Here is a 104280-nt window from a genome sequence, read left to right as displayed (position 1 = left end):
CCTTGTTGTGATATCATGGAACTTTAAGCACACTTGTGAAATAAAAAGGGAGGAGATATTAATTTACCAATGTGTTTTAGATATACATTTGCGGAACAGCTTTAGAACCAGTTTTCATCATAATGCATGAATTCCCAGGTTCCACTGAGATTAGAACTCAGATCACTGGATTAAGAGTGAATTTCTCACATTTCCACTATTTACACATGCTCTTTTACTGTTTTCAAAAGAAAATGCAGCCAGCATCATTTGTCATGTGGTTCAATGGTGTTATGGTTAGCACTCTGTACTCTGAATCCAGCAATCTGAGTTCAAATCTCAGTGGAACCTGAGATATTCTTTGTGCATAGCGGTTTTATCTTTTCTGCTCACACTCAATTTGCCAATGCACATGGTTTAACATAAAAAGAGAAAGTTAAAATTAGAGATGAGCGTTGTTCTACTCGAACTGTTCGCCAATCTCAAATTCGAGCTGTTTTGGGCGGTGTTCGAGCCGTTCGGCGAACACGAACAATTTGAGAAAAATTCGGCTGTTCAAGGTTATGTTCGATAACTGTTCGTGCACCAAAATCATAACTGGATTTTTTCTCAGTAATGATGAAAATTAATGTTATTACGCAGTTTGAGTGTACAGCGGGGTGGGGGGAGGGGCAGGGGATGGACCACTGCAGGAACAATGAAGATCTCCATTTTTTTTTCTCTTTCCCGCATTTGCAGTGTGGAGGTGCAATCTGTCAGCCTATCAGCAGCGCACACACGGAGCGAAGTGCTTTTTTTCACACAAGCAAGGGCATGTGTCATTGGCAGTGTATGTCACATGTCCTTGCCCTATAAGACGAAGCCATTTTCCCCGTCGCCACCATTTTCTCACTGCTGCAGCTGCGTGTTAGACGGCACCGCTGTTGCTGTGTGCGCTATACCTTGTTAATTTCAAGCCAATTTTCGCACAAATCTACAGATAGCTTGGGAGTAGGGAATAGTTGTGATTGCAGTCCTTTTAAGGACTAGGTTACAGCATTTCCTACAACTTTTATCAGGCAGGTCTGTGCTCTTAAATAGATAGATTGTGGGAGTAAAGACTAATTGTAATTGGAGTCCTTTTCAGGACTAGGTTACATCAGTTCCTATCAGTTTTTGCCAGGCAGGTCTGTGCCAGTGCTGTGCAAGTTTTTTTCACAGCATTTGGCTGAATCTAGCAAAGCTAATCCTCTTTGGCCTATTGCAGAGTGTGTTAGTCAGTGGAGTAGCCTACCTGTGTTGCAAGATATACCACCTGTGTATAGAATACCAATTTTTTTACTGCACCTAGTGAAGTAAAATCTTTTGGGCATAGCATCATTCTATTAGTCCATCTATACTGACCTCCATCAGGTTGCAAATTGAATATAATTTTTTTCTGCATCTAGCTCTGAAAAAATATTGGCTTCTAGCTGTGTGTGGGACTTGTTCTATTAATCCATCTATACAGACCTCCATCAGGTTGCAAACTAAATATATTTTTTTCTGCATCTACCTCTGAAAAAATATTGGGCTTCTAGCTGTGTGTGGGACTTGTTCTATTAATCCATCTATACAGACCTCCATCAGGTTGCAAACTGAATATATTTTTTTCTGCATCTACCTCTGAAAAAATATTGGGCTTCTAGCTGTGTGTGGGACTTGTTCTATTAATCCATCTATACAGACCTCCATCAGGTTGCAAACTGAATATATTTTTTTCTGCATCTACCTCTGAAAAAATATTGGGCTTCTAGCTGTGTGTGGGACTTGTTCTATTAATCCATCTATACAGACCTCCATCAGGTTGCAAACTGAATATATTTTTTTCTGCATCTACCTCTGAAAAAATATTGGGCTTCTAGCTGTGTGTGGGACTTGTTCTATTAATCCATCTATACAGACCTCCATCAGGTTGCAAACTGAATATATTTTTTTCTGCATCTACTTCTGAAAAAATATTGGGCTTCTAGCTGTGTGTGGGACTTGTTGTATTAGTCCATCTATACTGACCTCCATCAGGTTGCAAACTGAATATATTTTTTTCTGCATCTACATCTGAAAAAATATTGGGCTTCTAGCTGTGTGTGGGACTTGTTGTATTAGTCCATCTATACTGACCTCCATCAGGTTGCAAACTGAATATATTTTTTTCTGCATCTACCTCTGAAAAAATATTGGGCTTCTAGCTGTGTGTGGGACTTGTTCTATTAATCCATCTATACAAACCTCCATCAGGTTGCAAACTGAATATATTTTTTCTGCATCTACCTCTGAAAAAATATTGGGCTTCTAGCTGTGTGTGGGACTTGTTCTATTAATCCATCTATACAGACCTCCATCAGGTTGCAAACTGAATATATTTATTTCTGCATCTACCTCTGAAAAAATATTGGGCTTCTAGCTGTGTGTGGGACTTGTTCTATTAATCCATCTATACAGACCTCCATCAGGTTGCAAACTGAATATATTTTTTTCTGCATCTACTTCTGAAAAAATATTGGGCTTCTAGCTGTGTGTGGGACTTGTTGTATTAGTCCATCTATACTGACCTCCATCAGGTTGCAAACTGAATATATTTTTTTCTGCATCTACATCTGAAAAAATATTGGGCTTCTAGCTGTGTGTGGGACTTGTTGTACTAGTCCATCTATACTGACCTCCATCAGGTTGCAAACTGAATATATTTTTTTCTGCATCTACCTCTGAAAAAATATTGGGCTTCTAGCTGTGTGTGGGACTTGTTCTATTAATCCATCTATACAAACCTCCATCAGGTTGCAAACTGAATATATTTTTTTCTGCATCTACCTCTGAAAAAATATTGGGCTTCTAGCTGTGTGTGGAACTTGTTCTATTAATCCATCTATACAGACCTCCATCAGGTTGCAAACTGAATATATTTATTTCTGCATCTACCTCTGAAAAAATATTGGGCTTCTAGCTGTGTGTGGGACTAGTTCTATTAATCCATCTATACAGACCTACATTAGGTTGCAAACTGAATATATTTTTTTCTGCATCTAGCTCTGAAAAAATATTGGGCTTCTAGCTGTGTGTGGGACTTGTTCTATTAATCCATCTATACAGACCTCCATCAGGTTGCAAACTGAATATATTTTTTTCTGCATCTACCTCTGAAAAAATATTGGGCTTCTAGCTGTGTGTGGGACTTGTTGTATTAGTCCATCTATACTGACCTCCATCAGGTTGAAAACTGAATATATTTTTTTCTGCATCTACCTCTGAAAAAATATTGGGCTTCTAGCTGTGTGTGGGACTTGTTCTATTAATCCATCTATACAGACCTCCATCAGGTTGCAAACTGAATATATTTTTTTCTGCATCTACCTCTGAAAAAATATTGGGCTTCTAGCTGTGTGTGGGACTTGTTGTATTAGTCCATCTATACTGACCTCCATCAGGTTGCAAACTGAATATATTTTTTTCTGCATCTACCTCTGAAAAAATATTGGGCTTCTAGCTGTGTGTGGGACTTGTTCTATTAATCCATCTATACAGACCTCCATCAGGTTGCAAATTGAATATAATTTTTTTCTGCATCTAACCCAGCCAATAGTTTTGGCCTAATACCACAGTTTGGCCACTCAGCTCTGCTCGGTTCCCATCCATTGTTTTTTTGTGCAAGCAACTCCAGAGTTGTGAATTAGTTAACCAAAGAAATGAGTGGAAAAAGGCCTGCTGCTGGTGGAAAGGGGAATAGGCGTGTTGGGAAGGGGAAAAAAGGTTGTGTCCGTGGGGTAGGTGTTAAAGCAACAGTAACATCTGCAGAAGAAAGACCATCTTCCAGCCAAACTAAAATGTCTACTTCTTTTAGCGGACAATGTGATAAGATCCCTTTCTTACGGCCACGCCAATCGCTACAAATTCCAGATGAGGCACAAAAACAGCAGGTGCTTCAACGGATATCAAGTGCTCCTTTAAGTGGGCTCTCCTCCACATCAACTTCAACATCACAAATACTCCAGTCCTCAAAGGTGTCACCCCAATCGCACTTGCTTCCTCACAGCTCCCAAATCTCCAGCTGCCCGTCTCAGTATGAGGTAGAACAGATGGTTGAGTCTGCAGAGCTGTTTACTCATACTATAGCCTGGGAATCAGAGGTCGACTCCAGCGCTTCTGTGAATCCAGACGAGGAAATGATCTGCACTGATGCCCAGAATCTTTATGAGTCGGATCCAGGACCAGACGCAGAAGGTTCTGACCATAATGTAGACCCTCATTCCCAAACTGTAACTCCTGTTGGTGGAGACAATGAGGAAGACGATGATAAGACTCAAATACCTGATTGGAGCGACAACTTTAGTTTTTTGTCAGGGCAGGAACAGGTTGGCTCTGAGGACGACGGGTGTGATAACGCACAGGGTGATGATGATGAGGTTGGAGATCCCACTTACTGTCAACCCACAGTCAGCCAAGAGATGAGGTCAGCAGAGGAGGTGGAGGAAGATGCTAGTGACGACGAGGTCAGGTTGCGCCTTCCTGGACAGAGACGTAGTACTGGAAGCACGTCAACAACTGCATCCTCAAACACAACTCTGCCTCTCACCACAATTCGTGGTGACTCTTCAGGTCGCATGGGTGCTAAGCCTTGCATAGCCTGGGCATTTTTTCAGATCGATAAAGATGACCCAACTCGTGTTATCTGTAACATTTGTCAGCAAAAGCTAAGTAGAGGCCAAAAAATACATAGTTTGAGTACTTCATGCATGAACCGGCACATGGACATGAAGCATAAGTTGCAGTGGGAAGCTTAGTGTGCTACAATGCGGCCTAGCCGGCCGGGCCAACCACCGTCTGCCATATCTTGTGCATCCGCGGCCTCTTCCTCCTCTGTGACTGGGGGGACAGCAATCACACCTGTTTTGGGGCGCAGACCTGCCACCTCTTTACCCGCAACAGCCAGCGTGATTGGCAGGTCATCATTTTCTTTGGAGGTGGTAACACCAGCTGGTGTTGAGCGCTGTCCGACATCGACAGCACCACCTTTGGATCAAGGCAACCTAACATGTCCGCCTGCATCTTCCTCACAGACCGGCAGTTTGCAGGGGACACCCTTATCAACCCCGTCTAAGCACAATAGCCAGCCCTCGGTCCCTCAGATGTGGACAAGTAAAAGACCATTTCCTCCTAGCCATGAGAAAGCTAAGAGGTTGAATTTCACCATCTGCAAGCTCTTGGCTACAGAAATGCTGCCTTTCCGCCTGGTGGACACAGAGGATTTTCGATACCTTATGTCCGTCGCAGTGCCCCAGTACCAGATGCCCAGTCGGCACTACTTCTCAAAGAAAGGTGTGCCTGCGCTCCACCAGCATGTCGCACACAACATCACCGCTTCTTTGAGAAACTCTGTGTGTGACAGGGTGCATTTCACCACAGACACTTGGACGAGTAGGCATGGACAGGGGCGTTACATGTCGCTGACTGGGCACTGGGTAACTATGGTGACAGCAGGACAAGGGGCTGCTTTCCAAGTCTTGCCGTCCCCACGAGTTGTGCGCCAATCCTCTTTATCTCAAAGTTCCTCCACTGCTTCTGCCTTCTCAACCTCCTCTCGGTCTTCCACCTGCACCCAAAGCCTGTCTGGTCATGCCACAAGCCTTCTAACTGCGCAGAAGGGATCCTGCACACCTCCTTACTATGCTGGCAGTAGGGCTCAACGTCATCAGGCGGTTTTTACATTGAAATGTCTGGGAAATGTGAGTCACACAGCTGAGGAGTTGTGGTCAGCTCTGGAGAACCAATTTCATGAATGGTTGTCTCCACTGGACCTGAAACCAGGGAAGGCTGTGTGCGACAATGCTGCAAACCTGGGTGCGGCCCTTCGCCGGGGCAATGTCACACACGTGCCTTGTATGGCTCACGTGTTGAACCTGGTTGTCCAGCAATTTTTAGCCCACTATCCCAGACTAGATGGCCTTCTGCAGAGGGCACGGTCGCTTTGTGCTCACTTCCGCCGTTCGCATCCCGCAGCTCAGCGACTTACATCTCTACAGAAGTCGTTGGGCCTGCCACTTCACCGGCTAAAATGCGATGTGCCTACCCGGTGGAATTCAACTCTGCACATGTTGCAGCGACTGTGGCAGCACCGACAAGCCCTGGTGCAATACGTTCTGACATATGGCCTGGGCCAACGAGATTCAGAGGTGGGGCAAATCACACTGGAGGAGTGGTCTCAGATCAGGGACCTATGCACTCTTCTGCACAGTTTTGAAATGGCGACGAAGATGTTTAGTGCTGACGATGCCATTATCAGCATGACTATTCCGGTGATTTACATGCTGGAGCACATGTTAAACAGAATTCGGAGTCAGGTGGTGGCACAAGAGGAGGTGGAGGAAGTAGAGGAGGAGGAGTTGTATGCGGAAGGGCTAACATCTGCAAGGTCCAGACGGTCGGCAGCACCAAGGCGGCAGGCATGTGAGGGTGGGGGAGATGGTTTTACCAGGGCGCATGGTAGCAGCCAAACTAGTGAGGAAGGTGCAGGAGCCCAGGAAGAAGTGGAGGACGAACTGATGGAAGACTCATCAGATGAGGGAGACCTTGATCACATTTCTGTTGTGCGAGGTTGGGGGAAGAGGACAGAGGAAGGAAGCATGATTGTTACCTCGCCACCAACACAACAGGGACTTGGTGCTCCTGGATGCGCAACACACATGAGTGCCTTCTTGCTGCACTACCTGCAACATGACCCTCGAATTGTGAGAATTAGAAATAATCCTGACTACTGGGTTGCCACACTGTTAGATCCCCGGTACAAAAGTAAATTTGCAAAAATTATTCCTGCCATAGAAAGGGATGCACGCATGCAGGAGTATCAGCAGAGACTGTTGCAGAATCTTACATGTGCTTTTCCACAAAATACCAGTGGTGCACGTAGTGAATCTCACAGTTCCAACTTGCCAACCGTGGGACCGTCAAGTGTTCAGCACTCAAACCGTAACAGAACCACAGTATCTGCTGGTAACATCAATTTTGCCGAATCATTTCACCACTTTTTTAGCCCATCCTTTGCAAGGCCACAGGAGACAAGAAGTCTGACACATAGTCAACGCCTAGAGACGATGGTACAGGAGTATCTCCAAGTAAACATTGAAGCCACGACTGTGTCACTGGACCCTTGCTCTTTTTGGGCTTCCAATCTGGATAAATGGCCAGAGCTAGCCACTTACGCCTTGGAGATCTTGTCATGCCCCGCAGCCAGCGTTCTGTCTGAACGTGTGTTCAGCGCTGCTGGTGGTGTGCTGACAGATAAGCGCACGCGGCTCTCCACTGATAATGTAGACAGACTCACGTTCATAAAGATGAACAAATCATGGATCTGAAACGACTTTTCTACCCCTGTGTCATCCTGGGGAGAGTAAAAGCTTGATGATTGGTTAAAATCACCCTACCAACCGTTTTAAGCTTTAAATTACTAATCATGTTTATCTGTATCTTGGCTGGAAAATAATTTGGGCTTTGTAGCAGTGTGCAGCACTGATCCTATTAGGCCATCTATACTAAAGCTTCACCAGATTTAAAATTAATAATAATTTTTAGCTGCATCTAGCCCGGAAAATAATTTTGGGGCTCCGAGATGCGCAAGACACATAAGTGCCTTCTTGCTGCACTACCTGCAGCATGACCCTCATATTGTCAGAATTCGAAGTAATCATGACTACTGGGTTGCCACACTCTTAGATCCCCCAAACTTTTCGATCAACCTTTTCATTTTAATAAAGACCAAAAAAATGGTCATTTTTGAAATTATAAGCATTAGCAGGTTGTTAGAAACTGAAATCAAACAGTTTTCAACTCAAAACTTTATTCTAGGTGATGTTACATTTTCACATAGGACACCTTGTTCGAAAGGAGCTTCTGAACTCTCTCGTCCATTGAATTTGTCAGGTTTTGGATGGTTTCTGCTTCAATTGTTTTGCATGAGGACAGAATACCCTCCCAGAGCTGTTGCTTAGATGTGAACTGCCTCCCGCCATCATAGACACTCCTTTTAATGATGCTCCAAAGGTTCTGAATGGGGTACAGGTCAGGGGAGCATGGGGGTCACACCATAAGTTTGTCCCCTTTTATGCCCATATCAGCCAGAGATGCAGATGTTTTATGTGCAGTATGAGATGGTGCATTATCATGCAGAAAAATGATCTTGCTGTGAAATACACGGGTCTTCTTCTTGAACCATGGCAGGAAGTGCTGTTTGAGAAAATCCACATACATTATGGAGTTCATCTTTAGCGCCTTCAGGGATCCTAAAGGGGCCGACAATCTCTCTCCCCATGATTCCAGCTCAAAACATTACTCCACCTCCTCCTTGTTGGCGCTGTAGCCGTGTTTGCGTGGGGTGTCCATCAACCAGCCATCCTCCACTCCATCCATCTGGACCATCGAGCGCTGCACGGCACTCATCCGTGAACAAAACAGTTTTGAAATCAGTCTTCATGTAATGTTTGGCCCACTGGAGCCGTTTCTGCTTGTGTGAAGTGGATAGAGGAGGTCGACAGGATGGCATATGCACAGCTGCAAACCTCTGAAGGACCCTGCATCTTGTTGTTCGGGGGACGTTGGAGGCACAAGCAGCTTCAAAAACTTGTCTGCTGCTATGACAAGGCTTTTTTGCCGCTGCTCTTTCAACCTGACGTAATTGCCTGTAGGAAAGAGTCCTCAATTTGCCCTTATCAGCACGCACACGTGTGTACTGTGAATCAGCTACATACTTCTTGATTGCCAAGACACTTCAACCTGATCATCGCACAATGTTGATTGTAGTCATGCCTTGACCTAAACACTCCACAATTTGTTGCTTCTCAGCAGCCGACACATCCTTTTTCTTTCCCATTTTGGCAGAAAATGTAGGCTGCTTAATAATGTGAGACAGCCTTCTTAAGTAGTCTTGCCTTTCATTGGACACACCTGCCAAACTAATTAGCACAGGTGTCTGCAATTGCTTACAGTGATATAAAGAGCCCTGACACACATCACCATCAATGAGTTTAACTGACAAACAAACAAATTCTTCCCTTATCACTCCTAAACACTTTTTGCATAATAATTTGGAACGCAGTGTACATGTGCTTTTCCACAAAACACCAGTGGTTCACGTAGTGAATCTTACAGTTCTAACTTGCCAACTGTGGTCTGTATGGAGTTGTTCAATAAAGGGCGCAAAATTAAGATAACATAGATGGGAGAGGTCTCTATGAATAGGAATTCCTAAGTATTTGATACCCTGTGAGGGCCAGGCAAAGGGAAAGTTGGACTGGATGGAATCCTATATGGATTTGGGGAGGGAGACATCGAGGGCCTCAGACTTCGCTGCATTGATTTTAAAATTTGACCATGTAACAAAGTGATCTATTTCAGCCATAACAGCATGGATGGATATATGTGATTGAGTGATATATACTAGGACATCATCAGCAAATAGAGAGCACTTGTACTCGGTGCCTCCCACCTCAATCCACCTAATATTGGGGTTATGGCGAATTGATGAGAGCAGGTGCTCCGTCACTAGGATGTATAAGAGAGGGGACAGAGGACATCCCTGCCTTGTCCCATTGGTGATTGTGAAAGGTGATGAAAATGTTCTGATGCACCCCCTGGGCCTTGGGACACCCGGACCCGGACCCTTTTTGGTGGATGCTGGTGGTTGTAGTCTTCGTGGCGGCGACCCGGTTCCGTGGCTCAGGGTGGTCAAACCAGTGGCGGAACTATTTATGTGGTTTAGATGTTTAAATGTCCGACTACGCCACCCGTGGATTGCGGTCAGAGTGAACCGCCGCTGCAGGGCAGACCGCTGAGGCTGGTGTTGTGGGTGCAGCAGAGCGTAGCATAACTCCCCACGGGAGGAGTATAGCCTCAGGGCAGTGTATGCGGAGAATGGGGGTGATGGTGCAGGGCAGCAGCAGTAACGACACGGAGTCAGTGATGCAGTCCAGGGCCTTTACTCACAGTTCTTATTATCCAGACCACGTCTGCAGGTAACGGCTGCCCACGTCGTACTGTGCTCACCAGGTGAGGGGCTCAGACAACTCCCAGATAACTTTGGAGCGCTTCACAGGACCCTCTTTGTGTGTCCTTTGTCTGGCCTTTCTTACCAACCCTTCTGTCCGGCTGCCTCGGGCCTCCTCTTGGTAAAATTGGCGCCAGTTTCCCTGACCCTATGTGGTGCCTTCCTAGCGGGTGTAGCGAGGGGCTGCGCCACATAAAATGTCACAGCCTCCGGTTTCTAGCTGAGGGTCGTTTCCTGCCTCCACTAGTTTCGGGGACCGGTCTCCCCCTTTGGCCTGACCCCTCCACGCAGGTGGATTCGGGCATGCGGTGGCGACTCGCCCGTCTGCACCCCTGGGATCCCTTCATTCCTCGTTCCTGGAGCCTTCTCCGCTCCTCTTCCTTCCTTCTCCCTCTTCCAGGCCTGGGCCTCTGTTACTAGGCCCGCCTCCGGAGCAGAGCTCATGCAGAGCCCCTGCTCCCTGCCACTTCTGCTCAGACTTCTCTGCACTGAACTAAGATGGTGCCCACCTTTTATACTCCCTTCTCAATGCACCCAGGAACTGCTTCCTCCCTGCTCCTGCACTACAGGGTTCCCCTTCCTCAGTGTTCCCTCCCCCCACTCCAGCCAGGGACAGGGACTGTCGGGCCCATCTCAGAGGCATATTGGTCGCCCTGCCCCACGGCAATGTGGTGTAATGCATGCAGGTGTCGGGTCCTGATCCACACTCCATCCTTACCTGAGAGTGAGATATCACACCTCTGGGTGAGGTGCAATACCTCTGTAGCAACCGAGCCCTCAGGGTGCTACAGTTCCATTTATCTTCAGCCTAGGTGACGTATTGCGTTACAGGGCCTTGATTTTGGCTATAAAAGGGTCCCCTAGACCCCTACCCCAAGCTTTTTAAGAGAATCATATATGGCGTGCCAGGAGACTCTATGGAATGCTTTCTCAGCATCCAACGAGAGTATCTAATTACAAATTTTTAACTGCATCTAGCCCAGGAAATACTTTGTGCCTAGTAGCAGTGTCTGCTAGTCAGCGGATTATCCCGGCTGTTAAGCAAGCTACACCACCTGTAGTTTAGACACTTAATTTTTTCAAAGGAAATGCTTCGGGACCATGGGATACTCAGTGAAGAGCATCAGGAGGCACCCCAAGGCATAGGGGCTGGGACTGGCAGTAGGATGCCTTGCGGTGGACAGCCGAGCTCGATCCTTATAAAAGCTTTTTAACTGCAGCAGCTTTAGTGGACGCTACTGGAGCTGGAATTACGCGGCTGCTGGCATGAGTCTTGCCCTCCAATAGATCCTTGTAAATGGATTTAAAGTTTATTCATTCAAATTAGAGAGACAATTTAAATTAAAAAGCTTAGAGCTGCCTCCACCACAGGGGGGCTCGCTCGACCCACCAGCGGACAGGCACCAGTATTGGGAGAGGGGGGCTGGCCATCAGGGTTCACCGCGGCTCTGGCACAAACCCGGCGACACGGAGGTGGCACGGGCAGGAGCGGACTGGCCGTGTCGGCTTCTCACTTTTTGGATTTTAGAAGGGCATGACATGCCTATATCTGTGTCTCCCACTCCTTTTAATCCTCCACCTCTTTTATTTTCGCATGACTATATGTACTTGTCACTTTTCCATGTGTTAGTTATGTCTTCTGAGCAGTTTGTCAGCTTTTGGACACCTTTGAAGGTGTTTTCTATGTGTTTCTATGTGTTTTTGTTTGCCTGCCATTGGTTTTAACGGTGTTCGAAGGTGTTCGACGAACAGTTCGACGAACACACGGGTGTTCGACGAACCGAACCGAACTCGAACACTATGGGGGTGGCTCAACACTAGTTAAAATCCACATGGCAAAAAGATCTATCTATCAAGAAAGTTTAACTCAAAAGTTAAACTTGACTTCATGAAGCAAAACTCATATCATCTATGCCACACCAAGCAATCGTACTCTATGACTTGTGCCAATGTTCACATGACACTTTTTCCAGGTGGTTGAAACTGACCAGGATTTCAAGCCGAAACGGCCTCAAGAAACGACAGCGATCCTTTTCCTGAATCACCCTTTTTAGTGTTTTCCAGCATTTTTGTAAACATAGTTTGGTGATGTTTTCCTAAGTACTGTTTTGGGCATCAAATGAGTTTGTTTAAGTTTCTTTTTTGCTCGCAAAATGCTGTGAACGTCACCCAGGAACCTTCCAGGGGTCTTTCTAACCTACTCATTGACTTGTATAGCAAGAATAAAGCAAGCAAAATATACCTGAAAAATGATATGCTCACTTCTGTTAACTGCTTGGCGTTTTGGGAAACTTAATGAGGTTAAAAGACCTGATCATATGAACAGCAAGTCTTTTTGCATGGAAATGAATCTGTTCAAACTATTGAGCATATTCAAAGCCTTTTTCAGGAGGTGTTTGGAACAAAGTCACTCTAAATCCGCCTTATGAATTTTAATAAACCTTGAACAGTAAAAGGTTCCAATTGATGATACCTTTAAATCAGATTTTTACATTTCAGTGAGGCCTGGAATTTTGTTTCCAATTGAAATCTTCCATTTTCTGAAATGTCTTCCAGAAGGATAATCACTGATATTGATCATGGTGCTATAAGAAAAGGTGTGAAACTCATAAGAATGAAACAGTGTCTGAGTAGTTGTGGCCGAGTGGTTAAGGCAATGGACTAGAAATCCATTGGGGTCTTCCCGCATAGGTTCAAATCCTGCCAACTATGTTTAACTTCATGTAACATTTTGACGAATTATCTGAGTAGATCAATTCTCCACATTCCCAAGTCTATCCCCCACAGAAATGGTCTGTAATCTATGGATTGTATTTGTAGAACCAGCTTAACAGCATCTGTAGATCTTCTTTTGATTAGTCAGCCGGGTGAGAAGTCACTTGTGCATCACACCACCAATCAAACAAAGCTCAGAGGGTGCCATCAGGTATGTGGTGCAAATCCTCCTTTTTTTCCAGCGAACACAGACCACTGCCGTGGCTGATGGACTGGGATATGAACTTTGATTTGCACCAACTCTACTTGAATTATCTTTCCGATGGAACCTTTTAGCACACCATGAAAAATCTTTAGTGACTTCTGGATGAGCAGAAGTTTTGCAATTTCTTTTTTTCTCACCCTTTTTCCAGCTGATAGATCCAGCACGCTAATTATTAGCCAGATTTCATCAACATTTTAAAACTGTCCATGTTGTGATATCATGGAAATTTAAGCACACTTGTGGAATAAAAAGGGAGGAGATATTAATTTACCAATGTGTGTTAGATATACATTTGCGGAACAGCTTTAGAACCAGTTTTCATCATAATGCATGAATTCCCAGGTTCCACTGAGATTAGAACTCAGATCACTGGATTAAGAGTGAATTTCTCACATTTCCACTATTTACACATGCTCTTTTACTGTTTTCAAAAGAAAATCCAGCCAGCTTCATTGGTCATGTGGTTCCATGGTGTAATGGTTAGCACTCTGGACTCTGAATCCAGCGATCTGAGTTCAAAGCTCAGTGGAACCTGAGAAATTCTTTGTGCATATCGGTTTTATCTTTTCTGCTCACACTCAATTTGCCAATGCACATGGTTTAACATAAAAAGAGAAAGTTAAAATCCACATGGCAAAAAGATCTATCTATCAAGAAAGTTTAACTCAAAAGTTTAACTTGACTTCATGAAGCAAAACTCATATCATCTATGTCACACCAAGCAATAGTACTCTATGACTTGTGCCAATGTTCGCATGACACTTTTTCCAAGTGGTTGAAACTGACCAGGATTTCAAGCCGAAGCGGCCTCAAGAAACGACAGCGATTCTTTTCCTGAATCACCCTTTTTAGTGTTTTCCAGCATTTTTGTAATCATAGTTTGGTGATGTTTTTCTAAGTATTGTTTTGGGCATCAAATGAGTTTGTTTAAATTTTTTTTTTGCTCGCAAAATTCTGTGAACGTCACTCAGGAACCTTCCAGGGGTCTTTCTAACCTACTCATTGACTTGTATAGCAAGTATAAAGCAAGCAAAATATACCTGAAAAATGATATGCTCACTTCTGTTAACCGCTTGGCGTTTTGGGAAACTTAATGAGGTTAAAAGACGCTCAATACCTGATCATATGAACAGCAAGTCTTTTTGCATGGAAATGAATCTGTTCAAACTATTGAGCATTTTCAAAGCCTTTTTCAGGAGGTGTTTGGAACAAAGTCACTCTAAATCCGCCTTATGAATTTTAATAAACCTTGAACTGTAAAAGGTTCCAATTGATGATACCTTTAAATCAGATTTTTACATTTCAGTGAGGCCTGGAATTTTGTTTCCAATTGAAATCTTCCATTTTCTGAAATGTCTTCCAGAAGGATAATCACTGATATTGATTATGGAGCTCTAAGAAAAGGTGTGAAACTCATAAGAATGCAACAGTGTCCGAGTAGTTGTGACCGAGTGGTTAAGGCGATGGATTAGAAATCCATTGGGGTCTTCCCGCATAGGTTCAAATCCTGCCAACTATGTTTAACTTCATGTAACATTTTGACGAATTATCTGAGTAGATCAATTTCCACATTCCCAAGTCTATCCCCCACAGAAATGGTCTGTAATCTATGGATTGTATTTGTAGAACCAGCTTAACAGCATCTGTAGATCTTCTTTTGATTAGTCAGCCGGGTGAGATGTCACTTGTGCATCACACCACCAATCAAACAAAGCTCAGAGGGTGCCATCAGGTATGTGGTGCAAATCCTCCTTTTTTCCAGCGAACACAGACCACTGCCGTGGCTGATGGACTGGGATATGAACTTTGATTTGCACCAACTCTAGTTGAATTATCTTTCCGATGGAACCTTTTAGCATACCATGAAAAATCTTTAGTGACTTCTGGATGAGCAGAAGTTTTGCAATTTCTTTTTTTCTCACCCTTTTTCCAGCTGATAGATCCAGCACGCTAATTATTAGCCAGATTTCATCAACATTTTAAAACTGTCCATGTTGTGATATCATGGAACTTTAAGCACACTTGTGGAATAAAAAGGGAGGAGATATTACTTTACCAATGTGTGTTAGATATACATTTGCAGAACAGCTTTAGAACCAGTTTTCATCATAATGCATGAATTCCCAGGTTCCACTGAGATTAGAACTCAGATCACTGGATTAAGAGTGAATTTCTCACATTTCCACTATTTACACATGATCTTTTACTGTTTTCAAAAGAAAATCCAGCAAGAATCATTGGTCATGTGGTTCCATGGTGTAATGGTTAGCACTCTGGACTCTGAATCCAGCAATCTGAGTTCAAATCTCAGTGGAACCTGAGAAATTCTTTGTGCATATCAGTTTTATCTTTTCTGCTCACACTCAATTTGCCAATGCACATGGTTTAACATAAAAAGAGAAAGTTAAAATCCACATGGCAAAAAGATCTATCTATCAAGAAAGTTTAACTCAAAAGTTAAACTTGACTTCATGAAGCAAAACTCATATCATCTATGTCACACCAAGCAATCATACTCTATGACTTTTGCTAATGTTCGCATGACACTTTTTCCAGGTGGTTGAAACTGACCAGGATTTCAAGCCGAAACGGCCTCAAGAAATGACAGCGATTCTTTTCCTGAATCACCCTTTTTAGTGTTTTCCAGCATTTTTGTAAACATAGTTTGGTGATGTTTTTCTAAGTATTGTTTTGGGCATCAAATGAGTTTGTTTAAGTTTCTTTTTTGCTCGCAAAATGCTGTGAACGTCACTCAGGAACCTTCCAGGGGTCTTTCTAACATACTCATTGACTTGTATAGCAAGTATAAAGCAAGCAAAATATACCTGAAAAATGATATGCTCACTTCTGTTAACCGCTTGGCGTTTTGGGAAACTTAATGAGGTTAAAAGACGCTCAATACCTGATCATATGAACAGCAAGTCTTTTTGCATGGAAGTGAATCTGTTCAAACTATTGAGCATTTTCAAAGCCCTTTTCAGGAGGTGTTTGGAACAAAGACACTCGAAATCCGCCTTATGAATTTTAATAAACCTTGAACTGTAAAAGGTTCCAATTGATGATACGTTTAAATCAGATTTTTACATTTCAGTGAGGCCTGGAATTTTGTTTCCAATTGAAATCTTCCATTTTCTGAAATGTCTTCCAGAAGGATAATCACTGATATTGATCATGGTGCTCTAAGAAAAGGTGTGAAACTCATAAGGGTGAAACAGCATCTGAGTAGTTGTGGCCGAGTGGTTAAGGCGATGGACTAGAAATCCATTGGGGTCTCCCTGCGTAGGTTCAAATCCTGCCAACTACGTTTAACTTCATGTAACATTTTGACGAATTGTTTGAGCAGATCAATATCCACATTCCCAAGTCTATCCCACACAGAAATGGTCTGTAATCTTTGGATTGTATTTGTAGAACCAGCTTAACAGCATCTGTAGATTTTCTTTTGATCAGTCAGCCTGGTGCGTTGTCACTTGTGTATCACACCACCAATCAAACAAAGCTCAGAGGGTGCCATCAGGTATGTGGTGCAAATCCTCCTTTTTTCCAGCGAACACAGATCACTGCCATGACTGATGGACTGGGATATGAACTTTGATTTGCACCAACTCTACTTGAATTATCTTTCCGATGGAACCTTTTAGCACACCATGAAAAATCTTTAGTGACTTCTGGATGAGCAGAAATTTTGCAATTTCTTTTTTTCTCACCCTTTTTCCAGCTAATAGATCCAGCACGCTAATTATTAGCCAGATTTCATCAACATTTTAAATCTGTCCTTGTTGTGATATCATGGAACTTTAAGCACACTTGTGGAATTAAAAGGGAGGAGATATTAATTTACCAATGTGTGTTAGATATACATTTGCAGAAAAGCTTTAGAACCAGTTTTCATCATAATGCATGAATTTCCCAGGTTCCACTGAGATTAGAACTAGTTTTGAGCAAACATGCTCGACACTGCTCGGTACTCGCCCGAGCATCACACTACTCAGGATGTTCGGCGAGCACCGAGCAATTCCGGGTTTCTCGGGCGGGAGCTCGGGTCTCCGCCTTGCATGTTTGACGCTCTTTACAGAGCCAATGAACATGCAGGGATTGCCAGCCAGTCACTGTAATGCCGCAGCCATGTTGTTTATGGGCATTACAGTGATTGACTGGCCGCACAGCGTCACCTCGAGTATTTAAAACCGGGTGCCGCCATCTTGGACACAGTCGCTCCGGATCCGACAGTGTAGGGACAGCGCTGCTGATTTAGGGAGAGATATATCCTGCAAAATAGTTAGTGTAGGGTCTGTAAAGGCTGCCAGATCAAACAAACAGTCCTTCTCAGGACTAATATCCATCCTAGGTATATCAGGCAGGCAGGCAGGCTGTATAGGAGACACAGTGGTTATACCAGCAAACGCTACATTACAGTCCTGTCTGCTGCTCCTGTTGCTGAAATTGCTGGACTTAGCTCCTGGGGCCAGGAAAAATCCTTTTTTTTTTATCTAAATCCTCTTTTTTTTTTCCTCCTACACAATGTACAAATACCCATCTTATTAACCTTTTGGTGTTCACCCCCCCCCCCCCAAAAAAAAAAAGTGTGCCTCTGATTTTTCAGACACAAATATATCTGTTGAAAATAGTCTGGTGTAGGCCCGAGAAATAGAAGTGTGGTTTTGCAGTTCTATGGGCCATTTGTATCTAAAAAAAACAGTTTGAGTGTGTCGCTGACTGTTTAGCCGCAAATATATATATTTAAAAAAGTCTGGTATACACCAGTAAATTATTACTGTGGTTTCGATGTTCCACGGTAAAACATCTCTATTATCCTGCTTTTGGCATTTTTTGCTGTATAAAAATAATAATAGTGTCTCCCTGATTTTTCAGACACAAATATATCTGTTGAAAATAGTCTGGTGTAGGCCCGAGAAATACAAGTGTGTTTTTGCAGTTCCACGGTACAAACCTCTGTATTATCCACTTTTGGGCCATTTATTTCTAAAAAAAACAGTTTGAGTGTGTTGCTCACTGTTCAGCCGCAAATATCTCTATTTAAAAAAGCGTGGTATACCCCAGTAAACAATAACTGTGGTTTTTCCATCCCACGGTAAAAAATCTCTATTATTCAGGTTTTGGTAGTTTTTTCCGTAAAGAAAAACAGTAGTGTCTCCTGACTGTTGTGACACAAAAATATATCTGTTGAAAATAGTCTTGTGTAGGCCCAACATCCCAGTGTGGTTTCGCAGTTCGACCGGTCAAATCGCTGTACTATCCAGTTTTGGGCCTTTGGTATCTAAAAAAAAAGCAGTTTGAGTGTGTCGCTCACTGTTCAGCCGCAAATATCTCTATTTAAAAAAGTGTGGTATACCCCAGTAAACAATAACTGTGGATTTCCTCTTCCACGGTTCTAATCTACTCTTTATTACCCTTTTTCCATTGATAGTACAAGTGTAAGCTATTTTACTTCATTTACAATGGGCAAGGCACGTGGCAAGGGACGTGGAAGTGGACGTTCTGGTGATTGTTCATGCAGAAGATGGGGCCGTGGCCAAGGTGAAAATGTGCCACAACCAACAGCCACATCTTCTCGCTCCCACTTCTTGACCGAATTACTAGGGAAGCACAGAACAACACCAGTATTGAGAACTGATCAGTGTGAATAGGTTATTAATTGGATAACAGACAATACTTCCAGTTACCTGGGCACCACCACCGCCGGTCTGTCTTCCACACGGTCAACTCTTAGTAGCCGTGAGTCTCGACCGCATACTCCTCCTCACCCTGATGCTCCTTCCTCCCAGCATGCCGAGTGTCGTCAGACAGCAAGTGATCCCACACTTGGACACTCTGAAGAGCTGTTCACTGGTCCATTTCCATATTTGGGCCCCTCGCCTGATACGATTGAAGTGGTCGAAGAGGAGATCCCATGTTGCGATGCCCAAATATTTGAACAGCCACGGCCACAGGAAGTCGACGTTGGCAATCTGTCACAAGAGGTGGACGATGACGAGACACAATTGCCAGGAAGTGAGGAGGAGGATCGTGGTGCGCAAGTGGAAGAGGAGGAGGTGGTGGATGATCTAGTAACTGACCCAACGTGGAAGGAGGACATGCAGAGTGAGGCCAGAAGCACACAGGGGGAGGGAGGCAGAGTACCCCAACAGGCAGGAAGAAGCAGTGTGGTGGCCGCAGACAGAAGGCAGGCAACCGTTCCCCGTAACACCAACACGAAGGACGTTGCCAGTACAAGCGGTAGGTCTTCCAGAGTCTGGGATTTTTTTAAAGACTCTGCTGATAACCCCAAAATGGCCATATGTTCCACCTGCCATGCCAGCATCAGCAGGGGTGACAAAACTACCAGCCTGACCACCACTAGCATGATCAGGCACATGGCAGCAAAGCACCCGACTTTGTGGGGCGAAACCCAGGGTCCACGACCAGTGTCAGCGGGTGTCACCACTGCTTCTTCCACTGTTGTGCGTGCAATAGAACCCCCTGTTGTGTGTGCAAGGCAATCCCCTGTCCATACTGCATGTAAAGATGCCCCCTCCTCTCAGTCTTCACTTGTTATGGCAGTTTCTCAAGAAACAGCATCAACATCCACGTCCACGTCCCACCGCAGCGTTCAATTGTCCATATCCCAGACCTTTGAACGAAAGCGGAAATTCGCAGCTAACGCCCCACAGGCCACAGTCCTAGATTCGCACATTTCACGACTGCTTGCATTGGAAATGCTGCCTTTTAGGCTGGTGGAGACGGAATCCTTCCGCAATCTTATGGCGGTGGCCGTCCCTCGGTACTCGGTCCCCAGCCGACACTATTTTGCCAGGTGTGCCATCCCCGCACTACACAAGCACGTGTCCCAAAGCATCTGCCGTGCCCTCAACAATGCAGTTACTGGGAGAGTCCACCTGACAACGGACACGTGGACAAGTGCTTGTGGCCAGGGACGGTACATCTCTCTGACGGCACACGGGGTAAACATAGTGGAAGCCGGGACCCAGTCAGACCTTGGGACGGAACACATTCTCCCCACACCGAGGATTGCGGGCCCTATGTTAGTCAGAGTTGCCCCCACAGTGTACAGCTCCTGCGCATCCTCCTTCTCCTCCTCCTCATTTTCAGCCTCCATCTCAGATATCACCACGTCAGTTACAAGCTGGAAGCATTGCAGTACTGCCTTTGCCAAGCGGCAACAGGCTGTGCTGAAACTCATAAGCTTAGGTGATAAACCTCACACTGCTTGTGAGTTGTGGACAGCTGTGAAAGAGCAGGCAGATCTGTGGCTGAGACCGCTGAACCTACATCCCGGCATGGTCGTGTGTGACAATGGCTTTAACCTGGTGGCGGCTCTGAGGCGAGGTGAGATCACACACGTAGCATGCCTGGCTCATGTGCTTAACCTCGTGGTTCAGCGTTTTCTTAAATCATACCCCGAGTTGCCAGATCTGCTCGTGAAAGTACGCCGCCTGTCAGCTCATTTTCGCAAGTCGGCTACAGCTTCCGCCGCCCTTGCTGTGTTGCAGCAGCGTTTGCAGCTTCCGGCACACCGACTGGTGTGTGATGTCCCCACACGTTGGAACTCTACCCTCCACATGTTGCAAAGGATTTGTGAGCAGAAGAGAGCAGTTGTGGAGTACCAGCTGCAACAAGGCCGTCGATATTCAGGTCAGACTCCACACATAAGACCTCAGGAGTGGACCTGGATGTCTGACATATGTACCATCCTGACAAACTTTGAGGAGGCCACCAAGATGGTGAGTGGCGATGACGCCATCATTAGTGTCAGCATCCCACTTGTCTGTCTTTTGCAATGCTCTCTGCAGAGAATTAAAGAGGAGGCATTGCAGCCAGAGTATGATGAGATGGATCAAGAAGCCATAGCAGGCGATTACACACAGCTCAGCCTCATCTCATCCCAACGTGCATTGGGGGACAATGAGGGAGAGGAGGAGGAGGAGGAGGAGGAGGAAGAACAGGAGCTGCTATCATGCGTTGTAGACGGTAGTACCTGTACAAGTGTCATACCGTCGGTTCAGCGTGGGTGGCCTGAGGACAGGGGGGAGGAGGAAGAGGAGGAGGAGGAGGAGAGCATGGTCAGTCGTCATCTTGGTGAGGACATGGAAATCTTGCCCATTACCAGTCTGGCACGCATGGCTGACTTTATGTTACGCTGCCTTAACCGTGACCCTTGCGTTGTCAAAATGTTGGGTGACAGTCATTACTGGTTGGTGACACTTGTAGACCCCCGCTACAAGGAGAACTTTCACTCTCTTATTCCTGAGGTGGAGAGGTCTGCAAAAATGGGGCAATACCAGAAGGCCCTTGCTGCAGAACTCTTAAAAAAATTCCTATCTGAACACGCTAGTGGCAGAGGTCACAGTTCATTGCCCAACCAAGGCGTACAGGCGAGAGAGATGCAACTCCAATCCAGCAGAGGCAGGGGAACACTGTCAACGTTCTGGGACAGTTTTCTGACACCCGCCCAGCTTACAGGCCCTGAGGCGCGGGGTACTCTCACAAGGAGTGGAAAGTTTCAAAAGATGGTGAGGGAGTACCTTGCCGATCGTACCAGCGTCCTCTGTGATTCCTCTGTGCCTTTTAATTATTGGGTATCCAAGCTGGACACTTGGAATGAACTCGCTCTGTATGCCTTGGAGGTCCTGACCTGCCCTGCCGCTAGCGTGTTATCGGAGCGTTTTTTTAGTGCCGCTGGGGGAATTATAATTGATAAGCGCACTCGCCTGTCAACTGACAATGCTGACAAGCTGACCCTTATCAAAATGAACAAGGGCTGGATTGGGCCAGACTAGTGTTGAGCCACCCCCGTAGTGTTCGATTTCGGTTCGGTTCGTCGAACACCCGTGTGTTCGCCGAACTGTTCGTCGAACTGTTCGTCGAACACCTTCGAACACCGTTAAAACCAATGGCAGGCAAACAAAAACACATAGAAACACATAGAAAACACCTTCAAAGGTGTCCAAAAGCTGACAAACTGCTCAGAAGACATAACTAACACATGGAAAAGTGACAAGTACATATAGTCATGCGAAAATAAAAGAGGTGGAGGAGTAAAAGGAGGGGGAGACACAGATATAGGCATGTCATGCCCTTCTAAAATCCAAAAAGTGAGAAGCCGACACGGCCAGTCCGCTCCTGCCCGTGCCACCTCCGTGTCGCCGGGTTTGTGCCAGAGCCGCGGTGAACCCTGACGGAGAGCCCCCCTCTCCCAATACTGGTGCCTGTCCGCTGGTGGGTCGAGCGAGCCCCCCTGTGGTGGAGGCAGCTCTACGATTTTTAATTTAAATTGTCTCTCTAATTTGAATGAATACACTTTAAATCCATTTACAAGGATCTATTGGAGGGCAAGTCTCATGCCAGCAGCTGCGTAATTCCAGCTCCAGTAGCGTCCACTAAAGCTGCTGCAGTTAAAAAGCTTTTATAAGGATCGAGCTCGGCTGTCCACCGCAAGGCATCCTACTGCCAGTCCCAGCCCCTATGCCTTGGGGTGCCTCCTGATGCTCTTCACTAAGTATCCCACGGTCCCGAATCATTTCCTTTGAAAAAATTAAGTGTCTAAACTACAGGTGGTGAAGCTTGCTTAACAGCCGGGATAATCCGCTGACTAGCAGACACTGCTACTAGGCACAAAGTATTTCCTGGGCTAGATGCAGTTAAAAATTTGTAATTAGATACTCTCGTTGGATGCTGAGAAAGCATTCCATAGAGTCTCCTGGCACGCCATATATGATTCTCTTAAAAAGCTTGGGGTAGGGGTCTAGGGGACCCTTTTATAGCCAAAATCACGGCCCTGTATCGCAATACGTCACCTAGGCTGAAGATGAATGGAACTGTAGCACCCTGAGGGCTCGGTTGCTACAGACGTATTGCACCTCACCCAGAGGTGTGATATCTCACTCTCAGGTAAGGATGGAGTGTGGATCAGGACCCGACACCTGCATGCATTACACCACATTGCCGTGGGGCAGGGCGACCAATATGCCCCTGAGATGGGCACGACAGTCCCTGTCCCTGGCTGGAGTGGGGGGAGGGAACACTGAGGAAGGGGAACCCTGTAGTGCAGGAGCAGGGAGGAAGCAGTTCCTGGGTGCATTGAGAAGGGAGTATAAAAGGTGGGCACCATCTTAGTTCAGTGCAGAGAAGTCTGAGCAGAAGTGGCAGGGAGCAGGGGCTCTGCATGAGCTCTGCTCCGGAGGCGGGCCTAGTAACAGAGGCCCAGGCCTGGAAGAGGGAGAAGGAAGGAAGAGGAGCGGAGAAGGCTCCAGGAACGAGGAATGAAGGGATCCCAGGGGTGCGGACGGGCGAGTCGCCACCGCACGCCCGAATCCAACTGCGTGGAGGGGTCAGGCCAAAGGGGGAGACCGGTCCCCGAATTAGTGGAGGCAGGAAACGACCCTCAGCTAGAAACCGGAGGCTCTGACATTTTATATGGCGCAGCCCCTCGCTACACCCGCTAGGAAGGCACCACATAGGGTCAGGGAAACTGGCGCCAAGTTTACCAAGAGGAGGCCCAAGGCAGCCGGACAGAAGTGTTGGTAAGAAAGGCCAGACAAAGGACACACAAAGGGGGTCCTGTGAAGTGCTCCAAAGTTATCTGGGAGTTGTCTGAGCCCCTCACCTGGTGAGCACAGTACGACGTGGGCAGCCGTTACCTGCAGACGTGGTCTGGATAATAAGAACTGTGAGTAAAGGCCCTGGACTGCATCACTGACTCCGTGTCGTTACTGCTGCTGCCCTGCACCATCACCCCCATCCTCCGCATACACTGCCCTGAGGCTATACTCCTCCCGTGGGGAGTTATGCTACGCTCTGCTGCACCCACAACACCAGCCTCAGCGGTCTGCCCTGTAGCAGCGGTTCACTCTGACCGCATTCCACGGGTGGCGTAGTCGGACATTTAAACATCAAAACCACATAAATAGTTCCGCCACTGGTTTGACCGCCCTGAGCCACGGAACCGGGTCGCCGCCACGAAGACTACAACCACCAGCATCCACCAAAAAGGGTCCGGCTCCGGGTGTCCCAAGGCCCAGGGGGTGCGTCAGAACATTTTCATCACCTTTCACAATCACCAATGGGACAAGGCAGGGATGTCCTCTGTCCCCTCTCTTATACATCCTAGTGACGGAGCACCTGCTCTCATCAATTCGCCATAACCCCAATATTAGGTGGATTGAGGTGGGAGGCACCGAGTACAAGTGCTCTCTATTTGCTGATGATGTCCTAGTATATATCACTCAATCACATATATCCATCCCTGCTGTTATGGCTGAAATAGATCACTTTGTTACATGGTCAAATTTTAAAATCAATGCAGCGAAGTCTGAGGCCCTCGATGTCTCCCTCCCTAAATCCATATAGGATTCCATCCAGTCCAACTTTCCCTTTGCCTGGCCCTCACAGGGTATCAAATACTTAGGAATTCCTATTCATAGAGACCTCTCCCATCTATGTTATCTTAATTTTGGGCCCTTTATTGAACAACTCCATACAGACCACAGTTGGCAAGTTAGAACTGTAAGATTCACTACGTGAACCACTGGTGTTTTGTGGAAAAGCACATGTACACTGCGTTCCAAATTATTATGCAAAAAGTGTTTAGGAGTGATAAGGGAAGAATTTGTTTGTTTGTCAGTTAAACTCATTGATGGTGATGTGTGTCAGGGCTCTTTATATCACTGTAAGCAATTGCAGACACCTGTGCTAATTAGTTTGGCAGGTGTGTCCAATGAAAGGCAAGACTACTTAAGAAGGCTCTCTCACATTATTAAGCAGCCTACATTTTCTGCCAAAATGGGAAAGAAAAAGGATGTGTCGGCTGCTGAGAAGCAACAAATTGTGGAGTGTTTAGGTCAAGGCATGACTACAATCAACATTGTGCGATGATCAGGATGAAGTGTCTTGGCAATCAAGAAGTATGTAGCTGATTCACAGTACACACGTGTGCGTGCTGATAAGGGCAAATTGAGGACTCTTTCCTACAGGCAATTACGTCAGGTTGAAAGAGCAGCGGCAAAAAAGCCTTGTCATAGCAGCAGACAAGTTTTTGAAGCTGCTTGTGCCTCCAACGTCCCCCGAACAACAAGATGCAGGGTCCTTCAGAGGTTTGCAGCTGTGCATACGCCATCCTGTCGACCTCCTCTATCCACTTCACACAAGCAGAAACGGCTCCAGTGGGCCAAACATTACATGAAGACTGATTTCAAAACAGTTTTGTTCACGGATGAGTGCCGTGCAGCGCTCGATGGTCCAGATGGATGGAGTGGAGGATGGCTGGTTGATGGACACCCCACGCAAACACGGCTACAGCGCCAACAAGGAGGAGGTGGAGTAATGTTTTGGGCTGGAATCATGGGGAGAGAGATTGTCGGCCCCTTTAGGATCCCTGAAGGCGCTAAAGATGAACTCCATAATGTATGTGGATTTTCTCAAACAGCACTTCCTGCCATGGTTCAAGAAGAAGAACCGTGTATTTCACAGCAAGATCATTTTTCTGCATGATAATGCACCATCTCATGCTGCACATAAACATCTGCATCTCTGGCTGATATGGGCATAAAAGGGGACAAACTTATGGTGTGACCCCCATGCTCCCCTGACCTCTACCCCATTCAGAACCTTTGGAGCATCATGAAAAGGAGTGTCTATGATGGCGGGAGGCAGTTCACATCTAAGCAACAGCTCTGGGAGGGTATTCTGTCCTCATGCAAAACAATTGAAGCAGAAACCATCCAAAACCTGACAAATTCAATTGACGAGAGAGTTCAGAAGCTCCTTTCGAACAAGGGGTCCTATGTGAAAATGTAACTTCACCTAGAATAAAGTTTTGAGTTGAAAACTGTTTGATTTCAGTTTCTAACAACCTGCTAATGCTTATAATTTCAAAAATGACCATTTTTTTGGTCTTTATTAAAATGAAAAGGTTGATCGAAAAGTTTGGGGGATCTAAGAGTGTGGCAACCCAGTAGTCATGATTACTTCGAATTCTGACAATATGAGGGTCATGCTGCAGGTAGTGCAGCAAGAAGGCACTTATGTGTCTTGCGCATCTCGGAGCCCCAAAATTATTTTCCGGGCTAGATGCAGCTAAAAATTATTTTTAATTTTAAATCTGGTGAAGCTTTAGTATAGATGGCCTAATAGGATCAGTGTTGCACACTGCTACAAAGCCCAAATTATTTTCCAGTCAAGATACAGATAAACATGATTAGTAATTTGAAAGCTTAAAACGGTTGGTAGGGTGATTTTAACCAATCATCAAGCTTTTACTCTCCCCAGGATGACACAGGGGTAGAAAAGTCGTTTCGGATCCATGATTTGTTCATCTTTATGAACGTGAGTCTGTCTACATTATCAGTGGAGAGCCGCGTGCGCTTATCTGTCAGCACACCACCAGCAGCGCTGAACACACGTTCAGACAGAACGCTGGCTGCGGGGCATGACAAGATCTCCAAGGCGTAAGTGGCTAGCTCCGGCCATTTATCCAGATTGGAAGCCCAAAAAGAGCAAGGGTCCAGTGACACAGTCGTGGCTTCAATGTTTACTTGGAGATACTCCTGTACCATCGTCTCTAGGCGTTGACTATGTGTCAGACTTCTTGTCTCCTGTGGCCTTGCAAAGGATGGGCTAAAAAAGTGGTGAAATGATTCGGCAAAATTGATGTTACCAGCAGATACTGTGGTTCTGTTACGGTTTGAGTGCTGAACACTTGACGGTCCCACGGTTGGCAAGTTGGAACTGTGAGATTCACTACGTGCACCACTGGTATTTTGTGGAAAAGCACATGTAAGATTCTGCAACAGTCTCTGCTGATACTCCTGCATGCGTGCATCCCTTTCTATGGCAGGAATAATTTCTGCAAATTTACTTTTGTACCGGGGATCTAACAGTGTGGCAACCCAGTAGTCAGGATTATTTCTAATTCTCACAATTCGAGGGTCATGTTGCAGGTAGTGCAGCAAGAAGGCACTCATGTGTGTTGCGCATCCAGGAGCACCAAGTCCCTGTTGTGTTGGTGGCGAGGTAACAATCATGCTTCCTTCCTCTGTCCTCTCCCCCCAACCTCGCACAACAGAAATGTGATCAAGGTCTCCCTCATCTGATGAGTCTTCCATCAGTTCGTCCTCCACTTCTTCCTGGGCTCCTGCACCTTCCTCACTAGTTTGGCTGCTACCATGCGCCCTGGTAAAACCATCTCCCCCACCCTCACATGCCTGCCGCCTTGGTGCTGCCGACCGTCTGGACCTTGCAGATGTTAGCCCTTCCGCATACAACTCCTCCTCCTCTACTTCCTCCACCTCCTCTTGTGCCACCACCTGACTTCGAATTCTGTTTAACATGTGCTCCAGCATGTAAATCACCGGAATAGTCATGCTGATAATGGCATCGTCAGCACTAAACATCTTCGTAGCCATTTCAAAACTGTGCAGAAGGGTGCATAGGTCCCTGATCTGAGACCACTCCTCCAGCGTGATTTGCCCCACCTCTGAATCTCGTTGGCCCAGGCTATACGTCAGAACGTATTGCACCAGGGATTGTCGGTGCTGCCACAGTCGCTGCAACATGTGCAGAGTTGAATTCCACCGGGTAGGCACATCGCATTTTAGCCGGTGAAGTGGCAGGCCCAACGACTTCTGTAGAGATGTAAGTCGCTGAGCTGCGGGATGCGAACGGCGGAAGTGAGCACACAGCGACCGTGCCCTCTGCAGAAGGCCATCTAGTCTGGGATAGTGGGCTAAAAATTGCTGGACAACCAGGTTCAACACGTGAGCCATACAAGGCACATGTGTGACATTGCCCCGGCGAAGGGCCGCACCCAGGTTTGCAGCATTGTCGCACACGGCCTTCCCTGGTTTCAGGTCCAGTGGAGACAACCATTCATGAAATTGGTTCTCCAGAGCTGACCACAACTCCTCAGCTGTGTGACTCACATTTCCCAGACATTTCAATGTAAAAACCGCCTGATGACGTTGAGCCCTACTGCCAGCATAGTAAGGAGGTGTGCAGGATCCCTTCTGCGCAGTTAGAAAGCTTGTGGCATGACCAGACAGGCTTTGGGTGCAGGTGGAAGACCGAGAGGAGGTTGAGGAGGCAGAAGCAGTGGAGGAACTTTGACATAAAGAGGATTCATGCACAACTCGTGGGGACGGCAAGACTTGGACAGCAGCCCCTTGTCCTGCTGTCACCATAGTTACCCAGTGCCCAGTCAGCGACATGTAACGCCCCTGTCCATGCCTACTCGTCCAAATGTCTTTGGTGAAATGCACCCTGTCACACACAGAGTTTCTCAAAGAAGCGGTGATGTTGTGTGCGACATGCTGGTGGAGCGCAGGCACACCTTTCTTTGAGAAGTAGTGCCGACTGGGCATCTGGTACTGGGGCACTGCGACGGACATAAGGTCTCGAAAATCCTCTGTGTCCACCAGGCGGAAAGGCAGCATTTCTGTAGCCAAGAGCTTGCAGATGGTGAAATTCAACCTCTTAGCTTTCTCATGACTAGGAGGAAATGGTCTTTTACTTGTCCACATCTGAGGGACCGAGGGCTGGCTATTGTGCTTAGACGGGGTTGATAAGGGTGTCCCCGGCAAACTGCCGGTCTGTGAGGAAGATGCAGGCGGACATGTTAGGTTGCCTTGATCCAAAGGTGGTGCTATCGATGTCGGACAGCGCTCAACACCAGCTGGTGTTACCACCTCCAAAGAAAATGATGACCTGCCAATCACGCTGGCTGTTGCGGGTAAAGAGGTGGCAGGTCTGCGCCCCATAACAGGTGTGACTGCTGTTCCCCCAGTCACAGAGGATGAAGAGGCCGCGGATGCACAAGTTATGGCAGACGGTGGTTGGCCCGGCCGGCTAGGCCGCATTGTAGCACACTGAGCTTCCCACTGCAACTTATGCTTCATGTCCATGTGCCGGTTCATGCATGAAGTACTCAAACTATGTATTTTTTGGCCTCTACTTAGCTTTTGCTGACAAATGATACAGATAACACGAGTTGGGTCATCTTTATCGATCTGAAAAAATGCCCAGGCTATGCAAGGCTTAGCACCAATGCGACCTGAAGAGCCACCACGACTTGTGGTGAGAGGTAGAGTTGTGTTTGAGGATGCAGTTGTTGACGTGCTTCCAGTACTACGTCTCTGTCCAGGAAGGCGCAACCTGACCTCGTCGTCACTAGCATCTTCCTCCACCTCCTCTGCTGACCTCATCTCTTGGCTGACTGTGGGTTGACAGTAAGTGGGATCTCCAACCTCATCATCATCACCCTGTGTGTTATCACACCCGTCGTCCTCAGAGCCAACCTGTTCCTGCCCTGACAAAAAACTAAAGTTGTCGCTCCAATCAGGTATTTGAGTCTTATCATCGTCTTCCTCATTGTCTCCACCAACAGGAGTTACAGTTTGGGAATGAGGGTCTACATTATGGTCAGAACCTTCTGCGTCTGGTCCTGGATCCGACTCATAAAGATTCTGGGCATCAGTGCAGATCATTTCCTCGTCTGGATTCACAGAAGCGCTGGAGTCGACCTCTGATTCCCAGGCTATAGTATGAGTAAACAGCTCTGCAGACTCAACCATCTGTTCTACCTCATACTCAGACGGGCAGCTGGAGATTTGGGAGCTGTGAGAAAGCAAGTGCGATTTGGGTGACACCTTTGAGGACTGGAGTATTTGTGATGTTGAAGTTGATGTGGAGGAGAGCCCACTTAAAGGAGCACTTGATATCCGTTGAAGCACCTGCTGTTTTTGTGCCTCATCTGGAATTTGTAGCGATTGGCGTGGCCGTAAGAAAGGGATCTTATCACATTGTCCGCTAAAAGAAGTAGACATTTTAGTTTGGCTGGAAGATGGTCTTTCTTCTGCAGATGTTACTGTTGCTTTAACACCTACCCCACGGACACAACCTTTTTTCCCCTTCCCAAAACGCCTATTCCCCTTTCCACCAGCAGCAGGCCTTTTTCCACTCATTTTGGTGGTTAACTAATTCACAACTCTGGAGTTGTTTGCACAAAAAAACAATGGATGGTAACCGAGCAGAGCTGAGTGGCCAAACTGTGGTATTAGGCCAAAACTATTGGCTGGGTTAGATGCAGAAAAAAATTATATTCAATTTGCAACCTGATGGAGGTCAGTATAGATGGACTAATACAACAAGTCCCACACACAGCTAGAAGCCCAATATTTTTTCAGAGGTAGATGCAGATAAAAATATGTTCAGTTTGCAACCTGATGGAGGTCTGTATAGATGGATTAATAGAACAAGACCCACACACAGCTAGAAGCCCAATATTTTTTCAGAGGTAGATGCAGAAAAAAATATATTCAGTTTGCAACCTGATGGAGGTCAGTATAGTTGGACTAATACAACAAGTCCCACACACAGCTAGAAGCCCAATATTTTTTCAGAGGTAGATGCAGAAAAAAATATATTCAGTTTGCAACCTGATGGAGGTCAGTATAGATGGACTAATACAACAAGTCCCACACACAGCTAGAAGCCCAAATATTTTTTCAGAGGTACTGTAGATGCAGATAAAAATTATTTTTAATTTGCAACCTGATGGAGGTCAGTATAGATGGACTAATAGAGAAAGTCCGACACACTACTAGAAGGCCAAATATTTTTTCAGAGCTAGATGCAGAAAAAAATTATATTCAGTTTGCAACCTGATGGAGGTCTGTATAGATGGATTAATAGAACAAGACCCACACTCAGCTAGAAGCCCAATATTTTTTCAGAGGTAGATGCAGAAAAAATATATTCAGTTTGCAACCTGATGGAGGTCAGTATAGATGGACTAATACAACAAGTCCCACACACAGCTAGAAGCCCAATATTTTTTCAGAGGTAGATGCAGAAAAAAATATATTCAGTTTGCAACCTGATGGAGGTCAGTATAGGTCGACTAATAGAACAAGTCCCACACACTGCTAGAAGGCCAAATATTTTTTCAGAGCTAGATGCAGAAAAAAATTATATTCAGTTTGCAACCTGATGGAGGTCAGTATAGATGGATTAATAGAACAAGACCCACACACAGCTAGAAGCCCAATATTTTTTCAGAGGTAGATGCAGAAAAAAATATATTCAGTTTGCAACCTGATGGAGGTCAGTATAGATGGACTAATGCAACAAGTCCCACACACAGCTAGAAGCCCAATATTTTTTCAGAGGTAGATGCAGAAAAAAATATATTCAGTTTGCAACCTGATGGAGGTCAGTATAGATGGACTAATACAACAAGTCCCACACACAGCTAGAAGCCCAAATATTTTTTCAGAGGTACTGTAGATGCAGATAAAAATTATTTTTAATTTGCAACCTGATGGAGGTCAGTATAGATGGACTAATAGAGAAAGTCCGACACACTACTAGAAGGCCAAATATTTTTTCAGAGCTAGATGCAGAAAAAAATTATATTCAGTTTGCAACCTAATGGAGGTCAGTATAGATGGATTAATAGAACAAGACCCACACACAGCTAGAAGCCCAATATTTTTTCAGAGGTAGATGCAGAAAAAAATATATTCAGTTTGCAACCTGATGGAGGTCAGTATAGATGGACTAATACAACAAGTCCCACACACAGCTAGAAGCCCAATATTTTTTCAGAGGTAGATGCAGAAAAAAATATATTCAGTTTGCAACCTGATAGAGGTCAGTATAGATGGATTAATAGAACAAGACCCACACACAGCAAGAAGCCCAATATTTTTTCAGAGCTAGATGCAGAAAAAAATTATATTCAGTTTGCAACCTGATGGAGGTCAGTATAGATGGATTAATAGAACAAGACCCACACACAGCTAGAAGCCCAATATTTTTTCAAAGCTAGATGCAGAAAAAAATTAGATTCAGTTTGCAACCTGATGGAGGTCAGTATAGATGGACTAATAGAATGATGCTATGCCCAAAAGATTTTACTTCACTAGGTGCAGTAAAAAAATTGGTATTCTATACACAGGTGGTATATCTTGCAACACAGGTAGGCTACTCCACTGACTAACACACTCTGCAATAGGCCAAAAAGGATTAGCTTTGCTAGATTCAGCCAAATGCTGTGAAAAAAACTTGCACAGCACTGGCACAGACCTGCCTGGCAAAAACTGATAGGAACTGATGTAACCTAGTCCTGAAAAGGACTCCAATTACAATTAGTCTTTACTCCCACAACCTATCTATTTAAGAGCACAGACCTGCCTGATAAAAGTCGTAGGAAATGCTGTAACCTAGTCCTTAAAAGGACTGCAATCACAACTATTCCCTACTCCCAAGCTATCTGTATATTTGTGCGAAAATTGGCTTGAAATTAACAAGGTATAGCGCACACAGCAACAGCGGTGCCGTCTAACACGCAGCTGCAGCAGTGAGAAAATGGTGGCGACGGGGAAAATGGCTTGGTCTTATAGGGCAAGGACATGTGACATACACTGCCAATGACACATGCCCTTGCTTGTGTGAAAAAAAGCACTTCGCTCCGTGTGTGCGCTGCTGATAGGCTGACAGATTGCACCTCCCCACTGTAAATGAGGGAAAGAGAAAAAAAAATGGAGATCTTCATTGTTCCTGCAGAGATCCATCCCCTGCCCCTCCCCCCACCCCGCTGTACACTCAAACTGCGTATTAACATTAATTTTCATCATTACTGAGAAAAAATCCAGTTATGATTTTGGTGCACGAACAGTTATCGAACATAACCTCGAACAGCCGAATTTTTCTCAAATTGTTCGTGTTCGCCGAACGGCTCGAACACCGCCCAAAACAGCTCGAATTTGAGATTGGCGAACAGTTCGAGTAGAACAACGCTCATCTCTAGGCCAGACTTCTCATCACCACCAAATGACAGCAGAGTAACATAAAGTCAAATCCACTGTGTTATTTCGGGAGGTGTATTCACATGCACCGCTTCACTCCCACACATGGGTATACGCTTCCTCGTTTCGGCTGCTTAATCTTCTTCTCCTTATCCTCAGCCTCCACCACCACTATACCACCAGGGTGCCAGCATTGCAAGTTCCTCCGTCCTAATTTTTGGCAGCTTTTGCTGGGAAAGCATAAGCAAATACCATGGGACACCCACTCCCCAATAATGGGACTTATGTTTGTAATATGCTGTACTGCATGGCTCTTGTAAGGGGCATTGCAAGTTGCTCCGTCCGAATTTTTGGCAGCTTTTGCTTGCAAGGCATAAGCAAATACTATGGGACACCCACTCCCCAATAATGGGACTTATGTTTGTAATATGCTGTACTGCATGGCTCTTGTAAGGGGGATTGCAAGTTGCTCCGTCCTAATTTTTGGCAGCTTTTGCTGGGAAAGCATAAGCAAATACTATGGAAGACCCACTCCCCAATAATGGGACTTATGTTTGTAATATGCTGTACTGCATGGCTCTTGTAAGGGGCATTGCAAGTTGCTCCGTCCTAATTTTTGGCAGCTTTTGCTAGCAAGGCATAAGCAAATACTATGGGACTCCCACTCCCCAATAATGGGACTTATGTTTGTAATATGCTGTACTGCATGTGATGCGCCCCATGGGCTGTGTGTACACGTGTGTGGGATACCCGGTGCTGGGTCTCTGGGATCTGTAGTCTCCGTGGCGTTGACCCGGTCCCGTGGCTCAGGCTGGTCAAACCAGTGGCAGTCTTTCTTAGGTTTTGAGGTTAATTGTCCGACTGCGCCTCCCGTGGATTGCGGTCAGGGAGTACCACCGCTGCGAGGCAGACTGCTGAGGCAGGTGTTGTGTGTGCAGCATAGAATGGGATAACTACCCTCGGGAGGTGTATAGCCTCTGGGCAGTGAGTGTGGATGATGGGGGTGATGGTGCATGAGCGCAGCAGGAACGACTCAGAGTCTTTGCAGTGCAGTTCAGGGTCTTTACTGATGAATATAAGGTAGACCCTCCCGGGAGTACTGGCTAGCATAAGAGGCCTGGTCAGTCTGTGAGCAAGCAGGAGTTCCCCAGGCCAGGTGGAGTTGTAGGCCTCCCCGTCTGTCTGCACTCTTCCTGGCTACCTTGCTGTAAGCGGGTAGAAGTAGCCCACGTCCCTGAGTGTACCGTGTAGTGCTCACCCGTATGGCAGGTGACTTGGGGCCTTCTGTTAGCCTCCACTCCATGACGGCGGTGCTGGTCCCTTGCTTGTGACTGAGCCTCCGGGCTTCTATGGCCAGAGGACCTGAAATCCCCTGCCGGCTGGTTTCTGCTGCTGGATATATAAGTCCTCACAGCTTCGGACTCCTGTGTCCGGTTCCTATTGTCTTCTGCCAGGGCGAGCTCTGCTCAGCTTCCAGCCCCTGGTCTTTAGCTCCTAGCTCCTACAGAGCTCCTTGCTGTTACTTTCCCTTGCTCTCACTCTGACTCTGACTGTTCTCTGACTCACTCAACCCCGCCCCAGATCCAGTTTATAAGGGCAGAATTCTCCCCTCCCAGGACTGGGGCAGGAGGATCTTGCATGTTTAAGGGATCCTGACCAGGAAACCTCCCACTTGCTCTCCGACGTAATATCTCTATTACTGTGGTGACCAGACCCCTGGGGTGCCACACATGGCTCTTGTAAGGGGCATTGCAGTTCCTCATAATTTTTGGAAAGCCTTCCATTCACTGCTTAGGCCAACAGTGCACGGGAGACCCAGTTGCTATAAATCGAAAAAAAGGTTTAGTTAACGCCCTCTGACCTCCATGTCATTTCCAAGGGGCATTGGAGTGGCTCGAAATTTTTGGTAGGCATTGCACTCACTGTATGCCCTATAACTGTGTAGCCGAACAGCTCCTTTTGTTACAGAAATATATCCTGCAAAACATATCTGGTTGACTGGCCTGATATTGATGTGAATGGTCCCTGTTCCTCCTGCTCTTTCTCCTTTGCCACCACCTCATCCATCATTTATCACCTGAAGCTTTGTTTTAACGGGAGTCATAGAACTGGGATAGTAGCAGGAAAACATCCAGCAATCCTCGGAGGAGGTAGGATATGCTCCAAAACACGGACCACCTCAGGCCTAGCCGCTACTACATACATGCGCTTGCATTCCAAGAAAACAAAGCAGATGCTAACTTCTATCATCATCATCATGCTCCTCACCTAGGCACTCTCAACTCCCCTGATGGAGAAGCCAGGGCCCACTGGAGGAGTCAGGTTCTCTGGTGGGCTCGTCCAATGCTGCCCAAAAGCAGGCCATGCTAAGAAAAGTGTGGGGGAAGGTGACAGGAGAAATCAGTGCGGCTGGGGACCGAGTATGGACACCTGGCCGCCACCTGGCGGCTTTGGACCGAGCGTGGACACCCGGCCGCCGGGCGGCTGGGGACAGAGTATGGATACCTCGCTGCCGAAGCGGCCATGAGGTAGTGGCCAGCTTTGGCCTCCTCCAAACTAAAAGGCCCCATTTCAAGTGAAAGCTAGCAGTATGGTATTGCAGCCTGTGGGTGGGTGGGTGGTTGGCTGCATATTTTCGCTTGCATTGCAAGGAATGGGGGAGGTACAATTGAACACTGCCCTGGGACAAGGAATTGCACGGGGATAGTTGCAAGTCTGCATCTTCTGATGCGGCAAGGATCACTTCTGATGGGCACACTTTTAGACAGTGACCTGGGGGTCAGAGATGCTTCCAGGGGTCTTCGCCATGCTGATCTCTTGTCTTTTCAGCACTGTATGCATGTGTCACACAGCACATGGCCAGATAAGGTTGTAAAATGTTAAAATGACATTTCCCAGTGAACGCATTTGTCACGGTTGAAAGCAATACAAAAGTGCAAAAACGCATGAAAAATGCTACTTGTGAACATAGCCCAAGGTGTGGAGGAGTATTTTTGTTTTTGGTTATTTATTTTACCTTATACACAAGTTTTTACCCTGGAAAGGAAATTCCTTAACATATTTCACAGGAAAACCGTTTCAGTTTCGTTTTTGAACGTTTTATTGTGAGCCCGCAAAAGTGGCTTAATACCTCTGACCACGTTGTTGACAGCAGTGACCTGGTGGTCAGAAATGCTTCCAGGGGCGATCCCCATGCTGCCCCCATGTCTTTTGAGCACTGTTACTATCGTTTTGGGCACTTTTTAGGCTTTCTACAGACTGCCGGGGGTGCTGCCGCAAAAATGCTCGGGTCTCTCATAGACTAACATTGGGCTCGTTGCTCGGGTCTAGCACCCGAGTATCACGGTAAGCTCGGCCCGAGCTTCGAGCACCCGAGCATTTTAGTGATCGCTCAACACTATCAGTCGTCATCTTGGTGAGGACACAGAAGTCTTGCCCGTTACCAGTCTGGCACCCATGGCTGACTTTATGTTACGCTGCCTTAACCGTGACCCTCGCATTGTCAAAATGTTGGGTGACAGTCATTACTGGTTGATGACAATTTTAGACCCCCTCTACAAGGAGAACTTTCACTCTCTTATTCCTGAGTTGGAGAGGTCTACAAAAATGGGGCAGTACTAGAAGGCCCTTGCTGCAGAACTATTAAAAATATTCCCATCTGAACACGGTAGCGGCAGAGGTCACAGTTCGCTGCCCAACTAAGGCATACAGGCGAGAGAGACGCAACTCCAATCCAGCAGAGGCAGGGGAACACTGTCAATGTTCTAGTACAGTTTTCTGAGACCTGCCCAGCTTACAGGCCCTGAGGCGCAGGGTACTCTCACAAGGAGTGGAAAGTTTCAAAAGATGGTGAGGGAGTACCAGCGTCCTCCGTGATTCCTCTGTGCCTTTTAATTATTGGGTATCCAAGCTGGACACTTGGAATGACCTCACTCTGTATGCCTTGGAGGTCCTGGCCTGCCCTGCCCTAGCGTGTTATCGGAGCGTGTTTTTAGTGCCACTGGGGGAATTATAACTGATAAGCGCACTCACCTGTCAACTGACAATGCTGACAAGCTGACCCTTATCAAAATGAACAAGGGCTGGATTGGGCCAGACTTCTCATCACCACCAAATGACAGCAGAGTAACATAAAGTCAAATAAACTGTGTTATTTCGGGAGGTGTATTCCCATGCATCGCTTCACACCCACACATGGGTATACGCTTCCTCATTTCGGCTGCTTTTTGCTCTTCTCCTTATCCTCAGCCTCCACGACCACTATACCACCAGGGTGACCGTGGTCAATGTTGCCAGCATTGAAAGTTCCTCTGTCCTAATTTTTGGCAGCTTGTGCTTGGAAGGCATAGGCAAAGACTATGGGAGACCCACTCCCCAATAATGGGAATAATGTTTTTAATATGCTGTACTGCATGGCTCTTGTAAGGGACATTGCAAGTTCCCCCTTCCTAATTTTTGGCAGCTTTTGCTTGGAAGGCATAGGCAAAGACTATGGGAGTCCCACTCCCCAATAATGGGAATAATGTTTTTAATATGATGTACTGCTGGCTCTTGTAAAGGGCATTAAAATCGTCTTGTTAAGCTACTGTGACCTCCACGTCTCTTCCAAGGGTCGTTAATATTGTCTTCTAATTCCACTGCGACCTCCACCACTCTTCCAAGGGGCATTAAAAGCGTCTTGTTAAGCTACTGTGACCTCCACGTCTCTTCCACAGGGCATTGATATCGTCTTTTTATTCCACTGTAAACTCCACCACTCTTCCAAGGGGCATTGATATTGTCTTTTTATTCCACTGCGACCTCCACCACTCTTCCAAGGGGCATTAAAACCATCTTGTTAAGCTACTGCGACCTCCACATCTCTTCCAAGGGGCATTAAAACTGTCTTGTTAAACCACTCTGAACTCCACGTCTCTTCTAAGGGGCATTAAAACCGTCTTGTTAAACCACTCTGAACTCCACAGCTCTTCCAAGGGGCATTGACATGTTGTTTTTAATTACCTCTAACCTCCACGACTCTTGCAACGGGCATTGCATTTCCTCCTAATTTTTGTCAGCTTTTGCTTTTCAATGCATAGGCAAAAACTAAGGGAGACCCACTCCCCAATAATGGGTAGAAGGTTTTTAATACACTGTAATCCACATCTGTTTCAAGGGGCATTGCAGTGCCTATTAATTTTTGGAAAGCCTTCCATTCCCTGCTTAGGCCAACAGTGTACAGGAGACCCAGTTGCTATAAATGGAAAAAACGGTTTAGTTAAGGCCCTCTGACCTCCATGTCACTTCCAAGGGGCATTGGAGTGCCTCGAAATTTTTGGTAGGCATTGCATTCACTGTATGCCTTATAACTGTGTAGCTGAACCGCTCCTTTTGGTACAGAAACATATCCTACAAGACATGTGTGGTTGGCTGGCCTGATATTGATGTGAATGGTCCCTGTTCCTCCTGCTCTTTCTCCTTTGCCACCACCTCATCCATCATTCATCACCTGAAGCTTTGTTTTAACGGGAGTCATAGAACTGTGATAGTAGCAGGAAAACATCCAGCAATCCTCGAAGGAGGTAGAATATGCGCCAAAATGCTGACCACCTCAGGCCTAGCTGCTACTACATACATGCGCTTGCATTCCAAGGAACAGAAAGCTAAGGAGGTGGATGGCCTCATGATCATGAATAATTTACTCATTGTGTAGGAGGCCGACCACTGCTGCTGTCTACCTTCTGAACTTTGTGTTGAAGCCTGATTGACCCAGGACCCGCAATCCTCTATGTCTGGAGGACGTGTTGCATCCCAGTGTCCAACTGTGTCCCGGCTTCCACAATATTAACCCAGTGTGAAGGCGTCAGTGAGATGGACCATTCCTGGCCACATTCACTTGTCCACGTGTTTGTGGTTAGGCTGTCCTTCCCACTAAATGCACTGGGGAGGGCACAGGTAATGTTTTGGTATGCGCGCTTGTGTATAAGGTGCACCCGGACAAATAGGGGCGGCTGGGGACCGTTTATGGACACCCAGCCACCCCCACGCGGCTGGGGACTGTGTGTGGGCACCCGGCCGCGGGGCGGCTGGGGACTGAGTATGGACAGCTGGCCGCCGCCTGGCAGGTGGGGACCAAGCGTGGACACCCGGCCGCCGGGCGGCTGGGGACTGAGTATGAATACCAGGCTACCGATGCAGCCATGACGTGGTGGCCAGGTTCCACCTCCACATGCCTAAAAGGCCCAATTTCAAGTGCAAGCAAGCTAGCAGTATGGTATTGCAGCCTGGGGGTGGGTGGGTGGCAGGCTGCATACTTGCGCTTGTATTGAAAGTTATGGGGGAGGTACAATTGAACACTGCCCTGGGACAAGGACTTGCACAGGGATAGTTGCAAGTCTGCATCTTCTGATGCGGCAAGGATCTCTTCTGATGGGCACACTTTTAGGCAGTGAACTGGTTGTCAGAGATGCTTCCAGGGGTCTTCCCCATGCTGTTCCCATGTCTTTTTAGCACTGTATGCATGTGTCACACAGCACATGGCCAGATAAGGTTGTAAAATGTTAAAATGACATTTCCCGGTGAATGCATTTGTCACGGTTGAAAGCAATACAAACGTGCAAAAACGCATAAAAAATGCTACTTGTGAAAATAGCCCAAGGTGTGGAGGAGTATTTTTGTTTTTGGTTATTTATTTTACCTTATACACAAGTCTTTACCCTGGAAAGGATGTTCCTTAACCCCTTTCCGACCGGGTCAGTAATAGTACGCACCAGGTCGGGAAGGCCGGTTCAGCGGGGGCTCCGGCGGTGAGCCCGCACTGAAGCGAGCACATGTCAGCTGATTATTCGAATCGCAATCCACCCGCGGCTGTTAACATGTTAAATCTCTGACAGTGGCATTTAACTCGCTCTTCCCGTAGTCCTAAGCCCCGCCCATCAGTGACCCCGACACGTGATCGCGGGTCACCAATGGGTGGGCATGACAACTCAGGGTCTGCAGAAGACGCCTGTGGTTGTCATGTCTCAATTGCTATGAGCGCCACCTAGTGGTCAGCACTCACAGCATGTGAGCATTTCTCCTGCATACAAGCGATCTGCTCATCGCTTGTATGCAGTAGAAGCAATCAGACAACTGCTGCTTCTAGTCTCCTCTGCAGACTATAGAAGCAAGCAGAAAGTTTAAAAAAAAAGTTTTTAAAAAAATAAAAAAAATAAAAAATATATAAAAGTTTAAGTCACCCCCCTTTCGCCCCATTCAAAATAAAATATATATATGTAAAAAAAAAACCACATGCACATATTTGGTATCGCCGCGTTCAGAATCGCCCGATCTATCAAAATAAAAGAAGAATTAATACAATCAGTAAACGGCGTAACGAGAAAAAAATTTTAAACGCCAGAATTAAGTTTTTTTGGTCGCTACAACTTGGCAATAAAATGCAATAACGGGCGATCAAAACATCGGATCTACCCCAAAATGGTATCAATAAAAACGTCAGCCCAGCACGCAAAAAATAAGCCCTCACCTGGCCCCAGATCCCGAAAAATGGAGTAGCTAAGGGTCTCGGAAAATGGCGTCATTTTTTTTGTTTTTTTTAGCAAGCTTTGGATTTTTTTTTCACCACTTAAATAAAAAAGAACCTATACATGTTTGGTGTCTATGAACTCGTAACAACCTGGAAAATAAAGATGGCAGGTCAGTTTTAGCAATCTGTGAACGTGGTAAAAAAAGGACCCAAAAAACAACTGTGGAATTGCATTTTTTTTGCAGTTTCACTGCACTTGGAATTTTTTTCCCATTTTCCAGCACAAAATATGGTAAAACCAGTGATGGTGTTTAAAATTACAACTCGTCCCGCAAAAAATAAGCCCTCACATGGCCATATTGAACGAAAATTAAAAAAGTTCTGGCTCTGGGAAGAAGGGGAGCAAAAAAGGAAAACACAAAAACAGAAAGACCCATGGTCGTTAAGGGGTTAACATATTTCACAGGAAAGCACTTTCACTTTCATTTTTGAACGTTTTATTGTGAGCCTGTAAAAGTGGCTTAATACCTCTGACCACATTGTTGACAGCAGTGACCTGGGGGTCAGAAATGCTTTCAGGGGCGATCCCCATGCTCTCCCCGTGTCATTTGAGCCCTGTCACTATCGTTTTGGGCACTATTTAGGCTTTCTACAGACTGCCGGGGGAGCCGTCGCAAAAATGTTCGGGTCTCCCGTAGACTAACATTGGGCTCGCTGCTCGGGTCGAGCACCCGAGTATCACAGTGAGCTTGGCCCGAGCTTCGAGCACCTGAGCATTTTAGTGCTCGCTCAACACTAATTAGAACTCAGATCACTGGATTCAGAGTGAATTTCTCACATTTCCACTATTTAAACATGCTCTTTTACTGTTTTCAAAAGAAAATCCAAACCGCTTTGTTGGTCATGTGGTATCATGGTGTAATTGTTAGCACGCTGGACTCTGAATCCAGTGATTTGAGTTCAAATCTCAGTGGAACTTGAGAAATTCTTTGTGCACAGCGGTTTTATCTTTTCTGCTCAAACTCAATTTGCCAATGCACATGGTTTAACATAAAAAGAGAAAGTTAATATACACATGGCAAAAAGATCTATCTATCAAGAAAGTTTAACTCAAAAGTTAAACTTGACTTCATGAAGCAAAACTCATATCATCTATGTCACACCAAGCAATCGTACTCTATGACTTGTGCCAATGTTCGCATGACACTTTTTCCATGTGGTTGAAACTGACCAGGATTTCAAGCCGAAACGGCCTCAAGAAATGAGAGCGATTCTTTTCCTGAATCACCATTTTTAGTGTTTTCCAGCATTTTTGTAAACATAGTTTGGTGATGTTTTTCTAAGTATTGTTTTTGGCATCAATTTAGTTTGTTTAAGTTTCTTTTTTGCTCGCAAAATGCTGTGAACGTCACTCAGGAACCTTCCAGGGGTCTTTGTAACCTACTCATTGACTTGTATAGCAAGTATAAAGCAAGCAAAATATACCTGAAAAATGATATGCTCACTTCTGTTAACCGCTTGGCGTTTTGGTAAACTTAATAAGGTTAAAAGATGATCCATACCTGATCATATGAACAGCAAGTCTTTTTGCATGGAAATGAATCTGTTCAAACTATTGAGCATTTTCAAAGCCTTTTTCAGGAGGTGTTTGGAACAAAGTCACTCTAAATCCGCCTTATGAATTTTAATAAACCTTGAACTGTAAAAGGTTCCAATTGATGATACCTTTAAATCAGATTTTTACATTTCAGTGAGGCCTGGAATTTTGTTTCCAATTGAAATCTTCCATTTTCTGAAATGTCTTCCAGAAGGATAATCACTGATATTGATCATGGTGCTATAAAAAAAAGGTGTGAAACTCCTAAGAATGAAACAGCGTCTGAGTAGTTGTGGCCGAGTGGTTAAGGCGAAGGACTAGAAATCCATTGGGGTCTTCCCGCGTAGGTTCAAATCCTGCCAACTACGTTTAACTTCATGTAACATTTTGACGAATTATCTGAGCAGATCAATTTCCACATTCCCAAGTCTATCCCCCACAGAAATGGTCTGTAATCTATGGATTGTATTTGTAGAACCAGCTTAACAGCATCTGTAGATCTTCTTTTGATTAGTCAGCCAGGTGAGATGTCACTTGTGCATCACACCACCAATCAAACAAAACTCAGAGGGTGCCATCAGGTATGTGGTGCAAATCCTCCTTTTTTCCAGCGAACACAGACCACTGCCGTGGCTGATGGACTGGGATATGAACTTTGATTTGCACCAACTCTACTTGAATTATCTTTCCGATGGAACCTTTTAGCACACCATGAAAAATCTTTAGTGACTTCTGGATGAGCAGAAGTTTTGCAATTTCTTTTTTTCTCACCCTTTTTCCAGCTGATAGATCCAGCACGCTAATTATTAGCCAGATTTCATCAACATTTTAAAACTGTCCTTGTTGTGATATCATGGAACTTTAAGCACACTTGTGGAATAAAAAGGGAGGAGATATTAATTTACCAATGTGTGTTAGATATACATTTGCGGAACAGCTTTAGAACCAGTTTTCATCATAATGCATGAATTCCCAGGTTCCACTGAGATTAGAACTCAGATCACTGGATTAAGAGTGAATTTCTCACATTTCCACTATTTACACATGCTCTTTTACTGTTTTCAAAAGAAAATCCAGCCAGCTTCATTGGTCATGTGGTTCCATGGTGTAATGGTTAGCACTCTGGACTCTGAATCCAGCGATCTGAGTTCAAATCTCAGTGGAACCTGAGAAGTTCTTTGTGCATAGCGGTTTTATCTTTTCTGCTCACACTCAATTTGCCAATGCACATGGTTTAACATAAAAAGAGAAAGTTAAAATCCACATGGCAAAAAGATCTATCTATCAAGAAAGTTTAACTCAAAAGTTAAACTTGACTTCATGAAGCAAAACTCATATCATCTATGTCACACCAAGCAATCGTCCTCTATGACTTGTGCCAATGTTCGCATGACACTTTTTCCAGGTGGTTGAAACTGACCAGGATTTCAAGCCGAAACGGCCTCAAGAAACGACAGCGATTCTTTTCCTGAATCACCCTTTTTAGTGTTTTCCAGCATTTTTGTAAACATAGTTTGGTGAAGTTTTTCTAAGTATTGTTTTGGGCATCAAATTAGTTTGTTTAAGTTTCTTTTTTGCTCGCAAAATGCTGTGAACATCACTCAGGAACCTTCCAGGGGTCTTTCTAACCTACTCATTGACTTGTATTGCAAGTATAAAGCAAGCAAAATATACCTGAAAAATGATATGCTCACTTCTGTTAACCGCTTGGCGTTTTGGGAAACTTAATGAGGTTAAAAGACGCTCAATACCTGATCATATGAACAGCAAGTATTTTTGCATGGAAATGAATCTGTTCAAACTATTGAGCATTTTCAAAGCCTTTTTCAGGAGGTGTTTGGAACAAAGTCACTCTAATTCCGCCTTATGAATTTTAATAAACCTTGAACTGTAAAAGGTTCCAATTGATGATACCTTTAAATCAGATTTTTACATTTCAGTGAGGCCTGGAATTTTGTTTCCAATTGAAATCTTCCATTTTCTGAAATGTCTTCCAGAAGGATAATCACTGATATTGATCATGGTGCTATAAGAAAAGGTGTGAAACTCATAAGAATGAAACAGTGACTGAGTAGTTGTGGCCGAGTGGTTAAGGCGATGGACTAGAAATCCATTGGGGTCTTCCCGCGTAGGTTCAAATCCTGCCAACTACGTTTAACTTCATGTAACATTTTGACGAATTATCTGAGTAGATCAATTTCCACATTCCCAAGTCTATCCCCCACAGAAATGGTCTGTAATCTATGGATTGTATTTGTAGAACCAGCTTAACAGCATCTGTAGATCTTCTTTTGATTAATCAGCCGGATGAGATGTCACTTGTGCATCACACCACCAATCAAACAAAGCTCAGAGGGTGCCATCAGGTATGTGGTGCAAATCCTCCTTTTTTCCAGTGAACACAGACCACTGCCGTGCCTGATGGACTGGGATATGAACTTTGATTTGCACCAACTCTCCTAGAATTATCTTTCCGATGGAACCTTTTAGCACACCATGAAAAATCTTTAGTGACTTCTGGATGAGCAGAAGTTTTGCAATTTCTTTTTTTCTCACCCTTTTTCCAGCTAATAGATCCAGCACGCTAATTATTAGCCAGATTTCATCAACATTTTAAAACTGTCCTTGTTGTGATATCATGGAACTTTAAGCACACTTGTGGAATAAAAAGGGAGGAGATATTAATTTACCAATGTGTGTTAGATATACATTTGCGGTACAGCTTTAGAACCAGTTTTCATCATAATGCATGAATTCCCAGGTTCAACTGAGATTAGAACTCAGATTTCTGGATTAAGAGTGAATTTCTCATATTTCCACTATTTACACATGCTCTTTTACTGTTTTCAAAAGAAAATCCAGCCAGCTTCATTGGTCATGTAGTTCCATGGTGTAATGGTTAGCACTCTGGACTCTGAATCCAGCCATCTGAGTTCAAATCTCAGTGGAACCTGAGAAATTCTTTGTGCATAGCGGTTTTATCTTTTCTGCTCACACTCAATTTGCCAATGCACATGGTTTAACATAAAAAGAGAAAGTTAAAATCCACATGGCAAAAAGATCTATCTATCAAGAAAGTTTAACTCAAAAGTTAAACTTGAGTTCATGAAGCAAAACTCAAATCATCTATGTCACACCAAGCAATCGTACTCTATGACTTGTGTCAATGTCCGTATGACACTTTTTCCAGGTGGTTGAAACTGACCAGGATTTCAAGCCGAAACAGCCTCAAGAAACAACAGCGATTCTTTTCCTGAATCACCCTTTTTAGTGTTTTCCAGCATTTTTGTAAACATAGTTTGGTGATATTTTTCTGAGTATTGTTTTGGGCATCAAATGAGTTTGTTTAAGTTTTTTTTTGCTCGAAAAATGCTGTGAATGTCAATCAGGAACCTTCCAGGGGTCTTTCTAACCTACTCATTGACTTGTATAGCAAGTATAAAGCAAGCAAAATATACCTGAAAAATGATATGCTCACTTCTGTTAATCGCTTGGCGTTTTGGGAAACTTAATGAGGTTAAAAGACGCTAAATACCTGATCATATGAACAGCAAGTCTTTTTGCATGGAAATGAATCTGTTCAAACTATTGAGCATTTTCAAAGCCTTTTTCAGGAGGTGTTTGGAACAAAGTCACTCTAAATCCGCCTTATGAATTTTAATAAACCTTGAACTGTAAAAGGTTCCAATTGATGATACCTTTAAATCAGATTTTTACATTTCAGTGAGGCCTGGAATTTTGTTTCCAATTGAAATCTTCCATTTTCTGAAATGTCTTCCAGAAGGATAATCACTGATATTGATCATGGTGCTATAAGAAAAGGTGTGAAATTCATAAGAATGAAACAGTGTCTGAGTAGTTGTGGCTGAGTGGTTAAGGCGATGGACTAGAAATCCATTGGGGTCTTCCCGCATAAGTTCAAATCCTGCCAACTATGTTTAACTTCATGTAACATTTTGACGAATTATCTGAGTAGATCAATTTCCACATTCCCAAGTCTATTCCCCACAGAAATGGTCTGTAATCTATGGATTGTATTTGTAGAACCAGCTTAACAGCATCTGTAGATCTTCTTTTGATTAGTCAGCCGGGTGAGATGTCACTTGTGCATCACACCACCAATCAAACAAAGCTCAGAGGGTGCCATCAGGTATGTGGTGCAAATCCTCCTTTTTTCCAGCGAACACAGACCACTGCCGTGGCTGATGCACTGGGATATGAACTTTGATTTGCACCAACTCTACTTGAATTATCTTTCCGATGGAACCTTTTAGCACACCATGAAAAATCTTTAGTGACTTCTGGATGAGCAGAAGTTTTGCAATTTCTTTTTTTCTCACCCTTTTTCCAGCTGATAGATCCAGCACGCTAATTATTAGCCAGATTTCATCAACATTTTAAAACTGTCCTTGTTGTGATATCATGGAACTTTAAGCACACTTGTGGAATGAAAAGGGAGGAGATATTAATTTACCAATGTGTGTTAGATATACATTTGCGGAACAGCTTTAGAACCAGTTTTCATCATAATGCATGAATTCCCAGGTTCCACTGAGATTAGTACTCAGATCACTGGATTAAGAGTGAATTTCTCACATTTCCACTATTTACACATGCTCTTTTCATGTTTTCAAAAGAAAATCAACCATCTTACATGATTCCATGGTGTAATGGTTAGCACTCTGGACTCTGAATCCAGCGGTCTGAGTTCAAATCTCAGTGGAACCTGAGAAATTCTTTGTGCATAGCGGTTCTATCTTTGCTGCTCACACTCAATTTGCCAATGCACATGGTTTAACATAAAAAGAGAAAGTTAAAATCCACATGGCAAAAAGATCTATCTATCAAGAAATTTTAACTCAAAAGTTAAACTTGACTTCATGAAGCAAAACTCATATCATCTATATCACACCAAGCAATCGTACTCTATGACTTGTGCCAATGTTCGCATGACACTTTTTCCAGGTGGTTGAAACTGACCAGGATTTCAACCCGAAACGGCCTCAAGAAACGACAGCGATTCTTTTCCTGAATCACCCTTTTTAGTGTTTTCCAGCATTTTTGTAAACATAGTTTGGTGATGTTTTTCTAAGTATTGTTTTGGGCATCAAATGAGTTTGTTTAAGTTTCTTTTTTGCTCGCAAAATGCTGTGAACGTCACTCAGGAACCTTCCAGGGGTCTTTCTAACCTCCTCATTGACTTGTATAGCAAGTATAAAGTAAGCAAAATATACCTGAAAAATGATATGCTCACTTCTGTTAACCGCTTGGCGTTTTGGGAAACTTAATGAGGTTAAAAGACGCTCAATACCTGATCATATGAACAGCAAGTATTTTTGCATGGAAATGAATCTGTTCAAACTATTGAGCATTTTCAAAGCCTTTTTCAGGAGGTGTTTGGAACAAAGTCACTCTAATTCCGCCTTATGAATTTTAATAAACCTTGAACTGTAAAAGGTTCCAATTGATGATACCTTTAAATCAGATTTTTACATTTCAGTGAGGCCTGGAATTTTGTTTCCAATTGAAATCTTCCATTTTCTGAAATGTCTTCCAGAAGGATAATCACTGATATTGATCATGGTGCTATAAGAAAAGGTGTGAAACTCATAAGAATGAAACAGTGTCTGAGTAGTTGTGGCCGAGTGGTTAAGGCGATGGACTAGAAATCCATTGGGGTCTTCCCGCGTAGGTTCAAATCCTGCCAACTACGTTTAACTTCATGTAACATTTTGACGAATTATCTGAGTAGATCAATTTCCACATTCCCAAGTCTATCCCCCACAGAAATGGTCTGTAATCTATGGATTGTATTTGTAGAACCAGCTTAACAGCATCTGTAGATCTTCTTTTGATTAATCAGCCGGATGAGATGTCACTTGTGCATCACACCACCAATCAAACAAAGCTCAGAGGGTGCCATCAGGTATGTGGTGCAAATCCTCCTTTTTTCCAGTGAACACAGACCACTGCCGTGCCTGATGGACTGGGATATGAACTTTGATTTGCACCAACTCTACTAGAATTATCTTTCCGATGGAACCTTTTAGCACACCATGAAAAATCTTTAGTGACTTCTGGATGAGCAGAAGTTTTGCAATTTCTTTTTTTCTCACCCTTTTTCCAGCTAATAGATCCAGCACGCTAATTATTAGCCAGATTTCATCAACATTTTAAATCTGTCCTTGTTGTGATATCATGGAACTTTAAGCACACTTGTGGAATAAAAAGGGAGGAGATATTAATTTACCAATGTGTGTTAGATATACATTTGCGGAATAGCTTTAGAACCAGTTTTCATCATAATGCATGAATTCCCAGGTTCAACTGAGATTAGAACTCAGATTTCTGGATTAAGAGTGAATTTCTCACATTTCCACTATTTACACATGCTCTTTTACTGTTTTCAAAAGAAAATCCAGCCAGCTTCATTGGTCATGTGGTTCCATGGTGTAATGGTTAGCACTCTGGACTCTGAATCCAGCAATCTGAGTTCAAATCTCAGTGGAACCTGAGAAATTCTTTGTGCATAGCGGTTTTATCTTTTCTGCTCACACTCAATTTGCCAATGCACATGGTTTAACATAAAAAGAGAAAGTTAAAATCCACATGGCAAAAAGATCTATCTATCAAGAAAGTTTAACTCAAAAGTTAAACTTGAGTTCATGAAGCAAAACTCAAATCATCTATGTCACACCAAGCAATCGTACTCTATGACTTGTGCCAATGTCCGTATGACACTTTTTCCAGGTGGTTGAAACTGACCAGGATTTCAAGCCGAAACAGCCTCAAGAAACAACAGCGATTCTTTTCCTGAATCACCCTTTTTAGTGTTTTCCAGCATTTTTGTAAACATAGTTTGGTGATGTTTTTCTAAGTATTGTTTTGGGCATCAAATGAGTTTGTTTAAGTTTTTTTTTGCTCGAAAAATGCTGTGAATGTCAATCAGGAACCTTCCAGGGGTCTTTCTAACCTCCTCATTGACTTGTATAGCAAGTATAAAGTAAGCAAAATATACCTGAAAAATGATATGCTCACTTCTGTTAACCGCTTGGCGTTTTGGAAAACTTAATGAGGTTAAAAGACGCTCAATACCTGATCATATGAACAGCAAGTCTTTTTGCATGGAAATGAATCTGTTCAAACTATTGAGCATTTTCAAAGCCTTTTTTAGGAGGTGTTTGGAACAAAGTCACTCTAAATCCGCCTTATGAATTTTAATAAACCTTGAACTGTAAAAGGTTCCAATTGATGATACCTTTAAATCAGATTTTTACATTTCAGTGAGGCCTGAAATTTTGTTTCCAAATGAAATCTTCCATTTTCTGAAATGTCTTCCAGAAGGATAATCACTGATATTGATCATGGTGCTATAAGAAAAGGTGTGAAACTCATAAGAATGAAACAGCGTCTGAGTAGTTGTGGCCGAGTGGTTATGGCGATGGACTTGAAATCCATTGGGGTCTTCCCGCGTAGGTTCAAATCCTGCCAACTATGTTTAACTTCATGTAACATTTTGACAAATTATCTGAGTAGATCAATTTCCACATTCCCAAGTCTATTCCCCACAGAAATGGTCTGTAATCTATGGATTGTATTTGTAGAACCAACTTAACAGCATCTGTAGATCTTCTTTTGATTAGTCAGCCGGGTAAGATGTCACTTGTGCATCACACCACCAATCAAACAAAGCTCAGAGGGTGCCATCAGGTATGTGGTGCAAATCCTCCTTTTTTCCAGCGAACACAGACCACTGCCGTGGCTGATGGACTGGGATATGAACTTTGATTTGCACCAACTCTACTTGAATTATCTTTCCGATGGAACCTTTTAGCACACCATGAAAAATCTTTAGTGACTTCTGGATGAGCAGAAGTTTTGCAATTTCTTTTTTTCTCACCCTTTTTCCAGCTGATAGATCCAGCACGCTAATTATTAGCCAGATTTCATCAACATTTTAAAACTGTCCTTGTTGTGATATCATGGAACTTTAAGCACACTTGTGGAATAAAAAGGGAGGAGATATTAATTTACCAATGTGTGTTAGATATACATTTGCGGAACAGCTTTAGAACCAGTTTTCATCATAATGCATGAATTCCCAGGTTCCACTGAGATTAGAACTCAGATCACTGGATTAAGAGTGAATTTCTCACATTTCCACTATTTACACATGCTCTTTTACTGTTTTCAAAAGAAAATCCAGCCAGCTTCATTAGTCATTTGGTTCCATGGTGTAATGGTTAGCACTCTGGACTTTGAATCCAACAATCTGAGTTCAAATCTCGGTGGAACATGAGAAATTCTTTGTGCATAGCGGTTTTATCTTTTCTGCTCACACTCAATTTGCCAATGCACATGGTTTAACATAAAAAGAGAAAGTTAAAATCCACATGGCAAAAAGATCTATCTTTCAAGAAAGTTTAACTCAAAAGTTAAACTTGACTTCATGAAGCAAAACTCATATCATCTATGTCACACCAAGCAATCGTACTCTATGACTTGTGCCAATGTTCGCATGACACTTTTTCCAGGTGGTTGAAACTGACCAGGATTTCAAGCCGAAACGGCCTCAAGAAACAACAGCGATTCTTTTCCTGAATCACCCTTTTTAGTGTTTTCCAGCATTTTTGTAAACATAGTTTGGTGATGTTTTTCTAAGTATTGTTTTGGGCATCAAATGAGTTTGTTTAAGTTTCTTTTTTGCTCGCAAAATGCTGTGAACGTCACTCAGGAACCTTCCAGGGGTCTTTCTAACCTACTCATTGACTTGTATAGCAAGTATAAAGCAAGCAAAATATACCTGAAAAATGATATGCTCACTTCTGTTAACCGCTTGGCGTTTTGGGAAACTTGATGAGGTTAAAAGACGCTCAATACCTGATCATGTGAACAGCAAGTCTTTTTGCATGGAAATGAATCTGTTCAAACTATTGAGCATTTTCAAAGCCTTTTTCAGGAGGTGTTTGGAACAAAGTCACTCGAAATCCGCCTTATGAATTTTAATAAACCTTGAACTGTGAAAGGTTCCAATTGATGATACTTTTTGGAAGTGCATTGAGGTGAAGGGTACATTGCTGGAAAAGGAAAAAAAAAAAAAAAAAAAAAAAAACTCTTTAAATCTCTTAGTTTGCGAGTGTGAACGAGCTGCGTGTGTCCGGAGCGTAAGTGCGAACGAAAGTAATTGTGTGACTTGTTTTTCAGTGAAGAGGTATTTGGGAATCCTGCAGAAAATACCTGTGTGAATTGCGGCGGGTGCTGCATTGTGACCTGCTGAGTGCTTTTCTACCTGTTTAGATTTATTGGGCTTTTTAAAACCTATTTTCTCACTACAGTTTTAGTTTCTTAGTTTACTACCTGTGTATTTAAGGGTTAACTACATTGCACTAAAATCCTGAGGTGTAGATTTACTCACAAGGGGTTAATTAAGGGGAAGGGGTCATTATTAAGGGTTTATAAGGGGCAGCTGGTTGGACATCAAGTCCTTTGGAAGTGCATTGAGGTGAAGGGTACATTGCTGGAAAAGGAAAAAAAAAAAAACTCTTTTAATCTCTTAGTTTGCGAGTGTGAACGAGCTGCGTGTGTCCGGAGTGTAAGTGCGAACGAAAGTAAGTGTGTGACTTGTTTTTCAGTGACTTTGGATTCAGGGAGTTTGGAAGGGAGGACTTAGGACTGAATTGCTGACTGTATTTCATCTTTCTTTACTTTACTTTTTACTTAATTAATCCACCTGACCTACTTATCTGATTCCCCCGTCCATACTTGATACTTAATTGATCCCCCGTCCATACTTTACTGATCCCCCGCCGATATCTAATTGATACACTTGCACATCCCTAATTGATCCCCGTCCATACACCTATATATAAATAATTGTGTTTTGTACTTGTATATATATACTGACTGTATCCCCATATTTAGAATGACGTCCATTTTGGCCGGAGCCGTGCAGTGTACATCTTGCGCAATGTATGCATTCCGTGAGCAACCGCTCAAGGATCCATACTGCTGCGAGAGATGTGAGCTTATCGTGCACTTGGAAGCCCAAATTCTGGATCTAAGTGCTCAGATAGCGGTACTGAGGAGCATCGACAACATGGAACGGAGTTTGCTGTTCACCGAGCAGACACTCAATGGGTCAATACTGGGGGTGGAGCATAGAGGGGAAGTGCAGGCTGAACAGGCAGGGAGCTGGATAACAGTTAGGAGGGATAGAGGGAAGAAGTATAGGAAGGCTGGTTCAGAACCGGCATTATTGGAGCACGACAGATCCTCTGACCGCCGGGGGAGTGTATGCTCCAGTAATGAGGGGGAGGGGGGAAGTGTAGGGCAGGCAAGACAGGTTCTGGTAGTGGGTGACTCTATTATTAGGGGGACAGACAGGGCAATCTGTCACAAAGACCGGGATCGCCGAACGGTGTGCTGCCTCCCTGGCGCTCGAGTCCGGCACCTCGCGGATCGGGTTGACAGGTTACTGGGTGGGGCTGGCGAAGACCCAGCGGTCATGGTCCACATCGGCACCAATGACAAAGTGAGTGGTAGATGGAGGGTCCTTAAAAATGATTTCAGGGACCTAGGTAGGAAGCTTAGGGCAAGGACCTCCAAGGTAGTTTTCTCAGAAATACTACCAATCCCGCGAGCCACACAGGAGCGCCAATGGGAAGTTAGGGAGGTGAATAAGTGGCTAAAGAGTTGGTGCAAGGCAGAAGGGTTTGGGTTCATGGAGAACTGGGCCAACTTCGCGGTCGGCTACAGGCTCTACCGTAGGGACGGGCTGCACCTCAATGGGGAGGATGCAGCAGTGCTGGGGAAGAAGATGGCTAATAGGTTGGAGGAGTTTTTAAACTAGAGACGGGGGGGGAACCAAGGAAATAGGTGGGATGTGAGGCAAGCAAGGGGGAAGGGGAGAAGTGAATATAATGAGGGTGGAGAGGGGGGTGGGGATAGTACAGTTAGATCGTTAGAGAAGAATAGGATGCTAAATAACCCCAAAGTTTTATCTTGCATGCTGACCAACGCAAGAAGCCTGACCAATAGGCGGATGAGCTGCAGGCGCTTATATCGGAGGAGAGGTATGACATCGTAGGTATAACAGAGACTTGGCTAGACGATAGCTATGACTGGGCGGTAAATTTATTAGATTATAGTTTATTTAGAAGGGACCGGAAACAGGGGAAAGGTGGAGGAGTCTGCTTATATGTAAAGTCATGTCTAAAACCCAGACTAAGGGAAGATATAGGAGAGGGAGAAGAGGGGGTCGAGTCCATGTGGGTAGAGATAGAGGGAACTAAAAATAATAATAAAATATTACTGGGGGTCTGCTATAAGCCACCCAATATAACAGAGGAGAATGAGAATCTGCTATTAGGACAAATAGACAAAGTAGCAAAACATAATGAAGTGATTGTAATGGGGGATTTCAACTACCCGGATATTGACTGGGAAACAGAAACCTGTAGATCTCAGAAAGGAAAAAGGTTCTTGACAAATATTAAGGATAATTATCTCTCCCAACTAGTGCAGGAACCAACGAGAGGGAAGGCCGTGTTGGACTTAATATTGACTAATAGGCCTGATAGAATAACTTAGGTACAGATAGGGGGGCACCTAGGTAATAGCGACCATAATATTATCGACTTCAAAATGCCCTTCAGTAGGGTTATCAATAAGGGAACAACAAAAACATTAAACTTTAGGAGGGCGAAGTTTGATCAGCTGAAAGAAAGCCTTCAACTTATTGACTGGGACAAAGTTCTTAATCAAAGGAATACGAATAGTAAATGGGAAACCTTCAAAAGAATTCTGAATACTCAGTGCGAGAGATATATACCGTATGGGAATAAAAGGGCCAGAAATAAGAGGAAACCAATATGGTTGAACAAGAATGTAAAAGGGGCGTTAAATAGCAAAAAAGAGGCATTCAAGAGATTAAAACAGGAAAACAGTAAGGAGGCACTAATGTGTTACAAGAAAAAACGAGAACCTGTAAAAAACAAATAAAAATAGCGAAGGAGGAAACAGAGACGTATTGCTAGGGAAAGGTGATCAAATCCCAAACTGTTCTTTACGTATATAAATAGTAAAAGGATTAAATCGGATAATATTGGACCGATAAAAAGTGAGGAAGGCAAAATCATAGAGAAAGATGAGCATAAAGCTAATCTATTAAATAATTTTTTTTCGACAACTTTCACAAAGGAAATCGAACTAACAGGAGAAATGAGAAGTGACAAACTTAATCCTCCACTAAGTATGACAAATCTAACCCAAGCTGGGGTACAGAAACGCCTCAGTAACATTAAAATAAACAAATCACCAGGACCTGATGGCATACACCCACGGGTACTAAGGGAACTAAGTAATGTGATAGACAGACCGTTATATCTTATATTTAAGGACTCTGTTGAGACTGGGTCTGTGCCACTTGATTGGCGACAGGCGAATGTAGTGCCATTATTCAAAAAGGGAGCGAAAAGTGACGCCGGAAACTATCGGCCGGTGAGTCTGACGTCCGTTGTGGGCAAAATTTTTGAAAGCTTCATTAAAGAGGCAATTACGGAGCATCTTGATGCTAATAATCTTTTAATCCCGAACCAACATGGATTCATGAGGAATCGCTCCTGCCAAACAAACCTGATTGACTTCTATGAGGAGGTTAGCTCTCGAGTAGATCAGGGGGAACCAGTGGATGTCGTGTATCTCGACTTCTCAAAAGCGTTCGATAGTGTGCCACATAATAGGTTGGTATACAAAATGAGAATGATGGGGCTGGGGGAAAATGTCTGCAAGTGGGTAGCTAACTGGCTAAAGGATAGAAGGCAGAGGGTGGTTATAAATGGAATATACTCAGATTGGGTAAGCGTCACTAGTGGGGTACCACAGGGGTCTGTACTAGGCCCAATGTTATTTAATATCTTTATTAACTACATAGTCAACGGGATAAATAGTAAAATATCAATATTTGCAGATGACACAAAGTTATGTAAAACAATTAATACAAAAGAGGACAGTGCAGACCTACAGAGGGATTTCGATAAGCTGGGTAGGTGGAGCATTAAATGGCAAATGAGGTTTAACGAGGAGAAATGTAAGGTCATACATATGGGAAGGAAAAATGGAAGTCACCAGTACTCACTGAATGGGAAATCATTGGGGAATTCAGAGATGGAGAAGGACTTGGGCATCTTGATTGATAGTAAACTAAATTGGAGTGGCCAAAGTCAGGCCGCTGCTGTAAGGGCAAACAGGGTAATGGGATGTATCAGAAGAGGTATAGCTGCAAAGGATGAGAACATTGTTCTTCCACTGTACAAAGCACTGGTTAGACCACACTTGGAATACTGTGCTCAGTTATGGGCCCCAATATATAGAAAGAATATAAATGAGCTTGAAAAGGTACAAAGGAGGGCAACAAAATTAATAAAGGGAATGGAGGGACTGCAATACCCAGAGAGGTTGGCAAAACTAGGACTATTCAGCCTGGAAAAGAGAAGGTTGAGGGGGGACATAATAAATGTGTACAAATATGTTAGGGGACAGTATAGAGATCTTGCCCGGGATTTGTTCAAAAGGAGGGATATTACGGTAACAAGAGGGCACTCACTAAGACTGGAAGAGAAAAGGTTTCAGCACAAGCATAGGAAGGGGTTCTTTACGGTAAGAGCAGTGAGAATATGGAATTCACTGAGTGAGGAGACGGTAATGTCGGATTCACTACACCAGCTCAAGCGGGGACTGGATGCATTTCTAGATACCAGGCAGATTTCAGCATATACTTAAAAATAAAATAAAATAGTAGGTTGATACAGGGATTTATTCTGACTGCTGGTTTCAGAGTCGGGAGGGAATTTTTCCTCAGGTGAAGATTGGCCAAATCATTTGGGGTTTTTGCCCTCCTCTGGATCAACTTTAGCAATTACAGAACTAACAGGTCGAACTTGATGGACGCAAGTTTTTATTCGGCTTTACAAACTATGTTACTATGTTACTATGTTACCTTTAAATCAGATTTTTACATTTCAGTGAGGCCTGGAATTTTGTTTCCAATTGAAATCTTCCATTTTCTGAAATGTCTTCCAGAAGGATAATCACTGATATTGATCATGGTGCTTTAAGAAAAGGTGTGAAACTCATAAGAATGAAACAGTGTCTGAGTAGTTGTGGCCGAGTGGTTAAGGCGATGGACTAGAAATCCATTGGGGTTTTCCCGCGTAGGTTCAAATCCTGCCAACTACGTTTAACGTCATGTAACATTTTGACGAATTATCTGAGTAGATCAATTTCCACATTCCCAAGTCTATCCCCCACAGAAATGGTCTGTAATCTATGGATTGTATTTGTAGAACCAGCTTAACAGCATCTGTAGATCTTCTTTTGATTAGTCAGCTGGGTGAGATGTCACTTGTGCATCACACCACCAATCAAACAAAGCTCAGAGGGTGCCATCAGGTATGTGGTGCAAATCCTCCTTTTTTCCAGCGAACACAGACCACTGCCGTGGCTGATGGACTGGGATATGAACTTTGATTTGCACCAACTCTACTTGAATTATCTTTCCGATGGAACCTTTTAGCACACCATGAAAAATCTTTAGTGACTTCTGGATGAGCAGAAGTTTTGCAATTTCTTTTTATCTCACCCTTTTTCCTGCTGATAGATCCAGCACGCTAATTATTAGCCAGATTTCATCAACATTTTAAAACTGTCCTTGTTGTGATATCATGGAACTTTAAGCACACTTGTGGAATAAAAAGGGAGGAGATATTAATTTACCAATGTGTGTTAGATATACATTTGCGGAACAGCTTTAGAACCAGTTTTCATCATAATGCATAAATTCCCAGGTTCCACTGAGATTAGAACTCAGATCACTGGATTAAGAGTGAATTTCTCACATTTCTACTATTTACACATGCTCTTTTACTGTTTTCAAAAGAAAATACAGCCAGCTCTATTGGTCATGTCCTTCCATGGTGTAATGGTTAGCACTCTGGACTCTGAATCCAGCGATCTGAGTTCAAATCTCAGTGGAACCTGAGAAATTCTTTGTGCATAGTGGTTTTATCTTTTCTGCTCACACTCAATTTGCCAATGCACATGGTTTAACATAAAAAGAGAAAGTTTAAATCCACATGGCAAAAAGATCTATCTATCAAGAAAGTTTAACTCAAAAGTTAAACTTGACTTCATGAAGCAAAACTCATATCATCTATGTCACACCAAGCAATCGTACTCTATGACTTGTGCCAATGTTCGCATGACACTTTTTCCAGGTGGTTGAAACTGACCAGGATTTCAAGCCGAAATGGCCTCAAGAAACGACAGCGATTCTTTTCCTGAATCACCCTTTTTAGTATTTTCCAGCATTTTTGTAAACATAGATTGGTGATGTTTTTCTAAGTATTGTTTTGGGCATCAATTGAGTTTGTTTAAGTTTCTTTTTTGCTCGCAAAATGCTGTGAACGTCACTCAGGAACCTTCCAGGGGTCTTTCTAACCTACTCATTGACTTGTATAGCAAGTCTAAAGCAAGCAAAATATAGATGAAAAATGATATGCTCACTTCTGTTAACCGCTTGGCGTTTTGGGAAACTTAATGAGGTTAAAAGACGCTCAATACCTGATCATATGAACAGCAAGTCTTTTTGCATGGAAGTGAATCTGTTCAAACTATTGAGCATTTTCAAAGCCCTTTTCAGGAGGTGCTTGGAACAAAGTCACTCGAAATCCGCCTTATGAATTTTAATAAACCTTGAACTGTAAAAGGTTCCAATTGATGATACGTTTAAATCAGATTTTTACATTTCAGTGAGGCCTGGAATTTTGTTTCCAATTGAAATCTTCCATTTTCTGAAATGTCTTCCAGAAGGATAATCACTGATATTGATCATGGTGCTATAAGAAAAGGTGTGAAGCTCATAAGAAAGAAACAGTGTCTGAGTAGTTGTGGCCGAGTGGTTAAGGCAATGGACTAGAAATCCATTGGGGTCTTCCCGCGTAGGTTCAAATCCTGCTAACTACGTTTAACTTCATGTAACATTTTGACGAATTTTCTGAGTAGATCAATTTCCACATTCCCAAGTCTATTCCCCACAGAAATGGTCTGTAATCTATGGATTGTATTTGTAGAACCAGCTTAACAGCATCTGTAGATCTTCTTTTGATTAGTCAGCCGGGTGAGATGTCACTTGTGCATCACACCACCAATCAAACAAAGCTCAGAGGGTGCCATCAGGTATGTGGTGCAAATCCTCCTTTTTTCTAGCGAACACAGACCACTGCCGTGGCTGATGGACTGGGATATGAACTTTGATTTGCACCAACTCTACTTGAATTATCTTTCCGATGGAACCTATTAGCACACCATGAAAAATCTTTAGTGACTTCTGGATGAGCAGAAGTTTTGCAATTTCTTTTTTTCTCACCCTTTTTCCAGCTGATAGATCCAGCACGCTAATTATTAGCCAGATTTCATCAACATTTTAAAACTGTCCTTGTTGTGATATCATGGAACTTTAAGCGCACTTGTGGAATAAAAAGGGAGGAGATATTAATTTACCAATGTGTGTTAGATATACATTTGCGGAACAGCTTTAGAATCAGTTTTCATCATAATGCATGAATTCCCAGGTTCCACTGAGATTAGAACTCAGATCACTGGATTAAGAGTGAATTTCTCACATTTCCACTATTTACACATGCTCTTTTACTGTTTTCAAAAGAAAATCCAGCCAGCTTCATTTGTCATGTGGTTCCATGGTGTAATGGTTAGCACTCTGGACTCTGAATCCAGCAATCTGAGTTCAAATCTCAGTGGAACCTGAGAAATTCTTTTTGCATACTGGTTTTATCTTCTCTGCTCACACTCAATTTGCCAATGCACATCGTTTAACATAAAAAGAGAAAGTTAAAATCCACTTGGCAAAAAGATCTATCTATCAAGAAAATTTAACTCAAAAGTTAAACTTGACTTCATGAAGCAAAGCTCATATAATCTATGTCACACCAAGCAATCGTACTCTATGACTTGTGCCAATGTTCGCATGACACTTTTTCCAGGTGGTTGAAACTGACCAGGATTTCAAGCCGAAACGACAGCGATTCTTTTCCTGAATCACCCTTTTTAGTGTTTTCCAGCATTTTTGTAAACATAGATTGGTGATGTTTTTCTAAGTATTGTTTTGGGCATCAATTGAGTTTGTTTAAGTTTCTTTTTTGCTCGCAAAATGCTGTGAACGTCACTCAGGAACCTTCCAGGGGTCTTTCTAACCTACTCATTGACTTGTATAGCAAATCTAAAGCAAGCAAAATATAGCTGAAAAATGATATGCTCACTTCTGTTAACCGCTTGGCGTTTTGGGAAACTTAATGAAGTTAAAAGAAGCTCAATACCTGATCATATGAACAGCAAGTCTTTTTGCATGGAAGTGAATCTGTTCAAACTATTGAGCATTTTCAAAGCCCTTTTCAGGAGGTGTTTGGAACAAAGTCACTCGAAATCCGCCTTATGAATTTTAATAAACCTTGAACTGTAAAAGGTTCCAATTGATGATACGTTTAAATCAGATTTTTACATTTCAGTGAGGCCTGGAATTTTGTTTCCAATTGAAATCTTCCATTTTCTGAAATGTCTTCCAGAAGGATAATCACTGATATTGATCATGGTGCTGTAAGAAAAGGTGTGAAACAGCATCTGAGTAGTTGTGGCCAAGTGGTTAAGGCGATGGACTAGAAATCCATTGGGGGTCTCCCTGCGTAGGTTCAAATCCTGCCAACTACGTTTAACTTCATGTAACATTTTGACGAATTGTCTGAGTAGATCAGTATCCACATTCCCAAGTCTATCCCCCACAGAAATGGTCTGTAATCTTTGGATTGTATTTGTAGAACCAGCTTAACAGCATCTGTAGATCTTCTTTTGATTAGTCAGCCTGGTGTGATGTCACTTGTGCATCACACCACCAATCAAACAAAGCTCAGAGGGTGCCATCAGGTATGTGGTGCAAATCCTCCTTTTTTCCAGCGAACACAGATCACTGTCGTGACTGATGGACTGGGATATGAACTTTGATTTGCACCAACTCTACTTGAATTATCTTTCCGATGGAACCTTTTAGCACACCATGAAAAATCTTTAGTGACTTCTGGATGAGCAGAAGTTTTGCAATTTCTTTTTTTCTCACCCTTTTTCCAGCTAATAGATCCAGCACGCTAATTATTAGCCAGATTTCATCAACATTTTAAATCTGTCCTTGTTGTGATATCATGGAACTTTAAGCACACTTGTGGAATAAAAAGGGAGGAGATATTAATTTACCAATGTGTATTAGATATACATTTGCAGAAAAGCTTTAGAACCAGTTTTCATCATAATGCTTGAATTTCCCAGGTTCCACTGAGATTAGAACTAGTGTTGAGCAAACATGCTCGACACTGCTCGGTGCTCACCCAAGCATCACGCTACTCAGGATGTTCGGCGAGCACCGAGCATTTCCGGGTTTCTCGGGCGGGAGCTCGGGTCTCCGCCCTGCATGTTTGGCGCTCTTTACAGAGCCAATGAACATGCAGGGATTGCCAGCCAGTCACTGTAATGCCGCAGCCATGTTGTTTGTGGGCATTACAGTGATTGGCTGGCCGCACAGCGTCACATCGAGTATTTAAAACCGGGTGCCGCCATCATGGACACAGTCGCTCCGGATCAGACAGTGTAGGGACAGCGCTGCTGATTTAGGGAGAGATATATCCTGCAAAATGGTTAGTGTAGGGTCTGTAAAGGCTGCCAGATCAAACAAACAGTCCTTCTCAGGACTAATATCCATCCCGGGTATATCAGGCAGGCAGGCAGGCAGGCTGTATAGGAGACGCAGTGGTTATACCAGCAAACGCTACATTACAGTCCTGTGTGCTGCTCCTGTTGCTGAAATTGCTGGACTTAGCTCCGGGGCCAGGAAAAATCCTTTTTTTTTATCTAAATCCTCTTTTTTTTTTTCCTCCTACACAATGTACAAATACCCATCTTATTAACCTTTTGGTGTCCCCCCCCCCCCCAAAAAAAAAGCGTGCCTCTGATTTTTCAGACACAAATATATCTGTTGAAAATAGTCTGGTGTAGGCCCGAGAAATAGAAGTGTGGTTTTGCAGTTCTATGGGCCATTTGTATCTAAAAAAAACAGTTTGAGTGTGTCGCTCACTGTTCAGCCGCAAATATATATATTTAAAAAAGTCTGGTATACACCAGTAAATTATTACTGTGGTTTTGATGTTCCACGGTAAAACATCTCTATTATCCTGTTTTTGCCATTTTTTACTGTATAAAAATAATAATAGTGTCTCCCTGATTTTTTAGACACAAATATATCTGTTGAAAATAGTCTGGTATAGGCCCGAGAAATACAAGTGTGGTTTTGCAGTTCCACGGTACAAACCTCTGTATTATCCACTTTTGGGCCATTTGTATCTAAAAAAAACAGTTTGAGTGTGTTGCTCACTGTTCAGCCGCAAATATCTCTATTTAAAAAAGCGTGGCATACCCCAGTAAACAATAACTGTGGTTTTTCCATCCCACGGTAAAAAATCTCTATTATTCAGGTTTTGGTAGTTTTTTCCGTAAAGAAAAACAGTAGTGTCTCCTGACTGTTGTGACACAAAAATATATCTGTTGAAAATAGTCTTGTGTAGGCCCGACATCCCAGTGTGGTTTCGCAGTTCCACCGGTCAAATCGCTGTACTATCCAGTTTTGGGCTTTTGGTATCTAAAAAAAAAGCAGTTTGAGTGTGTCACTCACTGTTCAGCCGCAAATATCTCTATTTAAAAAAGTGTGGTATACCCCAGTAAACAATAACTGTGGTTTTCCTCTTCCACGGTTCTAATCTACTCTTTATTACCCTTTTTCCATTGATAGTGCAAGTGTAAGCTATTTTACTTCATTTACAATGGGCAAGGCACGTGGCAAGGGACGTGGAAGTGGACGTTCTGGTGATTGTTCGGGCAGAAGATGGGGCCGTGGCCAAGGTGAAAATGTGCCACAACCAACAGACACATCTTCTCGCTCCCACTTCTTGACCGAATTACTAGGGAAGCACAGAACAACACCAGTATTGAGAACTGATCAGTGTGAATAGGTTATTAATTGGATAACAGACAATACTTCCAGTTACCTGGGCACCACCACCTCCGGTCTGTCTTCCACACGGTCAACTCTTAGTAGCCGTGAGTCTCGACCGCATACTCCTCCTCACCCTGATGCTCCTTCCTCCCAGCATGCCGAGTGTCGTCAGACAGCAAGTGATCCCACACTTGGACACTCTGAAGAGCTGTTCACTGGTCCATTTCCATATTTGGGCCCCTCGCCTGATACACTTGAAGTGGTGGAAGAGGAGATCCCATGTTGCGATGCCCAAATATTTGAACAGCCACGGCCACAGGAAGTCGACGTTGGCAATCTGTCACAAGAGGTGGACGATGACGAGACACAATTGCCAGGAAGTGAGGAGGAGGATCGTGGTGCGCAAGTGGAAGAGGAGGAGGTGGTGGATGATCTAGTAACTGACCCAACGTGGAAGGAGGACATGCAGAGTGAGGCCAGCAGCACACAGGGGGAGGGAGGCAGAGTACCCCAACAGGCAGGAAGAAGCAGTGTGGTGGCCGCAGACAGAAGGCAGGCAACCGTTCCCCGTAACACCAACACGAGGGACGTTGCCAGTACAAGCGGTAGGTCTTCCAGAGTCTGGGATTTTTTTAAAGACTCTGCTGATAACCCCAAAACGGCCATATGTTCCACCTGCCATGCCAGCATCAGCAGGGGTGACAAAACTACCAGCCTGACCACCACCAGCATGATCAGGCACATGGCAGCAAAGCACCCGACTTTGTGGGGCGAAACCCAGGGTCCACGACCAGTGTCAGCGGGTGTCACCACTGCTTCTTCCACTGTTGTGCGTGCAATAGAACCCCCTGTTGTGTGTGCAAGGCAATCCCCTGTCCATACTGCATGTAAAGATGCCCCCTCCTCTCAGTCTTCACTTGTTATGGCAGTTTCTCAAGAAACAGCATCAACGTCCACGTCCACGTCCCACCGCAGCGTTCAATTGTCCATATCCCAGACCTTTGAACGAAAGCGGAAATTCGCAGCTAACGCCCCACAGGCCACAGTCCTAGATTCGCACATTTCACGACTGCTTGCATTGGAAATGCTGCCTTTTAGGCTGGTGGAGACGGAATCCTACCGCAATCTTATGGCGGTGGCCGTCCCTCGGTACTCGGTCCCTAGCCGACACTATTTTGCCAGGTGTGCCATCCCCGCACTACACAAGCACGTGTCCCAAAGCATCTGCCGTGCCCTCAACAATGCAGTTACTGGGAGAGTCCACCTGACAACGGACACGTGGACAAGTGCTTGTGGCCAGGGACGGTACATCTCTCTGACGGCACACTGGGTAAACATAGTGGAAGCCGGGACCCAGTCGGACCTTGGGACGGAACACATCCTCCCCACACCGAGGATTGCGGGCCCTATGTCAGTCAGAGTTGCTCCCACAGTGTACAGCTCCTGCGCATCCTCCTTCTCCTCCTCCTCCTCATTTTCAGCCTCCATCTCAGATATCACCACGTCAGTTACAAGCTGGAAGCATTGCAGTACTGCCTTCGCCAAGCGGCAACAGGCTGTGATGAAACTCATAAGCTTAGGTGATAAACCTCACACTGCTTGTGAGTTGTGGACAGCTGTGAAAGAGCAGGCAGATCTGTGGCTGAGACCGCTGAACCTACATCCCGGCATGGTCGTGTGTGACAATGGCCGTAACCTGGTGGCGGCTCTGAGGTGAGGTGAGATCACACACGTACCATGCCTGGCTCATGTGCTTAACCTCGTGGTTCAGCGTTTTCTTAAATCATACCCCGAGTTGCCAGATCTGCTCGTGAAAGTACGCCGCCTGTCAGCTCATTTTCGCAAGTCGGCTACAGTTTCCGCCGCCCTTGCTGTGTTGCAGCAGCGTTTGCAGCTTCCGGCACACCGACTGGTGTGTGATGTCCCCACACGTTGGAACTCTACCCTCCACATGTTGCAAAGGATTTGTGAGCAGAAGAGAGCAGTTGTGGAGTACCAGCTGCAAGAAGGCCGTCGATATTCAGGTCAGACTCCACACATAAGACCTCAGGAGTGGACCTGGATGTCTGACATATGTACCATCCTGACAAACTTTGAGGAGGCCACCAAGATGGTGAGTGGCGATGACGCCATCATTAGTGTCAGCATCCCACTTGTCTGTCTTTTGCAACACTCTCTGCAGACAATTAAATAGGAGGAATTGCAGCCAGAGTATGATGAGATGGATCAAGAAGCCATAGCGGGCGATTACACACAGCCCAGCCTCATCTCATCCCAACGTGCATTGGGGGACAATTAGGGAGAGGAGGAAGAGGAGGAGGAGGAGGAAGAACAGGAGCTGCTATCATGCGTTGTAGACGGTAGTACCTGTACAAGTGTCATACCGTCGGTTCAGCGTGGGTGGCCTGAGGACAGGGGGTAGGAGGAAGAGGAGGAGGAGGAGAGCATGGTCAGTCATCATCTTGGTGAGGACACGGAAATCTTGCCCATTACCAGTCTGGCACGCATGGCTGACTTTATGTTATGCTGCCTTAACCGTGACCCTCGCGTTGTCAAAATGTTGGGTGACAGTCATTACTGGTTGGTGACACTTGTAGACCCCCGCTACAAGGAGAACTTTCACTCTCTTATTTCTGAGGTGAAGAGGTCTGCAAAAATGGGGCAATACCAGAAGACCCTTGCTGCAGAACTCTTAAAAAAATTCCTATCTGAACACGCTAGCGGCAGAGGTCACAGTTCGTTGCCCAACCAAGGCGTACAGGCGAGAGAGATGCAACTCCAATCCAGCAGAGGCAGGGGAACACTGTCAACGTTCTGCGACAGTTTTCTGACACCCGCCCAGCTTACAGGCCCTGAGGCGCGGGGTACTCTCACAAGGAGTGGAAAGTTTCAAAAGATGGTGAGGGAGTACCTTGCCGATCGTACCAGCGTCCTCCGTGATTCCTCTGTGCCTTTTAATTATTGGGTATCCAAGCTGGACACTTGGAATGAACTCGCTCTGTACGCCTTGGAGGTCCTGGCCTGCCCTGCCGCTAGCGTGTTATCGGAGCGTGTTTTTAGTGCCGCTAGGGGAATTATAATTGATAAGCGCACTCGCCTGTCAACTGACAATGCTGACAAGCTGACCCTTATCAAAATGAACAAGGGCTGGATTGGGCCAGACTTCTCATCACCACCAAATGACAGCAGAGTAACATAAAGTCAAATCCACTGTGTTATTTCGGGAGGTGTATTCACATGCACCGCTTCACTCCCACACATGGGTATACGCTTCCTCGTTTCGGCTGTTTAATCTTCTTCTCCTTATCCTCAGCCTCCACCACCACTATACCACCAGGGTGCCAGCATTGCAAGTTCCTCCATCCTAATTTTTGGCAGCTTTTGCTGGGAAAGCATAAGCAAATACCATGGGACACCCACTCCCCAATAATGGGACTTATGTTTGTAATATGCTGTACTGCATGGCTCTTGTAAGGGGCATTGCAAGTTGCTCCGTCCTAATTTTTGGCAGCTTTTGCTTGCAAGGCATAAGCTGTAGCGCCGGCGTCCCTGCCCTCTGATAGGCAGGGATGCTGTTCCCCTCACCCCTCTGCTCCGAGCTCGGCATCCTCCTCCTGCTCTGCTGGCAGCGCGCGCTCCTTCCCGGACACTGTGCTTAGGGCGCGCGCGCGCGCTCCCTCCCTCTTAAAGGGGCCACGCGCGCCGTCCTAAGGAGTCCCCGGCCAATGGCCGGAGGACTTCACCATATATAAGGCACCTCCTCCAAAATGGAGGTGCCCGAGCAATGTTGTTGCACTGTTCACTACTCTGCTTCAGCCCTCAGGTCCCGTTGCAAGTTACCTGCCAGATTCCTGCCAGTTTGCTGTCTGATTCCTGCCTGATATTCCGCTTACCTGCCTGCTAGCCTGAGGTCCGACGGTCTGCCTACCGACTCCTGTCAGTCTGTCTAAGGACCAGCTTGCCCGCTCACCTGGGAGCGCACTTCTGCTACCTGCCTGCTAGCCTGAGGTCCGATGGTCTGCCCTCCAACTCCTGTCAGTCTGCCTATGGACCAGCTTGCCTGCTCACCTGGGAGCGCTCATCTGCTGCCTGTCTGCTAGCCTACCTGGAGGCTCCGCCGTCACGTGCTGTGACCACCCGCCTGTCCAGAGACTCCTGCCCGCTCACCTGGGAACGCTCATCTGCTGCCTGTCTATTGGTCTACCTGGAGGCTCTGCCGTCACATGCTGTGACCATTCCCTTATCCAGAGACTCTCGCCTGCTCACCTTGGAGCTCACGTCTACCATCTGCCTGCTAGCCTACCTGGAGGCTCAGCCGTCACAGGTCGTACCAACCCTTTACCCAGAGACTGCCCCGGTCACTTGCCGTGACCTCCTGCCCGTTCATCCAGAGACTGCCCCGGTCACTTGCCGTGACCTCCTGCCCGTTCATCCAGAGACTGCCCCGGTCACTTGCCGTGACCTCCTGCCCGTTCATCCAGAGACTGCCCCGGTCACTTGCCGTGACCTCCTGTCCGTTCACCCAGAGACTGTCCCGGTCACCTGCTGTGACTGCCTGTCCGTCTTCCCTGGTCGCCACCCGCTCCCTTACAAGGACCGCCCCCTTGTATAGTAGCTCAGAGGTTCCGCCTCCCAGACCCGTTACAGTTTGCTCGGGCCATGGAACCCGGTGGCACCCAAGCTCCCTCACTCTCGGACCTGTGTCATGAACTGTCCCGTCAGAGGTCCCAACAGGAGTCCATCCTGGGTCACCTGCGGAATGTCAATTCTCGCCTGGACACTCTGACTGCTCCACCAGCATCCAACGCCAGTGCCATGACTCGCAATCCGGCAGCTCCGCTGCCCACCAATACTATGGTATCCTACCCCGGACCCCGGCTTTCTGCACCTCCTCGCTTCGGAGGCGACTCCGCTCAGGCTCGGGGCTTTATAAATCAGTGCACCCTGCACTTTGAACACCTGTCCCACCAGTTTAACTCCGACCGGGCCAAAATTGCCTTCATCATGTCCCATCTCACCGGGGAGGCCCTGGCCTGGCTAAATCCTCTATGGGAGAGAGGAGACCGCCTGGTGTCCGACTTGCCTGCCTTTCTCACGGCTTTCCGGAAAGTCTTCGACGAACCCGGACGGAAGACCTCATCCGCATCATCTCTGCTACGCCTCCGTCAGGGAAGTCTCACCGTGGGCCAATATGCCATTCAGTTCCGTACCCTTGCCTCGGAGCTGGCCTGGGATAACGACGCTTTGGTATCTGTCTTCTGGGAGGGTCTGTCCGGCCGTATTAAAGATGAACTCGCCGGTCGAGACATTCCTACCACTCTCGATGACCTAATAACTCTTGCCACCCGGATTGACTTACGGTTCCAGGAGCGTGCCAAAGAAGTCACCCGTGAGAGGAGGTTTCCACGTCTAGCTCCTACTTTTCAGAAACCCGTCACTCCCTCCGTTTCTCCCCAGGTACACTCTCCTGAGCCTATGCAGGTCGACCAGACCAAGATGGTCAAAACCCGTCAGGACTTACGCCGTGCCGAGGGGAGCTGCTTCTACTGTAGCAGTAAGGAGCACTGGATCCGTACCTGCCCGGAGAGGTCGGGAAACGCCTGTGTCTAGGTTCGCTCAGAGAGGTCGACTTAGACAAGAATAAATCCTCTCCATCTCTGCTGCTGTCAGTCTCAATTATCTGCGGGGAGAATCGTTATTTCGAACTAGCCCAACTTGACTCTGGAGCGGCCGGGAATCTTATTTCACAGGCCCTGGTAGAAAAATACCGCATTCCCACCAAACCTCTGGCTATACCATTATCTGTCGCTGCTGTGGATGGGGGCCTCTTACCACGTCCCATCCAACTCATCACCGAATCCATAACTCTGCAGGTGGGAATGCTGCATTCTGAGAGCATCTCTTTTCATGTTCTGTCTGGACTCTCTCACGCCCTCTTACTAGGTCTACCTTGGCTCCAGAGACATGCACCCGTGCTTGACTGGCAGACCGGAGAAGTCCTTCGCTGGGGACAGAACTGTCATAAGACTTGATTGGTTCCTGTTCATCCCGCCCGTCCTTCTCCTACCCCAGCTAATCTACCTGGACTTCCGATTCCCTATTGGTCATTTGCTGATGTCTTTAATAAAAAGGAGGCAGAGACATTACCCTCTCATAGACCATATGACTGTCCTATCGACCTGTTACCCGGTACTACGCCTCCCCGTGGGCGTATTTACCCATTGTCCGCTGCTGAGACCCGGTCGATGTCCGAATATATTGAGGAGAATTTGGCCAGGGGATTCATCTGGAAATCTACCTCCCCGGCGGGAGCAGGCTTCTTTTTCGTAAAAAAGAAGGACGGCTCTCTCCGTCCCTGTATAGACTATAGAGGCCTTAACCAGATCACGGTCAAGAATAAGTACCCCCTTCCGCTCATTCCAGAATTATTTGATCGTCTGAGGGGGGCTAGAATCTTCACCAAACTGGACCTCCGTGGGGCGTACAACCTGGTCCGTATCCGTCAAGGGGATGAATGGAAGACTGCATTCAACACCCGGGACGGCCACTATGAATATCTGATAATGCCCTTTGGTCTCTGTAACGCTCCTGCCGTCTTTCAAGAGTTGGTCAATAACATCTTCCGGGACCTTCTCTACTCCTGCGTAGTGGTGTACCTGGACGACATCTTGGTCTTCTCTCCGGATCTCCAGACTCACCGGAGAGACGTTCGTCAGGTCCTGCTCAGGCTCAGGCAGAATCACCTCTTCGCTAAATATGAGAAGTGCGTCTTTGAGCAGACCTTGCTTCCATTTTTGGGCTACATTATTTCTCAGACCGGCCTACGAATGGATCCAGAGAAACTGTCTGCCATCGAGAAATGGCCCCGACCGGAGGGGTTGAAGGCCATTCAACGGTTCCTGGGCTTCGCCAACTACTACCGCCTCTTCATACCGCACTTCTCTTCCCGGACTGCCCCAATTTCCGCGCTCACCCGTAATGGCACTAATCCCAGAGAGTGGCCGCCCGAAGCAGAGGAGGCCTTTCTTTCCTTAAAACAGGCCTTCTCTTCCGCCCTGGTGCTGCATCGCCCAGATGGTAACAAGCAGTTCTTCCTGGAGGTTGACGCCTCCTCCTCTGGAGCCGGAGCGGTACTTACCCAAAAATCATCTTCCGGGAGAATGGTAACTTGTGGCTTCTTCTCCAAACTCTTCTCCTCTTCTGAGCGCAACTATTCCATAGGAGATCGAGAGTTATTGGCCATCAAGCTGGCATTGGAGGAGTGGCGTTACCTGCTCGAAGGGGCTCTTCACCCGGTAATAATTTACACTGACCACAAGAACTTGGCTTACCTCCAGCATGCCCAGAGACTTAACCTGCGCCAAGCTCGGTGGTCCTTGTTTTTTGCTCGCTTTGATTTTATTCTTTATTTTCGCCCGGCTGACAAAAACATCAAGGCGGACGCCTTGTCCCGATCCTTTCTGGTGTCTGATCTCGAGGAAGAACCGAAACACATCATCGATCCCGCCAGAGTAATGCAGGTGGCTCCCGTGAGTCTAAATCGTCTCCCTCCCGGTAAGACGTTCGTATCAGTACCTGATCGGGAGAAGATCCTACACTGGGGTCACTCGTCTAAACTAGCTGGCCACGCCGGTCAGAAAAAGACCCTCCAGCTTATTACCCGTCACTACTGGTGGCCTACCCTGCACAAGGACGTAATAGACTTTGTTTCTGCCTGTGTGTCCTGCGCCCGCAACAAGGTTCTGAGACATCTGCCAGCCGGTCGCCTCCTTCCGCTCCCAGTACCTGCTGCCCCCTGGCAGCATATAGCAATGGACTTTATAACTGATCTCCCCGTCTCTGCCGGTTGTACGGTCATTTGGGTGGTCGCTGACCGCTTTTCCAAGATGGCTCATTTCGTTCCCCTGCCAGGCCTCCCGTCTGCACCCGAGCTGGCTAAAGACTTTATCCGCCACATCTTCCGTCTTCATGGACTGCCCCTCCACATAGTGTCGGATCGTGGGGTACAGTTCACCTCACGCTTCTGGAGAGCCATTTGTAAACTGCTAGACGTCACCCTGGACTTCTCCTCCGCTTACCACCCACAGTCTAATGGTCAAGTGGAGCGGATCAATCAGAACCTGACCAGTTACCTCCGGCACTTCGTTAATGCCCACCATTCAGACTGTGTGGATCTCCTGCCATGGGCTGAATTTTCTTACAACAATCACGAGAGCGAATCTTCCTCTAAATCCCCATTTTTTGTTGTCTTCGGTCAGCATCCTCGGATCCCATTTCCCGTCTCCACCTCGGTGGACAATCCGGCTGCGGAATCTCTTGTTAACAAATTTTCCTCCATATGGGAGAGTACCCGGTCCGCACTCCTTCTGTCATCCGAGCGTATGAAAAGACATGCTGACAAAAAACGTCTGGATCCTCCTCAATTCCGTCCAGGGGATAAGGTCTGGCTCTCGTCCAAGTATGTCCGGCTCAAGATTCCTTCCTATAAGTTAGGGCCTCGGTTCATCGGTCCTCTGGAGGTCATCAGTCAGATCAACCCGGTGGCCTATAAATTGAAACTCCCGGCCAACTTGCGGATCCCTAACTCCTTCCATGTATCTCTCCTCAAAATTGTGGTACTTAACTCTTTTTCCAAATCTACAGGTACGCCTCCTGCTCCGGTTTCCGCTGAAAACGAATTTGAGGTAGAGAACATTCTGGCCACCAAAAGGGTAAGAGGGAAGACCTTTTTTCTTGTAGATTGGAAGGGGTTTGGTCCTGAAGAGAGAACGTGGGAGCCCCGGGAGAACATCCATGCCCCTCTCATCCTAGCTAAATTTCTCTCTGGCCTAAAAAAGGGGGGCCTAAAGGGGGGGGTACTGTAGCGCCAGCGTCCCTGCCCTCTGCTAGGCAGGGACGCTGTTCCCCTCACCCCTCTGCTCCGAGCTCGGCGTCCTCCTCCCGCTCTGCTGGCAGCGCGCGCTCCTTCCCGGCCACTGTGCTTAGGGCGCGCGCGCGCGCGCTCCCTCCCTCTTAAAGGGGCACCATCCTAAGGAGTCCCCGGCCAATGGCCGGAGGACTTCACCATATATAAGGCACCTCCTCCAAAATGGAGGTGCCCGAGCAATGTTGTTGCACTGTTCACTACTCTGCTTCAGCCCTCAGGTCCCGTTGCCAGTTACCTGCCAGATTCCTGCCAGTTTGCTGTCTGATTCCTGCCTGATATTCCGCTTACCTGCCTGCTAGCCTGAGGTCCGACGGTCTGCCTACCGACTCCTGTCAGTCTGTCTAAGGACCAGCTTGCCCGCTCACCTGGGAGCGCACTTCTGCTACCTGCCTGCTAGCCTGAGGTCCGACGGTCTGCCCTCCAACTCCTGTCAGTCTGTCTATGGACCAGCTTGCCCGCTCACCTGGTAGCGCTCATCTGCTGCCTGTCTGCTAGCCTACCTGGAGGCTCCGCCGTCACGTGTTGTGACCACCCGCCTGTCCAGAGACTCCTGCCCGCTCACCTGGGAACGCTCATCTGCTGCCTGTCTGTTGGTCTACCTGGAGGCTCTGCCGTCACATGCTGTGACCACCCGCCTATCCAGAGACTCTCGCCTGCTCACCTGGGAGCTCACGTCTGCCATCTGCCTGCTAGCCTACCTGGAGGCTCAGCCGTCACAGATCGTACCAACCCTTTACCCAGAGACTGCCCCGGTCACTTGCCGTGACCTCCTGCCCGTTCATCCAGAGACTGCACCGGTCACTTGCCGTAACCTCCTGCCCGTTCATCCAAAAACTGCCCCGGTCACTTGCCGTGACCTCCTGCCCGTTCATCCAGAGACTGCCCCGGTCACTTGCCGTGACCTCCTGTCCGTTCACCCAGAGACTGTCCCGGTCACCTGCTGTGACTGCCTGCCCGTCTTCCCTGGTCGCCACCCGCTCCCTTACAAGGACCGCCCCCTTGTATAGTAGCTCAGAGGTTCCGCCTCCCAGACCCGTTACATAAGCAAATACTATGGGACACCCACTCCCCAATAATGGGACTTATGTTTGTAATATGCTGTACTGCATGGCTCTTGTAAGGGGGATTGCAAGTTGCTCCGTCCTAATTTTTGGCAGCTTTTGCTTGCAAGGCATAAGCAAATACTATGGGACACCCACTCCCCAATAATGGGACTTATGTTTGTAATATGCTGTACTGCATGTGACGCGCCCCCTGAGCTGTGTGTACACGTGTGTGGGATACCCGGTGCCGGGTCTCTGGGGTCTGTAGTCTCCGTGGCGTTGACCCGGTCCCGTGGCTCAGGCTGGTCAAACCAGTGGCAGTCTTTCTTAGGTTTTGAGGTTAATTGTCCGACTGCGCCACCCGTGGTTTGCGGTCAGGGAGTACCACCGCTGCGAGGCAGACCGCTGAGGCTGGTGTTGTGTGCGCAGCATAGAATGGGATAACTCCCCTCGGGAGGAGTATAGCCTCAGGGCAGTGAGTGTGGATGATGGGGGTGATGGTGCACGAGCACAGCAGGAACGACTCAGAGTCTTTGCAGTGCAGTTCAGGGTCTTTACTGATGAATATAAGGTAGACCCTCCCAGGAGTACTGGCTAGCATAAGAGGCCTGGTCAGTCTGTGAGCAAGCAGGAGTTCCCCTGGCCAGGTGGAGTTGTAGGCCTCCCCGTCTGTCTGCACTCTTCCTGGCTACCTTGCTGTAAGCGGGTAGAAGTAGCCCACGTCCCTGAGTGTACCGTGTAGTGCTCACCCGTATGGCAGGTGACTTGGGGCCTTCTGTTAGCCTCCACTCCACGACGGCGGTGCTGGTCCCTTGCTTGTGACTGAGCCTCCGGGCTTCTATGGCCAGAGGACCTGAAATCCCCTGCCGGCTGGTTTCTGCTGCTGGATATATAAGTCCTCACAGCTTCGGACTCCTGTGTCCGGTTCCTATTGTCTTCTGCCAGGGCGAGCTCTGCTCAGCTTCCAGCCCCTGGTCTTTAGCTCCTAGCTCCTACAGAGCTCCTTGCTGTTACTTTCCCTTGCTCTCACTCTGACTCTGACTGCTCTCTGACTCACTCAACCCCGCCCCAGATCCAGTTTATAAGGGCAGAATTCTCCCCTCCCAGGACTGGGGCAGGAGGATGTTGCATGTTTAAGGGATCCTGACCAGGAAACCTCCCACTTGCTCTCCGACGTAATATCTCTATTACTGTGGTGACCAGACCCCTGGGGTGCCACACATGGCTCTTGTAAGGGGCATTGCAGTTCCTAATAATTTTTGGAAAGCCTTCCATTCACTGCTTAGGCCAACAGTGCACGGGAGACCCAGTTGCTATAAATCTAAAAAAAGGTTTAGTTAACGCCCTCTGACCTCCATGTCATTTCCAAGGGGCATTGGAGTGGCTCGAAATTTTTGGTAGGCATTGCACTCACTGTATGCCCTATAACTGTGTAGCCGAACAGCTCCTTTTGTTACAGAAATATATCCTACAAGACATATCTGGTTGACTGGCCTGATATTGATGTGAATGGTCCCTGTTCCTCCTGCTCTTTCTCCTTTGCCACCACCTCATCCATCATTTATCACCTGAAGCTTTGTTTTAACGGGAGTCATAGAACTGGGATAGTAGCAGGAAAACATCCAGCAATCCTCGGAGGAGGTAGGATATGCGCCAAAACGCGGACCACCTCAGGCCTAGCCGCTACTACATACATGCCCTTGCATTCCAAGAAAACAAAGCAGATGCTAACTTCTATCATCATCATCATGCTCCTCACCTAGGCACTCTCAACTCCCCTGATGGAGAAGCCAGGGCCCACCGGAGGAGTCTGGTTCTCTGGTGGGCTCGTCCAATGCTGCCCTAAAGCAGGCCAGGCTAAGAAAAGTGTGGGGGAAGGTGACAGGAGAAATCAGGGCGGCTGGGGACCGAGTATGGACACCTGGCCGCCAACTGGCGGCTGGGGACCGAGCGTGGACACCCGGCCGCCGGGCGGCTGGGGACAGAGTATGGATACCTCGCTGCCGAAGCGGCCATGAGGTAGTGGCCAGCTTCGGCCTCCTCCAAACTAAAAGGCCCCATTTCAAGTGAAAGCTAGCAGTATGGTATTGCAGCCTGCGGGTGGGTGGGTGGTTGGCTGCATATTTTCGCTTGCATTGCAAGGAATGGGGGAGGTACAATTGAACACTGCCCTGGGACAAGGACTTGCACGGGGATAGTTGCAAGTCTGCATCTTCTGATGCGGCAAGGATCACTTCTGATGGGCACACTTTTAGACAGTGACCTGGGGGTCAGAGATGCTTCCAGGGGTCTTCCCCATGCTGATCCCTTGTCTTTTCAGCACTGTATGCATGTGTCACACAACATATGGCCAGATAAGGTTGTAAAATGTTAAAATGACATTTCCCGGTGAACGCATTTGTCACGGTTGAAAGCAATACAAAAGTGCAAAAACGCATGAAAAATGCTACTTGTGAACATAGCCCAAGGTGTGGAGGAGTATTTTTGTTTTTGGTTATTTATTTTACCTTATACACAAGTTTTTACCCTGGAAAGGAAATTCCTTAACATATTTCACAGGAAAACCGTTTCAGTTTCGTTTTTGAACGTTTTATTGTGAGCCCGCAAAAGTGGCTTAATACCTCTGACCACGTTGTTGACAGCAGTGACCTGGGGGTCAGAAATGCTTCCAGGGGCGATCCCCATGCTGCCCCCATGTCTTTTGAGCACTGTCACTATTTTTTGGGCACTTTTTAGGCTTTCTACAGACTGCCGGGGGTGCTGCCGCAAAAATGCTCGGGTCTCTCGTAGACTAACATTGGGCTCGTTGCTCGGGTCGAGCACCCGAGTATCACGGTAAGCTCGGCCCGAGCTTCGAGCACCTGAGCATTTTAGTGATCGCTCAACACTATCAGTCGTCGTCTTGGTGAGGACACGGAAGTCTTGCCCGTTACCAGTCTGGCACCCATGGCTGACTTTATGTTACGCTGCCTTAACCATGACCCTCGCATTGTCAAAATGTTGGGTGACAGTCATTACTGGTTGATGACACTTTTAGACCCCCTCTACAAGGAGAACTTTCACTCTCTTATTCCTGAGTTGGAGAGGTCTACAAAAATGGGGCAGTACCAGAAGGCCCTTGCTGCAGAACAATTAAAAAAATTCCCATCTGAACACGGTAGCGGCAGAGGTCACAGTTCGCTGCCCAACTAAGGCATACAGGCGAGAGAGACGCAACTCCAATCCAGAAGAGGCAGGGGAACACTGTCAATGTTCTAGTACAGTTTTCTGAGACCTGCCCAGCTTACAGGCCCTGAGGCGCAGGGTACTCTCACAAGGAGTGGAAAGTTTCAAAAGATGGTGAGGGAGTACCAGCGTCCTCCGTGATTCCTCTGTGCCTTTTAATTATTGGGTATCCAAGCTGGACACTTGGAATGACCTCACTCTGTATGCCTTGGAGGTCCTGGCCTGCCCTGCCGCTAGCGTGTTATCGGAGCGTGTTTTTAGTGCCACTGGGGGAATTATAACTGATAAGCGCACTCTCCTGTCAACGGACAATGCTGACAAGCTGACCCTTATCAAAATGAACAAGGGCTGGATTGGGCCAGACTTCTCATCACCACCAAATGACAGCAGAGTAACATAAAGTCAAATCCACTGTGTTATTTCGGGAGGTGTATTCCCATGCATCGCTTCACACCCACACATGGGTATACGCTTCCTCATTTCGGCTGTTTTTTGCTCTTCTCCTTATCCTCAGCCTCCACGACCACTATACCACCAGGGTGACCGTGGTCCATGTTGCCAGCATTGCAAGTTCCTCTGTCCTAATTTTTGGCAGCTTGTGCTTGGAAGGCATAGGCAAAGACTATGGGAGACCCACTCCCCAATAATGGGAATAATGTTTTTAATATGCTGTACTGCATGGCTCTTGTAAGGGACATTGCAAGTTCCCCCTTCCTAATTTTTGACAGCTTTTGCTTGGAAGGCATAGGCAAAGACTATGGGAGACCCACTCCCCAATAATGGGAATAATGTTTTTAATATGCTGTACTGCATGGCTCTTGTAAGTGGCATTAAAATCGTCTCGTTAAGCTACTGTGACCTCCACGTCTCTTCCAAAGGTCGTTAATATTGTCTTCTAATTCCACTGCGACCTCCACCACTCTTCCAAGGGGCATTAAAAGCGTCTTGTTAAGCTACTGTGACCTCCACGTCTCTTCCACAGGGCGTTGATATTGTCTTTTTATTCCACTGTAACCTCCACTGCTCTTCCAAGGGGCATTGATATTGTCTTTTTATTCCACTGCGACCTCCAACACTCTTCCAAGGGGCATTAAAACCGTCTTGTTAAGCTACTGCGACCTCCACATCTTTTCCAAGGGGCATTAAAACTGTCTTGTTAAACCACTCTGAACTCCACGTCTCTTCTAAGGGGCATTAAAACCGTCTTGTTAAACCACTCTGAACTCCACAGCTCTTCCAAGGGGCATTGACATGTTGTTTTTAATTACCTCTAACCTCCACGACTCTTGCAACGGGCATTGCATTTCCTCCTAATTTTTGTCAGCTTTTGCTTTTCAATGCATAGGCAAAAACTAAGGGAGTCCCACTCCCCAATAATGGGTAGAAGGTTTTTAATACACTGTAATCTACATCTGTTTCAAGGGGCATTGCAGTGCCTATTAATTTTTGGAAAGCCTTCCATTCCCTGCTTAGGCCAACAGTGTACAGGAGACCCAGTTGCTATAAATGGAAAAACCGGTTTAGTTAAGGCCATCTGACCTCCATGTCACTTCCAAGGGGCATTGGAGTGCCTTGAAATTTTTCGTAGGCATTGCATTCACTGTATGCCTTATAACTGTGTAGCTGAACCACTCCTTTTGGTACAGAAACATATCCTACAAGACATGTGTGGTTGGCTGGCCTGATATTGATGTGAATGGTCCCTGTTCCTCCTGCTCTTTCTCCTTTGCCACCACCTCATCCATCATTCATCACCTGAAGCTTTGTTTTAACGGGAGTTATAGAACTGGGATAGTAGCAGGAAAACATCCAGCAATCCTTGAAGGAGGTAGAATATGCGCCAAAATGCTGGCCACCTCAGGCCTAGCTGCTACTACATACATGCGCTTGCATTCCAAGGAGCAGAAAGCTAAGGAGGTGGATGGCCTCATGATCAGGAATAATTTACTCATTGTGTAGGAGGCCGACCATTGCTGCTGTCTACCTTCTGAACTTTGTGTTGAAGCCTGATTGACCCAGGACCCGCAATCCTCTATGTCTGGAGGACGTGTTGCATCCCAGTGTCCAACTGTGTCCCGGCTTCCACAATATTTACCCAGTGTGAAGGCGTCAGTGAGATGGACCATTCCTGGCCACATTCACTTGTCCACGTGTTTGTGGTTAGGCTGTCCTTCCCACTAAATGCACTGGGGAGGGCACAGGTAATGTTTTGGTATGCGCGCTTGTGTATAAGGCGCACCGGGACAAATAGGGCCGTCTGGGGACCGTTTATGGACACCCGGCCACCCCTACGCGGCTGGGGACTGTGTGTGGGCATCCGGCCGCGGGGCGGCTGGGGACTGAGTATGAATACCAGGCTACCGACGCAGCCATGACGTGGTGGCCAGGTTCCACCTCCACATGCCTAAAAGGCCCAATTTCAAGTGCAAGCAAGCTAGCAGTATGGTATTGCAGCCTGGGGGTGGGTGGGTGGCAGGCTGCATACTTGCGCTTGTATTGAAAGTTATGGGGAAGGTACAATTGAACACTGCCCTGGGACAAGGACTTGCACAGTGATAGTTGCAAGTCTGCATCTTCTGATGCGGCAAGGATCACTTCTGATGGGCACACTTTTAGGCAGTGACCTGGGTGTCAGAGATGCTTCCAGGGGTCTTCCCCATGCTGTTCCCATGTCTTTTTAGCACTGTATGCATGTGTCACACAGCACATGGCCAGATAAGGTTGTAAAATGTTAAAATGACATTTCCCGGTGAATGCATTTGTCACGGTTGAAAGCAATACAAACGTGCAAAAACGCATAAAAAATGCTACTTGTGAACATAGCCCAAGGTGTGGAGGAGTATTTTTGTTTTTGATTATTTATTTTACCTTATACACAAGTCTTTACCCTGGAAAGGATGTTCCTTAACCCCTTTCCGACCTGGTCAGTAATAGTACGCACCAGGTCAGGAAGGCCGATTCAGCGGGGGCTCCGGCGGTGAGCCCGCACTGAAGCGAGCACATGTCAGCTGATTATTCGAATCGCAATCCACCCGCGGCTGTTAACATGTTAAATCTCTGACAGTGGCATTTAACTCGCGCTTCCGGGAGTCCTAAGCCCCGCCCATCAGTGACCCCATCACGTGATCGCGGGTCACCAATGGGTGGGCATGACAACTCAGGGTCTGCAGCAGATGCCTGTGGTTGTCATGTCTCAATTGCTATGAGCGCCATCTAGTGGTCAGCACTCATAGCAAGTGAGCATTTCTCCTGCATACAAGCGATCTGCTCATCGCTTGTATGCAGTAGAAGCAATCAGACAACAGCTGCTTCTAGTCTCCTCTGGAGACTATAGAAGCAAGCAGAAAGTGTAAAAAAAAAGTTTTTAAAAAAATAAAAAAAATAAAAAATATATAAAAGTTTAAGTCACCCCCCTTTCGCCCCATTCAAAATAAAATATATATATATATATAAAAAAAACCACATACACATATTTGGTATCGCCGCGTTCAGAATCGCCCGATCTATCAAAATAAAAGAAGAATTAATACAATCAGTAAACGGCGTAACGAGAAAAAAATTTTAAACGCCAGAATTAAGTTTTTTTGGTCGCTACAACTTTGCAATAAAATGCAATAACGGGCGATCAAAACATCGGATCTACCCCAAAATGGTATCAATAAAAACGTCAGCCCAGCACGCAAAAAATAAGCCCTCACCTGGCCCCAGATCCCGAAAAATGGAGAAGCTAAGGGTCTCGGAAAATGGCGTCATTTTTTTTGTTTATTTTAGCAAGCTTTGGATTTTTTTTTCACCACTTAAATAAAAAAGAACCTATACATGTTTGGTGTCTATGAACTCGTAACGACCTGGAAAATAATGATGGCAGGTCAGTTTTAGCAATCTGTGAACGTGGTAAAAAAAGGACCCAAAAAACAACTGTGGAATTGCATTTTTTTTGCAGTTTCACTGCACTTGGAATTTTTTTCCCATTTTAGAGCACACAATATGGTAAAACGAGTGATGGTGTTTAAAATAACAACTCGTCCCGCAAAAAATAAGCCCTCACATGGCCATATTGAACGAAAATTATAAAAGTTCTGGCTCTGGGAAGAAGGGGAGCAAAAAAGGAAAACACAAAAACAGAAAGACCCATCGTCGTTAAGGGGTTAACATATTTCACAGGAAAGCACTTTCACTTTCATTTTTGAACATTTTATTGTGAGACTGTAAAAGTGGCTTAATACCCGTCACCACGTTGTTGACAGCAGTGACCTGGGGGTCAGAAATGCTTCCAGGAGCGATCCCCATGCTCTCCCCATGTCATTTGAGCACTGTCACTATCGTTTTGGGCACTATTTAGGCTTTCTACAGACTGCCGGGGGAGCCGTCGCAAAAATGTTCGGGTCTCCTATAGACTAACATTGGGCTCGCTGCTCGGGTCGAGCACCCGAGTATCACAGTGAGCTCGGCCCGAGCTTTGAGCACCTGAGCATTTTAGCACTCGCTCAACACTAATTAGAACTCAGATCACTGGATTCAGAGTGAATTTCTCACATTTCCACAATGTACACATGCTCTTTTACCATTTTCAAAAGAAAATCCAGCCAGCTTCATAGGTCATATGGTTCAATGGTGTAATGGTTAGGACTCTGGACTCTGAATCCAGTGATATGAGTTCAAATCTCAGTGGAACCTGAGAAATTCTTTGTTCACAGCGGTTTTATCTTTTCTGCTCACACTCAATTTGCCAATGCACATGATTTAACATAAAAAGAGAAAGTTAAAATCCACATGGCAAAAAAGATCTATCTATCAAGAAAGTTTAACTCAAATGTTAGTCTTGACTTCATGAAGCAAAACTCATATAATCTTTGTCACATCAAGCAATCGTACTCTATGACTTGTGCCAATGTTCGCATGTCACTTTTTCCAGGTGGTTGAAACTGACCAGGATTTCAAGCCAAAACGGCCTCAAGAAACGACAGCGATTCTTTTCTTTAATCACCCTTTTTAATGTTTTCCAGCATTTTTGTAAACATAGTTTGGTGATGTTTTTCTAAGTATTGTTTTGGGCATCGATTGAGTTTGTTTAAGTTTCTTTTTTGCTCGCAAAATGCTGTGAACGTCACTCAGGAACCTTCCAGGGGTCTTTCTAACCTACTCATTGACTTGTATAGCAAGTATAAAGCAAGCAAAATATACCTGAAAAATGATATGCTCACTTCTGTTAACCGCTTGGCGTTTTGGTAAACTTAATGAGGTTAAAAGACGCTCAATACCTGATCATATGAACAGCAAGTCTTTTTGCATGGAAATGAAACAGTTCAAACTTTTGAGCATTTTCAAAGCCTTTTTCAGGAGGTGTTTGGAACAAAGTCACTCGAAATCCGCCTTATGAATTTTAATAAACCTTGAACTGTAAAAGGTTCCAATTGATGATACCTTTAAATCAGATTTTTACATTTCAGTGAGGCCTGGAATTTTGTTTCCAATTGAAATCTTCCATTTTCTGAAATGTCTTCCAGAAGGATAATCACTGATATTGATCATGTTGCTCTAAGAAAAGGTGTGAAACTCATAAGGATGAAACAGCATCTGAGTAGTTGTGGTCGAGTGGTTAAGGCAATGGACTAGAAATCCATTGGGGTCTCCCTGTGTAGGTTCAAGTCCTGCCAACTATGTTTAACTTCATGTAACATTTTGACGAATTATCTGAGTAGATCAATTTCCACATTCCCAAGTCTATCCCCCACAGAAATGGTCTGTAATCTTTGGATTGTATTTGTAGAACCAGTTTAACAGCATCTGTAGATCTTCTTTTGATTAGTCAGCCTGGTGTGATGTCACTTGTGCATCACACCACCAATCAAACAAAGCTCAGAGGGTGCCATCAAGTATGTGGTGCAAATCCTCCTTTTTTACAGTGAACACATATCACTGCCGTGACTGATGGACTGGGATATGAACTTTGATTTTCACCATCTCTACTTGAATTATCTTTCCGATGGTACCTTTTAGCACACCATGAAAAATCTTTAGTGACTTCTGGATGAGCAGAAGTTTTGCAATTTCTTTTTTTCTCACCCTTTTTCCAGCTAATAGATCCAGCACGCTAATTATTAGCCAGATTTCATCAACATTTTAAAACTGTCCTTGTTGTGATATCATGGAACTTTAAGCACACTTGTGTAATGAAAAGGGAGGAGATATTAATTTACCAATGTGTATTAGATATACATTTGCGGAACAGCTTTAGAACCAGTTTTCATCATAATTAGAGATGAGCGTTGTTCGATTAGAACTGTTCGCCAATCTCAAATTCGAGCTGTTTTGGGCGGTGTTCGGGCCATTCGGCGAACATGAACGATATGAGAAAAATTCGGCTGTTCGAGGTTATGTTCGATAACTGTTCGTGCACCAAAATCATAACTGGGTTTTTTCTCAGTAATGATGAAAATTAATGTTAATACGCAGTTTGAGTGTACAGCGGGGCGGGGGGAGGGGCAGGGGATGGATCTCTGCAGGAATAATGAAGATTTTCATTTTTTTTTCTCTTTCCCGCATTTACAGTGGGGAGGTGCAATCTGTCAGCCTATCAGCAGCGCACACACGGAGCGAAGTGCTTTTTTTCACACAAGCAAGGGCATGTGTCATTGGCAGTGTATGTCACATGTCCTTGCCCTATAAGACCCAGCCATTTTCCCCGTCACCACCATTTTCTCACTGCTGCAGCTGCGTGTTAGACGGCACCGCTGTTGCTGTGTGCGCTATACCTTGCTAATTTCAAGCCAATTTTCGCACAAATCTACAGATAGCTTGGGAGTAGGGAATAGTTGTGATTGCAGTCCTTTTAAGGACTAGGTTACAGCATTTCCTACGACTTTTATTAGACTGGTCTGTGCTCTTAAATAGATAGGTTGTGGGAGTAAAGACTAATTGTAATTGCAGTCCTTTTCAGGACTAAGTTACATCAGTTCCTCTCAGTTTTTGCCAGGCAGGTCTGTGCCAGTGCTGTGCAAGTTTTTTTCACAGCATTTGACTGAATCTAGCAAAGCTAATCCTTTTTGGCCTGTGTTATTCAGTGGAGTAGCCTATCTGTGTTGCAAGATACACCACCTGTGTATAGAATACCAATTTTTTTACTACACCTAGTGAAGTAAAACCTTTTGGGCATAGCATCATTCTATTAGTCCATCTATACTGACCTCCATAAGGTTGCAAATTGAATATAATTTTTTTCTGCATCTAGCTCTGAAAAAATATTTGTCCTTCTAGCAGTGTGTGGGACTTGTTCTACTAGTCCATCTATACTGACCTCCATCAGGTTGCAAATTCAAAATAATTTTTTGACTGCATCTAGCTCTGAAAAAATATTTGTCCTTCTAGCAGTGTGTGGGACTTGTTCTACTTGTCCATCTATACTGACCTCCATCAGGTTGCAAACTGAATATAATTTTTTTCTGCATCTACCTCTGAAAAAATATTTGGGCTTCTAGCAGTGTGTGGGACTTGTCTTATTAGTCCATCTATACTGACCTCCATCAGGTTGCAAATTAAAAATAATTTTTATCTGCATCTAGCTCTGAAACAATATTTGGCCTTCTAGCAAAGTGAGGGACTTGTTCTATTAGTACATCTATTCTGACCTCCATCAGGTTGCAAACTGAATATAATTTTTTTCTGCATCTACCTCTGAAAAAATATTTGGGCTTCTAGCAGTGTGTGGGACTTGTTTTATTAGTCCATCTATACTGACCTCCATCAGGTTGCAAATTAAAAACAATTTTTTGTCTGCATCTAGCTCTGAAAAAATATTTGGCCTTCTAGCATTGTGTGGGACTTGATCTATTAGTCCATCTATACTGACCTCCATCAGGTTGCAAATTGAATATAATTTTTTTCTACATCTAGCTCTGAAAAAATATTTGTCCTTCTAGCAGTGTGTGGGACTTGTTCTACTAGTCCATCTATACTGACCTCCATCAGGTTGCAAATTCAAAATAATTTTTGTCTGCATCTAGCTCTGAAAAAATATTTGGCCTTCTAGCAGTGTGTGGGACTTGTTCTATTAGTCCATCTATACAGACCTCCATCAGGTTGCAAATTAAAAATAATTTTTTGTCTGCATCTAGCTCTGAAAAATTATTTGTCCTTCAAGCAGTGTGTGGGACTTGTTCTACTAGTCCATTTATACTGACCTCCATCAGGTTGCAAACTGAATATATTTTTTTTCTGCATCTACCTCTGAAAAAATATTTGGGCTTCTAGCCGTGTGTGGGACTTGTTTTATTAGTCCATCTATACTGACCTCCATCAGGTTGCAAATTAAAAATAATTTTTTGTCTGCATCTAGCTCTGAAAAAATATTTGGCCTTCTAGCAGTGTGTGGGACTTGTTCTATTAGTCCATCTATACTGACCTCAATCAGGTTGCAAATAGAATATAATTTTTTTCTGCATCTAGCTCTGAAAAAATATTTGTCCTTCTAGCAGTGTGTGGGACTTGTTCTACTAGTCCATCTATACTGACCTCCATCAGGTTGCAAACTGAATATAATTTTTTTCTGCATCTGCCTCTGAAAAAATATTTGGGCTTCTAGCAGTGTGTGGGACTTGTTTTATTAGTCCATCTATATTGACCTCCATCAGGTTGCAAATTAAAAATAATTTTTATCTGCATCTAGCTCTGAAAAAATATTTGACCTTCTAGCAGTGTGTGTGACTTGTTCTATTAGTGCATCTATACTGACCTCTATCAGGTTGCAAACTGAATATAATTTTTTTCTGCATCTACCTCTGAAAAAATATTTGGGCTTCTAGCAGTGTGTGGGACTTGTTCTATTAGTCCATCTATACTAACCTCCATCAGGTTGCAAATTAAAAATATTTTTTTGTCTACATCTAGCTCTGAAAAAATATTTGGCCTTCTAGCAGTGTGTGGGACTTGGTTTATTAGTCCATCTATACTGACCTCCATCAGGTTGCAAATTGAATATAATTTTTTTCTGCATCTAGCTCTGATAAAATATTTGTCCTTCTAGCAGTGTGTGGGACTTGTTCTACTAGTCCATCTATACTGACCTCCATCAGGTTGCAAATTCAAAATAATTTTTTGTCTGCATCTAGCTCTGAAAAAAAAAAATTGTCCTTCTAGCAGTGTGTGGGACTTGATCTATTAGTCCATCTATACTGACCTCCATCAGGTTGCAAACTGAATATAATTTTTTTCTGCATCTACCTATGAAAAAATATTTGGGCTTCTAGCTGTGTGTGGGACTTGTTCTATTAGTCCATCTATACTGACCTCCATCAGGTTGCAAATTGAATATAATTTTTTTCTGCATCTACCTCTGAAAAAATATTTGGGCTTCTAGCAGTGTGTGGAACTTGGTCTATTAGTCCATCTATACTGACCTCCATCTGGTTGCAAATTGAATATAATATTTTTCTGCATCTAGCTCTGAAAAAATATTTGGCCTTCTAGCAGTGTGTGGGACTTGTTCTATTAGTCCATCTATACTGACCTCCATCAGGTTGCAAATTGAATATAATTTTTTTCTGCATCTAGCTCTGAAAAAATATTTGTCCTTCTAGCAGTGTGTGGGACATCTTCTACTTGTCCATCTATACTGACCTCCATCAGGTTGCAAACTGAATATAACTTTTTTCTGCATTTACCTCTGAAAAAATATTTGGGGTTCTAGCAGTGTGTGGGACTTGTTTTATTAGTCCATCTATACTAACCTCCATCAGGTTGCAAATTAAAATTAATTTGTTTCTGCATCTGGCATTGAAAAAATATTTGGCCTTCTAGCAGTGTGTGGGACTTGTTATATTAGTCCATCTATACTGACCTCCATCAGGTTGCAAACTGAATATAATTTTTTTCTGCATCTACCTCTGAAAAAATATTTGGGCTTCTAGCAGTGTGTGGGACTTTTTCTATTAGTCCATCTATACTGACCTCCATCAGGTTGCAAATTAAAAATATTTTTTTTTCTGCATCTAGCTCTGAAAAAATATATGGCCTTCTAGCAGTGTGTGGGACTTGGTCTATTAGTCCATCTATACTGACCTCCATCAGGTTGCAAATTGAATATAATTTTTTTCTGCATCTAGCTCTGAAAAAATATTTGTCCTTCTAGCAGTGTGTGGGACTTGTTCTACTAGTCTATCTATACTGACCTCCATCAGGTTGCAAATTCAAAATAATTTTTTGTCGGCATCTAGCTCTGAAAAACTATTTGTCCTTCTAGCAGTGTTTGGGACTTGTTCTATTAGTCCATCAATACTGACCTCCATCAGGATGCAAACTGAATATAATTTTTTTCTGAATCTACCTCTGAAAAAATATTTGGGCTTCTAACTGTGTGTGGGACTTGTTCTATTAGTCCATCTATACTGACCTCCATCAGGTTGCAAATTGAATATAATTTTTTTCTGCATCTAGCTCTGAAAAAATATTTGGCCTTCTAGCAGTGTGTGGGACTTTGTCTATTAGTCCATCTATTCTGAACTCCATCAGGTTGCAAATTGAATATAATATTTTTCTGCATCTAGCTCTGAAAAAATATTTGGCCTTCTAGCAGTGTGTGGGACTTGTTCTATTAGTCCATCTATACTGACCTCCATCAGGTTGCAAACTGAATATAATTTTTTTCTGCATCTACCTCTGAAAAAATATTTTGGCTTCTAGCTGTGTGTGGGACTTGGTCTATTAGTCCATCTATACTGACCTCCATCAGGTTGCAAATTGAATATATTATTTTTCTGCATCTAGCTCTGAAAAAATATTTGGACTTCTAGTAGTGTGTGGGACTTGTTCTATTAGTCCATCTATACTGACCTCCATCAGGTTGCAAACTGAATATAATTTTTTTCTGCATCTAACCCAGCCAATAGTTTTGGCCTAATACCACAGTTTGGCCACTCAGCTCTGCTCGGTTCCCATCCATTGTTTTTTTGTGCAAGCAACTCCAGAGTTGTGAATTAGTTAATCACCAAAATGAGTGGAAAAAGGTCTGCTGCCGATGGAAAGGGGAATAGGCGTGTTGGGAAGGGGAAAAAAGGTTGTGTCCGTGGGGTAGGTGTTAAAGCTACAGTAACATCTGCAGAAGAAAGACCATCTTCCAGCCAAACTAAAATGTCTACTTCTTTTAGCGGACAATGTGATAAGATCCCTATTTTACGGCCACGCCAATCGCTACAAATTCCAGATGATGCACAAAAACAGCAGGTGCTTCAACGGATATCAAGTGCTCCTTTAAGTGGGCTCTCCTCCACATCAACTTCAACATCACAAATACTCCAGTCCTCAAAGGTGTCACCCCAATCGCACTTGCTTCCTCACAGCTCCCAAATCTCCAGCTGCCCATCTGAGTATGAGGTAGAACAGATGGTTGAGTCTGCAGAGCTGTTTACTCATACTATAGCCTGGGAATCAGAGGTCGGCTCCAGTGCTTCTGTGAATCCAGACGAGGAAATGATCTGCACTGATGCCCAGAATCTTTATGAGTCGGATCCAGGAGCAGACGCTGAAGGTTCTGACCATAATGTAGACCCTCATTCCCAAACTGTAACTCCTGTTGGTGTAGACAATGAGGAAGACAATGATGAGACTCAAATACCTGATTGGAGCGACAACTTTAGTTTTTTGTCAGGGCAGGAACAGGTTGGCTCTGAGGACGACAGGTGTGATAACGCACAGGGTGATGATGATGAGGTTGGAGATCCCACTTACTGTCAACCCACAGTCAGCCAAGAGATGAGGTCAGCAGAGGCGGTGGAGGAGAATGCTAGTGATGACGTGGTCAGGTTGCGCCTTCCTGGACAGAGACGTAGTACTGGAAGCACGTCAACAACTGCATCCTCAAACACAACTCTGCCTCTCACCACAAGTCATGGTGGCTCTTCAGGTCCCATGGGTGCTAAGCCTTGCATGGCCTGGGCATTTTTTCAGATCGATAAAGATGACCCTACTCGTGTTATCTGTAACATTTGTCAGCAAAAGCTAAGTAGAGGCCAAAAAATACATAGTTTGAGTACTTCATGCATGAACTGGCACATGGACATGAAGCATAAGTTGCAGTGGGAAGCTCACTGTGCTACAATGCGGCCTAGCCGGCCGGGCCAACCACCGTCTGCCATATCTTGTGCATCCGCGGCCTCTTCATCCTCAGTGACTGGGGGGACAGCAGTCACACCTGTTTTGGGACGCAGACCTGCCACCTCTTTACCCGCAACAGCCAGCGTGATTGGCAGGTCATCATTTTCTTTGGAGGTGGTAACACCAGCTGGTGTTGAGCGCTGTCCGACATCGATAGCACCACCTTTGAATCAAGGCATCCTAACATGTCCGCCTGCATCTTCCTCACAGACCGGCAGTTTGCCAGGGACACCCTTATCAACCCCGTCTAAGCACAATAGCCAGCCCTCGGTCCCTCAGATGTGGACAAGTAAAAGACCATTTCCTCCTAGCCATGAGAAAGCTAAGAGGTTGAATTTCACCATCTGCAAGCTCTTGGCTACAGAAATGCTGCCTTTCCGCCTGGTGGACACAGAGGATTTTCGAGACCTTATGTACGTCGCAGTGCCCCAGTACCAGATGCCCAGTTGGCACTACTTCTCAAAGAAAGGTGTGCCTGCGCTCCACCAGCATGTCGCACACAACATCACCACTTCTTTGAGAAACTCTGTGTGTGACAGGGTGCATTTCACCACAGACACTTGGACGAGTAGGAATGGACAGGGGCGTTACATGTCGCTGACTGGGCACTTGGTAACTATGGTGACAGCAGGACAAGGGGCTGCTGTCCAAGTCTTGCCATCCTCACGAGTTGTGCGTCAATCCTCTTTATCTCAAAGTTCCTCCACTGCTTCTGCCTCCTAAACCTCCTCTCGGTCCTCCACCTGCACCCAAAGCCTGTCTGGTCATGCCACAAGCTTTCTAACTGCGCAGAAGGGATCCTGCACACCTCCTTACTATGCTGGCAGTAGGGCTCAACGTTATCAGGCGGTTTTTACTTTGAAATGTCTGGGAAATGTGAGTCACACAGCTGAGGAGTTGTGGTCAGCTCTGGAGAACCAATTTCATGAATGGTTGTCTTCACTGGACCTGAAACCAGGGAAGGCCGTGTGCGACAATGCTGCAAACCTGGGTGCGGCCCTTCGCCGGGGCAATGTCACACACGTGCCTTGTATGGCTCACGTGTTGAACCTGGTTGTCCAGCAATTTTTAGCCCACTATCCCGGACTAGATGGCCTTCTGCAGAGGGCACGGTCGCTGTGTGCTCACTTTCGCCGTTCGTATCCCACAGCTCAGCGACTTACATCTCTACAGAAGTCGTTGGGCCTGCCACTTCACCGGCTAAAATGCGATGTGCCTACCCGGTGGAATTCAACTCTGCACATGTTGCAGCGACTGTGGCAGCACCGACAAGCCCTGGTGCAATACGTTCTGATGTATAGCCTGGGCCAGCGAGATCCAGAGGTGGGGCAAATCACGCTGGAGGAGTGGTCTCAGATCAGGGACCTATGCACCCTTCTGCACAGTTTTGAAATGGCGACGAAGATGTTTAGTGCTGACGATGCCATTATCAGCATGACTATTCCGGTGATTTACATGCTGGAGCACATGTTAAACAGAATTCGGAGTCAGGTGGTGGCACAAGAGGAGGTGGAGGAAGTAGAGGAGGAGGAGTTGTATGCGGAAGGGCTAACATCTGCAAGGTCCAGACGGTCGGCAGCACCAAGGCGGCAGGCATGTGAGGGTGGGGGAGATGGTTTTACCAGGGCGCATGGTAGCAGCCAAACTAGTGAGGAAGGTGCAGGAGCCCAGGAAGAAGTGGAGGACGAACTGATGGAAGACTCATAAGATGAGGGAGACCTTGATCACATTTCTGTTGTGCGATGTTGGGGGGAGAGGACAGAGGAAGGAAGCATGATTGTTACCTCGCCACCAACACAACAGGGACTTGGTGCTCCTGGATGCGCAAGACACATGGGTGCCTTCTTGCTGCACTACCTGCAACATGACCCTCGGATTGTCAGAATTCGAAGTAATCCTGACTGCTGGGTTGCCACACTCTTAGATCCACCACATTCTTCGATCAACCTTTTCATTTTAATAAAGACCAAAAAATGGTCATTTTTGAAATTATAAGCATTAGCAGGTTATTAGAAACTGAAATCAAACAGTTTTCAAATCAAAACTTTATTCTAGGTGGTGTTACATTTGCACATAGGACCCCTTGTTCGAAAGGAGCTTCTGAACTCTCTCGTCCATTGAATTTGTCAGGTTTTGGATGGTTTCTGCTTCAATTGTTTTGCATGAGGACAGAATACCCTCCCAGAGCTGTTGTTTAGATGTGAACTGCCTCCCACCATCATAGACACTCCTTTTGATGATGCTCCAGAGGTTCTGAATGGGGTAGAGGTCAGGGGAGCATGGGGGTCACACCATAAGTTTGTCCCCTTTTATGCCCATATCAGCCAGAGATGCAGATGTGTTATGTGCAGCATGAGACGGTGCATTATCATGCATAAAAATGATCTTGCTGTGGAATACACGGTTCTTCTTCTTGAACCATGGCAGGAAGTGCTGTTTGAGAAACTCCACATACATTATGGAGTTCATCTTTACCCCTTCAGGGATCCTAAAGGGGCCGACAATCTCTCTCCCCATGATTCCAGCCCAAAACATTACTCCACCTCCTCCTTGTTGGCGCTGTAGCCGTATTTGCGTGGGGTGTCCATCAACCAGCCATCCTCCACTACATCCATCTGGACCATCGAGCGTTGCACGGCACTCATCCGTGAACAAAACAGTTTTGAAATCAGTCTTCATGTAATGTTTGGCCCACTGTAGCCGTTTCTGCTTGTGTGAAGTGGATAGAGGAGGTCGACAGGATGGCGTACGCACAGCTGCAAACCTCTGAATGACCCTGCATCTTGTTGTTTGGGGGACGTTGGAGGCACCAGCAGCTTCAAAAACTTGTCTGCTGCTATGACAAGGCTTTTTTGCCGCTGCTCTTTTAACCTGACGTAATTGCCTGTAGGAAAGAGTCCTCAATTTGCCCTTATCAGCACGCACACGTGTGTACTGTGAATCAGCTACATACTTCTTGATTGCCAAGACACTTCATCCTGATCATCGCACAATGTTGATTGTAGTCATGCCTTGACCTAAACACTCCACAATTTGTTGCTTCTCAGCAGCCGACACATCCTTTTTCTTTCCCATTTTGGGAGAAAATGTAGGCTGCTTAATAATGTGGGACAGCCTTCTTAAGTAGTCTTGCATCTCATTGGACACACCTGCCAAACTAATTAGCACAGGTGTCTGCATTTGCTTACAGTGATATAAAGAGCCCTGACACACATCACCATCAATGAGTTTAACTGACAAACAAACAAATACTTCCCTTATCACTCCTAAACACTTTTTGCATAATAATTTGGAACACAGTGTACATGTGCTTTTCCACAAAACACCAGTGGTTCACGTAGGGAATCTTACAGTTCTAACTTGCCAACCGTGGTCTGTATGGAGTTGTTCAATAAAGGGCCCAAAATTAAGATAACATAGACGGGAAAGGTCTCTATGAATAGGAATTCCTAAGAATTTGATACCCTGTGAGGGCCAGGCAAAGGGAAAGTTGGACTGCATGGAATCCTGTATGGATTTGGGGAGGGAGACATCGAGGGCCTCAGACTTCGCTGCATTGATTTTAAAATTTGACCATGTAACAAAGTGATCTATTTCAGCCATAACAGCAGGGATGGATATATGTGATTGAGTGATATATACTAGGACATCATCAGCAAATAGAGAGCACTTGTACTCGTTGCCTCCCACCTCAATCCACCTAATATTGGGGTTATGGCGAATTGATGAGAGCAGGTGCTCTGTCACTAGGATGTATAAGAGAGGGGACAGAGGACATCCCTGCCTTGTCCCATTGGTGATTATGAAAGGTGATGAAAATGTTATGATGCACCCCCTGGGTCTTGGGACACCCGGAGCCGGACCCTTTTTGGTGGATACTGGTGGTTGTAGTCTCCGTGGCGGCGACCCGGTTCCGTGGCTCAGGGCGGTCAAACCAGTGGCGGAACTATTTATGTGGTTTTGATGTTTAAAAATCCGACTACGCCACCCGTGGATTGCGGTCAGAGTGAACCGCCGCTGCAGGGCAGACCGCTGAGGCTGGTGTTGTGGGTGCAGCAGAGCGTAGCATAACTCCCCACGGGAGGAGTATAGCCTCAGGGCAGTGTATGCGGAGGATGGGGGTGATGGTGCAGGGCAGCAGCAGTAACGACACGGAGTCAGTGAAGCAGTCCAAGGCCTTTACTCACAGTTCTTATTATCCAGACCACTTCTGCAGGTAACGGCTGCCCACGTCGTACTGTGCTCACCAGGTGAGGGGCTCAGACAACTCCCAGATAACTTTGGAGCGCTTCACAGGACCCCCTTTGTGTGTCCTTTGTCTGGCCTTTCTTACCAACCCTTCTGTCCGGCTGCCTCAGGCCTCCTCTTGGTAAACTTGGCGCCAGTTTCCCTGACCCTATGTGGTGCCTTCCAAGTGGATGTAGTGAGGGGCTGCGCCACATAAAATGTCACAGCCTCCGGTTTCTAGCTGAGGGTCGTTTCCCGCCTCCACTAGTTTCGGGGACCGGTCTCCCCCTTTGGCCTGACCCCTCCACGCAGGTGGATTCGGGCGTGCGGTGGCGACTCGCCCGTCCGCACCCCTGGGATCCCTTCGTTCCTCGATCCTGGAGCCTTCTCCGCTCCTCTTCCTTCCTTCTCCCTCTTCCAGGCCTGGGCCTCTGTTACTAGGCCCGCCTCCGGAGCAGAGCTCATGCAGAGCCCCTGCTCCCTGTCACTTCTGCTCAGACTTCTCTGCACTGAACTAAGATGGTGCCCACCTTTTATACTCCCTTCTCAATGCACCCAGGAACTGCTTACTCCCTGCTCCTGCACTACAGGGTTCCCCTTACTCAGTGTTCCCTCCCCCCACTCCAGATAGGGACAGGGACTGTCGTGCCCATCTCAGGGGCATATTGGTCGCCCTGCCCCACGGCAATGTGGTGTAATGCATGCAGGTGTCGGGTCCTGATCCACACTCCATCCTTACCTGAGAGTGAGATATCACACCTCTGGGTGAGGTGCAATACCTCTGTAGAAACCGAGCTCTCAGGGTGCTACAGTTCCATTTATCTTCAACCTAGGTGACGTATTGCGATACAGGGCCGTGATTTTGGCTATAAAAGGGTCCCCTAGACCCCTACCCCAAGCTTTTTAAGAGAATAATATATGGCGTGCCAGGAGACTCTATGGAATGCTTTCTCAGCATCCAAAGAGAGTATCTAATTACAAATTTTTAACTGCATCTAGCCCAGGAAATACTTTGTGCCTAGTAGCAGTGTCTGCTAGTCAGCGGATTATCGGGCTGTTAAGCAAGCTACACCACCTGTAGTTTGGACACTTAATTTTTCAAAGGAAATGCTTCGGGACCACGGGATACTCAGTGAAGAGCATCAGGAGGCACCCCAAGGCATAGGGGCTGGGACTCGCGGTAGGATGCCTTGCGGTGGACAGCCGAGCTCGATCCTTATAAAAGCTTTTTAACTGCAGCAGCTTTAGTGGATGCAACTGGAGCTGGAATTACGCGGCTGCTGGCGTGAGACTTGCCCTTCAATAGATCCTTGTAAAAGGATTTAAAGTGTATTCATTCAAATTAGAGAGACAATTTAAATTAAAAAGCTTAGAGCTGCCTCCACCACAGGGGGGCTCGCTCGACCCACCAGCGGACAGGCACCAGTATTGGGAGAGGGGGGCTGGCAGTCAGGGTCCACCGCGGCTCTGGCACAAACCCGGCGACACGGAGGTGGCACGGGCAGGAACGGACTGGCCGTGTCGGCTTCTCACTTTTTGGATTTTAGAAGGGCATGACATGCCTATATCTGTTTCTCCCCCTCCTTTTACTCCTCCACCTCTTTTCTTTTCGCATGACTATATGTACTTGTCACTTTTCCATGTGTTAGTTGTGTCTTCTGAGCAGTTTGTCAGCTTTTGGACACCTTTGAAGGTGTTTTCTATGTGTTTCTAATTGTTTTTGTTTGCCTGCCATTGGTTTTAACGGTGTTCGAAGGTGTTCGACGAACCGAACCGAACTCGAACACTACGGAGGTGGCTCAACACTAATCATAATGCATGAATTTCCCAGGTTTCACTGAGATTAGAACTCAGATCACTGGATTCAGAGTGAATTTCTCACATTTCCACAATGTACACATGCTCTTTTACCATTTTCAATCGAAAATCCAGCCAGCTTCATTGGTCATATGGTTCAATGGTGTAAGGGCTAGGACTCTGGACTCTGAATCCAGTGATCTGAGTTCAAATCTCAGTGGACCCTGAGAAATTCTTTGTGCACAGCGGTTTTATCTTTTCTGCTCACACTCAATTTGCCAATGCACATGGTTTAACATAAAAAGAGAAAGTTAAAATCCACATGGCAAAAAAGATCTATCTATCAAGAAAGTTTAACTCAAAAGTTAAACTTGACTTCATGAAGCAAAACTCATATCATCTATGTCACACCAAGCAATCGTACTCTATGACTTGTGCCAATGTTCGCATGACACTTTTTCCAGGTGGTTGAAACTGACCAGGATTTCAAGCCGAAACGGCCTCAAGAAACGACAGCGATTCTTTTCCTGAATCACCCTTTTTAGTGTTTTCCAGCATTTTTGTAAACATAGTTTGGTGATGTTTTTCTAAGTATTGTTTTGGGCATCAAATGAGTTTGTTTAAGTTTCTTTTTTGCTCGCAAAATGCTGTGAACATCACTCAGGAACCTTCCAGGGGTCTTTCTAACCTACTTATTGACTTGTATAGCAAGTATAAAGCAAGCAAAATATACCTGAAAAATGATATGCTCACTTCTGTTAACCGCTTGGCGTTTTGGGAAACTTAATGAGGTTAAAAGACGCTCAATACCTGATCATATGAACAGCAAGTCTTTTTGCATGGAAAGGAATCTGTTCAAACTATTGAGCATTTTCAAAGCCTTTTTCAGGAGGTGTTTGGAACAAAGTCACTCTAAATCCGCTTTATGAATTTTAATAAACCTTGAACTGTAAAAGGTTCCAATTGATGATACCTTTAAATCAGATTTTTACATTTCAGTGAGGCCTGGAATTTTGTTTCCAATTGAAATCTTCCATTTTCTGAAATGTCTTCCAGAAGCATAATCACTGATATTGATCATGGTGATATAAGAAAAGGTGTGAAATTCATAAGAATGAAACAGTGGCTGAGTAGTTGTGGCCGAGTGGTCAAGGCAATGGACTAGAAATCCATTCAGGTCTTCCCGTGTAGGTTCAAATCCTGCCAACTACGTTTAACTTTATGTAATATTTTGACGAATTATCTGAGTAGATCAATTTCCACATTCCCAAGTCTATCCGCCACAGAAATGGTCTGCAATCTATGGATTGTATTTGTAGAACCAGCTTAACAGCATCTGTAGATCTTCTTTAGATTAGTCAGCCGGGTGAGATATCAGTTGTGAATCACACCACCAATCATACAAAGCTCAGAGGGTGCCATCAGGTATGTGGTGCAAATCCTCCTTTTTTCCAGCGAAAACAGACCACTGCCGTGGCTTATGGACTGGGATATGAACTTTGATTTGCACCAACTCTACTTGAATTATCTTTCCGATGGAACCTTTTAGCACACCATGAAAAATCTTTAGTGACTTCTGGATGAGCAGAAGTTTTGCAATTTCTTTTTTTATCACCCTTTTTCCAGCTGATAGATCCAGCACGATAATTATTAGCCAGATTTCATCAACATTTTAAAACTGTCCTTGTTGTGATATCATGGAACTTTAAGCACACTTGTGGAATAAAAAGGGAGGAGATATTAATTTACCAATGTGTGTTAGATATACATTTGCGGGACAGCTTTAGAACCAGTTTTCATCATAATGCATGAATTCCCAGGTTCCACTGAGATTAGAACTCAGATCACTGGATTAAGAGTGAATTTCTCACATTTCCACTATTTACACATGCTCTTTTACTGTTTTCAAAAGAAAATCCAGCCAGCTTCATTGGTCATGTGGTTCCATGGTGTAATGGTTAGCACTCTGGACTCTGAATCCAGCGATCTCAGTTCAAATCTTAGTGGAACCTGAGAAATTCTTTGTGCATAGCGGTTTTATCTTTTCTGCTCACACTCAATTTGCCAATGCACATGGTTTAACATAAAAAGAGAAAGTTAAAATCCACATGGCAAAAAGATCTATCTATCAAGAAAGTTTAACTCAAAAGTTAAACTTGACTTCATGAAGCAAAACTCATATCATCTATGTCACACCAAGCAATCGTACTCTATGACTTGTGCCAATGTTCGCATGACACTTTTTCCAGGTGGTTGAAACTGACCAGGATTTCAAGACGAAACGGCCTCAAGAAACGACAGCGATTCTTTTCCTGAATCACCCTTTTTAGTGTTTTCCAGCATTTTTGTAAACATAGTTTGGTGATGTTTTTCTAAGTATTGTTTTGGGCATCAAATTAGTTTGTTTAAGTTTCTTTTTTGCATGCAAAATGCTGTGAACGTCACTCAGGAACCTTCCAGGGGTCTTTCTAACCTACTCATTGACTTGTATAGCAAGTATAAAGCAAGCAAAATATACCTGAAAAATGATATGCTCACTTCTGTTAACCGCTTGGCGTTTTGGGAAACTTAATGAGGTTAAAAGACGCTCAATACCTGATCATATGAACAGCAAGTCTTTTTGCATGGAAATGAATCTGTTCAAACTATTGAGCATTTTCAAAGCCTTTTTCAGGAGGTGTTTGGAACAAAGTCATTCTAAATCCGCCTTATGATTTTTAATAAACCTTGAACTGTGTCCTTTCTCCTTAGGTTGCACGGGCCACAGTCTCTGCACCATCTCTTGATGGCGCCTCTCATGCCTACCCAGTAGAACTGTTCATGCAACAGGAAGTCCAGCTTCTTCCATCCGAAGTGTCCTGCTCCGTCGTGGTATGCCTCCAGAACCATAGCCGCGTCTCGTCTTGGGACCACTACCTGCCAGGTCAGCTCATGTGTTCTAGAGTTGACCATTCTCTGGCACAGCTTCTCCTTGTAGAGAAACAGCTTCCTTTTCTCCTTCCACAGTTGCTTGGTCTCCTCCGGAGCGTCAGGGTCAAGACGGGCATCAGCCTGTGTCAGCATTTCCTTCACCAGACGGACTGCGGGATCACTGTCTTGTGTCTCCGCACAGCTGTAGTGGGGTAAGGGATTGAACGTAGCAGAGCGCCTGTCCCTTACACGGTGGGAATACAGGGTAATCCCATAATGGTGGAACGCAGGGAGTTCAACTTCTTCCAGTTCTTCTGGATCTTCCCCTACATCCGGTAAGTTTGGCATTCTGGACAGGGCATCCGCGTTGGTATTTCAGCGTGCCGCCCGGTATTTGATGGTGAATTCATAGTTGGACAGGCGGGCCATCCATCTCTGCTCCAGGGCACCAAGTTTTGCAGTGTCCAGGTGTGTCAATGGGTTGTTATCCGTGTATACGGTGAACTTGGAAGAGGCAAGGTAATGCTTGAAACGTTTGGTCACTGCCCACTCCACTGCCAGGAACTCTAGCTTGAATGAGCTATAATTCTCAGGGTTTCTCTCTGTGTGCCGTAGTTTTCGGCTGGCATAAGCGATTACCCGTTCTTTCCCCTGCTGGATCTGGGACAGTACGTTTCCTAGCCCGATGTTGCTCGCGTCCGTGTGGAGGATAAAGGGCTGGCTGTAGTCAGGGTACGCCAGGATTTCATCCCCCGTGAGGGCCATCTTCAGCTGGCGGAAGGACTCTTCTTCCAGCGTTTCCCACCTGAAGGGTGGCTTCTGGTTTTTGGCCTTCATGGATTGACCTATCAGGAGGTCCTGCATAGGAGCTGCCATTTTGGTGAAACCGGGAATGAATCTTCAGTAGTAGCCTACCAACCCGAGGAACTGCCGCACTTCCTTTATGCTGGAGGGTCTTGGCCAGTCTTTAATCACGGTGATCTTATCGGGGTCGGGAGCCACTCCGTCAGCACTCACCACGTGTCCCAGGTACTGCACCTTTGGTTTCAGGAGGTGACACTGGGAGGGTTTCACCTTTAGGCCGTAGCTTGCCAGGGAGTCAAACACTTCTGCCAGGTGTTTCAGATGGTCCTCGTAGGTTTTGGAATAAACTATGACATTGTCCAGGTATAACAGGACCGTCTCAAAATTCCGATGTCCCAGACAGCATTCCATCAACCGCTGGAAGGTTCCTGGTGCGTTGCAGAGCCCAAACGGTATACAGTTGAATTCGCTGAGACCCATCGGGGTGGTGAATGCAGTCTTCTCCTTGTCTGCCTCTGCTACAGGAACCTGCCAGTACCTGCTAGTAAGATCCAAAGTGGAAAAGAAGTTAGCAGATTTTAATGCAGCTAAAGATTCTTCTATTCTAGGTAACGGGTACGCATCTTTGTGTGTGATACGGTTGACCTTTCTGTAGTCTACACACATTCTCATTGTGTTGTCCTTCTTTTTCACTAGAACTAGTGGAGCTGCCCAGGGGCTACAGCTGTCCCTGATTACCCCAGCCCCCTTCATGTCCCGCAACATCCCCTTTGCATGCTGATAGTGTGCAGGGGGTACAGGTCAGTATCTTTCCTTTATGGGTGGATGGTCTCCTGTGGGGATGTGATATTCTACCCCCTTTACTCGCCCGCCGTCTAGCGGGTGTTTACTAAAGACTCTTTCATACTCCTGAACCTCCCGGTAGACTCCCTGTTTTTGGTGTGAGGGAGTGGAGTCAGTACCCACATGCAGTTGCTGACACCAGTCCTCCATTTGTTTCTTAGAGCCGTTACCTTCCTCTGGTTGAGATGGAGGCAAGGGTTCCACGGCCCTTACAGAATTTTGGTTTATGGTGAAAAATTTGGCTAGCGTTGCATACCGGGACAGGTATACTTCTCTCTCCCCGATATTTATGATGCGGACGGGCACCCTCCCATGGCATACATCGACCACCCCCCGTGCTGTCAAAATGGTGGGCCTACTGTCTGAGTAGACGGGTTCTACCATTGCTTTTTAGTCTATACCTCTTAGACCAATAGCTGCCCGGCACCAGATCATCATCTCACTTTTCGGGGGCATGGCAATAGGGAACGGGTCACACATTCTCACGCTACGAATCTCACCACCAGATAGTTCCACTTGTTGCCGTTTCATCAGCACCCGGATCTCTTTTTGGAGAACACGCTGCTGGCTGGAACTGGCATTCTTGGCAGCCTGCTGCAAAATGAGAATTACCTCTGCAAGACAATTTTCAATTATGTTAGTTCCCAAGGTTATTTTAGGGTGACTCTCATGACGGTCAATGTCCACAATAATCAGTCCTTGTGCCACCAGTTCGACCTTACCGATCTTAATGGTCACCTCTTTGAATCCCACCTGCGGCACGGGCTGACCATTGCTGGCAATGATACTCAGGTCGTCATCTGGGTAGCGGGTTATGTCCGAGTCATTCCAGTACCGCTTAAAGAGCACGTACGGGATGGTAGTCACCTGTGACCCAGTGTCTAGTAGGGCACTCATAGGAATGCCATCCAGTACCACAGGCAAGACTGGACGTCCCCCTACGTATTTATCACGCCAGTTCGATGGGCCTGATGATCTTAAGCCTGGGGGTTGGCCCTCTACCCCAGGTTGTGCCCGTTTAAATGACAGTACCTTGCCATATGTCCGGGTTGATTGCAGTGGCGGCAGATGGGCTGTCCGTCCTCGTTGTAGCGGTCGCTGGGTCTTCCTCTGGACGGCGGGATCCTCCTCTGTTGGCGCCACGGGACGTCCTCTGGTCCGGATGCCAGCTGTATCTTTCCTGGAGGGGAGACCTGTAAAGACTGCACAGTTCTGGTTAGCGCGGGTATGCTTTTAGTCAGCTCCTGGACTTGATAGTGCAGGTCTGTAGCCGGGTTGTTGTCCAAAGCCTGCGCACCAGCCCCTACAGGCTCCATAGACAAGGGCGCCGCCTCCTGGTGATAGATAATAGCAGGGCGCCGGAGAGTTACAGCGCTACCCGGTGCCGGTTCTCGGAGCACCCGGATGGCCCTGTCTTTGAACTTTGCAAAGTCTAAACCAGGATTCTGCAAGGCCATTGCACGTAACTAGGTTCGGTGGGCGCTGGACAGCAGACCCTTAATGAATTGCTCAGTTAACAGTTCATCTGCATTCCGCACACTGTCAGGGTCTGCATGTTTAATGACTCCCAGGGCCTCTTGCAAATTCAAAGCATAGTCTCTTATACTGTCTTGGGCCCGCTGCTTGCACCCATAAAATTTCATTTTGATCTCTGCTGAGGTGCGGGTATCAAAAGTGTCCTTCAGATGGGCCAAGATCTCCTATACGGTCTCCTTGTCCCGGACTGACCAGGACTTTACTTCAAGTTGGGCTGCGCCGGTTAGCTGGCCCACCAATATGCTCACTTTTTGTCCCTCCGTCAGGGGGTATACTTTAAACAGGCTGTACAGTCTCTCTTTAAAGTCGCTTAGGGTATGCGACTCCCCTGAGTATTGGGGCAGCCAGGCCGCTCCGGGGATGTAGGGCATGGTGAACGGAATTACTGCGGCAGCGGCCGCGCTGGTGGTAGAGGGTCCCTCCGTGTCCGTCATCTTCCTCCCCCCTAGTTAAGTGTGGCCTACCTTCTGTAGCTTCTTCTCCGTAGGCCGGGGCTCCGCAGACGATCGTCAGGGTGGAGGACCTTGCGTCGTGCTCTGGTGACGTCAGCGTCGCTCCCTCTCCTTCCAGGACCTTGCGCAGCGTCGGTGCGTAGGGCGGAGCTTCAGGTCTCGCGCGCTTTCGGCGTCCACGCCCCTCTTCTTCCCGAAGATGGCGCCCGATGGCGGGAAAACTACTGCGGATGGCGGGAAAACAGCTGCGGATGGCGGGAACCGGCTGAAGATGGCGGGAAACGGCTCCGGATGGCGGGAACTTTCACCACGGCAGGTATGACAGTCTTTTGAAGGCGCACAGTACCCGGTGGTTGCGGGCACGAAATCCTGCTGACTACGCCAAAGTTGACGGGCCCCCTGGGCCTAGTGTGGACGTGTGTGGGATACCCGGAGCCGGGTCTCTGGGGGTTGTAGTCTCCGTGGCGGAGATCCGGTCCCGTGGCTCAGAGTGGTCAAAGCAGTGGCAGTCTTTTATGGGTTTTGTAGCGTCGGCGTCCCTGCCTCCTGCTAGGCAGGGACGCTGTTCCCCTCACCTCTCTGCTCCGTGCCCGGCGGCTTCCTCCCGCTCTGCTTGCAGCCCCGCTCTCCCCCGGTCACTGTGCTTAGGGCGCGCGCGCGCTCCCCCTCTCTTAAAGGGGCCGCGCGCGTCGTCCTAAGGAGTCCCCAGCCAATGGCCGGAGGATCCCTCCATATATAAGGCACCTCCTAAAATGGAGGTGCCCGAGCAATGTTGTTGCACTGTTCACTACTCTGCTTCAGCCCTCAGGTCCCGTTGCCTGTTATCTGCCTGTTACCTGCCTGTTACCTGCCAGTTACCTGCCAGATTCCTGCCTGTCATCCGCTTTCCTGCTTGCTAGCCTGAGGTCCGACGGTCTGCCTTCCGACACCTGTCAGTCTGTCTATGGACCAGCTTGCCCGCTCACCTGGGAGCGCTCACCTGTTACCTGTCTGTTAGCCTACCTGGAGGCTCCGCCGTCACGTGCTGTGACCACCTGCCTGTCCAGAGACTCTTGCGCGCTCGCCTGGGAGCGCTCATCTGCTACCTGCCTGTTAGCCTACCTTGAGGCTCCGCTGTCACGTGCTGTGACCACCTGCCAGTCCAGAGACTCTTGCCCGCTCGCCTGGGAGCGCTCATCTGCTACCTGCCTGTTAGCCTACCTGGAGGCTCCGCCGTCACAGGTCGTACCTGCCCGTTTACCCAGAGACTGTCCCAGTCACTTGCTGTGACCTCCTGCCCGTTTACCCAGAGACTGTCCCGGTCACCTGCTGTGACTGCCTGCCTGTCTTCCCTGGTCGCCACCCACTTCCTTACAAGGACCGCCCCCTTGTATAAGTTGCTCAGAGGTTCCGCCTCCCAGACCCGTTACAGGTTTTAGGTTAATTGTCCGACTACGCCACCCGTGGATCGCGGTCAAGGTGTACCGCCGCTGCAAGGCAGACCGCTGAGGCTGGTGTTGTGTGCGCAGCAGAGAATGGGATAAATCCCCACGGGAGGAGTATAGCCTCAGGGCAGTAAGTGTGGATGATGGGAGTGATGGTGCATGGGAGTCCCAGTACTAGTAGTGCTGTATGCGGTGAGAAAGCAGGAACGACTCAGAGTCTTTGCAGTGCAGTTCAGGGTCTTTACTGATGATATTAAGGCAGACCCTCCTGGGAGTACTGGCTAGCATAAGGGGCCTGGTCAGTCTGTGAGCAAGCAGGAACTCCCCTGGCCAGGTGGAGTTGTAGGCCTCCCCGTCTGTCTGCACTCTTCCTGGCTACCTTGCAGTAAGCGAGTGGAAGTAGTCCACGTCCCTGAGTATACCGTGTGGTGCTCATCCGTATGGCTGGTGACTTGGGGCCTCCTGATAGCGTCCGCTCCTCGATGGCGGTGCTGGTTCCTTGCTCGTGACTGAGCCTCCGGGCTTCTATGGCAAGAGGACCTGGAGTCCCCTGCCGGCTGGTTTCTGCTGCTGGGTGAATATACGTCCCCACAGCCTCGGACCCCGGTGTCCGGTTCTTATATTCTTCTGCCAGGGCGAGCTCTGCTTAGCTCCAGCCTCTGGTCTTCAGCTCCTGCTCCTACAGAGCTCCTAGCTGTATCTCTCCCTGTGTCTGGAACTGTCTCCAGGCTCTCACTCTCTCTGACTAACCCCGCCCAAGATCCAGTTTATATAGGGCAGGTTCCTCCCCTATCTGGCCTGGGACAGGAGGTGTTGCATGTTTAAGGGCTCCTAACCAGGAAAGCTCCCACTTGCTCTCAGATGTAATATTTCTATCACTGTGGCAACCAGACCCCTGGGGTGCCACACATCACACCACCAATCAAACAAAGCTCAGAGGGTTCCATCAGGTATGTGGTGCAAATCCTCCATATTTCCAGCAAAAACAGACCACTACCATGACTGATGGACTGGGATTTAAACTTTAATTTGCACCAACTCTACTTGAATTATCTTTCCGATGGAAACTTTTAGCACACCATGAAAAATCTTTAGTGACTTCTGGATGAGCAGAAGTTTTGCAATTTCTTTTTTTCTCACCCTTTTTCCAGCTAATAGATCCAGCACGCTAATTATTAGTCAGATTTCATCAACATTTTAAAACTGTCCTTGTTGTGATATCATGGAACTTTAACCACACTTGTGGAATAAAAAGGGAGGAGATATTAATTTACCAATGTGTATTAGATATACATTTGCAGAACAGCTTTAGAACCTGTTTTCATCATAATGCATGAATTTCCCAGGTTCCACTGAGATTTGAACTCAGATCACTGGATTCAGAGTGAATTTCTCACATTTCCACAATTTACACATGCTCTTTTACCGTTTTCAAAAGAAAATCCAGCCAGTTCTATTGGTCTTGTGGTTCAATGGTGTAATGGTTAGCACTCAGGACTCTGAATCCAGCAATCTGCGTTCAAACCTCAGTGGAACCTGAGAAATTCTTTGTGCACAGAGGTTTTATCTTTTCTGCTTACAGTCAATTTGCCAATGCACATGGTTTAACATAAAAAGAGAAAGTTAAAATCCACATGGCAAAAATAATCTATCTATCAAGAAAGTTTAACTCAAAAGTTAAACTTGACTTCATGAAGCAATACTCATACAATCTATGTCACACCAAGTAACCGTACTCTATGACTTGTGCCAATGTTCGCATGACACTTTTTCCAGGTGGTTGAAACTGACAAGGATTTTAAGCCGAAACGGCTTCAAGAAAAGACATTGATTCTTTTCCTGAATCACCCTTTTTAGTGTTTTCCAGCATTTTTGTAAACATAGTTTGGTGATGTTTTTCTAAGTATTGTTTTGGGCATCGATTGAGTTTGTTTTAGTTTTTATTTTGCTCGCAAAATGCTGCGAACGTCACTCAGGAACCTTCCAGGGGTCTTTCTAACATTCTCTTTGACTTGTATTGCAAGTATAAAGCAAGCAAAATATACCTGAAAAATGATATGCTCACTTCTGTTAACCGCTTGGCGTTTTGGGAAACGTAATGAGGTTAAAAGATGCTCAATACCTGATCATATGAACAGCAAGTCTTTTTGCATGGTAATGAATCTGTTCAAACTTTTGAGCATTTTCAAAGCCTTTTTCAGGAGGTGTTTGGAACAAAGTCACTCGAAATCCGCTTTATGAATTTTAAAAAACCTTGAACTGTACAAGGTTCCAATTGATGATACCTTTAAATCAGATTTTTCAATTTCAGTGAGGCCTGGAATTTTGTTTCCAATTGAACTCTTTCATTTTCTGAGATGTCTTCCAGAAGGATAATCACTGATATTGATCATGGTGCTATAAGAAAAGGTGTGAAACTCATAAGGATAAAACAGCCTCTGAGTAGTTGTGGCCGAGTGGTTAAGGCGTTGGCCTAGAAAACAATTGGGGTCTCCCCGCGAAGGTTCAAATCCTGTTAACTATGTACAACTTCATGCAACATTTTGACTATTTATCTGAGTAGATCAATTTGCACATTCCCAAGTCTATCCACCACGGAAATAGTTTGTGATCTTTGGACCAGATTTGTAGAACCAGCTTAACAGCATCTGTAGACCTTCTTTTGATTATTCAGCCTGGTGCGATGTCACTTGTGCGTCACACCACCAAATCAAAAAAAAAGTCAGCAGGTGCCATCAGGTATGTGGTGCAACTCCTCCTCTTTTCCAGCGAACACAGACCACTGCCGTGACTGATGGACTGGGATATGAACTTTGATTTGCACCAACTCTACTTGAATTATCTTTCCGATGGAAACTTTTAGCACACCATGAAAAATCTTTAGTGACTTCTAGATGAGCAGAAGTTTTGCAAT

General features: G+C 45.7%; 20 non-coding genes across 20 annotated transcripts; all 20 read left to right on the top strand.

The window, feature by feature from the left end:
• The first annotated feature begins 12657 nt into the window (after nucleotides 1–12657).
• TRNAS-AGA (transfer RNA serine (anticodon AGA)) lies at nucleotides 12658–12739 on the top strand. Its single transcript has one exon. It is a non-coding gene; the product is annotated as a tRNA-Ser (tRNA).
• Nucleotides 12740–13469: 730 nt separating this feature from the next.
• Nucleotides 13470–13541, top strand: TRNAQ-CUG (transfer RNA glutamine (anticodon CUG)). Its single transcript has one exon. It is a non-coding gene; the product is annotated as a tRNA-Gln (tRNA).
• Nucleotides 13542–15254: 1713 nt separating this feature from the next.
• TRNAQ-CUG (transfer RNA glutamine (anticodon CUG)) lies at nucleotides 15255–15326 on the top strand. The gene has a single exon. It is a non-coding gene; the product is annotated as a tRNA-Gln (tRNA).
• Nucleotides 15327–16229: 903 nt separating this feature from the next.
• On the top strand, nucleotides 16230–16311 carry TRNAS-AGA (transfer RNA serine (anticodon AGA)). The gene has a single exon. It is a non-coding gene; the product is annotated as a tRNA-Ser (tRNA).
• A 25903-nt stretch (nucleotides 16312–42214) lies between these two features.
• On the top strand, nucleotides 42215–42296 carry TRNAS-AGA (transfer RNA serine (anticodon AGA)). The gene has a single exon. It is a non-coding gene; the product is annotated as a tRNA-Ser (tRNA).
• A 728-nt stretch (nucleotides 42297–43024) lies between these two features.
• TRNAQ-CUG (transfer RNA glutamine (anticodon CUG)) lies at nucleotides 43025–43096 on the top strand. The gene has a single exon. It is a non-coding gene; the product is annotated as a tRNA-Gln (tRNA).
• Nucleotides 43097–43999: 903 nt separating this feature from the next.
• TRNAS-AGA (transfer RNA serine (anticodon AGA)) lies at nucleotides 44000–44081 on the top strand. Its single transcript has one exon. It is a non-coding gene; the product is annotated as a tRNA-Ser (tRNA).
• Nucleotides 44082–44809: 728 nt separating this feature from the next.
• TRNAQ-CUG (transfer RNA glutamine (anticodon CUG)) lies at nucleotides 44810–44881 on the top strand. Its single transcript has one exon. It is a non-coding gene; the product is annotated as a tRNA-Gln (tRNA).
• Nucleotides 44882–46584: 1703 nt separating this feature from the next.
• On the top strand, nucleotides 46585–46656 carry TRNAQ-CUG (transfer RNA glutamine (anticodon CUG)). The gene has a single exon. It is a non-coding gene; the product is annotated as a tRNA-Gln (tRNA).
• A 903-nt stretch (nucleotides 46657–47559) lies between these two features.
• Nucleotides 47560–47641, top strand: TRNAS-AGA (transfer RNA serine (anticodon AGA)). The gene has a single exon. It is a non-coding gene; the product is annotated as a tRNA-Ser (tRNA).
• A 728-nt stretch (nucleotides 47642–48369) lies between these two features.
• Nucleotides 48370–48441, top strand: TRNAQ-CUG (transfer RNA glutamine (anticodon CUG)). The gene has a single exon. It is a non-coding gene; the product is annotated as a tRNA-Gln (tRNA).
• Nucleotides 48442–49343: 902 nt separating this feature from the next.
• On the top strand, nucleotides 49344–49425 carry TRNAS-UGA (transfer RNA serine (anticodon UGA)). The gene has a single exon. It is a non-coding gene; the product is annotated as a tRNA-Ser (tRNA).
• Nucleotides 49426–56081: 6656 nt separating this feature from the next.
• Nucleotides 56082–56163, top strand: TRNAS-AGA (transfer RNA serine (anticodon AGA)). The gene has a single exon. It is a non-coding gene; the product is annotated as a tRNA-Ser (tRNA).
• A 720-nt stretch (nucleotides 56164–56883) lies between these two features.
• On the top strand, nucleotides 56884–56963 carry TRNAQ-CUG (transfer RNA glutamine (anticodon CUG)). Its single transcript has one exon. It is a non-coding gene; the product is annotated as a tRNA-Gln (tRNA).
• A 903-nt stretch (nucleotides 56964–57866) lies between these two features.
• On the top strand, nucleotides 57867–57948 carry TRNAS-AGA (transfer RNA serine (anticodon AGA)). The gene has a single exon. It is a non-coding gene; the product is annotated as a tRNA-Ser (tRNA).
• Nucleotides 57949–58676: 728 nt separating this feature from the next.
• Nucleotides 58677–58748, top strand: TRNAQ-CUG (transfer RNA glutamine (anticodon CUG)). Its single transcript has one exon. It is a non-coding gene; the product is annotated as a tRNA-Gln (tRNA).
• Nucleotides 58749–59623: 875 nt separating this feature from the next.
• Nucleotides 59624–59706, top strand: TRNAS-AGA (transfer RNA serine (anticodon AGA)). Its single transcript has one exon. It is a non-coding gene; the product is annotated as a tRNA-Ser (tRNA).
• Nucleotides 59707–80807: 21101 nt separating this feature from the next.
• TRNAS-AGA (transfer RNA serine (anticodon AGA)) lies at nucleotides 80808–80889 on the top strand. The gene has a single exon. It is a non-coding gene; the product is annotated as a tRNA-Ser (tRNA).
• A 13638-nt stretch (nucleotides 80890–94527) lies between these two features.
• Nucleotides 94528–94609, top strand: TRNAS-AGA (transfer RNA serine (anticodon AGA)). The gene has a single exon. It is a non-coding gene; the product is annotated as a tRNA-Ser (tRNA).
• A 728-nt stretch (nucleotides 94610–95337) lies between these two features.
• Nucleotides 95338–95409, top strand: TRNAQ-CUG (transfer RNA glutamine (anticodon CUG)). Its single transcript has one exon. It is a non-coding gene; the product is annotated as a tRNA-Gln (tRNA).
• The last annotated feature ends 8871 nt before the right edge of the window (nucleotides 95410–104280 follow it).

This window comes from Phyllobates terribilis, unplaced genomic scaffold, assembly GCF_046119375.1.
Source record: "Phyllobates terribilis strain yellow unplaced genomic scaffold, ASM4611937v1 Scaffold_13__5_contigs__length_258822181, whole genome shotgun sequence".
Lineage (NCBI taxonomy): Eukaryota > Metazoa > Chordata > Amphibia > Anura > Dendrobatidae > Phyllobates > Phyllobates terribilis.
The sequence above is the reverse complement of the archived record's forward strand: the minus strand, read 5'-3'. Positions and strand labels throughout refer to the sequence as shown.